Source organism: Psittacula echo (assembly GCF_963264785.1).
Source record: "Psittacula echo genome assembly, chromosome: 8".
Lineage (NCBI taxonomy): Eukaryota > Metazoa > Chordata > Aves > Psittaciformes > Psittacidae > Psittacula > Psittacula echo.
In genome coordinates this window covers 5,242,255-5,382,709 of record NC_137744.1, presented here as the reverse complement: position 1 = coordinate 5,382,709, position 140,455 = coordinate 5,242,255, and the positions used below count along the sequence as shown (strand labels likewise).

The 140,455-nt window shown below is 45.1% G+C and overlaps 7 protein-coding genes across 30 annotated transcripts; 4 read left to right on the top strand and 3 right to left on the bottom strand.

Moving 5' to 3' along the window:
- Positions 1-4,651: 4,651 nt before the first annotated feature.
- CYSLTR1 (cysteinyl leukotriene receptor 1) lies at positions 4,652-10,184 on the top strand. Its single transcript, XM_080624570.1, has 2 exons — positions 4,652-4,806; positions 7,148-10,184. Exon 2 carries the CDS (start codon positions 7,194-7,196, stop codon positions 8,229-8,231), a length of 1,038 nt encoding a protein of 345 aa, XP_080480696.1. The 5' UTR covers positions 4,652-4,806; positions 7,148-7,193; the 3' UTR covers positions 8,232-10,184.
- Positions 10,185-31,178: 20,994 nt separating this feature from the next.
- Positions 31,179-70,288, top strand: LOC308224768 (fibronectin type-III domain-containing protein 3a-like). Its single transcript, XM_080624974.1, has 26 exons — positions 31,179-31,269; positions 43,689-43,819; positions 48,169-48,244; positions 49,448-49,524; positions 53,222-53,456; positions 54,659-54,928; positions 56,312-56,367; positions 57,520-57,674; positions 57,948-58,007; positions 59,497-59,635; positions 60,684-60,737; positions 61,389-61,510; positions 61,600-61,774; positions 61,987-62,073; positions 62,415-62,553; positions 63,115-63,183; positions 63,429-63,547; positions 63,650-63,755; positions 64,349-64,524; positions 65,324-65,437; positions 65,637-65,786; positions 66,145-66,425; positions 67,100-67,312; positions 67,956-68,122; positions 69,062-69,183; positions 69,929-70,288. Exons 2-26 carry the CDS (start codon positions 43,724-43,726, stop codon positions 70,244-70,246), a joined length of 3,576 nt encoding a protein of 1,191 aa, XP_080481100.1. The 5' UTR covers positions 31,179-31,269; positions 43,689-43,723; the 3' UTR covers positions 70,247-70,288.
- Positions 70,289-77,395: 7,107 nt separating this feature from the next.
- On the top strand, positions 77,396-80,862 carry TAF9B (TATA-box binding protein associated factor 9b). 3 transcript variants are annotated; one of them, XM_080624885.1, is made up of 7 exons: positions 77,396-77,518; positions 77,606-77,687; positions 78,215-78,351; positions 78,443-78,577; positions 79,340-79,421; positions 79,998-80,111; positions 80,336-80,862. In XM_080624885.1, exons 1-7 carry the CDS (start codon positions 77,468-77,470, stop codon positions 80,500-80,502), a joined length of 768 nt encoding a protein of 255 aa, XP_080481011.1. In that variant the 5' UTR covers positions 77,396-77,467; the 3' UTR covers positions 80,503-80,862. The 3 variants fall into 3 exon arrangements, with proteins under 3 accessions (XP_080481011.1, XP_080481012.1, XP_080481013.1); XM_080624886.1 differs by lacking the exons at positions 77,396-77,518; positions 77,606-77,687 and adding an exon at positions 77,694-77,888; XM_080624887.1 differs by lacking the exons at positions 77,396-77,518; positions 77,606-77,687 and adding an exon at positions 77,709-77,854.
- A 4,336-nt stretch (positions 80,863-85,198) lies between these two features.
- On the bottom strand, positions 85,199-106,059 carry KIF4A (kinesin family member 4A). Of its 11 annotated transcripts, none has more exons than XM_080625053.1 (31): positions 105,494-105,549; positions 105,100-105,242; positions 104,888-105,002; positions 104,061-104,251; positions 103,690-103,782; positions 102,361-102,527; positions 102,018-102,112; positions 101,693-101,812; positions 100,467-100,642; positions 99,381-99,442; positions 98,484-98,619; positions 97,921-97,979; positions 97,607-97,712; positions 96,834-96,899; positions 96,347-96,532; positions 95,581-95,684; positions 94,989-95,133; positions 94,397-94,507; positions 93,246-93,329; positions 92,537-92,650; positions 92,135-92,290; positions 91,441-91,535; positions 90,958-91,087; positions 89,896-90,066; positions 89,402-89,509; positions 88,581-88,658; positions 88,384-88,485; positions 87,566-87,727; positions 87,060-87,179; positions 86,232-86,366; positions 85,199-85,856 (listed from the first exon to the last, which is right to left on the bottom strand). In XM_080625053.1, exons 2-31 carry the CDS (start codon positions 105,217-105,219, stop codon positions 85,671-85,673), a joined length of 3,693 nt encoding a protein of 1,230 aa, XP_080481179.1. In that variant the 5' UTR covers positions 105,220-105,242; positions 105,494-105,549; the 3' UTR covers positions 85,199-85,670. The 11 variants fall into 11 exon arrangements, with proteins under 11 accessions (XP_080481179.1, XP_080481181.1, XP_080481174.1 ...); XM_080625055.1 differs by having other exon boundaries at positions 86,232-86,354; positions 105,494-105,547; XM_080625048.1 differs by lacking the exon at positions 105,494-105,549 and adding an exon at positions 105,936-106,059 and having other exon boundaries at positions 92,135-92,650.
- On the top strand, positions 105,518-108,377 carry PDZD11 (PDZ domain containing 11). 2 transcript variants are annotated; one of them, XM_080625058.1, is made up of 6 exons: positions 105,518-105,739; positions 105,901-105,984; positions 106,371-106,427; positions 106,771-106,869; positions 107,045-107,105; positions 107,521-108,377. In XM_080625058.1, exons 1-6 carry the CDS (start codon positions 105,653-105,655, stop codon positions 107,553-107,555), a joined length of 423 nt encoding a protein of 140 aa, XP_080481184.1. In that variant the 5' UTR covers positions 105,518-105,652; the 3' UTR covers positions 107,556-108,377. The 2 variants fall into 2 exon arrangements, with proteins under 2 accessions (XP_080481184.1, XP_080481183.1); XM_080625057.1 differs by having other exon boundaries at positions 106,771-108,377.
- Positions 108,378-108,932: 555 nt separating this feature from the next.
- On the bottom strand, positions 108,933-127,372 carry RAB41 (RAB41, member RAS oncogene family). 11 transcript variants are annotated; one of them, XR_013957571.1, is made up of 10 exons: positions 127,188-127,372; positions 125,516-125,574; positions 123,737-123,790; positions 117,776-117,881; positions 117,390-117,501; positions 114,115-114,208; positions 112,648-112,714; positions 111,274-112,116; positions 110,958-111,037; positions 108,933-109,128 (listed from the first exon to the last, which is right to left on the bottom strand). XR_013957571.1 is itself a non-coding variant. In XM_080625005.1 (9 exons), the coding sequence occupies exons 2-9, from the start codon at positions 125,539-125,541 to the stop codon at positions 112,052-112,054; spliced, it is 633 nt and encodes a 210-aa protein (XP_080481131.1). In that variant the 5' UTR covers positions 125,542-125,574; positions 127,188-127,328; the 3' UTR covers positions 110,092-112,051. The 11 variants fall into 11 exon arrangements, 4 of the variants coding, with proteins under 4 accessions (XP_080481131.1, XP_080481132.1, XP_080481130.1 ...); XR_013957576.1 differs by lacking the exon at positions 108,933-109,128 and having other exon boundaries at positions 110,092-111,037; positions 111,274-111,340; positions 111,887-112,116; XR_013957572.1 differs by having other exon boundaries at positions 108,935-109,128; positions 110,958-112,116.
- Positions 127,373-127,961: 589 nt separating this feature from the next.
- On the bottom strand, positions 127,962-134,833 carry ARR3 (arrestin 3; the record flags this gene model as incomplete). The annotated part of the gene is made up of 15 exons (XM_080624675.1): positions 127,962-128,061; positions 130,020-130,079; positions 130,159-130,182; positions 130,467-130,550; positions 131,073-131,210; positions 131,706-131,778; positions 131,885-131,969; positions 132,070-132,205; positions 132,528-132,595; positions 132,826-132,885; positions 132,996-133,195; positions 133,636-133,680; positions 133,838-133,898; positions 134,261-134,291; positions 134,817-134,833. The coding sequence occupies 15 exons, from the start codon at positions 134,831-134,833 to the stop codon at positions 127,962-127,964; spliced, it is 1,182 nt and encodes a 393-aa protein (XP_080480801.1).
- Between the last annotated feature and the right edge of the window lie 5,622 nt (positions 134,834-140,455).

Below are 140,455 nucleotides of genomic sequence, written 5' to 3'. Positions count from 1 at the left end.
GTGTGTTTTCTCATCTTCCAGAGAAAACGAACCCTGGTAGTTTGTGTAATCAGAAAACGCTGCTATCAAAGCAATGAACATCAGAGAATTAAAATGCTACTTTACTGTTGTAGGTGGGGAAAAACTGTAACAAAAAATCTCTGATAGACTATTTTTATTTTTAAAAACTTACATGTCAGAATATTATATCTATATTATTCTTTTACCAAAAAAAAAGTGATGAGATGCAGTAAAGCCAGGGTCAGCACCTGAAAAAAAGAACCCCTAGCAAATTGAAGCACAACCTTTTGTCAGTTTGAAGGTAAATGCTAGTTAAGATTACCTGGACAGACTCACAGTAACCCACATTATGAAGCTCGAAGTCACCGCTGACCTGGATAGAGCCTGGAACACCCAGTTCCAGCCTAAAGGACAATAAATACACCTTAGGTCTGACCCATTATGAATAAAAATGTTAGAATGATAGACTACTTCGGACAGCTTTGCATATAATACAGATTTTATGTCATTTCTAACACAACCTGGAGAATTAATATGATTTCCCAGCTCTTGGTAAATGAAGCCTTCAGGAATGCGAAAACATTCTGCTGCTTTTGCCTACAAACATGCCATCCACAAAGTGACACAGAACATTCCTCGTTTCTTGACTGGTATGTCTGCAGGGTGACTTGTGAAATAATGGAGACACAGTTTAAAGAAAGCTGTATCTCACCCATCTACTGAAGCACCCATTTGTTACATGTACAGAACAGGAAGAGGAAGCAACAGTTGGCTCTATCAGGACCACATCTCCTGACAGCATGGCTGTTCTACTTATTACAACCATCAAAAACCTCAAGGAAATCCAGCTTTCCAAATCAGCAGTCCAGAAGACTTCATGGTGTCTTTTTCTCTTTTCTAAGGTGGTTAACCACACAAGGGAATTAGGATGCTAACCTGCAAGACACCAGGAATCCCTGCCAGCAAGACCTGGAGGTGTTCAGCATCTGGTGAAGCCAACTCCATAATGGCTATAGAAATGTCGAAATTCAAACCTCATATTTTACAAACACATAGGTAGTGTACTTGTACAGAGTGTGATCAGCCGATTGCCCATGGGCCAGTTCTCATGGCTTGCTGAGGCCCTTCAGCAGCCAAACCAGAGCAAAAGGATATTCCTGGGTCCTCATCTGGCCTAACAAACCCATCCTCCCACTTTGCACAAGATGAAAGGATCAGAGCAGGTTAAAAGGTCCCTAAAAGCCCTACTTCCAGAAACCTTCCCCATCAAAGACCCTGAATTTACTGCTCCCTGTCCCAGGGACCCCTCCAAACCCAGATGCGGATCAGTCTGGGGGAGAGAGGAAGGGCACCCAGGTACAGGAGCACCAGAAGTCCTTTGGCTGCAGCACCCCAGGGAGGCTGATTCAGTGTGGGCAGCGCCGTACCCAAACCTCTGTGGCAGCACCCACACTGCTCCACTTCTCAGAAAAGCCAGCACAATCTCTCACCTTTTGCTTTGCATTTTGAGTGGAAATCACACGAACTCTGTCTTCTTCAATGAAACAGAAGCAACGTTGTCTCCTGGCTGATGCCTCCCGCGATTCCTGGATTACCGCCTCCTTTTGTGAGCACAAATTTGTGCCTGTGAAAGAGTAACATAATTCTCCAAACAGTGATGTGATTGCTGGATGCTCTCCTCGCAGTCATTCCTGGCAATAATTTATTTCATTCATCTCAGGAAAGCTTTATTCCAAAAAAATACCTACTAGAGATGGTGCTGAACATGTCCTACCCTCTCACCCAGCCTTGCGTCTTCTCTCAGTCCTCTTTTCCACAACAGCTAGTTAAGAAGGTTCTATCTGCAGTAGGATATGAACAACAGCTTCATGATCTGAGACAGAAATGAGGGCTGAGGTTTTCTTCACAGGAAGTTCCCAAGGTCCATTCTTCTTCCACAGAAATCAGGGGAAAAGGGAGGCTTGTTACTCTCTGTGGTTGGGATGGAGTAGCTTCTCACAGCTGCCAGTGTAGACCACGCATATTAACCCTAAAAATCAAGTGGAAAGCAGGGCCAAGTCACCAAGCTGGACACTCCAAGCAGTGCCAGCTGTCCCTGGGATGGTCACCCATGGCCCTGCAACCAAGGAGGTCTGCTCTATCCTCTCTCAGGGTGCTGAGTCTGTGTGCCATAGATGCAGCCTTTCCCGGGAGCACAGAGGTCCCCGTGGTGCATGGAGGTGTCAGGATTGGCCACTCTCTAGCCACTCATCCCACAGGGCTAGAGGTTTCATCCAGCTACTGACAGTGTGGATGTATTCCATGAGCCTTGACCCTAGTTATCATGCCTGGCCTCTATCAAATCCCACATGTCTCCTTGGTCTGTTACCATTTGACCTCCTCTTATGAGTCTGGTGAGAAAACCTTTCCCACACCAAAACTCTGGCCCTGCTGCCAGCACATCTGGAGCAGCAGCAGCCTCCTGGATCCCACATCACCCTCCGTCTGACCTTGCAAGTGGGAATCTGCCTGTTCTTGAGAGCAAAAGGCAGAAAAAGAAGAAGGAAGAGTAAAAAAGGAGAAGGAGTAACAACACTGAGAACCAAAAAGCAGAAGGAATGGTGAAAAAAAAAAGGAAAAAAAAATAAAATTTAAAAAAAAAAAAAAAAAAAAAAAAGCAGAAGGAATGGCAGAATGGAGCAATACCAAGATGTGCACCACAACTAAAGCAAACTACAGCACTGCTTCCCAGCATGGGCAATTGCAGGCAGAGGCCCTTGGACCTCCACCCTTGAAAGTCTTCAAGACCAAATGAGATAAAGCCCTGTGCAACCTGGCCTGGCCTGCTGTGAGCAGCAGGTTGGACAAGGTCTCCTCCAACCTGAATTATCCCATGGCCCTATGGTTCAGCTGTTCCTAACACACTGCCAAGTAGCTCGTGGGATACAGAGGGTTTTTCTGTGCATGGCATAGACGAGGAAGGCAGGGAAGGCTCTCAGGAGGGGCGGATAGATGGGGTACGCTTGCTTCACTGTTGACAGAGGGTGGAGCAAAAGAGGAACTGGCACCTCCACAGCACCATGGCTTTGTCTGAAACGCGAGTCTTGCACAGCCTGGGTGTGAGGACGTGCCAAAGACCTGCAAAGAAAGTGCAGATTACTGGGTTTGACAGCAGAAAAACTCGGGACACGGCAGGGTGGAAGAGGTGCAATGGAAAAGAGAAAGAGGCCGTGTCATCGCGGGCGCGACACTCGCCTTGCACAACGTCCAGGCGGGTCTGCGAGGGGCTGTAATCCCCAAAACAGGGCTTTGCCATTACACACAGCCCATTCCCTGCAGGCAGCCGGGGGTCCGGGGGAGGGCGGGAAGCGCGGCAAGGGGGAGTGGCCATCCCCTCCGGGGGCGGGGCTTTGGCGGCCCCGGTTTAAGGGCAGCGGAGCCGAAAGGGCCCCGTAACCCCCGGCAGAGCCCCGCATCCCGCTCGGACCCGGTAAGCGCTCCCGCGGCTTACTCGGAGCGATGGGGGAACGGAACGGAACGGGGCTCCCCGACGGCCGTGGCGGGCGGTGCCTGCGGGAGCCGCCGTGTCCCGGCCGTCGCGGAGCGCCTTGGGGCCGGGCTGAGCACCCAGCTGTAACCGTTGCGTGCTAATGACCTGCTTTATTAATTAGTGGCTGCTGCCGGCTTCGGTTGATGGCTGCGATGCTCGCTGTGAAGCCGGGCGCTTTGCGGGAGATGCGGTGTTTGCTAAGTGCGTTCTTGATTGAGGCGTGATGCTCCCCGCTGCTTCCCCCAGGCACCCAGTTCGGGCTCGAAGCTGCCGAGGGCCGGTGGTGCTTCACACCTGAGCTCTGCACAAACCACGGTACTTTGCTTTTTGGTTGTGTAATTAAATGTGGTATATAAAGCCAGCTGTGCTGCATGGGACTTGAAGATGCTGTTTGCTTGGTTTGGGATGCTTTTTTCTCTCTTCCTTCTGAATGTTCCTAAGAAGCATATAAATAAATGTGGCTCAGTGAAACACAGCTGTATAAATAATGGCTCAGTGAACCACAGCTGGTGGAACTGATGCTTGTCTTCAGTCTATGATGCAAACCTGGTCTAAAGCTTCAGTTAGGAAATTATGGTCTGTGGGGTTTCTTGGGTTTTACAGGCATATTTTTAGGTGTAGAGCTCTTACGCTTTAGCAGTCCAGTTCAGTATTGTAATCATCAGGGGGGGTTTTGGTTACAAAAGATACTGTAAGTCATGTTTAGAAATACAATTGATAACAGGTCTCTGTCTTTTAGACCAGTACTTTTCATGGTTGTTCACTATTTGCTAGTATCTTTAAGAACAGCAGCTGAGAGACTGGGATTTAGTCCCCAAAGGGGGTAAGAAGTTTAGAATCTGGCTCAATGCTACTGCAGAAGTGTGTAGAAATAGGCAAAGAAGTTGAATAAGTTAGCTGATGTGTAAGCGATGGGCTGTGACATTTGCTGGTATCTGTTGGTTATCTCTTGTGCAGGACGGCTGAACTGGCAGAGGGAAGAGCAGTCTGCGGTGACAGGAAGGCAGTGGGACCCCTCGCTGGTGCTGTCTCAGGAGTTGCACCATCACTGCTTTTAGGCAAAACCTCTTTGTTTGCCGGCTGGCTTGGCCACACAGCCTCATTTGTCAATGTTCTGCTCCTTCTTCATACTGACCATAGCTGCCTGGGGGTGCAGGCAGAGGCAGAAAGCTTCAGTGTGCAGAAGAGTTCATTCCAGCCTCTTAATCTCAAACATCTTGGTGTGTTTTTTCTGTCTTTTCGAAAGCCTGAGGAAAAAACTGATGTACAACACCTTGGTAAGTACAGAGATTCTATCTACATGAATTTTCATGAGATAATTGAGCCACTAATCTCAATATGTTCTTGCAGTGCATAGCATGGTGGGGTTTTGCTTGGTGGGTCTGCTTGCTAGATATTAACCCAGCAATAAGAGAAACAATAGGAAGAGCTTTGTTGCCTGCTCCATTTTAGCTTGACAGATAAAAGCAGGGAATAGGGATCCTGCAGTTTTTTTTGCAGAGAATATTGCTCTATCTGCCACTCCCAAGCAAACAGTTAATATCGGGCCAATGTTACCACAAACTTATATTTAATCCTATCCTGGAGATTTTATAACATTATTGGAGTGTTGCTCTTTAACTTGACCCTCAGTTCCGAAGTGAAGACCTCAGGCAAGCGAGGATGCCAGTGGTGTAGAAGGAAAACTGGATCTCTCAGCATTTCACAGGGGACCCAGGGCTCAGCCTTTGATGGTGGCTCATCCTTGCAGAGGAGGGAGAAGATTGCTGGAATGATGTCTGGTGGTGTTCGGACCCACTCTGGGCTTTCTGTCCCATGTGTGTGAGGAGCCCAGACTCCTCCAAGCTGGGACTGAGGTCTGGCTTCTGTCACCACCAGAATCAGGCTGACAAGAGGCAGGGAGAGGACACAGCCGCGGACTCACTGCCTTGCTGTAATTAACAGACTATTTGCAATGAGCATCACTAGATAAGCTTCACTTATGCAAGCTAAGGTGAACTGTAAGTGACGATGTACTCATCGAGAGCTTTTGACAGAGCCGAACAGAGTCTTGGCTGCCTCTTCTGGCCAAAGACCTCTGTGCAGTTACTTGCTCGGTCATTCACACACTCAAGTGCATGGGGGGAAAAAACACTCTCTTGACCTTGTGTCAGCTTTTGCCTCCTCTCTTATCTGTACCACCTCACTGGTATCTATGGAGCTTTAATGTATTTTGTGCATTGCAAACAGTCAAAGAATTGTTTTAAAAGTGCGAACTCTCAAATAGCTGAAACCTGGAAGCCTTGAGCATTCCATTGTGGTTCTGAATGCCCAGTAAATCCTGGAGAGTGGCAGAGACTACTTCAATGCTGTCAGACTACTTTTAGGGATGAAAATAGATACCATTTAACATTGGGTTTGAGCACATGTGGTGGTCTTGTAACCAATCCTGTCCCAGCGTTGCTTTCGTTGTTTTTAAGTCCTGTTATTTCAGCCTGTAAGCTGCAATCTGCAGTTCTGATCGCTGGGGTTCTTCATGGTCTCAGACTGCAAGCGAGATCCTATGTTTGAACTATTAGAGATCTAAAACAAATGAGAAAAATACGTGTGCATTGGATTGTGTATTGAAAAATACGTGTGTATTTTTCTCTTGCTTTACTTTAAGACAACACAAATGTTAAGAGCGTCATGTCTCACTGCACTCCAATGGAGACCAAAAGGAAACAATAACATGTCATGAAAGACTTGCTGAGCAGATCTGAAAGTCCTCCTGGCTGTGGGGTCTGACGGCTCTGGAGAGCCCCAGACATGTGAATGTAAACCAAAGTAAGGTGCAAAAGCAACTCCAAGAAGAAACCCTTTGCTAGGGAGTTACCTTGATAGGAGGGATGTCTCCAGACCCAGAGGTTCGATCTATTTGAGCCTCCCTCCAGCCTTCCCTTCCATCTGCCAGGTGTTGCAGCAGTACCTTTGCTTAGCCAGTGCCAGAGAAACTGGGGCCCTGCAGTGTCTTCTCTGCTGCAGGGGTACCTTCTTGTTCATCACATGGAATAAGCAGTATCTTTTCCAAAGCTAGTAATTACACATATTTATTAATGAAGCAAGCTTAAGAAATGGTGCTACCTGTGAGCAGAGGTGAGCACTTTTACTGTTTTGGAAACCTTCTTGCAGACCTTTTCCCGCAGTGAACTGTCCTTCCACAGGCAGGCTTGGAGGTGGAGCACAGTGAGGCAACATTTGCCAGGCAATGCAGAGAGGCAGCACTGAACAATCCTTAGGGTCCAGATCTGGTCTTTCCATTTTAACTTGCACAGAGCTGTTGCCACCTTCATTATTCCTCTCTGCTGTTTCAATGAGTAGCTACCTAGGTTTGTAAGGAGTTGGAGATTTTGGTTGTTCAGTGGAAGAAGGATGCTGCCAATAAAAAAAAGTGATTATCATCTTCATCAGTTGTTGGTCTCCTGTTACGAAAGGTGGCTGTAGTGGATAGATATAATAACACAAATATGTGCCAATCTACACCCCTTCTTCCCTGTTCTCTATTGTAGGGAGAGGTGACAGATTTTTTCCTCCTATCTAATAATGGCATTTAATTTTCATGTGCTGCTTTATGTCTCACCCGAGGTTTTTCACCCTTAGGCCTGACGTTCATCACCAGGCAGAATCAGTGCCGCAGCCAGCCAACATGACAGTGCTGTTTGATAACTTGTCATGCCAACACTCCATCGATGACTTCCGAAACAAAGTCTATTCCACACTCTACTCCATGATCAGCATTATGGGCTTTGTTGGCAATGGGATTGTGCTCTACGTCCTCATAAAGACATACCGGCAAAAGACAGCCTTTCAGGTGTACATGCTGAACCTTGCTGTGTCTGACTTCCTCTGCATGGCCACCCTGCCCCTGCGTGTCATCTACTACGTTCACAAAGGAAACTGGTTCTTCAGTGACTTCCTATGCAGGGTCAGTTCATACGCGCTGTACGTCAACCTCTATTGCAGTATTTTTTTCATGACTGCAATGAGCTTCTTCCGCTGCATAGCCATTGTTTTTCCAGTCCAGAACATCAATCTGGTATCGGAGAGGAGGGCCAAATTTGTCTGCATTGGCATCTGGGTTTTTGTCACCCTGACAAGCGCTCCCTTTCTGCGGAATGGGACGTACCAACATGGCAACAAGACCAAATGCTTTGAACCCCCAGAAAACTCTCAGAAGACAAATTTAGTTGTGATCCTGGATTTTATTGCCTTAACTGTGGGTTTCATCCTTCCCTTTATTGTCATAACTATCTGTTACACCATGATCATAAGGGCCTTAATGAAAAACTCCTTGAAGAAGAACCGGGCTAACCACAAGAAGGCAGTCTGGATGATCATCATAGTGACGCTCACCTTCCTGGTGAGCTTCACCCCATACCATGTTCTACGTACAGTCCACCTCCACGTGCTGAGGCTGAAGAACACTAGCTGCGAGGACGCCATATACCTACAGAAATTGGTTGTGGTAACGCTCCCCTTGGCAGCTTCCAACTGCTGCTTTGACCCACTTCTCTATTTCTTCTCAGGGGGCAACTTTCGGAAGAGACTTACCACATTTAGGAAGGCTTCTTCTTCCAGCTTGACACAAGCCTTCAGGAAGAAGTTCTCCATGAAGGAGAAAGATGAGGAACCCTTTGGAGAAAGCCATAAGGAGAATGAAAAGGCAGCTGTGGCCCCTTCATAAGGAAGCTAAATCTTCCCCCAAGATCTCAGATGGACAACAGAAATCTCAGAACTCTTCCAGAAGACATGATGGAGGCTCACAAGCCTTCATAGCAGTGAGATATGTAATAACGGTGTATGATCCATGATTCATGCTACTTGGTACTACAGCCACTGCTGGGGATGGCCAGCTGCTTCCCCAGGAGCACTGCTTGAACACACACGACCATTTAGGATGGAGCAGCCACCACCAGCCAGCACCAGAAAACTATTGATCCGACGATCAACTTGCACAAGCAAACTCTTCAGAGCCTGTATTTGGGCATTAGCTTCATGTCACAGCTTGACAAACAGCGTTTGTGTTGGTGGGAAATGTAAACACATTTGCTGTGCTCAGCCCAGTGGCATTCAGGGAGCAACTGACAAATGAAGAGGGCAGAGTTTCCACAGGATCTTCAAACAGCCACTAAATTGTTTGCACAGCAGAGGCCAGGATAATTCCTGCGCTGTTCCAGCTGCTTCTGCTTTGGATTGCAGTTTTCCAGACAGTTATAAGGGTAAGGCTTGCAGGGCTGGTGTCAGGCTCTGCAGATGCAGAAACTCAGGCTTGAAGCCTGTCTCCCACCCGGAAGGGGCAGCTCTTTGGCCACATTTTCATGGGCAGCAGATCTGCCAGCATCGTCTGGATTTCTAGAAGAATCTTCTCTGTGGGAGCAGTTTTAAAATTGCAGTATCCTTGTGTCCATTTGAAACTGATTGGAATGGGACTGGTCCTGGAAGTGATGGATTATCACTCCAGTTCTTGGGGAGGTTTCATCTCAAAGCATGGGTCTGGATACCCGGAGTCAGTGCAGGATCGGGCCTTTCTGAGATATTGGCCAAGTTTTTTAAAGAAATATATATACATAAAAAAAAGGCAGAAGTTGTTTTTAAAAATAGCTATTTATAATACTTGACCCTGCTCAGGAGTGTTCACCTTCCTCTCGTGTTGCAGAAAAGGGCAACCCAAGGCCCTTGGAAAGATCTCTAGAAAGACCTGGAGATCAAGAGTCTGAGTCCGGATGGGACATGAGTGAATGTTGTGCATGGTATAGTGGAAAACCAGTTTGGGCTGTGTTTCTTCCATAAAGAAAAACGTCAGAGTCTTGGACAGAAGGAAACGTTCCTGTGCTTTTCCAGCGAACCCCATGGAAAAGTAGCGCTGCCTGCCTCTTGCTGGAGCAAAGCCCAGCTAGAGATGTGTGATGCTTCAGAAAAGAAACAAATTCTTACAGGATTAAGACTCCTAGTGGGGCAAAGTGGTTGATAAATCAATAGCAAGTATATTTTGATATGGTGTTTATGATGTTACTTGATGTGATCTTAAAGCAATCCGTTTTAATACTGTAGAATAGGAGTGAGCAAAGGGAGTTTGGCTTGGAGCAGTGTTCTGCTTGAGAAACTCTTTACAGATATACAGATGAGTAAGTTCACTATTTATACCACACTGTGTACGCCTGGGTCATCAAAAAGCACTTAAAAAGGCAAAATTGCCTTTAGGTAACTTAAGGATATGAATTTTCAACAAGATTTACAAAAATTGCAAGGATGTGTGAAGTGGAAGAGGGCTGGAAGCTGCTGGTGTACAGGAGTGTTACAGCTCCCCCTAAACAGAGGAGGGCAGAGATTCTAGCTCACCGCTAGACCTGTAGGCTGCTATGAGAAGATGAGTGAGAGTTGGCTAAAACTTCTTTTCAAGGCTTAGCATTGAGTTTTGTAGTCGTGTTTCTGGGCATTAAAGGCATTGTGCAGCTGTAATCATGGAAAATTGAGTGAAAGAATACGTAGGAATAATATGCATATTCCCAAATCTTAAAATATTGTAAAGCACCATTTATATATATTGCAAAGCATTTCTATTGTACCAGAGGTGTATCTTTCCTATTTTATTTTTTTAATGAGACAATGGTCACGGCAAGAGAAATGGCAGTGGGTTTGTGCAATAGGGAAGGCTATTTAAAAAAAGCTTGCTGGAAATCAAATGACAATGTTGTAAGTAAAATGTTACCAATTACTGTTTTCTGTTTTGCATACAGATTCTTATTCCCTCCAATACATTTTTGTCTACACACAGCACTAGCGTAATACTCGCATCACAATAATCTATGAGGATATACGTGGGGGGACGTGCTAGCTTGGAGCTGGAATTTGGTCCAGTCAAACTGGCCTTTGCTGTAACCCAACTTCAGTGGACTTGGGGCACTCTCTGAGGGCAACTGGGGTCTTGGTAGGTTTTGCAGAGGTGGAGCACCCCAACAAATAGCAGTTGGGACCTCAACAGGTTTCTATTTACAGATAGAAAATGCTTACAAGACACCTGGAAGGAAGTAATGCTTTTAGTGAGCATGATGTACTTGGGTATCCTGCGTGGTCATGTGTCACACGCAGGTTCCTGCATGGAAAAGTCTACTGAGAATGATGCTTTCTGCTTAGTTTTCCCCAAAATAGATGCAGGATCTGCAGCATGTTATTTAGTTATAGAACTCCAGCCCATACTGCTGAGGAGGAAGCTTTGCTGCCAGCTCAGCAGAAACCCAGCTCCACGTGAGAGCCAAGGGCACTTGTCCCCTGCTTGTGACTTTGCTTCGTGGTACAAATAAAAGTGCTATCCTTGCAGCAAATGCTGCTTGGGTTCTGCTCAGGATTAAGGACCTGGAGAGAAACAGGTGCCAAGAAACAGGAGCCATTACTGCATGAGGTGAGTTTGAAGTCATGGCATTTGTATGGTCTCTAAAAAATGACACGGGGTGGGAAGAGGGGACGAAGTGCCATCCTGGTACAGCGCTGGTGTCAGAAATGCCTGAAAAAGTGAGGTGTTTGGTTTCTTTCTTGAAACGGAACTGGGTTTTTCTGCTGTTATGTGCTGCAGTTTATGGTACAATAGTGTCCCCTAGTGCTGCTTGATTCCTGGAGCAACTGCCTGTTGCCTGATGAGGTTTCTTCTTTCTTTAGGTGGTGCTCATTGCCTGTAACGTCCTGTTTGCTCTGGGCTGGTCACAGGCAATTCCCCCTTTCCTGCCCCGTCTGCATTTTATTTCGTTATCTTCGGGTTTTCCCTCTTGCCTTCCCTTTTTCTTTTTCCTGTTTTCCTGAAGGGAAGGACCCAGCCAGGGAAAGGGGTCCAGGAGCACCCATTCCCACATGGCTGCAGGGAACCCAAGTCCCTTCTCCTGCTCTGGGCTCTAACAGCAGCATCCACCTTGTCTAAAAAATGCTGTTCCTCCATTGAATTGCTGTCCTGGAATGGAGCTTGAACCCACAAAACTTTTGTTGGAAGTTGGAGGTAAATACAGCCCTTTGGTATTGCATCACCATGACAGAAGTCCTAGTCAAGAGGAGAAGGATTTGCCACACTGCTGTGATGCTGCAGAGGCAGGCTTTGCCTGTGCTAATCTTTCACTTACACACTCCTAATTTGGCAAATAACAATAATTCGGTGGGTAAATTAGACAGCAGCATTTGTACTTGTACTGCAGAATCATTTCTGCCTGCTCAAAGATGGAAAAACAACTGGAGTATCATAAGCACTCCCGACCAGCTGCCTTGTCATTCCTGACCATCACTTGCTGTGCATATGTCAGTCTGAAGCACTCAAAAACTTGGAATCAGGCCTTCCAAACCATCACTTAATATGGTCCATGTCTCTTCCCAATGTGTTGAAAAGGCACCACCAGCTTTTTAGAGTATGAAGTGGAATAAAATGTTTGAATACAAGGGAGAAAAATCTGCATCATATCTTGATGGAAGCAGTAACCTCTTTTTGGGGGCCGGGGGATTACAGCAGCAGATAACATTCACATTCCTCAATGGGAAGATGAGGCAGAGAGTTTCACTTAACAAACAAGAAGTCCTGGTCTAGCAGCTGCTCAGGACATGGTGCCTCCCATACAGAAAAAAACCTTCCCCCCTTCACCTCTTAGAGGATTGATTTCAGGATAAACTTCTGTGCAAGCAAAGAGAACCAAACAGGCAGCATTTTTGTCTTCATAACAGGCTAAAATGTGGCTTTATTTGTGCTTATTTTCAGAGGGGGTCCGAAGCAGCCACCTGCTGCCAGAAGCTGACCACAAACTAGATTTCTGTTTGCAAAAATAAAACAGTCTTTCTGTTTCCAAGAGAACAGTGCAAAGCTTGGTTTCCAATGCATCCTGGCCTTGACTGCTCTGAGTTCCTCTTCAGCAGCTGCTTGGGATGGGCCTCCCCACTGCAGCCTTCTCTCGCCATGCTGCTGGTGCAGGATAGTCAGCAGGGCTCCCCCTTGCCCTTTACTTTCCTTAATGTTCTTTTTGAGCTATGGTAAAATCATCTGATCCTCACTGCAGGGAGAAGGGCACTTTCTGATTTCTTCTAAGCCATGTGCCATCAGACAGAATTACTTGTTACTTCTGGAAGTGTTAAGTTCCAGGTGAGTTTTCTCCCCATATGCATGCGTGTATTTGATCGCACTATAAATCACAGAAGATGACATCGTGTTTCCCATACTTGATGGCATGCCTCTCTTGTTTACAAGCCTTTTGTGGTCTTTTTTCCTCAGGTTGTAAAAACACTCCTTTTTTTTCACAGTTGTGATACTATCGCAAGTTGTCATTTGAGGGTTTTTAACACCACACCACGCTGTTTTTGCCTGCTATGGGGGTGAATTCCAATGCCACAGGCTGGGAAGTTCAGAAACTATGCATTGGATGTAACCACCCTTATTATACACAAAGTGTCTTCACATAAAACGCTTTCAAGATGTAAGAGCCTTCAGTTTAACAAGCACTAAACTCCAAGCACTAGCAATAAAGAGAGGTTTCCTGCTCTGACCAAGGTGCTTTCTCCCCTACTGTCTGTGGGAGCCTGGGCATGTATTCTGCAACTGGAGTGGCTCAGTACAAGGGGTGGGTGCAACACACTGGTTTGCTCCCACTGCCTCTACAACTGCAGTAGGGGTCTGTACACTGAGAGGCTGCAGATCTCTTAGCGGGAGCTGATTCTCAAGCTGAATCCTAATTTAGCCTCTTTTTTACCCTTTTCCACTATGATCTGATATTAGAAGAGAGAATTCTTCCATATGGCAGGAGGGAGAACACTGGGATCTTTATCCTTCGCATAGAGCAGTGGGGAGGGTATGACCTGGTTACTAGGGAAAAGAAAAAAAAGTAGCAAAAATGAAGGAAAGTACATCATATTTTAAAATACCATCAGTGTAAGGAATAAAATCTCACTTACACCATCAGTGTAAGGAATAAAACATCTTAGAAGTGCTACTGAAAGCAAACCTGAGGGATGAAGAGCCCAGTCTGCCACTTGGGGTTACAAATCCACCTCCTGGTGCATGGGTTGGCAAGATTGGGAATTCAGCCCTACTTCTCCCAAGCTGTTAATTTCAGCTCTGCGAGTGGCCACACGCACAAACAAATACTTGGAGCATTCGCAAACTCCACTCGAGGGTGAAACGTGCCTGTTTCTTTCCTGTTAATGCGGCTTCTTAAGCTTTAAAGGAAGCCAGACTGCTCTGGAGCAAAGCGAGGACCCTTTGTTAGTTCAATAAATATATTTGAGATGGATATTCACCATGTTTAGGGGAAGAAAAAGTGTAGGAGTTAGAAGAGCTACCCTAGTTTGGTTGTTAATACAAACTCCACTTCCAAGAATCTGCTGCATGTCTCTGCTAGGGATGTTGAAGACTAAACAGAGTTTGGTTTTGGTTTAGCCCGCTGAAATCCTTATATTTCTGAGGAGCATGTCTCTGCGATGCTCTGCCTGAGCTTATCTTCAAGGCTCCACACTGCCCCCATGACGCCCCCAGCAAACGCCTTGTGGAATCAAGGACAAAAGGCACAGCGTTGCCCTGTGTCTTGGGAATCGCTCTCAGCACCAGGAAAGAGGTTTCTGCAGATATTTTGTCCAGCAAGCCCATGCCAGGAGTGCTGCAAAGGGCTAACTTTTGTGAGCAGCTATTGCAACAGGCAAGCGTGTGGCCTGACTGTTGAAGCATTTCGTTCACCCCAGGAGTCAGCCGAGGCTTTTTTTCCTCTCTGAGTAACCGTTTGAAATGAGACAGTCCCTATCCTCTGCCCCTTTTTCCGTCCACGTTACTCATGGCAGGAAGCTCGCTGCACTGATGATCACACACTGCTTACGTGAGCAAGGGCTCAGAAATGCTACAGTGCCCTTTCACCACTATTTTTCTAGGAAAGTGGAATGAGAAATTCCCCATAATTGGCCTTGAGCCTCTGCCTCCTGTAAGCAGCATCCCCTCCCACATGCCTCCGTGTCCTTCTTCCCCTGACTTACTATGCCACAAGTTCACAGGACTTCACAGCTGGTTTATGTTCCTCCTCGCCCTTTTCCAGGTGCCCAGGCAGGCAGGGCATCACCGCAGCTCCCCTACAAACATATAGCAGCATCCTCACCCTGTGCAGAAGAGTTTGTGGTGCCCACACCAGTGCAGCACCTCGTTCCCTACCTGGGCAAAGGAGACCAGCAAGGCTCCATGGGCACAGTCCAGCCCTCATGACAAGGTGGCCCAGAAGACCTGCCCCAAAGCAGACCCACGAGTTACGCATGAGGGCTGTCTGGTCCCACGCTGCACTGGACTTCGGGTGGGCAGAGGCTCTGTGCTGAATTCAGGTGGATTTTCTGCTTTGGGATGCAGGGCGATGATTCCAGTCAGGGTTAATCACATCCTGTGGTAGGAAAAACAGGCTTTGGGGATGTGAACTAATAAAACAGAGGCACTGAGAAACCGTTGCCAAAGCCCTGGGGGACAGTTCTGCACATCCTGAGGTCCTGAGCACTTTTATCTTGTGATGTAGCAGGAGAACTGGTAGATCACAAGATAATCACTGCCTGTTCAAATCTGAATTGTGCCGCTAATACCAAGCTGACTGTAAAGTTTGCTTTCACTGCCATTAAAACTAAAACTGATCATTGCAATCTGTAATGGAGGTGAGGAGAACTGACAGCCGTAGAAAGCAGCACCAACAGCTCAGCCATGGCATCTGCCCGTATTAAACCCCTAAGTACAGTAACTCTCTCCCGTGGTGGCAGGTTCTGATGAAATAACCCCAGCTCCCTGCAAATATTCAGTACTGCTCATACATACAAAGGCACTGATCTCATCAGCCTCTGCAGCTTCCAGTGTGCTGTGCCTGAGCCCGCAGCCTCCTCCATGGGCACTGACCCTGCAGCAGGGTTATGTATTTTGGATTCTCCCTGTTTATTTCTACCAGATGTTCCTCTAAACCAGTGATACTCCAATGAGGAGGGCTGCAGCAAGAGACACTGCTTACACCTCACACTTCCAAAGGGCATGTTTCATTGGGAAAGTGACTCTTAGAAGGAAGTCATGAGAGTAAATGGGTAGTTGCAAGGGAAAAGAAGAAGAAATATAGGGTATTATTAATACCTTATATATATTAATACAGGGTGTTCTCTGGGCAGCAAACAGAAGGTAGGTGTTCAACCACTTCTCCATCCCCTTTCCCCCAAATAAAACCTGAAGAAAGGTGACAATGAAAAGTTAAAGTTGAGAATTAGTTAAGAATTGAGACCAGGGAAGCCCAACAGCTTCAATCCCAGATTCAATTCAATCACACAAAATATATGTAAATGCTCCAACCCCTGGTTTCCCTAGAACAGTGAAATCTTTTTACCAATTACCAGCTCTTTATCCTAATGACAAAGTTTATGTCAATACAAACCATCCATGCTGCACTCTTCTGGGGGTGTTGGGAGAGGGAGTAAATTTAGGGCTGTTTGAGAACATAGTAAATCGAGGGATTTGTTTGTTTCTTTCTATTTTATGTTACACTACAGGGACTTTAAGTTCAGTGCAGAAACACCACAGAAGAGCACCGCCTTTACTACCCCAGCTTGCATAAACACAGTTTTGGATGAAGAGATCTGTATTTAAATACTCATGTCTTTTATGATTGGTTTGGATATATTCTGCGTATAAATACAAACCTACTTATCCAAGGGCAGAGGTGAAAAGGCAGCTACACTGCACATGAACAACAGACTCCAGTGTTGGAAAGACATTTTCTGTCCCCCACTCCAAAAGGCATAAGGGGTCAGGGTCCATTAGCAGGTTCCCCTGGGGTGGCACCATAGCATTTTGTCCATCAGGAGGATTTTAAAGCCTCAGCCATGTCACCTTCAATAAGATGAGGAATCGGCAAACTTCGTTGAGTGGAGCTGTGACAAAAGGCCAGCCTTGTGTGAGTTTTACCCCTGCCTGTGTGCCCAGTGCTGCTGGAGAACACCACGCTGCTGGAGGACACCACACTGTCAGATGACATGCTGCTCTACCAGCATGGTGTCCTCCAATTACACACTACTGGCATGGCCACAGCACCCACCCAGGACAGTTTGGGGGAAATGGCTGAAGTGACTGCAAAGAGGGGAAGTGAAAAGATGTATTGCTTCATTTGTTATGAAACAAGAGTTCTGTAGTTCTCTCAAATACGTGCTCTGTGTTTTTCGGTTTTAGAGAAATGGCTGGAATAGATACTGAGGACACGTGTAGGTGGCGGAAAGATTTGGGTTTCTGCTTAGAGGTAGCCCTCCTGGAGTGACCGGCCGTAGCAGATCATTCACGGGTACAAATGTTTCATTACCTCAGCTTCGTTTGAAATGCTTGGGATCAACAAGAGCAAACAGGGTCATTTCAAACTTGTTATTGCTCACGCTATGGTAGCTCGGGCTGTGCCATGATGCTGTGCTACAGGGAATCGCGCTGGGGTCTCCTCCCTCATGCATTTCACAGTGTGCAATGCTGCTTCACCTGGCGTCATACGAAATGAGCTGTAAGTGGGATGCAAAGCAAAGCATTTCAATTTGCTGGGTTTAATGGTGACGACTATTTGTGCCAGCTGTGACATGGGACCTCTACAGCTGCGTGGTGGCCAGGGCGATGCTTATCAGTAGGGTTTGGCTGACTTACCCCTCGTTATAGCAGAGGAGCCTTTGGCTCAGGGGTCTCAAGTCAGTTCCCAGAACATAACAGCTTATCACCCTTCTCTTACAGCACTAACAGAAAACTGTTCTCCATTGCTCCTGTACTATCTCACCCCCCTTATCACAGTAACAGAGTAACCTCTAACAAACTCAGGCTTCTAACTTCCCTTTTGAGCAGGGAGTGACTTATTCCCAGTGTGTAAAAGTGAGGCAGTGACTGATGCTGGAGCACGAGGCCACCCTCAGCCACCTTTTGCCAGCTGAAATGTTTGTCCCAGCGAGACCATGGTGGTGACCAGAAGCATTGCCCAGGCTCCAGGGGCAAGGCAGCTTCAGGGCATGCAACAGAACTGCTTTATACACTGCTCACACCTCACTTTCCTTCTTCTGCTTTTCCTGCACATCATGCGAAATTTAGTGTTGGAGTGTCAGACGAGCCCCATGTCGATCTCCATGGATGACCTCAGCCTAGCAGCTGCTCAGAGCCTCGCTTACAGCCTCTGGAGCTGCAGAGGAGCCTTCGGAAAGGCTGTGTAAAGCCTCCCCTCTTCCAGCAGTCTCCATCACAAGGCATTCACAATAGCTGCAGTGAGGAAGGCAGTGCAGATACTTTTTCTCATAGCAAAAGAAGATGGAGAAAGTGGGAAGAGGCCAATTTTTTTTTTTCCCCGCTTTCTCATGCACAAAGGGGTCCTTATTCATTTTAACAGCAGGTTCTCTCAAACAGCAATGTGCTCTGTCAGCCAGACAGGGGAGAAAGACTCCTTACGCAGCTACCTCATGAAGAATATTGCTGCTGAGACTTTTTTGTCTGCTCTCTGAGGATGGGAAACCAGATCCATGACAATCTCAAAATGGAAAGCATTAGCCCTGAACAAATAAGTAGATTGCAATAATGGATACAATATGGAGGTTTCCTGGAGGAGCCAATATTTGTATTCTTCACAGCTGCATCTTTTTCTGTTTCCATTTTTTTTTCCTTTTTAGCCTGAAGTGCTCCCAAACGCTTCATGCCATGTGGCTGCTTCTTATTTGCATCAAAGACCTGATTCATCACTGCTCTGCACTTTGACAGATTATGTATGCTCCTGCAAAGCAGATACAAAATGCTCATCGGCGAGCCTCTTCTGCAGTGAGGCAGACACCAATGCGACACACAGGAGGCAGCGCTCCAGCTCCAACGTGTCTGCTGAGTGCTGCAACTGGAAGAGGAACCCCCAACGCAGAGCAGGGGCCCCCAGGCCTCCATCAACTGAAAATAACAACAACAACAAAAAAAAGGAAAGGAAACAATAGTGAGGAATGGGGTTATTGTAGGAAAGAGCAAGTAGGAGAGGTTGTTTGGGGACAGTGAGGAAAATGCCAGATAGGGAAGAAACCGCGCTCTGAAGAAAGACAATGGAGAAATAGAGTGAAACAATAGAAAATCCACGTTAAAACAGAGCAAGTGGATCACTGATCACAGGTGAGCCGCTGCTCACAATGGTGCTACAGCTTTGCTCACTTCCAGCACATGCAGCTGAAGGGATGCAAATAAAACTCTTTGTGTACCGAGTTAAGCTGAAATTTCAGTCCCGATGTGACACCACATGGGAGGTGGTTTTTCATTCCCTAAATGAGAAGTGGGGGTGAGTTAGAAAATGGGCAGCAGCCAGAAAAATAAGTGAACCTGCATCACCTAATGAAAGCTGAGAAACCTGCACCTCATGCGCAGCAGGAAAGAAAACAACCCAAACAAAGGGAAGAGCATCACATTACACTTGATGTGAAAATATTTGCGGATTGCATCAGTCCTTTATTGCTGCTGCTTCCCCTGCAGCTCATCCAGATATGCCATTTAGAACAAGTTAAAAAAGAGATCAGTATTTCAACACCTAAAGCCTCAGCCTTTTGTCTGACGGAAAAAAAATCACTTCCAAATGTGGAAATTTCAATACAGACTTTAATTTTGTTACAATTCAGATTTATTCTGCTTGTTTTCTTTCTTTTCTGTCCTTCCCCTCTTCTTCAGAAATGAGCTCGGATGCTTTCTTCTCACTCCCCAAAGACCCTTTGCAACCGGGTTTCATGCGGCAGGAAATGAGCCCCTGCCCTGCCCAGCCCAGGGAGCAAACCCGCTCCTCCCAGCTCGCCTATCTTTGGGATAAAAGCACATGACCCAGGTGTCTCAGCATCTTGCAGATTTTATCTTCATGCAAAGCATGTCAATGTTGTTTTTCTAAACACTTCCAGTCTAGTTTATAAGAGCTAATGGTGAACTCTTTTTGGCCTTCTTTTCTCACTAGAGCGAGGACAAGCATCCTCCAGCTCTAACATGTTTAAATTATAGTTGTTTTGAGCATTTCTGAGGATCCAGCTACTCAGATTACTCGGAGCTATGACTGCATTCACGTCAGGCCAGGCAAGCAGACCAGACTTGGCTCTGCTGGCACTGCTACCAGGTCAGCTAAGAACTGCCTGTGTATTTACCCTGGGAGCAATGTCTTCACTCCAGCTCCTCAGAGCCTGAGCTTTCCCCTCACTGAAACATCTGATGCATCCCTATGTGCTCTGGAGATGCTGCAGCATCAGACAGCGAGCCCAGGACAGGCTCCCTCCTGCAAGGAGAAGCTGTTAGCAAGGAGATGGCATTTTCCTTCAGCTCTATGTTTTGCTTTGGAGCAAAAGGTATGGTACCACATTGCGTGTGCTTCCCCCAGTATTTGCTTGAACCTGCCTCCTCTCAGTGCTTTGTTGCGGCAGAGTTCTTGAGCCTGTTTGGGTTTTCAGGGGGTTTTTTTGTTTGCTTCTTGGCTTGGGGGAAGATTTATAAATTTATGGGTAAACACCGCTAGTGTTTGGAATTGCACTGAATTGGGATATTTGATGCCTATCTGGGCCATTGCTGAATAATTTGAGGGGGAACTGAGCAGAAAGACCTTGCAGAAGGTGGTAAAGATGTGGGAGAGACCAGGCAGGTGTCCCACAGCCATCTCCTTCCAGAGTGGTGCCATGCAAGGGCAGCTGGGGCTGTGAGAAGCGAGGAACAACTTCCCTACTACAGGCTTTCAGGTGCAGAAAGTGTTGGTGCTCAGGTAGTGCTCGAGGCCATGGCAGCCAGCTCAAGAGCTGAAGGGTGCCATGTTTATGTTCCACTTGGTCAGAAGGCCACGCAGCTCCCACGCTTGCCTGCCCTTCTCCAAGGCTCTGTGGAGCCACCAGGACCAGTCGCTACAAGTCCTTTCACCTGGACTCTCTCTAGTGGCTCCGCAAGGAGCAGACATTAATCTGTTAATTACAGGGGCCGAGTTCAGTACAGAGTTGGAGCTGCTGCTAAGTTTAAGCAGGCGTTTAAACTGCTAAGTTTATTCAGACGAAGACAGCCAAGAAGCTGAACACTCCTGACTGTTGCAAACTAACCGGCTCCTTCAGCATCCAGGGATCCTCCCGGCTCTGAAAAGGCCCTTCCAGACACTTTCCCCCCTCATTTCAAAAGCAGTTGGAGGGCAATTATTTTGCCATGGCTGATTGGCAGCCTATGTTGAGCTCCAGAGGAGTCGCACCGCATTTCAGTGCTCCCCAGCATCCTCTTGTCGTTATTCAGAAGCATCTGCTGGCAGTGAGCAGGGTGGGAGCTTCAGCCACCCCGGCTCCTGACATTACAGCAGCTTGTGAGGGTGATGAGGGCAAGCTTATTATTTGCCTTGCACACAAAGATGTCAGCGATGCTGCTGCAGCAGTGAGCCAGAGTTTTACTCACTTTTCCTAACAGACCCTGTTGTGTTTCCAATGAACTTGGTCAAACCTGAAGGCTGGGGCAAATGCCCAGGGTGCAGATCAACTCAGGACACACAGTGTTTGCACACACTGTGCCATATAATAAGTAAGAGAAGGAATCATAAACCAGATGTTCTGGGGAAAGTGCAATTTACCCAGCACTGAACTTCATCCCTTGCCACTTAAACCAGCCATAAACGCAAGACACGCTTATTGTGGGTTGCAGAGGGCTTTTGTTCTGCACTGTTATCATTACTTTGTACCGACAGCATTGTGAATCCACTGATGACATCCAATGAGTTCACGTAGGAAATTCTATGAAAGGAGTTTCCAGTCTGCAGTGGTGGGTTCATAGGAGGGGTGTGGGTCCTGCTTGGAGAAAGGAGCATAGACAGCACAACGCAGTCTCCATCCTCATCTCCATTACCTGCCAAGCTTCTTGCCAATCCATTCTGGCCTGTCCATACTGATGCCAAAAATCAGTTCTTACTTCTTCATCTTTCTTCTTCATCTTCCTCTGTTGGTTTTTTCCTTTTCCTCTAAGATACCACTGTTCCACTTGTACCAGGAATGTAAATCACTGTGCCCACTGAGAGTGCAGAAAATCCTATAAATCAAAAGAAAATCTCCAAACTTGGTTTAATCTCTTCACTTAAAATGGCATTATTTTTTCATGATATTGGGGACAAAACTACACAGAGCATGAAGAGGAGTGCTGGTATCATCCAGAGTCTCTGATAGTATCACCTATTCGCTTAGACAGTGTTGCTTAATGTTACATCATTTCTGTTGGTGATGACTTGCTTCTGCGCTTCAATGGCAAACAAACAGCAGATTCTCTGGAATAGGGATGAGTGCCCCTGTGCATGAAGAAGAGCAGGCATGCTTCACCAGCCTGCAAGGGAAAGTCCCACTCCGGATGCCCTACGGGCTTTTCCCCTTGTGCTTCTTTCAAAATGTATGGCACAGAGTGCTGTTTTGCTCTCGATGGACCAGATCCTCAGCTGGAGAAAACACTCCTGATTCCACTGGGGTGGATGGAGGGATGCCAACACATACTGGCAGAAAACCTGCTCCAGTATACACTGTTTACTTTTGAGGATCTAAGAACATACACTTCCAACAAAGTGCTGTTTGATACAAGTTTGTTTACCGGGTTGCCTTGCCTCAATCCCTCCTGAAGTGTACACAATCTTATTTTGTATATAAAAAGAGAAAATGAAGTGAATATGTTCCAAGACCTTGTCTGCAGGTCCTAACAATTCAACAGATGGGAGCTTCACTAGACATTAGTTAAAATAACCATAATCATCATTATTATTGCCATGCAAGTATGGAAAATAAAATGTTTTTATTATGAGCTGGAACTAGAAACCAGAGCAGCTGCTAATCATTGTAAGTGGGCTGTTGGTTTGGAAGGGGTTTGTGCATCCAGGTATTTACTGTGTCCAACTGTAAGCAGCAGGTTTTTGTTATTCAAGCCTTTCAGCAACCTCCCTCACGCATGTTCCAATCGAAATATGTGGTAACAGTGAAAGTCCTCTTATCTCTCTTTTCTTGTCTTTCTTGTAAAAGGCTTTTCTTCTCAATTTCTTTAATATTTCCCCGCACACACACTTTATTTTTATTAACCCAGAGCAGTCAAATTAGCAACGAAAAAAACCAGAAGTTATAATTCAGAAATTTTTAATGGAAGAATTACCATGTTCTTGGCACTGCTTCTTGCCATTGTTTTGTTAAGACAGACCCTCCTTAACTCTCCTTTTCCATTCCAGAGACTGCCCTTCCTTTATAAGCCCAGATTTCTTCCCATTTGTACTCTCTTCTCTCCCTCCTGACTCATTTCCATTTCCCATTTTGGCTGTTTCTTTTCTCGTTCCTTTTCCTTTCTCAGAATGTTCTCTGAACTTACATGCTGCTATTTTTAATTCCTTCTTCCCAGGCCTGGGTCCACCCGTGACCCTGTATCACTGGTGTGTGTGCCTCTCTACCCTCTTCCTCTCTAGACTGAAAGGACAGTCTGGGCGATCATTTCCTCAAAATCAAGTTTTTCTAACCCAGCGATTCAAGATGAGCATTGACTGCTTTCGTGTGTGGAACCAGCATCACCACTGTCCTTGAACAGTCCCTGTGGCTCTCCAGGAATCTCAAAATACAGTTGAAGCTCCCTTTGGACTTGTTCCATATTGTTCCGTAACTTCTGACCCATCTGATCAGGGCTTATTTTCCAGGCAGTTCGGTCACTTTGCTGCTCACACCAAATGCTGCTTCTGAGCAGCTCTGCTATCTGAAGCAGCCGCCTGTGTGCCTTCAGCCTCACCGACTGCCTATACAGTTTCCAGTTTCAGCTGAAAAACCCCTTTCCCTTACTGTCATTCCACAGAAATCCAAATGCAGAATGTCAGCTCAAACGTTCGATCGTTTATTTTCCAGTGTGTGGGAATAGTTCTTGTACTTGGAGCAATTTCGGTTATAAAGGAGCCCTGGAGCTTGTGGAATGTGGGCAGGTTTTAGATCTTTCATCCTAAGTCTCACTAGCAGCTAGTTAGAACTCTAAGCTTTTCCATCAGACATGTTTGCTAGAATTACCAATGAACACCTTGCTAGGATATAAAGTATATTTGGAGTGGAAAATTAAAGGGGAAAAAAATTATTTCATAAAAGGCTGGAGGGAAAAGAAAAGGATTTTTCAGAGTGTTAAAATATTCCATTATTACCCACAAAGGAATTCTTGTAATTATCAAAGCTGGGAGGTCCAATAGCCTTCAGTGCAAAGAATGCTCAGCATTCCCCTCCAGTGACCTTCTTTATTCGGGATATCACAGTACGCTTGTGATGGGGAATCAGACCTTCGTGTATCACACACCACCACTAGTCATAACTTTTAAGGTTTAGTTGGCAATGAATAAACCCCGAGCCTACGAAGTCAAAATAATCCTTGAATTGCTGCCGTCAGCAGCAACGCTCGTTTAACGCAATGTACTTCAAATTTCCAAATCACAACCTGATGGGTCTCTTTCAGACGATCTCCCACAAATTAAGTACAAATATTTCCCTTCAGAAATGAAATCCCCAGGGCACTAGATATACTTCGCTGCAGATTAGTTAGAGCCCGTGGAGTTATAAGATTCCTGAGATAGAGTGCTGAAGATTCCAGGAATTCTCTCAAAGGTGAACTTACTAACCAACCTTTTGTTCCTAGAGCACAATAACGCAGAAAGCAGGTCTGCATTCCCTGAGTCTCGTGCTGGTCTTGTCTTCTATCTTTTCTGAAGTGGTCTTCTCTGAAGTGGTCACAAGCCTTAAATCTGAGCTGGAAGCAAAGAATTTCATTTTGGAATTGTCAGTGAAACGAAGAGCTAAGTATTAGTGACAAAAGCACGACATGACTCAAAACAGAGGAGCAGCTTATTTTTTCCTCTAAATCCTTTTCTGAAGATTTCAATCTATTTTATAGGCGAGAAGAAACGCACAACACTTCAGCTAGTGCTGAACACACAATCTGAGGATGATCGCATCTGGTTTTTCTCTCTTTGCTATCAATTTGCAGAGAACATATTCGTCATTTGGTAGGCCAATATGAGTAAAATTAATTGTAAAGTTACACAGAGTGGTTTTGTGGCATTTATTTAATAACATAAGCTATTAGTAGCCTAGAAATTCAGCAGACACCACCACCTCCGGCCTTCCTTAACACTGCTTCCTTATTTAAAAAGATGGATGGGAATTTATTTTAGTCCTGTTTAGCATAGGTTGTTCAGTATGGCAAATCAACCCCTTCCACTAGTCTCCAGGGAGAAATTCTCTCACAGAAAGGAACAATTTCTTCTATTCATTATAAAATTTCCTACATTCATTAAAAAGTATACCTAGGATCAATGCAGGGGAAACCCATGGCCGTTCATCTTAAAAGGTTAGGTTCTTTATATGTATATTATCTAGCTTGCATGTAAACGTCGAGTTTGACCTTTTTCTTTTAAGCTGCTGTTCCAGTGGAGCTTGTATAAGAGCACAGCTGTCACATTCATTTTGCATCCCCACTGAAGCTGACTTGCATGCTGCGCGCCAAATACCCCTTAAATCACCTTAAAAAAAATGTGCCTCAAAACTCGCTTGAAACACATTAACAGAAATGCGTCGGTGCAAACCATGCAGTGGGAATAAGCTGAAAAGCACAAAATTTATTGCTGTATTAATTGCCAGAGAAAATGGATGTGCCAGGGGGGCTCTTCAGCACGTGCTGTGTTTATCAGCCTCTGCCCTTGATCCTTTGAAAGCTAGGTTTGGTGCTGCTGAGGGCTCAGGGCGGTCTGAAGACGGGCAAGAGCGGCTGCGGCCAACAGAGCTGCACGTCAGGATGCCCAGCGCCGTGTTTTGACAAGCTACTGGCAACATCTTACCTTCCTCTTGGCTTTCCGCATAAACCGTTGGTGTAATACCCCTCACTTCTTACGGTCATCAGCATTAATGCTTTCTATATAATAGCACAGGATTAGAGTTTGGGGGTTTTGTCTTTGTGACCCATCTACCCCCCTCAGTTGGAGAGGGGAGACTGTGTTAAATGTACAGAACACCATGCTTGCCCTAGTTTGGCACGACAAGGGGACAAAGGCTGCAGACCTCCTGGCCGCAGTCGGGCACCGGTTCCTGTGACACAGCTGGAGTTACCAACACCACCACTGTGCCCTGGGGTGACAGGCAGTGCCCAAGCAGGACACCCGCCATCAGGAGCCACCACCCCAGCACAGGGCCCACAGATCTCAGAAGTCGCAGCCCAGGCCTCCTCCATGGCGGGACAGTGGGTGCCGGCCAGCCACCCGCTCCGGCCACTGTCGCACCTTTGTCTACACTCGGTGACACCTCTGTCACCATGAGACACATCCCCTCCCTCGTTCCCCACCCGACCTCCCCCCTCAGGCACCCGCTCTCCCGCCCGGCCGGGCCGCCCCAGCCACCTGCGGGCTCCCCCGCCGCCCCCCCGCCTCTCTTTACGCGGGAGAGGGTGGATGAAGACGAAGATCATCCCGGCCTGTGGTTGGCGCGCCCGCCCGCCCCCGGCCGGCGGCGGCGGCGCAGGCGCAGTGCCCGCATTCCATCATGGCGGAACGGTCGGTTGGCGGTCGGCAGCGCCGGGGCTGAGGCAGGGGCTGCGGTGCCGCGCACGGTCAGTGCTGCTGCGGGGCCGCCACGGCGCGGCCCGGAACGGGGACAGCTCCCGGGGGCTCCCTCTGCGCTTTCCTTCTCCCCGCGGGGCGGGCGGGCGGGAGAGAGCGGGCGGCGGGGCCGGGCCGGGGGAGAGCGGCGCTCCCCACCCAAGGCGCGGTGGGCAGTGCCAGGAGCTGGCGGCCGGCTCGACCCGCCGACGGCGGCGGCAGCGGAACGGAGCCCGCCGAGAGGAGGCGAGGCGGGGTGGGAGAAGGCGGCAGGGTGCCGGCCCGTCTGTGGCGGGAGGCGGTGGGGTGCTGGACGGCGGCCCGGGGGGGGGGGGGACGGGGCGGGGGGGTCCGCAGTGTGGGGCGATAGAGGGGAGAAGCGGGACGCCGGGGATGGGGTAGGTTTGGGGGGGGGGGGGGCTTAGCTCACGGGGCAGGTGGAGGTAGCCCGGCGTATGGGGCAGGATAGAGGGAGGCAGGGCGAAAGGGGAGCCGGGCAGGAGGAGGAAGGCTGTGCGGGTGGGCTGCCCTACGGGCCGGGGGGATCTGCTCAGGGGGACCTGGGGGTGCTGAGGTCGGTGCCTTGGAGGGAGGGGACACACAGACAGCTTCTAACGGGACAGACCCCACTCGGCGGCGCAGGGTCGAGGAGACAGCGGGTCCCGAGGCTGGGATCGCGGCGGTCCCGCTGGAAGGGCGGGGGTGTCCCGGCGGTGATCTGGCGGGCCCCGCCGTGCCTCCTCGTATGGGGTTAATGCCAGCGATCTCCCGGGCTCACTTTGCTGTACGACCCTTCCCGCTCATCTCCCAACGTACTAATTATCAGCCTCCGTCTTTCCCCTTTCTCTACTTTCCCTTCTATTTCTTTGGGGAGAGTGGGGGGGGTGAGATCCTAAGCAATTCCCCCCCCCCATTTTCTCCCTCGCCGCCCCCCCTCGCTCTCCCTCCTCGGCAGCCGGAGCTGCTGCCTGCAAATGCCACGTAGCCTTGTAGTTGTTCCCCTTGGCTGATCAGCAGCTCGAGTACGAGACACCTCCCCCAGCTCCTCCTGGGGTCGGGGCAGGGGGAGGTCAGTCCTGTCATCTACTGTTTGGGTGGCGATCATTTCTTACCCTCCCCCATTCTGCTTTGTCCCCCTCTGCCTTGGGGCAGCAGCAAAGGTGGGGACCCTACTGTGACCGCTTTTCAGCGCAATCCTATTTACTGCCTCTGACAAAAGGCTGTTGACTTCGGCAACGTGCTCTGGCTTTCCTAGGGAAGGCTGGGTGGGAGTCTGCAGGGATTCACAGCCCCCAGCCTCAGCAGCCCCTCTGCTACTTCTTATTTGAGGCCCTTCAAGCGCAGCACATCGCGGTAATCTCGGGAAGCGGGATAATAATGCATTGCTGGCAGGTGTATTTGCTTCCCTTAGCAGCTTGCCCTCAGCTGGTTCCTCAGTTTTGTTTCTGTATAAAACTTGCTGTGCAGGCTTCTTGTTGGAGCAGTGGAAGTTTTTGGTAAAGATAATTTATTTTTCTAAGTGAGGTTTCAATTTGTATCCAGTCTTCAGACCTCTTTGAACATTCAGTCTTTCCTGTCCTGTGGCAGCTAGGATTTTAACATTGGCAGACTTTCCATGCATTACCTGATGCCTCATTGTGAATATTGACACAGAGTATTGCTGCAGATAAGTTCTTCAATAGCCTGATATGTGTATGCCTATGGTCTGCAGTTCCTAATGTTCTTCTCATGTATTTATCTTTACAACACTGAGTTCAATAGGGAAATACTATCTCAGTCACAGATGGAAAGACTGAGGCACCGAAATATTTATGGCCCAAGGTCACACAGGAAGTATGTGGTGAGGCAGGGAATTGAATCTAGATTTCCTGAGACTCAGATTAGCATTTTAACCAGGAAAGCATCCTCTCTGTATTTTAAGCCAATAAATTGACCTTGGAGTTAATATCCAGTGGAGAAGAAAGTACTTTGTTTTTTGTTCGGTATCTTTGTGGGTAAGAAGCAAAACCCGAGTTACTTCCCATAGTTGCATTCCTTTCCTTGTTTTATGTAATTTGTATGTGAAAAAGGATAAGGTGCTAAAATAGGAACTATGTTGACTTTCTCAAGGGTCTGTGTGTGTGATGATGCATGTTAAAAACCAGCCAGCTATTACACTGTCCTCTTGTCTAGGTCTTTTTACCTTCCTGTGTTCCAAATCTCTGAAAGTTTTGGAATGCTGTTGTTGACTGGGAATAATTTGTTCTTTGCTAGGATAGAATAAATCCAATATTCTGTCCAGCTGAGTTGAAAGCAATCTACTTTGTGTTCTTTGGTATCCTGGATCTTAGTTTGTGATTCACAGCAGCCTGTGAATAAACAGGACTTGTATTGACCGTCTTAAACGTCTCCTGGAGCAAGCTATTACAAGTTGTTCACTCGGTTGTAGGCTCGGTATTGTTGCAGCAAGTTTTTGAAAAACTTGGCCTGGAATTAAGCAGCACTTTGACAACGGAATGGAATAACTTCAGCTACTTGGGCTTTGTATCTGCACGGATGCATATTGCAGGCTGTGTTCATTTCTGTTATATTAGGCTGGCTTAATTTTTGTCTGTAAAATTGGGTAATTAATTTTACTACAGTGTTTTTATTTGCCGCTGGTTTTGAGAAACTGGATGTCAGAATAGTTCAAAACAGTAACTCCTAGCGTATTCACCTTTAGAGAGATTATTCTTTATCTTTAGAGAGATTCCTTTATAGGTAACTTTGTTTACACAAATACATTTCCTGCCATAAACCTTGATCACAAACTGCATCTTTCTTTGATGTTGTACTGAAACCAAATTTACAACAAAGTTGACTATAAATGTTCTATATGACACTCCTGATGATTTTCTGTTTGAGTTTTTTTGGAGGCTGTCATCTGCATCGTATTGACTGTATGCGAACAATCTCTCATCTTTTGTGTTTATTTTTAGGAAAGGTTTGGTGAGTCTTTAAAACTCAAGATTTTGTATGTACCATGCAAACAGTAAAAATTCCCGCATTCTGCTCACAAGAGGCTGGCCTTGGTGAAACACCCCCATGAGTGCTATGTGTTTGGGTGGTTCTGTGTGTGTATTTGTACACCTGTTTGTATACCCATTGTTGAAAAAGGGTTTGGAATGCCTTTGGGTGAATTTCAAGCAGATTAAAATACATGTTGTAAGCTTGGAAGACTGAAACTGACACTTCGATGACCTGCTACTTCCCCAACTTGGAAGGCTTCTTGTCAAACTGTAGGAGTAAGGCTGTAACTTTTAAGAAAGTAGACAACTGGGAAGCACATTCTTACAATATTCTGCATCAAAGTCAGAAGCTGGTATGAAATATTGTAAGAATGCCTTCCCTAGTTACATGTTTTCTTAATTTCCTGTCAACATTTCATTTTATCAGAGAAGAATTTTAAATTTATCTCTGAAAGCAGATGAGAAAGCCTCGATATTAGTAATACTGCAACAGTCAAGAGAGTTTAGGAAAATAATTACGTTTCTCATTTCTAATTTTTCTGTATCTCAAAATGATCAGGTCTGAGCTATGAGTATTTAAAATTGTGGTTGCTCATTGTTCTGGTTTCGAGGCTAGTGAATCTCAGAAGTAACCTTTTCCCTTTTTTTCACCTGTTTTTACCAAGTTGTCATGAAGCTTACCAAGGTCAAGATGGTTAGTTTTCAGCTGTTATCTTTGCTGCAAGCCAGACCTTAACTGAAAAGTTTTGGATTCCTGAGTGAGGAGCACACACTGAACTCTTTATTGCATTCTTGAAGAGCTTATTGTAAAAGCAGCGATAATTTATTCTTTCAGTGGTGCTAACACAATCCTTTTTGTGTATTGACCAGCAAAGACAGACCGCTGGCTCAGAGCCCTTAGTCTGCTTCAATCTTAATGTAAATCTGCTGCTGTTGCCAGTGTCTTGATTGATGTAAAAAATGTCTCCGTTTGCTCAAGATTCACTTTTCCAGTGTTTGGGCCTGATGCTTTATGCTATCTTCACCCGTGTCTTATTAAAAGTAGTTGAGGAACGTTTATTAGGCTGTGACTTCAGAAACATCTGCAACTTGAAGATAGTATCACCTTTCTGAGGAAAATAACAATGGCTGTGCTGTGTTTGCAGGAGGAAGCTGTGAGCTTCTGCTAGCTGGCTCAGGGCAAAGTCAGCCAGCTCAGTCACTGAATTACCTCAGTGAGCTACAGGGCAGGGATTTCTTGGAGTGTTCCAGCAAAACTGCAGAACATATCTGCCTGTGCCTTACCTTTAGAAAAACTATATTGGGGATTGGCTAATATTTATAAAGTCTTGCTGAATTTGGAGAGCCAGAACTATGCTATTTATAATCCTCAATATGCAAATGGCTCAGGAATTGGAGTTTTGTTCTGGATACAGTAGCTTGAGAAAGGTGATGATTTTTACATTATTAAATATGACATCTTAAATAGCTTCAGTGACTACCGAGGCTGTTCATTGCCTTCTCCTGGTGGTGAAGCCGTTTCTAGAATAAAGGTGTGCTGCCCCATAACAGTAAACCGATTTTATTTTCTATATTGTACAATTTATGTCTTTTTTTATGAACCCTATCAAAGGAAAAATACGTGTGTGATGATTTAAATTTGTTGTCTATAGAGGAATCGAGCACTTAGTAGATAAGTAGGTAAAAACACTTAATACCCACAGAATGCACTTCATACGGGAACCATCTGCAAAGTGTTCAAGTTACCTTGCGCTAATTAGATCATAGCTTAAGCATCAGAGTGTCTTTGGCTGGTGCGTTAAATGCATGTGCAGTGTTTCCCCAGTTGTCAGGTTTTGCCTTCTGTATTTACTGAATGAACACTAAAAGGTTGTGTGAGGGCTTCTGGTCCTTTCCCAGTGGAGTCTTCCTTGAGGTTTATTTGCTGATTCTAGTGGAGTTAATAGTTGCCTCTTCTCTGATGTCTCTCTTGCTGTTTTTCTGAATGTAGGTTGTTTTTTGCACCTTCTTTTCAAGACTTTATGCTTGCCAAGTCACTACAAAGAAAATTACTATTACTTTTGTCTTGTCTGCAGGAAGAAGACTGAGGGACGATACAGCACATTGCTCATACTACAGCAGGCACTGACCGTGTAAGATTTATCAACAGGAGCGCATTTAAGTCAAGAGAGTGTCAACGGTAATTACACATAACTTACTGTTCTCCCGGATTTTATGAAGTGTTTTTTTCTTGTTAAGTCTCTACATAACACTGTAAGGTGAAATAGTATAAAAGTACGAGAGATTTCTAAACTTAGGACTCTTATTTTTTTTCCTGGAAGAAATTTTTGGTAATTCAAGGGGAGGAAGAACAGATTGAGTTCTTGAGCTAAGAAGAGGTTCAGTGTTTCCACTTAAACGTTACTGACTTTGTAAGGTAGCAACCGTATCTCTATTTTCATGTTACTTGTTCTGTTTGTCTTCCCTCCCCTTAGCTGAAGTTTTCTCTTGGAGACTTGCATAATTGGCCTTTGGATAAAGAAAGTAAATTCTGTTTTTAGTGAAATGCGTTTCCTGCGTAGAAAACAGTTCAAGTGGGTGGTAGAGTATTGATAAGTGACCGACTAGGTGGCCTTACTCAGATTGTTTTTAGTTGGAGCTCATGGAATTGAGTTCCTCAGTCATTAAACTTACCAGGTCATGGAACTAACCAGCTTGAAAAGCAGAAAGAAATCTGTCAGAAAATACTGTCACAGTATGGCACTTCTGAGAGCAAGAATTCTCCAACTTTTTATTTTTTTTAGTTAAAGATTCCTGTGAATTCTTTTCATACACGAGACCCTCATGAAATCACAGCAGCTGCATTCTTAAAAATACAAGTAGCCCAAAGTAAAGATGAGTTTTAGAAGCTGTTGGCTACAATAGTACGTTTTATGTGGGAGAAGAACAAGCAGATGCAGTATAAAGTATTTGTGAACCAGAAATCATCTTTTCGACGTAGAGACACAAAGTCGTTGCTTTCATTTTTTGAAGGGTTGACGTGAGCATGTCCTGAAGACCATTGTCAAGCTTTTCCTCAATCAGAACATTTAAGTATAGCACTACCTGCTGTGCTGGTGGAGGTCTGTCTGTGTAGTTCATTTGTATATTTGAATTTGTGTTTCACTATCTGGCTGTGGATTAGACAAGAGCGGTTGCTAATACTGCTCAAAATGAGTATGCATTGATACTCCACAACTATTCCATAGTTATTAATTAACCCTGTCCTTCGACAAGGTTTTGATCACTGGCTATGTGATGTTGGCTGTATAGCTTACAACAGTGTGTTCTTTAGCCTAATGTGGCTGCTGCCTTGCAGAAAGCGATCACTCATCAGCTATGTTAGGGGATGGAATTGCGGTTTTGCATTGCATCATAGCTAATGTGCTGCTCATTGAGTTGAAAGGCATCCAAGCAGATCTTATTTTTTCTATGATGGGACTATATTTTTGCTGAAGTTAGGTCCGCTCTAATGAAGAAATAGTTTTCATGTTGTGAATATGCACCAAAATTCAAGTGTAACACACTAGTTTCAACTTTGTGAAGGGCCGTTGTGAAGAGCAATTTAACCCAAGCCCTTTCGTGTTTGGTTCACAATTGTATAACGCAACAGAAGAAATCAAGTAAGGAACTGAATGGTAACTCATGGATGTAGAATAGAATATGGTATGAAAATACATAAGTAAATACAAAACAAGTCTTTGGGAGAAAAGTTGAAAGTGTCCTGTGAGCAAAAGATTGATCAGCACTTAGATTTCTTACAGAAATAAAAATAAATTGGTAAGATGTTATATTCTCCTGGAGTTGAATAGGTATTTTGGGAGGGAAATTGTTTAACCATGTTAAATGCAGGTTTATAAAATTAGGTGAAGTGTTTTTATCTGCTGTTTAATGCTCTTTATTAAATAGCTTCAACATTGATAGCATCAGGAGCTTTCATTTGTGGTGTATGAAGTATTAGTGTTCTAAACTAGTGAAGATCAGTACCATTAATGTATAACCTCAGTTGGGTTCATCATACAATAGTTGAAGGAGTAAAGGCAGCCTTTAATGTTTGCTGGGATGTAAGGGTCTGTAGTAGTACTCTCTAAGTACTTGTAAGATGGTACATATTAGTATTGAGCAGAATAACTGTTTCCATCAGAAGGATTAACCTGTTTACCAATGCATAGATTTTTGTCCATTTCAAAACGTTGGGGAGGATGATTATTTAGAAGAACTGTTCAGTTTTGGAAGATACTATGTAAACAGCTTTTTGATATGTTGTAAACTGTCATTCTGGTTTTCAATGCCTTGATTTCTTAAAACAGGATCTTTATAAAAACACATATAATTATCATCCTTACATTCTTCAAAACTCATAATTTCCACTTACGCTCTTACGTTAAGATGTGATTACATCCCCAGGCTTGTAGCAGGTTAACTGATTTACCAATAAATACTTAAAGTTCAGATACAGAAGCAAATTATTCTGGTGTGTGCTGTGCATCAGCTGAACTGTGATAAACGGTTACATGTGTGTTCCTGGCCTGTCACAAATGCTGGGTGAAGTGTGCTTGCTTAAACTGCATGTGCATGATCTCATACTTGCTTTTTCTCTTGCATTTTCCATGAACTAAAAAAATGCACGTGGTCTGTTACCATAAGACTGCTCAGATGTGGTAACTTAAGTAATTTATTGGTGTGTTTTAGCTCTTGGTTTAAGTATAACCTGTTTTAACTAGACTAATTTGATCCACTGGGCAGCTAAAGCATTACAGCTTGAACCTCTTCTCACATTGTGCAAAGAAAACAGTCGTAAGTTTGTATATCAAAATAATTCTTCCTTGCTTGACGTTTGCATAATCTCTTACAGCTTGAAGAAATCCTTTGCTTTCCCTGTATTTTTATGCTTGTTTTTGATGTCATGTTTTATAAGAGAGTTCTTAAATTAAAAGCTTGTTTGTGTCTGTGCGTTGACGGGGTCCATCAAGCTCACTATTGATCTGCAGAAGCAGGTTGAGTCTAAGCTAATGGAAAATCAGCCTTTGCTTTCTTTAGTGCCTAAGGAAGCCTGAAAGCAAACTCGTCCTTGTATTAGTCTGGTGAAGTCCTGATTTTACTTCTGTTGTGTTGCATTGACTGCTCTGACTGGTCTTGTGGTAGGCAGCCTTTCCTGGAAATAACATTATTACTGTTGGTTTTAATACTATGGGTGATTGCTCTCTCTCAGGGTCAAGTTTAAAGTAAATAAACTATTGTTCAGGATTTGGAGTGCAGGCATTTGGAAAATAACTTTTGGATCGCATCTTGATTGTATCATACCAGCTGTACCAACTTTGTGCGTGTGTCTGACATCCCATAACACTCTCCAGTTTAATTTAGATCAGATGGTACCCAGCTCTGGCTCTAGAAAGGTCGGGAGTTTTAGGGCTTCCCTGGCATAATCCCAGGAGGTGTGGTTGGCTCAGCAAACTGACATCCGCGCTGTGTGCCACGTTTGGTGGAAATACATCTTGTAGGACAAAGTAGCTCAGCCGGGCACAGGGTGCACTTAAATTTGCACTCCAATGTGCACTCCACTGGCAGGTCCTCAGCCAGCTTGTACCTGAAGGTTCTAAGAAAAGCTTTTGAAAATACTTAGATATTTATTCCTTGCTATGAACTAGGTTTTCTTCTCCCCATAAAGAGGAAACTCAGATGAGCAAGGTGCTATGGAGTATGTGTTTGTGTTACAGTGGAGTTGTCTGCAGATACAGTAGCTAAGTCTTTGGATTGATTCTAGTCTTCAAAACAGAACTTTTCCCCCTGGAATTGAAGGAGGTTGGTAAAAAAAATGGGCAGAACTTGCTTCTTTTGAGGGGAAAAATTACCATGGTTTCAAGTTTAGGTTACGCTTCAAGACCAAGTTTGTCCCGTAAGGAAGAACTGTACTTACTTATTTGGATACTTAACCTGAATTTCAGAATCTTGGAGCATGTGTAGCTCCCTGTAGAAACTTGCAGTTCTCATCTTGTAAATCTTGGCATGGTTTTAAACATTTTGCTTCATCTGTTCTGTAGTTGCTTAAAGGTATAAACTCCAGCTACCTTTTTGCTGACCAGTTCAGATTCCTCTGTGGCTGTTACTGCAATATCACCAGTACATGTTTTTAGGTACATAGAAGTGCTCTTGAGAATGTAGCGTTGTCTTTCTAGAGTGTGTATTTGCAAAGAAGTACCCTTGGAGCTTTCCAGCTATTCTTTACCGCAGTTAACATCATGACTGCGTGAGAGCACTGTCACTGCTTTTGTTCTTGCAGGGTTTTCCTTTCTCATATTTTTATAGTTTTTTTCATTTCCATGGTGCTCTACTTCTTGTGGCTCTGATCAGAAGTGGTTTTGGAATTACTTTTCAATGAACCTTGGTGTATGTACTTCTACAGTGTATGTACTTCTACAGCTTCTAAGTGGTTTAGATAGATGTTTGGGCATAGAATTCCAGTAGTATGTTGTTAATGCATAAATAAACTGGTTTGCTGACTGAAAAACCAGAACAGTGTTTGGAAATTCAGGGGGCACAGTTTCACACTTAGAAAATAATGTTTGAAATAAATATGTTGTTTCATTGCATTCATTAAAAGCTATTAAATACAAGCTTGAAAATGTTATGCTTTATGTAGCTTTAGGACATTAAAATGAGTGCTTGTGCCAGAACATGTCATCTACCTGGCTGGTGGAAAGAAGAGCAGGTTTGCATTTAATTATTTTTTAACAACATTGAGAGAGCTGGAAAATTTCTTAATCCTATTATTTTTTTGAAGTTGAAATAGGGATGAAATGCTTTAAGGGCTCAGTCCTTTGAGGTGTTCAATTCTCTTGAACCCTTCTAGAAGCAGGAATGGGACCTTTCAAAAGGAGCTACTGGGTTTTGGTTTATGGGGCTGGTCTCTTTGGAAGCAGCACAGAAATGCTTAGGATACTATTTGCTTTTCTGGCAATAAAAGTAAAGACATAAAATAACTAAAACAATGAAGGAAAATATTTATCTAAAAGTAATGTCATGTTTGTGTTATGTAAACTGTTAATGCAAACTTTGCAGGCCTCATGAAGGGGTAATTAAGAGGACAGACACGGCCCTAATGTGACTGATGAGCATATTGTTAAATAACAGCTATAATCAAGTCAAACCTAATGTACTCTGGGCTTTGACAGACACTTCCTTCCCAGGTCAGAGTTTTTAGCAGTTGAGTTTCTCTTGTGAAGAACAGCAAGAAGTTCTGCAGTCACTGGAAAGATGTGTATAGCCCCCTATGGTGAGCACTAACTGCACTTCAAGACTGTGCATTTGCCTTTTTTGTCCCCATGGAATAGAACACTCAAATCTGGAGGGGTGTAGTTTCAGGCTAGAAAAGAATTCTTCAGTGCTATGGGTGGTTGCTGCTGTAGTTTCTATTTGAGGGTGGAGAGGAGCAATTCTTTTTTTTTATTGCTTTACTGGCGCAATCACATCAGGAACCTCATCCACGTTGCTAAGGGAGGATAAAAGTTGATATTATCACTTAGGTCAGAGTTCCCAAGTGCCTTAGGATGTTGTATCTGCTGTTTCTCTGCATTTTTCGCAGTGTTTTGGTGATATGAGGGCTTTCTATCTCACTCTTTTTTTCTCTTTCAGGGAGAATTTCTATGAGCAGTCAGGCCTGACAGTACCCTGAGAGATGAGCTTTAATACTTAATTAAATGGTCTTTAGAAAAAATATGTCCTTCTGTAATTTGCTAGTTGCTTCTACATCCTGGCCCTGCTCTCCTATAGAGCATTTACACTTCACCACCCCCACATCCCCCCCCCATGGGTCATTCCTCCATGTTCCAACTTTTTGCAGCCTTTAGGAAGGTACTAGAGATCCTTCTGGTGCCTGGCCTGATGTATTTGATCCAGAAGTGGTCTTTGTGAGGGCAGAAGGTCTGTCTGGACAGTGATAAAAGGCTTGTGGTCACTTATATTTTACCTTGGAAACTATTAGCACTGCTTTAGAGTAAGTATTTAAATAACAGAAAGCACAGAGAAATGTTTTTGGAATTGTCACTTTTTAGATATCAAAAGAGAATATTTTGAAAGAATTTCTAGAAGAAAACACTTGGTGCAGAGTGTGGAGACCTTGAGCTGTGTCTGGGGAGTTAGGTGGGTGGTTTGTTGAGTTTCTTTGTACTGGGGCCTCAGACCTCACCTAGGTGAAAATTGCAAGGTCCTTGCAAGACGTAGATCAAAATGACATCAGGCTTTACAGCTGTGAGTATTAAAAATGTTTGAGCACATTGGTTGGATAAGTCATGAAGAGTGTTTTCAGTATCAAAAGATTTGGTGCCCTTCTGGCGGGAGGCCAAACTTCCTACAAGATGGTGCAAACAGATTCACTTGGGTGTCATAAATTAATCCCAACATTTTAATCAAAACATGTATTTAGTTTTGAACAGATGACTGTTACGGAGCAGTGTGGTCTCTCTTCAGAGCTGAACTTGTAACTGAGGTTCTGTTACATCTGATTAAGTCTCTTGTTCTCTTAATCTTGCTAAAGGTAAACCAGTCCACCTAGAATGTCTCATGTGTGGTCCTGTGGCAGAGGAGAACTATTTTAGGATTGGGATGATATCTTAAACACCTTGTTAATGCTGTTTATTTGAAAAACTTGGGTGGTAGAGGGTAACTTGTATCATTTTTCCAAAATCTTTCCTACCTCAAAATTGTGTGGGGCATAAATCAGAGGGGTTTTCAGAATTCATTAATAAGGTTTGATTTTTATGACGAGGCTATTCCTTAGCCTGAGGTTGGGGATGACTTTTGTTTGGGTTTGCTGATGTTCTTTTTAACAACCTTCAGAGAATACCAATGCAAGTGTAACTTGTGAGGTTAGAGTGTGTGTAAAGTAATTCTGTAATATAAACATTTCTTATTAAAGCTTCAGGGTTTTCTACAACACTGCTTTTAATAAATAGCAGCATAGTACTAGTTTACTTCCTGCAGTAAATGTAAACTTCTGATCAGGCTGGAAGGTTGCATAAGGCACTGAACCTAGAAATCAGGAAGTCTGAGCTATATTTCTAACTCTCCATCAGACTTCCTCTCTGGTCCTGGACACATTGTTCTCTCTAACTCAGGCATGCTGTATTTAAAAAAAGTCTCCACTTAAGCTCCTTGGAATAGGAACTTTCCCATATTAAATCTAGCACTTACTATAATGAAAATAGTCTTTGTGATAGCTTCTGTGTGGGTTTTTGAACTTTTTTTTTTTACCATGTGTGAAACCAGTTCAGCTTCTAGTCTGGCCAGTGAAATGAAGCTAATCCATTTCTGTTCCCCCCCCAGTTAGATTCTGTGTGATATATTTCTGAAGAGAGATTTTTAATGTACTTGGAAAACATTCTGGTATGAGATAACAGGATTTTCAAACCTTACTAAATAGATGATGTTAGTACACATTTGCACAATAGATAATCTCATTTTCTATTAATATGATTAAAGGTTATAATTCCAGTGACAGCCTGGAGAAGAGAAGGCTCCAGGAAGACATTAGGGCAGCTTCCAGTGTCCAAACAGGCAGAGAAGAAATCTGGAAAGGGGATTTTGGCAAGGGTATGTAGGGACAGGACAAGGGGGGAATGGCTTTACTCTAACAGAGCAGAGATTGAGATCAGGTATGAGGAAGAAATCCTTCCCTGTGAAGGTGGTGAGACAGTGGAACCAGTCGCCCAGAGGAGCTGTGGAACCCTGGCAGTGTTCAGTGCCAGGTTGGAGGGGGCTTGGAGCAAGCTGCTCTAATGGAAGGTGTCCCTGCCTATGGCAGAGGGTTGGAACTGGATGAGCTTTAAGGTCTCTTCCAACCCAAACCATTCTGTGAATCTATGAAATGGTTAAAGGAGGGTTTCTAATGGGGTAAGCATTGCTTACTGAAGCCACTAGAAACATTTGTTGGTAACTCCCCCCGTGTACTAGAATTGTTTATTTCACTTTGGATTGAAACTATTTCACTATTTTAGATTTTAATTTTAAAATGTCTCATGAAAATCCATGGTATTTTCCAAGCTTAAGGTACGATGATCTTGGTGTCAGAGAGACTTCGCTTACCTACCTTTGCTTCCCTAGTTCTGTCTAGGAGCATAATAGCTGTTTTGTATGCAAATGAGAGCCCAGCTTTCTCTTCAGCAGGGAGTAGGCATGAATCAATGAACACTGAGCTCAGTGCGGATCCTCTGGAGCTGGACGGGGTCCAGGATGACTGCAGCACTGGTTGAGAAGAATTTGGGCTGAAGAAAAGGGAAGGCCAATGTTTCAGTCTTCCAGAGTCTCGGCATTTTTACTATGTCAGGAAGTGAGGTCAGGCACAGCCGCTGTGTACTGTAATTGTTTTCTGGAAGGCTAGTCATTAAGATTTTCTGTTTTTCTTAGAAGCCTTTGTAGTGTGAGACTGTCAGTGGAAAATATTGCCTTTCTTTTAATATGGCTAACATGATTAACCATATTACACTAGCACAGTGTTGAATTACTCAGAAACACTTCTCGGGCTATATTTTTCAAATACAGACTGGTTTTATTTAGTTTTGTTTTTTTTTAATGTTGTGAAATACGTGACAAACTGTCTCAGCTGTTTAGATGTGTGTGTCTTGACCAAATCATCTTAGAAGGCCAAAGCTCAGGCTATTTCCCGGGTTGATTTCTGTTAAATTGGAAATGTGATATCTGCCATTCCTTCTTTCAGCTTTGCTAAAAGAGTGCTTCAGAATGTTTGTTTCCGAGATGGGTAGTCCCAGTTCTTTTTCTTTTTTTTAATGTCTACATGGGCTGACTTCATCTTTCAGCTCAAACAAGGTTTGGGAGTGACCTTTAGCTGCTGTCTAATAGAAACCATTGCAAAGAAATGAATCAGGCCAGAAGTTTCCTTGCAAAATGTAACTTTTCTAAAAATTAATCTATTTAATTCCATACTCAAAAACCTCCAGTGCGTGGTAACAAAGCTCTAGAAGCTAGTTCTGTTCTGCTATTAATTCATGTATAGTGATTCACTAATTCTCAGTATATTCCTTTGCAACTCTGAAAACTGCAGAATTTGCTTGGTCTTTAATGCTTGCAGATGGGATACTTCTTGTTTCTTTTTAGTCTAGAAGTTATAATTTTGCGTATTAGTTCATTTTTGCCAGTGCAGCCTGTGAATTTGTAGTGCAAACACTTTCGTCTTTTTTTGCCCTGACCACTTGGATAGTTGGTAGTGATGATAAGCTTACACCACCTACCTGCTGAGAATGGACTGTGGAATATAGTAGTCTCTGTTACGAAGCGTATGATAGAGCAAAGTAGCTTTAGGGGACCTGAGAAGCTTTTTGAGGCAGTTCTGCCTGTAGGTAGGCTGTTCCTTTTTGGTCCATGTACAACTCACCAGCTGGATTTGCCTGTCCAAGCTAATGTTGTTTGTGGTGAATCGAAGAGTTCAGGTCAGTGACAGCATTTGAGGGGAGCTGTGAGAACTGGTAGGACTTGTACGGTGGGAGCTGTGGCTGGAGGTGGGTTCAGGACCCTTGAATCTCCTCTCTGACCATGCAGAGGTTGCCCTCTACCTTTGCTTTGGAATCAGCTGGCTGACTTCTAGACTAGCAGTAAGAGGGTGTGGGTGATGGCTTTTCAAGATAGATCTCTCTTTGTTTTGTTTTTCAGGAAATTGTGTTGAGTATGTAATAACTTTTCAGGAATTCTCTTTTTATTTACCCGAATACCATCTCCTTCCTTGAATGAAATGGAGACTTTCGGGGCGCGAACCTGTTGATAACATGCTCAGCAGGAGTGCTTTTTTGTTCTTGAGAAGTTTTATTTATTAAACTTGTGAGGAGTTGAGTCCGATGCTTGTTTACCAGCAGAGGTGCTGCATTTGAGAGCAGAAGTGTCATTTGCTGCTCTTTTATCTGTGTTTTCAAGGAATGAAGCTGTGCTCTAAAGCCAGAAGAACTAGGTTTTTGCAAATCTATTGGTGTGCAGTGGGATATTCCTCTTCATCGTTGGTGTTCTGCCACTTGCAGCCATCTGAGCCCAGCTGTGTAGTAAAATGTGAGCAGTCTGAGTGAGGTGAAACTGCCCAAGAGTTATTAAAATGGTTTCATTTATGCGAGTACTTCTATTTTCTCTGACCAGATGAAGATTCCTGCTAAGACATGAAACTCTATTTGCTGGTTTTGGAGGTTGTCATCAACTAAATAAAAACACTTGTTTCCTGATGCTTCAAGTATTAAGTTCTTCCTCTGAAAAATAGGAACTTACAACACCAAGCAAGTAGAACATGTGTGTGTAGGTGTAAATGTAAATACTACCTGTGTCGTTAGGCAGTAGATGAAGGAGTCTAAAAACCACGTGGATGTTGGTGCTGTGCTCTACAGCTTGTCCGGGCTGCCCTGCTGCTGAGCAGCATAGATGAAGCCTCAGAGAATTATACTCAACCAACGTGGGACACGAGGACAGAAACTTTGACTCTTTATTTAAAATTGCAGGTGGTATTTGGCTTGTTTCAGAACACATTTTTCTACAGCTGGTTATTTTGGTGAGTTGAGCATTTGAATGCCCATATATTTGCTTTTTGGTGAAGGGTTTTCCCCTTTATATTAAGTGCTAATTTCTGTTGTCTTTGAGTTTCTTAGGTGAAAGAAATTGAGACTGTGCACATATATGAAGTATTTTCAGTCTGCCTGTGTATACTGAGTTCCTGTTACAGCTCTTAAGACTTAGATCTAACCTCTAAACCTTTAGAAATAGGAGAGGTGTAGTGGAAGAAACTTCTGCCCTGATGTTAACATCCTGACTGGCAGTTTTACCATGCAGTTATTTTTAAATGGAATCGTTATATGCAATCAGATGAATTTGTTTCTTTGGCACAGGTAATTCAAAATCTGACAAATAGGATGGAAGATTACTCAGGAAACAAATAACATGCTAAGGTAGTTAAGTATATTTAGGATAAACCTGGTATAAATTTAAACTTTGGAGGTCGTTTCTAGCCCTTGATCTGTTGCAGTCATATTTGGCCTCTTAAAATTGCAGCTGGAGCAGACCCAGAGAACAATTGGTATGCAAAATGAGCTGGTTTCTTTGGCAGTCTTGGGTATTTTGTTGTGCTGCATTTTGTGGCTGTGTGATTTGTATCAGTTATTTTGAGATGCTTTTGCAAACAAGAAGGAATGTGGTTTTTACCGGTGGATGCTGCCAGCCTCTCCCTTGTAATGGAAGCACAGGAGACATCATTGTGAAGGCAGCTTTCATTACAGACCCTTCAAGAACAACGTGAGTTAAACCAGAAGAAACTATAACAGTTGGGCTGTGATATTTCTGCCGCTGTTGCTAATCTGCTGAAGATTCAGTCCTATAAGCACAAAATTAAACAGGAGTTTTCCTGTCTCCCCTGCTCCCCCAAACATTGTCATTTCCATCCTGGCTGTAGAAAACTGAAATGGGATTTGGCAGTTGTGTGTAGCCTGACTTGATTCATGCACAGATTTGAGTGGAGGGAATGATTTTTATTTTTATGAAATGGACTATACTAACTGCATTTTGTCTTCTGCATGGGTTTTTAGGAGGTAATGGGAAAGGAGAAGGAAATGTCAGCATTTCCTGCATCCTGTTATCTTGTGCTTTTTATGGATGCTGAATTAACTATACCCTGAAAATTCACTAACATTTGGGTTATATTTTGACATTTGGATTGTATTTTGACTTATATAGTTACACATTATTCACTAGAAGCCCAAAGCTGGGCAGCACTTTTCCATATGCAGTTCTGCATTTAGTCAAAGACGCTTGTACAAAGTACTAAGATACTTAAGCCTCGTTTCCACTGTGTCAAACTTGTATTGACAACATGTTGCAACATTAAGGAAATTGCATGGTTTGGGGGCTTTTTTGATCATCACAGACACTGAAATGTGCGTGCAGTGTGTGTATTATTTGGCCTAAAACTTGGGTTCCGGAGTACACGCAATTTAGAAATTGTAACAACAAAATCAGGAATAAAGTGCTGCATCTATGTGAGTTATGCTACTGTGTAATTACTTCACTTACATACCTGTTCCATCACTCGTGGTATGTCAAGTTGCATATGCATGATGCATATTCAAAGAGCATTATTTTTAAAGGAGGATACATGTTGCTTTGGTTCACTGCTTAAAAAGTAGGATAATGTATCAGACCACATGGGTCTTCACCAGTGTGAAGAACTTGGATAGATGACGTGATCCCCTCCATGCTTTTAAGACTGTCAGTTTGCACAAGTTTTTCAAAGTGGGCATTTTATAGTAAGTTTTGCCTACAGTTAAAATCAGTTTATTTGAACATTTTTGGGGGAGAGTTGTAGAATGTTGAGTTCTGATTGTATTTTCCTATTGAGTTTTCAAATGTTCTTCTGTCATTAAAGGATTTGATTAATATCACTGGGCAAGTTTTTTATTTTGTGGAAGAAGGGAAAAAACATAAAAACCTGAAGGCACTACTTTGTTTTTCTTCTGAAATATTGTTGCCAAGTTAGGCAAAATAGAGAATTAATTACTTGGTGGAGGGCAAAGACATAACTGACACTGGCACTCTCTCTTTTGGCAGGTGGTTAAGCAGTTGTCAATGAATGCTTTTCAGACATGATGGCCGACCAGCCGCCTCCATTAGAAGCTACACCTATACTGAATGAAGTGCCACTTCTACCTCATATGGTTAATGGAGACAGCATACAACAGGCAAGTAAATCCAGAGCATTTTCATATAAGTCATGTAATACTGTGACAGTGGTTGTAGTAGAGGGGTTGACATTCAGGTATACAGCAGAAAACAGAACAAATGAAAAATTGTTGCACAGCATGTATGATGGCTAAAAGAGGCTTGAAATAAAGGATCTATGATACTGAAGTTAGAGAAGTGGGTGGTTCTCAGCACTGATATAATCAGTAAAATAGAAGTGCAGATATAGAGAAGAAAATAATTCCTTGTGAATACAGTGGGATGTTGCAAATTAAAAGGACTGCTTGTTTCATACATGTGTTTTAAAATTAAACTACAAAATCAAAGAATAGAAGGAAAATACAATATATGGATTTAATACAGTGCTGCAGTTTTGAAAGCTCTTAAAGCTCCTGTAAAATAATAAACATTAGCGAGTGGTTGCAGTGCTCTAGAGTAATTAGTCTGTTACAGGGAAATAAAAGACTTTGGCTTCCTGATATTAAGTATCTTCATTAATAATTTAATTAATTAATAATTAAACTGAAATAAGGTAGCTTTAGATTAGCTATTAGGAGGAAGTTTTTCTCTCTGAGGATGGTGAGGCGCTGGCACAGGATGCCCAGAGTAGCTGTGGCTGCCCCTTCTCCGACAGTGTTCAAGGCCAGGTTGGACGGCGCTTGGAGCAAGCTGCTCTAGTGGAAGGGGTCCCTGCCTGTGGCAGGGGGTTGGAACTGGATGAGCTTTAAGGTCCCTTCCAACCCAAACCATTCTGTGATTCTAACAGTGAAGACCTTGGCATGCTTGAATATACAGTGGGTAAACAGGGTACAACAAAATAATCATGAATTGTTAAGGGTCAGATAGACCGTGAATACTGGGAAGTTTTAAATGAGATACCCTTTACTTTGTAATTATTACAGATGGAGAAGGAAGAGAGGTGTGCATTGTTTCAGTTGTAGTATACTTGGAAAAATGAGCTTTATTTAAAAAAGCGCACTCTGCATTTGTTCCTCAGATTCTGGAGATAAAAGCACAATAACTGTGTTTTGAAATAAGTAAAGCTATAGAGTCTTGAAGCTATTTCTGAAGTTCTAGCATTAGCAATGTGAAATTCTAGACACTGACCAGCTGTGAGCTTATTCATTAGGGAGCGTTTCATGTTACATAAGGAAAAGGGATCAAGTAGATCTAATTGGACACTATCTCTGTAGCTGTATTTGTATAGCATGTCGTGTTATAGATCAGTGTGTAGAGTACGAGTGTGTATTGAGTGATCCAGGAGAAGGTGACAGCATTGCAATTTTCAGAACTTGGTGGAGACTGTTTGCAATCAGGTGAGGTAAATGGGAAAATGGCATTTGAAGAGTAGATCTGAAGACTGGTAGACTCCAAGACTTTTAATTATATTGGAAATTGGGAATTAGACTGTCTAGTGAGAAGTCTTCATGGGACCAAGAACATGATTTTATGTTAATGTGCCAACATTTCTCATTCTAAGGTGTCTGTATATAAACAAGGATGTGATGTTGCCATCTATGTCACTCAGCCATCCTTCAGTTGCCTAACACTCACTGCTATCATTTGTGGCCCTTTCCTCTAGAGAGGCTTGGGAGCCACAGTCACATTTTCAAGCTTGCTTTTAAATAGAGAATTGATTTAGAAGCTTTATTAATGCAGATGATTTATAATTATTTTGCTGCCAGTGCTGTAGAGGATAGGCTGATTACAGAGTATTGTACAGTGAGATTGTTTTCAGAAGTAAAACTGCTTCAGCTGTGTTGATCCTACTGACTCTGAACTGGGCGCACAGGACACTTGAAGGTGTTGGCAGGTCTGACTCCCAGCACTACTCTGTCGTCTGACTTGGCTTAGACTGACTTGTTAGAAACACTCAAGCTTCCTGGAAATTTTCCTTGGAGGAAGGTAGATGGAACTCCATTTGCTTCATTAATTAGAGTGAGTCATTCCTCCTAAGACGTTGCCCCATGCATTCCTGAAATTCCAGTCTTTGAACTGCTCTACAGCCCTCTGATTACACCAGTTACTTACAGTCCTTTTCACTGATCCTTTTCAATTAATAGTTTCCTGAACTGTTTGTCAGAACTTCAGTTAATTGAAATCCATTCTGAAGATCTGACACATTCAGAGGCTCTGAATTTTTAAAAGGACCCCTTTCCTAACTCTGAAATTTCTTGCCCTGGAAGATGAGACTCGCTTTGGGGTTTAATACCTGCCTGTGGAGGCCCATCCCTTTCCATCCCCAGCAGCTGCTGTTCACAGCAGACCTCATCTGTCCTGGTTCTTTGTGCTCTGGCAAAGCCCCACCCCATTATTGTCAGTTTTCTGTAAACGATTAACGTTGCTTCTCTCTTTACTCATAGAAGTTCAGTAACGTTGGAGTAATACATTTACTTACATACTGAAATGACAGATCTGCTTAAGTTTCAGTCTCTTAATTATGCCATTTAAGAAAGCATTACCTGTCATCTGTCCTTCTGATGTAACTGTGATAAGTATTGCTTACTGGCTAGATGTTTTTTGTGTTCTAGTTATGTCCAGAACTCATCTACCTAAGTAAAATTCTCCTGTACTGTGAACTCAGTGGAGCAGGGTCTACGTTCATACATGCTTCTGCATCCCGTATTAACAAATAAAAGCTAAGATTAATATAGCAACATGCAGGAGCTGCAAAATCAGTGTTAAATGGTGTTTATCAGTCTGCCTCTTTCACTCCCGCTTTACATACAGGAGTTTAAATGTAACAAATCTGTGCAAACCTCAGTCTCTTTCTGTGTGGAAGTTGCACCCTCAAGAGTAGAGGGAGAGAAAAGCGGGAGGTGTCAGCTGTAACTTCAGGAAACTGGTGTGTTTGCACTTACTCCATTAAACATTAGCTTTAGAAAAGTGCTTTGGTTAGTGCCAGCATGAAGTGACTTGGCAAACTCTTTGGAAAAGAGTAGTCAGTGGAGTTAGTCAAAATACGGAGGGTGAGTGAGGGACCACAAGATCTTTTTAAGTCTCATTCTTTTCAGTGATCTTTTTATTAATGACCAATATAATAGAATTGAGGTGTACTTAATAAATCTGCAGCTGATGGAAATAGGGGGAATTACAAGTATCTTGTAAGCCTAAAATTATTTTGGTTACTAGAAAGATGATCTAAGAAATTGGCAACAAGTGCAAAATACTGTTTTTAGGTAGCCAGCTTAACATAAGGAACAATGGGTTTCGCAGTGGTCCTTTAGAAAAAGGTCTGCACGGGGATGGATAAAGACTGCAAGTGGAAGTCATCAGTGTTGCATGGCTTCCAAAAAAAGGCAGATAAAATTCCCCAAAGGATTTACATACAGGGTATGGCATCTAAATCACAGAAAACAATCTTTTATTGCTGCTTTATTCTTTATTTCATTGATGGTTAAGACATGGAGTTTCAGGTTGAAGCAGGGAATGTTGAAGTTAGATGATAAAATCTGTGATGATGGTGACAGTGAAACTGTGGTGCACATGCCTGGGGAATTTACAGAGCTCCATCACTGGAGATGTAGAAGCACTTCTGGCAGATGTGCACATGGATTAGGGTGGAAGTGAATGCAGGTGTGTCCAAACTGACCTGCAGAATCTCACTGTTAGTTGTGTTTCTTCAGCACCAGGGTTACTCAAACATGAGAAAATTCTCCTGATCTTTCAGGAGCCGTCAAGCAGAGACAGTAGGCATGACCCACTTCATCACCTCTTCTGCCCTCCTTCCACCCTCAAGTTACTTCAGAGCATCAGAGAGTATATTGTCAAAATACATACTTGCATGATTTCAGTGAAAAAACATGGCTGAGTTTTGAGCAAAGCATCTTTTTTCTTTGTGGCTTGTTTTGTTTCTGTTTGTTTGCTTGATTCTTTATTTATCTGTTTCTCTTCGGGTTTTGGTTTTTTGTGGGGTTTTTTAATGTGCATATAGTCATGACTTTGCGTGACTTAGCCCTGAAACTGAAATAATCTCACAGGCAAAGCTTGGGAAGCGAGGTGAATCTGAGGTAATTTATTGCTTCAGTAGAAGAAGAAAAAGCGGTGTGAAAATATTGAAAACAGAAGCTAAGTCAATTATTTCAAGTGTATCAAGAGAAGCACTTCTGTTTGTAATCAGAGAAAAATCCTGATTGAGCAAAGCCAATGATTTTATGTCCAAGTATTAAGAAATTTCGATTCTACCCATCAGTGTGTCTCATCTTGCTTTTTTACCCTCTAAGGTAGCCAAAGCTGTATTGTTTTAATCTAACGTGGGCATAACGAAGAGTTGTTGGATTTTTTTCCCATGTTAGGTAATTTCTAGAATAAAAAAGAAAAACCAAAACACCTCTTTTTTTTCCTACAGGTTATTCTTGTGCAGGTGAACCCAGGTGAAACATTTACAATTACAACTGAAGATGGACACATTCAATGTATTCAAGGTAAAGGAAAAACTGAAGTACTGACTCCAAATCTCACAGAATTACTGCAGGTGTTTGTTACTGTAATGTCAAATGTGGGTTTATATGTTCTGCAATGTAATAAATCAGATTTTTCAGTTTGTACTTAAAGCACAAATGAGACAGTGCTGGGAAATTGCCGAGATTCCCTGCATCTCTGCGCACTTTGCTTCTGGTTTATAAAAGGCTGGCATCTCAGCTGGTTTTGTGATGATGCTTGAATAAGTGTCTTCTCAGAATCTTAACACCTGAATTTACATGGGATTTAGTCCACACTAATCTAAACAACTTGAACAGATGCTGTGTGACCTCCTTTTACTGTAAGGTAGTGGCATTAGCAGTCTGCTGCTGTTGTGGGAAGCGCTGCTACCCCTCTGTGTGTGGCTGCAACCTACTTCTTACCTTGTGGGTAAGTGACAGAACTACAGATCTCAGTTGGGTCAAAATACCTCTTGTAAGTCAAGTTGAATTTATCAATACTTCAATTTTTTGAGTATTTTTTTACCATGTCAAATAATATTACATGAAGTGTGTCTATTCTGCTTGCATCAAATCCCAGACAGGAATGTTTTCTTTCAGCCTGGTGTGAAAAATAAGATATTCTTACTTAAAAGAAAAAAGATGGTAGACCAGCTGTCAGCGTCCCTATGGTGCCAGTGTCATTTATACAGACTTTTAACTCTGTCACAAAATAAGAACTAAAATATATCTAAGCTGATTTTTGTACAATTAAATAAATACTGTTGGCTGTATCAGTGCCATGGTTGGGATAAATCTAACCTGTGCTTTTTGTAGAGTAAATGTACATCCATACTTGCAGTCAGCAATATTATCTAAAATTCTGAAAGTTATTAAGTCATACTTCATATATATCTTAAATGTAAAAATGAAGTATCCTCAGTGGCATAAATTGCGTTGTTTTTCTTGATGGAAACTTGCTGCAGTCACTTTTTTTTATTAAACTCTGAATCCCAATTATTTAAGTTTCTCTCCAAACTGACCTTTTAATAGGATAGTTTAAACCTGGCTTCTAAACCTGCCTGTCTAAAAGTAGCTCCATAAATACAGTTGGATGCAGTTGCTGGCTTTTCAGGCACCAAAGTGAGACACCACCTTGGGGAAAAAAGGTGCCTTGAGTTGGTAAAAGCCTCATTTGTTAAAAAGTGGCACCTTGTTACTTCTCAGGTCCAGCACACGTTCCTATGATGTCACCAAATGGTTCTATGCCGCCTATATTTGTGCCTCCTGGTTACGTATCTCAGGTAAACTTTAATTTATTCTCCTGTTTCAATATGTTTGTGGGTGTAGCTTTTGAACAATAAGGCTGTTGATTATTTTATTTGGAACGGCTGTTAAAAGTATTTCTCATATTTTTTTTCATTGAACTTACCAACTTTTTAACTTCAATGTAGGCTCTCTCGCCTTCTGGTCACAGAGTAAAATTTGGTCTAGTTTTCAGGATTTGTTTATAATAGTACCACTAGGCAGGAAAAGATGACTTTCAGTAAGATAGCAGATGGCTCTGAGTTGGCTCCCAGCTCCATTAGCAGGATCCACATCTTGATTTTTGATTCAGTCCTGTTTTCAAGGTGAAAATAGGTGCCTGGGTCATATGAATAGTCCCAGCTGACAGCAATCTGCCAGTGTCAGAGGAGTGATGGGTGTAGCTAAGCACATACAGTGCTTAGCTCTGCTAGAAACAGTGTGGTGGGAGCATAGCTGGTGGCAGCATTGCAGTTGAATGTGTCTTGTGCATACTGTGGGTAGGAGACTCATGCTTCTTACATTGAGTTTATAGGGGTCGTACACCAGTATCATTTTCTCTTTCATCCTTAGGTCATTTTTTTTTCCTGGACTGTAAAAGATATTTCTCTTTAATGTCTTCTCATAATTCAATTTGTTTCTGTTCAAAGTTTTCAATGTGCCTTTCTTTACTAGCTCTGATCTGCTTAACATTGAGCAAAACACCCTGCTATTAGAGCAGAAGTGTGAAGAGGAGTGTTAATGCCACTAACATGTGCCTGTGAAATGAGCAGGACTCTGGGCTTCTCTCCCAGCTTTACTTTTCCATCCTCACTGGTTTTCCACTCCTCTGTGAAGTCATAGCAGGTCAGACCTGCGTGTGGTATTTGAACTGTTATTAGAGACACTTGAAGTTACCAGTTCAATTTACTTTTTAATTGATGCATTTTTAAAGGGAAGTAATTAAAGGCTTAGATGGAACAAGTTGGGGTCTCATTTTTTAGTGGTGTTCAAAATGTGAAGTTTTCTGGGTAGGCTGTATAGTCTTGAGCTCCCAGGCAGTTGTCTTTTTGGATACAACTGCATCTGCATTTTGTGCTTCTGCTGTTATAAGAAGGTACTTCCGTGCAGACCCTGAAGAAAGGTCCGCCAGATAATTTATACATCAGTATGAAATTGAGTTTTCCATGCAAATCGTATGCAAAGCCCTGGCAAATGCTGAGGTGTACAAACTGAAAAATACATTTGTTCTGTGTTTGCTGTCACATGAAACTAGGGGGTTGTTTTACTGTCCCTCGGTCATTATGACGGGGACAGACAAGTTTGAAACAAACTTTAAATCAGAGCTTGAGGTACTTACACTGTTCTTGTCAGTAGATGAGACTTCAACTTTCTGCTCCCATATGTGTCTGGAGGAGCCTGAAGATAAATACCTTGGCTTCTGCCAAAGCGGAATGAAGCAGTTCAGTAGTGGATGATGGGGGTGTAGCAGTTTTGGACTGCAAAATCACTGTATTAATGTATCCCTTCTGCCTGAATTTGTGCCATGTGTCCAGTTTAATATCTATACATAAAATTGAGTTAACATAGCTGTCAGAATTTGCTATGACTTTGGCTTGTATGTATTATAGCATGTGATACAGTTCAAGTGGCGTATTTAGTCCTGTTGATGAACCAAAAAGCCCCCCATGTTGTTTCTAAAACAGTGTATTCAGTGTAAGCTTAGTCTTAAATGACTTCTTGTAATTTTTTCTTCCATTTAAAGTCTGTTGAGAATTGCTAACAAATCAGCCGACTCTGAGGTCATCTCACAGCTGAACTTTGTCATAGCAGTTTGTGAGTGGACACATTCCATTTCCCTTCAGAGGAATAATTCCTCATTAGTTTGCTCTATCTTTCGCTGAGGAGCTTTTCAACATGCACTGTTGGCATAAGCAGTGTTTCAACATCCGTAATGCCTTCTTGGCCAACTCGGAAACACTACAGTGATCTCCTACAGCCAAACTAAATATGCTGTAAGAGGGGATCTCAAAGGAGCTACCAGGACAAACATTTTGCCTGCTTCCTTTAAACGGATTTACTTCATGGATTACATTTTAATAAAATCACTTTTTTGCATCTCAGTTGTGTACACCCACCTGCAGCTGGGAAGCGTCCCCCCACTTGCATCCACAGATAGTATTTTCTGCTGCCTGCATGATCCATCTCTGTTAATCCTAAAGCACTGTAAGGCCCTGACTAATAGCATTTGTGATTTGCATTTTGAAATGCAACTAGGAGGAGGTGGCTGGTGTAGAAGGGAGGAGGCATAAAGCTGCAGACTGATTTTTAAGCCAATCTAAGAAAAATGCCTGATTTTCCTACTGGGACTTGATTAATTTTTAAGTGTCAGTTTGCATTTAATGGTGAACATTTTTCTATTATTGATTTATTTTTGTTTTTCAAATTACATTGCTCATACCTCTTTAATCTTTTGTGTAAGGGAGAAAACAATTTGTTGTCTGTCTTTAAATAGGATTTAATAGAGTCTAGTTTGCTTCCGAGTCAGACTTCTCATTAGGTACAGTCTGAATCTTCTGCCAGTGGACTTCTGTGTTGTGGTAGAAGAAACAAACTGGAATACGACCTGGTGATTTTTCTGATGGTCAGCTCAGAAGCCTTTTACCCTGTCAGAACTGTAGGTGCTGAAAACTTAATCCCTCAGTTACACAAAATAAGCTGTAACCGCCGAATGACAGCAAGGCATTGCAGATGTCCTCTGTCTGTACTATGAACCTACTGGGAGAAAGGACCCTGTAAACCTCAGTCTCTGCTTGTCTGTGCCACGAGTACTAAAGATAAGACTAAAATTGTTGTACTTCAGCGTCATCATTGTTTAATGTGTTGGCTTGTGAATCCTGCTCTGGTGTTACTCTTTGATCTTGTCTTCTAAAACCTGTGTTCTGTCCAATGTCTCTTCTCAGTTTTAAGATTTAGAGAAGCGTTATTGTGTAAAACCTTAACCTATTTTTAATGTACTGTAGGGAAAGCAATACATTGAGATAATAATGTATTTCATGCTGACAGAGTTGGGTTACAGAAGGAGCCTATAAATTGCCAGTTTAGGACACATCCTTAGAAGTGTGCATGTGCATACATACGCATGTGCTGTCTTAGCGTCTCTTTATCCTAGAGTTCAGACGCACAGACAGGTTCCTCATCTGAATTCTCTTAGCCTGGGGCAAGCATGAAATACTTTGACATTTGAGTTGGGTTGGATCATAGTACAAGACAGCAGAGCTGACTTGTAGTACTTGCCACAGGCTAAGAATGTGTATGCAGACGTGTACCTCAAATCTGACGACGTGCAGTGACTTGTACACATGACAGCGCTGTCGGTCTGAAGCACTTCATCTAACTGCAGTTACAAGTGGACTGGGAATTACACCCTGATCAATTCACATTACTTGTTTAAAAAAAAAATAATATATGCATTATTCATAAGTTACAGATTGCTTAGCACTTTGGTGTGTGAGGCTCAGTTTCTTAAAACTGATTGCCTCAAACTCCAGTTTCTTGCAGTAACATGTGCTGGGTTCCCACTGGAATTTGTGTCATTGTGTATATTCCTGACAGATGGGTTGTGGGTATAAACTTAACTGTAGAGATTCTGTATCAAATGTGCGATATTTAAAAGGTTGTTACCGTACTGACTTAATTTTGTGTGTTGCATGACAGGTGGTGGAAGAAAATGGAGTTCGTAAAGTGGTGGTGTTGCCGCACTCAGCTGAATTCCATCCTTCCATGCATCCTCCTCCTCCTCCTCCTCCCCATGTGCCACATTACATGCACCACCACCATGCTCTGCTCCCTCACCCCCCTCACCCAGTGTACCCTGCGGTTCCGGGGACAGGAGAGCTGCCACCACAGTTCATTCACCAGCATCCACCACCACACGTGTTTCAAGAGCAAGGTGAGAGCACAGGTCACGTTTAAATACACGAGAAGGCCTTTCACTTGGTGCATCTCAATTGAGACTGTCGGGTTCTGTCAGCAGCTCTCTTACACATTTCTGTGATTTTGGTGCTGGTTATTAGACTCCCTGACACTTATCTGTGTTGTTAAAATCCTGTTCTGTTTCTAAGACTTTAACTTAGAAGTGTTCTAATACTGTGTATGGTCTTCGTGGATCTTTACTTTTGTTATTGTAAAGGCCCCAATGATTTCTTCTGCCTGTCTCTAAAATTGTGCTGTTCAAAGCTGCTGTGTTTTGTCACAGCCTTGACATGAAGTTCTTTTGAAAATGCATTTAATTTGGTACTTGAATGTGTTCTTTTGACTGGACAGAGACCAGATATGACTGGAAAGAAAAAACATACATAAACCAAAAAAACGTAGTAAGCCGTGTTGGAGGATGAGGTGTAAGTCCGCTCTGTATTCACATACTGAATGAAGCAATACTTAAGTGGAGGAATGGGGGCACCACTGAATTAAACCAAGATGTAAGCCTTACTATATATTAACACGCAATTAACACAAAGAAATCGGACTACGTAAGACCATTCATTATCTCCCTCTCAAGCTTAAGTTGATAATTAAGCTATTTTGGCTCATGTCTAGGGTAAAAATATTCAGTAGCTCCCAAGCTGTGTTTTAAAGAGTTAGTTGGGGTCCTAAATTTGCTTACGCTTTCTGAAAAGGTGACTGAATTTGAATATGAGTTAAATAGGAAAAATGGAAATTTGCCTGCAGATATTTTGTATATTTTGCTATAGAATGAAACCTCCAGGTGTGATATTCCTCTACTACCTGATCTTTGTGCTCTTACACTGATTTGAGCCCAGTCCAAAGCCTCTTGACCTGGTGAGGTTCCTGAAGCCTGGTGGAGCGTGGCCAGGGAGCAGGGCAATACATGCAGGTTTCCTGTCTGTTGCTCTGCTGCCCAGAGGCTCCTGAGCATCAGCTGTGAAACTCCTCAGAATATCCCATGTGCACCAAGCTCAGGTTGCATGAGCCATGAAGCTCCACACATCTACAGACTGGCAGCAAGCACAGTGAAGTGCCAGAGGTGTTCAAGTTCTGGTTCTACTATAGTTACTCCTCTTATAACTTACAGAGAGTTTCTCAGATGTCTAACAAATTGTACTGAATGATTAAGTTCTCCTTTCTTCATAGAACCTCGTTCTCATGGAAGGACCAACTTCATTCAGCGTGATGAAAGGAGTCTCAAAATGCAAGAACACTTGAAGAAGAGACTAAAAGACAGACAAGCGAGTGGTCATACTAACAATAAACTTAACAGTCCTCCATCTTCACCACATAAAGTTAATTCTTCCAATGCAACACTTCAGAATGGAAATGGAAAGGGACAGCAAGGGGCAGGAGGACCACCAAAGCAGAAGCAGATAGGAAAAACAAAGGGCAATCCAGACACAGATATGGGAGGTAGGTTGCATTGAAAGGGTAAAAAAAAACCCCACAGATCTAAATTCTTCTGTAACAGAAAATATAAATTCATTGTAAAATAGTTTCTGAAAAAGGAATTTGTGCATTTCTTTGACTATTCAGGATTAGGGAAAGCCTGAAACACTTTCCATTGTGTTTGGATTTCTTTTATTTCCTCTAGAAATCATAGTAATGTCAGGTTTCTTCATTTGAGATTTATCAGATAAGGTCTTCAGGAAGATTTCATTTTAAGCCTTTTGGTTACTTCTGTGCCTTTTCTAACCCAGGACTGATCAGCGTTCCAAGTGAGGGTGAACCTGTGGGTACTTTCATAAAAGACTTCTGTCTTTTTATAAAATACCACATTATAAAATACCACACTATACTATGTGGTATTTTTCAGATAACTAGGAGTTATTTAAAATTCTGAGAAGTAGAAGGTTCGAGCAACTGTCAAGGTACAGGTTACTGTTCGATCAGTTGTAATTTCAGTTCAGTGCATTGTTTTGCTTGAATGAACTTTTTAATAGCTTGTGGCTGTTCACATACACTGAAGTACTTAGTGTATGGTATCTTTCCTGTTGGTTTGAAACAGTGTCACTGAAGTGCAGTTTCTTATCATGATGCCTTAAATGATCTGAGCATCTTTTAGAGTTTTGTAAATGTCTTAAACTAAGTGGTGGTGTTAGGCTGCAAGGTCTAGTCCTCATTTGTGTCGCTGTTGTATTTATCTCTTCAGTGAGAGAAATAAATCTGACTTTGTAACTTGGGAAGTAAGTGAAGGTGGAAGTTTTCATCCAACTTGTTTCAAGGATGAAGAATATACTTGATTAAAGACTTGTCTTAATACACATTTGCGGGGAAAGAGTTTTCTATTTGCAGAATAATATCCTGAATTGTTCGACATGGACAGTTGTAAAGATAGGATTCAGTTTACAAATGTAGCCCTTTTGGTACCTGTAAGTATTTTTAGTGTGCAGTTTTGATCAGGCTTCTTTCAAATTATGCCTAGACCAAGTGTTTTGCAATAGAAATTCAAGGAAAGCATGTTCAATAGGTAAGATCTTATTGTCATTTTTTTTAACACCTTTCATTTTTGGAGGAATGTTTTTGAGTTGTCAAAGAAAACCTATTTATGCTCGGATTAGGAAAATACACCCTTTGTGCAGGATGTACTAAAAGGGTTTTTGTAACACTGTTAGTTTTGGATAGTTCATGTTTCTACCCTTCAGACAGCCAAAACAAACAGGGGAAATGAACTTTGCACAATAATACTATTGTTAAACTCTTATTAAGGCAAACTCCATCTTGTGGTGGCTTTTTTGTAACAGACTGGTTTACTCTTGGGGTTTTGAGTAATCTGTTTTGTATTTGAAATTACAGAATCTGACACAGAATCCAAGAAATGTGATACTCACTTGAGCATTAGCAAGCCAGTTGTAAGTATTATCCTTAAAATACCATTATTTTCTGTGCATATACTTCCTATAAAATGTCTTTTTGATCTCTTTCTTTTTTTCTTAATGGTTTATTTTTTAATAGAGAAAACGTATTTTAGTTGTCAGAATTTATAGCTGGGAAAGGGCAACCATGCTATGGAAACCCACTATTTCTCAACTTTCTGAAACAGTCTGTCTGCCTCAGTTTCCCAGCCTGTAAGCCAAGTTGTCAAGTGTATGTGAGGGCTTTAGTACCAAGCATACCCAGGGCCTACTAACCTAATGGAAGTCTGTCCACTCTTGGAACCATTGTTCATTCAGCATAGAGGGTTTAAGAATATTGGGAATAGAGTTTACAAAAATAGATCATCATTTTATGCGATGCTTAGAAATTGGAGCAAATATTTAAGTATTTACATACTTAGGAAGCTGGAGTCTGGTGATGTGAATTTAAATGCCTAAAGGCTAAAACTGCACTGATATTTTTGATCTTGGGCATGCTTAATGAAACTCTTCTTTGCGTTATCTATACAGTAAGCACAGGTTATTCTTTTCCTTCAGCTTTCTAGCTCTTTGTTTACAGTAGTAAACAGCAATAAGCTGTTTCTCACGTCTGTACTTAATGCTAACAAAAGGCTGTGTTGGCCTTGTCAGAGAAAACTTGAAGTGAGCAGTAAGAAATTTAGACCAAAAGCTTTAGTTGTGAACATTAAAATCAGAGCCTCTTGCAATCCTTTAGCTTAGTGGTTAAGTATGTGATGGAGTTGTCACAGAGTAGGGAAGTTAGGCCATCTGACTGCCTAGGTATAGATCTGGTGTCAGTGTTCAAGACTCCTATATCTGACAATTTTGCTCCAAATGAGTGATGAAAACAGTGCAGGTGAAATAGAAAGTTTCTCTTCTTGCACTGAGATAATGTCGTGTGTTTGTGCATTTGTTTAGTGTTTGAAGGGAAATCCTTTAATATGACTATTTTAGAAATTAAAAGAGGAAATAATTTACATTCGAATAATGACTCAGTATTTCCACTACAAAGGTAAAGAATTCCTCCAGCGAGGAGCTTCATAGGCAAACTAGCGACACCATGTTATTGACTAATATACCTTTTATTGCAGAAAGCAAACTTACTTGCATTATTTATGCTTTTAATAGGTTTCTGATATACAAGCAAGATCAGCCGTTCTGTCCTGGAATCTCCCAGTTAGTTCACAGAATGGAGAGAGCCATAGTCATAGTCCAGCAGCATTTACATTTGAAGTAGCAATATCCAACAGTGGTAAAAATGGAAAATTTAAATCTGTCTATGTGTAAGTTTAGTTTCTTCATTTAAGCACAATACCGATGTTTAAAACCATTAACCCATCAGCAATCTCTCTATCAGGAGCTGTTTGTTGACTTGCAGACCTACCTACTTCACGTGAAATAAATTTTAAGTAATATCACTAAGAGTTACATGGACAATGGGAAACGTGAAAATTAAATGTGCGCTACATGGTTTTGCTTTTCAATAAGCTTTTATCCTTTGAAGTATAAGAAGGAGCTGTAACTCTTTTCTTTTTTCTTTTTTCCCCTTTTCACAGTGGGGAAGAATTAACAATTACACTTCCTGATCTCAGACCAGCAACTGATTATCATGCCAGGTACGTTACTTGGAGTTAAATACTTCATGCTTTGGTTTAGTATGTTAAATACCAAATTTCCCTGGCTTCATGAAAAAAGGGTGATCGCAAAGAACTTGAGGAATATTCTGCAACAATGCCATAGCGATGGACACTGCTGTTGCTATCAAAATTCCCACTTCTACTTTCATGGAAATGTCACCTCATTTTCTTCCCTTCTATCTTTTCTGTCTCTTTGTGTTTCTCAAATACAAACTTTAAGTTATCCTCTGTTGGTATTTTTGTTAGAACAAGATTGAACTCAGTGAAAAGAGATTTGTTGTAGGCTGAAGGCAGCAGTAAATAAAATAAGCTAGCCTTGAACATGGATTCGTAAGTCTGACTTATCAGCTTGATTTATGAAACTGCTTCTCTAAACTGCAAGCTTCTGTAGCAGTGCAAGAAAGGAAGTGGAAGCTGGTTGAAACAGGCTGTGTTACAAGGGAACAAGATGTGACATTCAAGAAATGCCACGCAGAGCAAATAAGTGTTACTGGAGAGGTGTTTAACTGGTTGGGAAAAAGACAAGCTTGTTAAACAAGCAGAACACTGATCCAGCAGCAGAAATGAGCCTCAGTGCTTGGGCACGGGAGGAAAACAGTTTTAAGACTTACTGAAGCCAACTCCTATTAAACTGCAGAAATTTTCTGAGTGTGTTAAATAGCACAGCTCCACTTGCACAGTGTAGCGTAGTGTGGGTTTAGTTCATGGTGTTGCTTTCTGTAGTGGCCAGCTTTCTTCTACCTACAGTTCATTTGATAAGACAGATAGTATTTCTGACCAATTAGTCAAGTCATTGCTTTTCAAAAACAACCATAAATGAGCACAACTGTTCTAGAAATTCTGTACCATTTAAACAATCAAACACTGATAAACATGAGTTTATTGCCTGAACAGCTGATTGAGTCTGTTTTAGTATCCATACTCTTGCACAAGTGCTAATTTGAATCTCAAGGTCTTTTTAGTGAAAGATTCAAGTCAGGTATTCTGTTACCATTTGGTTACACTTGCTTATAGTTTTCATCATGCCTCCACATGTATTTCTTCACTCACATATCTCCAATGAAAGAGATGGTAATTGTAAAGTAAATGAAGGATGCCAAATGGAGTCTTCAAATCAGTAAGTTTACCTGTGTGAGCTCCATCACTCTACTCTGTCAGCATGCCCCAGTCTCCCTGAAGGTAGAATGGATAGTAGTGTTTCTTATGATGTGGACATTCAATACTAGACCCTGCAGTGGCATCATTAACTGTGTTTTTGTTGTTTGTCCTTGAATGAAAAGGCATAAAATTGTCTTTCAGAATCAGTGATCTGAAAGAAGAGTGATCGGGCACTTGTTTCCTATGAGCAGGCTGGTCTTTGTGGCTGTAACCACTGCTGGAATTAAATACATTTCTGAAGCTGACAATTCTTTCCTTAAGCTGTCAGGTGCTGATGCAACAGCAACATAATTAATTGTCCTTTGTTCAGAGTTTCAGCAACCAGCAGTTCCATAAAAGAATCCATTTCAGAATTAGTGAGTTTCACTACAGAAAGTTGTGAGCCGGATTGTCCAGGTGCACCGAAGCTGATCAACAGAACCAAAAACAGCCTGAGCTTGCAGTGGAAGGTAAGAAGTCTGATGTAGTCACCCATGGTATGTTTAAATTAGCTTGGTCAATGATTTAGTGTGTACTTTAGGTGTTGGCTTTTAAGTTGTGCAGTGAAGACTGATAACAAATCAAGTTTCTTCGTCTTTCTTTCAACGCTTAGTTTCTTGGATGCCTTAGTGTAATAGGGTCGATAGCAGGTCTTTCCCAGTATGAACTATTCAGTAGGAAAGCTCTCTTCTGAACCAGCAGCAGAGGAAAGAACAGAATAGGTACAACCTAATGTTATAATTCAGAGTTCTACAATTATTGTGACCCATTCAGAGTAATATTCTTTGGCTCGCTTGTGGGTTGAAGTTTAATAATCTGACTTTTGGATCTATACAGTACCTGTGAAGACTTGTTGACAACTGTTTTCTTGTCTTTTTGTTTTTTTCTTAGAACTGTATTGGAAAATGGCTTATAGCTAAATGACTTTAATTAGTTAAATCATTTGTATAACCTGTACTTACAAAGTGAAGGAAGTTCCCAATTCGTATGTCATATAAGCACAAATGTTGTTGGCTGAATGCTTATGTTGCTCAGGCAGCTGAGGAGCATGCAGTGCAAGGACACAAGGAAGAATTTATAAGAATCTCATTCATGTTATTCATAAAATAAAACTATTCATGAGTTTAATATTAAATATCAAATTAATTAATAAACTATCAGAATTAATAGAAGTAGTATAGCAGCCTGGAAAGCCGTCAGGAGCAAGGAATTAAACTAGTTAAAATAGCAGCTAGTTTTTGTCCTTTCTAACTTGCTTTATAGAATAAGATGTGCCTGTGCCCCTGGTAGAGTTTCAGATTATCACAAGTGTGTGTGAAGAGGAGGGCTGTTCTCTGGGCCTGCTGCAGATTCCTTTCAGCTCTATGCTAAATGTTTTGTTTTAAAAGGCAATTGGAGTATGTTATGTTACATTGTTGAAATGTTTTGGGTTTGTTTTTTTTTTTTAATGTGAAATAATACTTGTAAAAGTACAGCCGTTTGATTTTAACTTTTGTCATTGTTTCTTTTTTTTTATAGTCTTCAAATGACAATGGTTCCAAAATAACTAATTTTCTTTTAGAATGGGATGAGGTAAGATCTTTTCTAGTACCAAAAAAAAAATCATAATGACATCTGTCGACCAATTATACTTAAAAATACTTTTTGCCTTAGGTACATCAGCTATTTTCAGTGCAACTGTCCAGACAGTTTTAAAGGGACAAACCAGTTAAAAAGCTTGAATCAAATTACTAGTGTGGGAGCATGTCCAGTAGACATGCCATTCAGATCCTCTAGGAGGACAGTGTAAAGATCCCTCATTTGATTCCTGTCATTCAGAGCATCATCAATTCCTGTGCTCTGTTGAAATGGATGAGCATCTGGCTTGTTGCTGTCACAAATATTACTCAGCTTTTGAAGTTCTTATTGAAATGTGTTAAGTGATAAAATCAGAAATGTGTTTTGTTTTCAATCATTTATTACCATTTTGTCAAATTACAATGCCAAAAAATCAACAGAGATATCAATCAAAGTGTGGGTTTATTATGGAGAATGCTCAGGATTATGATCACCATAATCTGTGTGACCATGACGTGATCTTTGGATGTTCTTTAGGCTCACTCATTTTTGTTAACTATTAGTGAAATGAAGTTTAGGACAGTTTAGAGTGGAGAAGTTGACCTCAGCAGGCAGCATACAGTCCTCATGCGAAAACTGACTTGGGTTGTTCTCACTTCTTTAAAGGGGAAGAATGGACCCTTCAAAGAATGCTACTATGGCCACCTGAAGCAGTATAAACTTACCAAACTCTCTCCTTCCACAAAATACTCGCTCAGATTAGCTGCTAAAAATGATATTGGAATGAGGTAATGAACACGACGTAGCAAATAAATTATTTTCTCATCAATTTGGTGTGCTGTTATTAGCATTTTAATTTTATTTTGTATTTTTCCAGTGGGTTCAGCGAGACAGTGACATACTATACAGCGGGGATTGTCCCACCAGCCCCAGCACCCCCAGTGCTTGTTGAGGCAGGAGTGACCTGGCTGTCGGTGAGGTGGAGCCCGCCTAGCGGGGTGTCTTCAGATGACTCCCTCACTTACAGTTTAGACATGGAAGAGGAAGGTTCTGTAAGTGCTGGGGTTTGTTGTATGTGTAAAAGCTTCATACGCAGTAGTGCTTAAATAAGCTATTTTGCTTTCTAATAACATGCTGCAAAATAACTGCAGCCATTTGCATGTACTTCTGAAACAAAGATAGAAATGTGATTGACCTGATCTAGTTCTTGTTTTATTGTGGAAAATCTGTGACTCCGTGTGTTCTTATTTTCCCTCCTTTACAGGGTTATGGTTTCCAACCACAGTACAATGGAGATGAGCTCTCATGCACTTTAAGAAATCTTAGGAGGAGTACATCCTATAAGTTTAGGGTTTGTACTAAATTTTATTTCTAATTTAATTATGGCTGTGTGCTTTTCTGGAGTTTAGCAGCTGGACTGTACAGCTAAGACACTTTTGTAGAGACGGCAGAAAACTACCTGCAGTACCTTTATAATAGGTATTATTATAAGAGATTGTTATAATAGGCTTTGCTGAAATTCTAATACAAATCAAATTTTTTGCACTAGCTAATAGTGTTTTCTTTTAAATTGTTGTCTTTTCCTTGGATTGTGGCTTTGTTATTTCTCCTAGAATACTTTTGTAAATCAGCAGGCTATTACTTGTCATGTAATAAAGCATTTATCATATATTCTGATCATTCCTGAAACAGCTCTTTGCCTACAACAGCGAAGGAAAAAGTAGTCCCAGTGAGGTGGTAGAACACAGCACCAACCCTGACAAACCAGGACCACCGAGTAAACCCACTGTGAAAGGCAAGATCCATTCGCACAGCGTGAAGGTTACATGGGGTAGGTTACCTTTTGTTCATGTTGTCTTTGAGTGCTGCTTACCTGTGTACAGTCACTCAGCAGATTTAAAGTGAGAGGCAAACTCAGGGTAATCATTTGTCTCTGCAGATAGCATTACTGCAGGAGAACACTCTGCATTACCAAAAACATTGCAACTTGGTTTGGTTTGGGGCTATAGGACAAAAGTAGTGCTTTTCTTTGTTCAGTTTAAAGAAGCAGTCAATGCTATCATAACATCCTCAGGTGTACTGGCATCTGGATTTATTGCGATGCGTGAATAATATCTCTGTGCTCTTAAAAAAACGAGACAATACCTGAAACTGGCGATATTTTCCTCATTACTCTTCTTCCTGGCATAATCACAATTAATAATAGAAAAACCCTATTGTTCCGGAGAATGTATTGTGAATATAGAAGGATGCTGTTTTCTGCTTCTGTTTGAATTGAGTTTTCTATGTGAATGTACTCTGCAGTGAATGAATGTTCTCTGAAAAAGCTGACGAGATAATGCATTGGTTTTAAATCTTCTATAATTTATTGTAAGGTGCTGATTTCTTTCAGAACCACCCAAAGATAATGGAGGATCAGACATTTCTAAATACTTTTTGGAAATCTCAGAACCATCAGTTGGTAAGCAATCGTCTTTAGATACTAATTCAGCTTGTGTGCCAATTAGGTGTGCTGATTCATTGCTCTGGCTGTCACTTCTGTATTTTCATGCATGTGTATTGGCCTGTACATGTTCTCTGCATAACTGATCATTCAAATTTGACTATCTTAGTAGATGAGTGAGAGAATTTCCACACTTTTGTTGTTTTGGGGTTTTTTTTTTTGCACAAGTTTTGTAGTGGAAAGCATTTTCTTTCTTTCCTCAGGGACCAAATGGGACACCATATACAGCGGTTCCCAGCGAGAACACGTGTGTGATCATCTCAAGCCTGGCACCTCATACAGAATGAGAGTGTACTGTGTCAGTAAAGGTGGTGAAAGCCAGGTGAGAAAAAAGAGAATTAATTTGCTTCTGCAAACCATTTCTCTTCATGGTGTAGTGAAATGTTTTGTGTTTCCGCTCTAAAACACTGTGCATTACTGCCAGGCTTCCGATGTTACGACTGTCACAACGTCAGCTATTCCTCCTGGACCTTGTCACGCTCCATGCCTGGCAGGCAAAGCTAAGCCCAAGGAAATCACTTTACAGTGGGGTAAGCTCCAGTGTTCTGAGCAAAATACTTTTCTGATTTTGAAAGTCATAACAATGAAAAACCTGTAGAAGGGAGGGGGTGAGGGGGTGGTTTAAAATGAAACCGTATGAATGTAATCCATGTACTTACTTGTGTGGAGGTTTTAGGGCTTTTGGGTTTTTTAAGACCACCAAAGCATGCTAACCACCTCTGATTTGGGGATGCATCCATGTGCAACAATATGGTGAGACTTAAGCAGACATAAAGGTCTTCCAGTGAGAACACGTTGACTTTTTCATTACTGAGGCCTGCTCAGCAATTTAAAAAACAACCTTCTTTCTCTTACTTCTGTCTCAGTAAAGGAGATAATCAAAAATTAATGAAGATATACTGGTTTTAGAAGGAAACATGATTAGTCTTAAACTGATCTGTCAGTATCTGGGGGGAAGAAAGCAAGCTTCATGAAGTGTTTGTGCTCAGATACACAATACAAGCCTCTACTCTAAGGTCTAGAATTCACCTGGCTCAACTTTTAGCTTGAGAGGGCTGATTAGAAACAATTTAAAAGTGCTTTGTGTAATTAATAGGGGAAAAAAAATCTTTTTATTTTGTAGGCCCACCATCTGTAGATGGAGGTTCTGACATTACAGAATATATTGTGGAGATGGCAAACTCTGAACAAGATGAACACAGACAAGTGTATCAGGGTCCAGCATCTGAATGTGTAGTAAACAATCTGCTTCCAGGGAGAACCTACTGCTTCTGGATCCGAGCAGCAAATAAAGTTGGGGTAACCACTATGCTAACGAAATCAAATGGGGTTTTTACACAAGAGATAGTAATGATACTATTGTCTTACAGGCCTGATGATATTTTGTAGCTTCTGTTGAAGGTGCAAAATTTCTTACAGCATAAAAAAGTAAGATTTAAAGGAGATTCAATAAATGAGGGCTGAAGGAAGGACCGAATGTCCCTGGCTAAGGGGACGTTCACTGTGTTGTGTTTCTGTTGTTGTTTACTGGATTACTGTTGGAACCAAAGGTAACTAGTCCAAAGTTAGAGCTAGATGTTCTCTTACTACTTTTAGTCATTTTTTTGACTGCAGTGTACGCCCTGCACTTCTGGCTGCAAACAATCACTTCATGTTTGTGCCTTTAAGAAACTACCCTGTTTTACAATTAGCATTGGCTCTGCAGGTTGGTGGTGTGGGAAGAAGAGCATTGTGTGGAGAGGGGTGTGTTCAAATAATACCAGGTTGGAAAAGAGGTTGGGATAAATGTTGGGTGCGTAAAAGCCTTTCTGAAACAGTACCCAGCTGCTGCTGGAAATCAGATCCTGACTACAGGGGAAGGGGGAGTTACAAAACCGTAGCGGTGGGAGGATTACAGATATCCTGTAGGCACAGGGCCAGTTTATAGAGTAAACTAATTGAAAGGAGTTTTAAACAGTGCTGTGAAACCGAACACTGAGCTCTTCTATTTATTTCCCTATCAAGTTAAAAATAATTTGTTTTCTCCAGCTCATACACTTACGCATCAGTTTTTGCTCTACTGCTGTTGCTGTATTCATGCAGTTTTATCTCCCTGCAGTTTGGCCCTCACTCTGACAAAGCAGAGATCTGTACTGCTCCAGGACCCCCTGATCAGTGTTGCAAACCCCTGATAACTTGTAAAAGTGCGACCTGTGCTGTAGTTTCATGGGAGGTAGGTGTCAAAGACTTTTCGTAATACACAAATTAAGATTTGGCTTTTAGAATTGTACTGACAATTCTAGTTGAAGCTCAGGTTTCAACCCCAGAGCTTCTCTTCCAGTGTCTGTGTTCAGCATACCAGAGATCACACTTGACTGGTGGACATGTGTACGTGCAGTAGGTGAAAGGAAATTTATTGCTTAAACCCACAGAGCCCCGCGTGCAATGGTGCAGAAATCAGTGAATACCGACTGGAGTGGGGACAAGTGGAAGGGTCAATGCACATCCTCTACACTGGCCCTGGCCAGAGCTATGAAGTAAAAGGTCTCACACCCGCAACCACGTATTACTGCAGAGTACAGGTATGAAAAGCCTTCTGTTACGTGTTAACTAAGCAAACGAACAAGTACAGTCAGTTTGAAGAAAAACTTAAGGTGAATAAAATCATGTCACCTACTAATGCAGCATATAAGGTAACCGGTAAAAACACTTCCCCTTCTCCCTCAGTCCCTCCTGACTACACGTAGTCAGAAAAACTAACCTCTAGAAGAGAGGTTTAGATCTAGTGTTGCATTAACTACCAGCCATTTTGCCGTGTTTACATTTTATCTGGGAGATTTTCCATTCTCCTCCAGATTACTTTTAACACATGCAAAAGGAAACACCGTATCTGCTTAGAAAAATGTAAGCTCACTAAACAACACGCGCTCTCCCTTTCAGGCTGTGAATGCTGCCGGAGCAGGGTTGTTTGGCGAGACTGGTGTGGTGACAACCCCTGCATCGGTGCCTGCAGTAGTGTCAGTGCTGCACTTACTTGAAGAAGATCAAATGGAAATTTCTCTTCCTTTATCAACGTGCCTTGCAATTCAATGGGAAGAACCGTGTTGTCACGGGTCGGAGATCACTGGATATAATATAGAATATGGGGAGAAGCAGCTTGTAACTGTGGGAAGAAACACAAGCCATGTTCTTGAGAATCTGCTGCCTGACACTCTGTACAGGTAATGATATTTTAATCAGAAACTACGCTTGCAGGGGTTTCAGTCAACAGCTGTGAGGACGGTGTTTTAATTTTTTAGAGCAAGTTTTCATTTGCGTTTTAGACCATTGCTTGACTCACTCTGCAACTCGGGGAGGGGAATAAAAGGAAATTCTCCTATCCAGACTCAGAGCATGGTGGTTTAGTGACAAGAGTTAAGATTGCTGCATTAAAATGAACGTTCTGTCCCAAAGCCAAGGCTTTCTTCTAAATCTTCTGAGTTTAGAATTTTTAATTCTGAAGCAATGTGTACAGTGGGATCTCACCAGAAGAAGATGAACATGTGGGTAAGAGCCAAGTAGCTGTTTCTGTGTTACATGCTGAGGTCAGGTTGTGGATCTTCAGTGTCAGTAAGAGGTAAAGAGCTCAGGTTAACACGGAGGACTTGGGTGCTTGCTTGATGAACAGAGTAAATCTGAATGAACAATGCTGAGAAACACCAAAGCTTCATTATGTTGAAAACAGTGTTGACTTGTTTGGAAGTAGATGACTTTTACAGTTATTTTCTAACTGCATTTTAGTTGTGTTATTGTTTGGAGTTATATTCTTCACAAATTTTAACTCTTGCTTTATTACCTGGCATCTTTTTCAGGACTTCAGTAAATTAACCATATGCTGCTTTTCTCACATTTCTAGAATCAGAATACAGGCCATAAACAGCTTTGGAGTTGGTCCTTTCAGTCATTCCATTAAAGCCAAAACAAAACCACTACCTCCTGACCCTCCTCACCTGGAATGTGTGGTCTTCAGCTACCAGAGCCTTAAACTGAAATGGGGTGAAGGTCCTAGCAGAGCTTTAATTACCAACCCTACCCAGTTCAACTTGCAGATGGAGGACAGGTTTGGCAGGTAAGATAAACACAGCTTTACACCTGTTGCTTTACAGCTTCAGATCAAGTTTATAAGATGTTTTAAGTGTTCTCCTTTCTGTTTGTGCTAGGGAGTCATTTGGGCTCAGTTTGCCTTTCTGTATCCCATCTTTCCACCAGAAATGCTGTTAATAGCTGTTGCACTGTTATTTAGTTGTGAACAGCAAATACAGTTCCTGTTTCAGTAGTAATACCTTACCATCTTCCTGTGTTGCCAGGGTTTTTTATTCTTTGGAGATTCTAAAATGAAGTCTAGTTTGAGCATGAGGAACCTGGGCTTGACAGCTGTTCTTTAACTTGAGATTCTGATTTATCTAGGTATACCAAAGGTTATTCTCTTGATTCAAATGCACAGTTTGGTCATGTAGCTCCAGTGGTAGCCTGTGTAGCTCAGTGCCTTGACAGGCTGTGACTGCTTCGTGACTGAAAATTAAGACTTCCACCAGTACAAATGGTGAGCAATGCTGATGTAATGCACAGTGTGAGCTGTTGATGACAGCGGCAGAGGTCAGTGCCTGACGTTCATCGTGAGCACGTGTAGAAAGCCAGGGCACCCAGAATGTGTTGTCACAAATCTGTGATTACAGAATAATGCTGATTTCTTTCTTGTGTTTTTCTTCCAGGTTTGTCACTGTTTATAATGGCCCTTGTCATACATACAAGGTACAGCGACTCAGTGAATCCACTACGTACTATTTTAAAATCCAGGCATACAATGATGCTGGAGAGGGAGGGTTTTCTGAAGTTTACGCTTTCACTACAACTAAGTCTCCACCTGCGTCTCTTAAAGGTGAGCTTACACTGCACTAGGAACCTCCACAAGCTGTTTGAGTGCTAAGTTGAGCTGCATTCAGACTCTCTTCCCAGCTCAGTGTCTTTCCAGGGCCTTTGTGGGGCAAAGAACAGAAACTATCTGTGCTGAGCTTTGTCTTTGCTGTCTCTCGGTGTGGGCTGTGGCTCTTCCACCCCAGCAGTGAGGATTTCTTCTACCCTTTTGCAATTGGAAAGTCATTTTTCGGGGATAGCTATCATTTGATGTAAGTTACAACAGCATGTAGGCAAATGAGAACTCCTCTGATCTTCACTTTCTAAGGTGAACATAAAGATTATCATTAGAGAAAATCACTCTGAAGATCAGAATGACAGTTACCTGCAGGAAAATTAGTTGACTCAACCATGTTTATAACATGGAACTTCAGCTCTGGACATACCCAGGCCATATACATGCTGATTTCTGTGGTGACCTGAAAGTGCTTGCTCATCTGTTCAAGTGTTAGACAGCAGCAGCTCAAAAAGACAGACAGGTTTAACCTGCAGATGTTACAATGATAATTTTTTAAGCTTGTCATGAAGTACAGCAAAGAAAAAGAATGAAATCCAACCTTTCTGCTACAGGCAAGGACACCTTCCATTAGACCAGGTTGCTCAAAGCCCCATCCAGTCTGGCCTGGAACACTGACAGGCATGGAGCATTTTACCAGGCACTTGCCTTAGAACAAACACAGTTTCAATGGAAAATATACACAAGTAAAGCGTTCTTTAAGCTGGAGCAAGAAAACTTCCTTGCCAGTACTGAAACCAGTGCCCTTTGCTACATCAACTGTGAAAATGAGTCACGGTGATAATTGGTGATTTTGGACCTTTTTTTCTGCTGGAAAAAATAAGAACATCTGTAGAGACCATTGTGCTCTCTTTCTGAAATACCAATAAATCACTGGTTTTTTTCTAGCACCCAAAGCAAATCAGCTGGAAGAAAACACTTACGAAATCACATGGGAACCTTTACAGCCGATGAAAGGAGATTCCATTGTTTACATCCTTCAGCTCGCTGCTGGGAGAGAGTTTGATCAGGTACCTTTCGTTTCACAGAATGAACTTCCTTTACTTTAAAAAAGTACTGGAAAAGAAGATGTCTGTATTCCAAGGTTGAATTTCTGTTTGTTGATGGTGGCAGCGGGGATACTTCTCATTTCAGCAGGGGACTCAGCTCACAGTCCTGCTGTCAGGGTGCTTGTTTCATGTGTTGATCAGTTCCTCTTGGTGAGACACTTAAGTTCAGGATGGGTCTGAACAGCTTTCAGCATCAGGTCCTGCTGTTCCACCTCTTCGTGGCATTGAGGGTTGCCCCACCTTAAAGATCACAGAGTTCCATTTCTGTGTTGACCCTTTCTTCGCAGAGTAAAAGCAAGTGGCTGCAAAGGCAGGCGGGGGAGGCCCTGGGAGGGTTGGTGGTCTACAAGAGGGCTAACACCAGGTTATCCTCTTCTCTCAGCAGTTCTCCTGGTGCCTTTGATTCTTAAATCTCTTGATCTGTGGCATTGCTGCCTCTGCCAGTCATAGGTAGCACTTGCCCCACATCTCAGGACAGCTGAGAACAATACTGTGCAGAACAACTTTTTTCTGAGCTCCGCTATCCAGGTTGTGTCAATGTTGGGCACAGCAGGAAGCTGTGTTCACAAGGAAACAACTCTCAAGTTGTCTTGAAGAGGACAACTTCAGGCAGTGTCCAGTACCGCGTATGCCTGTGCAGTGGAATAGAAGGTATTGTTTGTAAGATGGACCTGTGTAATGCAGTTCTCCCTCTTCTTCTGACCAGGTGTACAAGGGACCAGAGACCTCCTTCCGTCTCACAAACTTGCAGACAAACTGTGAATATCGGATCAGAGTCTGCGCCGGCCGCCAGTCCCAAGACTCTACCGGCTGTCAAGAACTGTATGGACCTTACAGCCCCAGTACGGTGTTCTCATCTCAGAAACAGGAGCTGGTTCCACAGGGTGCTGACCTGATGACGGAGTTGGCAGAGACTAAGAAGACATTACGTGAAGAGCGCTTCATCGCCATCGTTCTTCTCTGCGGATTCGCAGTGGTTGCTATTTTATTCGCTGTTGTTATTCAGTACTTTGTAATCAAGTAGACGAGAGCCTATGCAGTACTCAGCTTTTTGTACAGAAGCTATTTCGGGTATTTATGGTTAGTTCTAATTAAAATCCTAGCTGGAAATGTATTGTTATATGCGTTTCCACTTTTGCTGCTGGCTAACAGTGAGGCTGGGTTGGCAGATCCTTTCCAAATACTGAGCGCAGATTTCTTGTAGAAAGGGTAATCCTGGGTCCTCTGTAATCAGGGTGAGCTGTTGATAAAACAGCAAAACAAACTGCCTTACTGCACATACCAGTGTGTGCACACTCTCTTCCTCTCTCCCAGTTCAAAGCGGGGCCTCTGGCCAGTGAGAGAGAGGTGCCATTGGTAGAACCAGTCCTTTTCCAGTACCACCAGAGCAGCGGCAGTCGATCCGCAGTGTTTAATCGGGTATTGTCGTAGTTTGGTATACATGAAATACAGCAGCACAAATGCTTAAGCTTAGAGCAGTTCTGTATTGCAGATCATTACTAGAGCATACCACATTTAATATACCGTAGAAGGAAAGCAGAATATTGACTTAGTGATATTACTACTTTACAGTTATTTTAATATTTCGGATTCTGTAATAATCATTTCAAGTGTTCACGTAGAGGGTGCCGGCATTTTTAAGGGTTTTAATCCAACTGCTAGACAAAAGGTTAGCAGGACGTGATGTACGTTTCAGGTGCAGCATTGCAGAAGAGGCCCCTTTTGTATCGTACATTTCGGAACGAAATGCTTTCTGCTGTTGGTGAAGCAGCTCTTGGCCCAATCCACATTTCACTCTCAGTGCCTGAGAGAAGAGTAATTTCCTGTGCTTCTGATTAAATCTCTACAGTGGTTTCAGAAAAGCACAGGTGTTGTCTTTAAGGAGAAAGAGTGCATTTATGATAAATGTAACACTATTTGGCTCAAACTGAGCAAATGTTTTTGTACTATTATTAACCTGAAAATAAAAAGTTCAAACTGCTTTTGGATGCCCTTCTAACTTAACCTGGATGATCAAATTGTACCTGAAAGAACTCTTTTTAGATAACGTTTCTACGATGTTTTAAAGGACTTGCTATCCCAGGGGTAGCAGCTTCACATTCCATGGTTTTCTAGATGGGAATGTTCAGCCTGCCGTGAGCTTTTTGGAAACTCGTCCTGGTTGTCTGGGGGATATGTATTTTGTGGACACTGTGCACTACAAATGACTGTTGTTAAATCTGCTCACGAATACCTACAGCTGCCGTCTTGATGTTGGGTGTTCGGAAAGCTGGAACTCAACAGATTTCGAGTGGGGTTCAAAATGGGTCTTCCCAGCAGCATTTGGAGTGTGCCATGGAAAGGTAGATTTAGTGTCTTTTGCAAAGATGTGGCTACACTTTATATCCATCAGAGCGATGCACTTGTACGTGGAGTGTTGGATGTGATAGTGCTACAGGCGAAGTATTTCCAGTAATTAATCAGTTTAAGGGTCTTTCTCCTACAGCAGTTGAGGAATAATGTTGCGTTGTAGTTTGAGGCATTGTGTTGTATTTCGGATGTGGAAAACCTAAATTATGACATAGTATCGCTTAATACTCTTAAAAGTAGATTTATGGTGCAATCTGAAATTAATCTTTTCAAAATGTACTCTTCATTTTGTACTCTATTTATTTTGATTAAAAGTCCTGGAAAATGTATGTTTGAATGTATTGTTCTACTTGTAGCAGAACTTTAAGTTAATCATTTATTATATCATAGAAATCTCTCCCTCCAGTGTTGGAAAGAGTTTTATACAGATATTAGGCTTTAGTTTGCAGAAGAGTTTACAATCTGTCTTTATTTCTCTTCATAATCTACTTTTAGCAAATAAGACGGCCTTCAGCAAATCTCTGTTGCCAAAGGGTTATTTCTTTAACTCTTAGAACGAAGTTTGTAGAGGTTTATTTGGCAATAATAGTTCTGATCATTTTAAAAGGTAAATTAGGATTGCAGAGTAAATACTAACACACAAGTCATGACCGTGAAAAGGTGAAACAAAGTCCTTTTGTTATTGCCACAAAACACTCGTGTTTCTTGCGGGAAAGCCAAGCGCAGCACAGCTTTCCCATCAGCCGTTCCCATTCCAGAGCAACAAACCCTCGTGGCGTTCATGTATTAGGTATCTTCAGTCTTCTTGTATTGTAATTTTGAGGTATCTCAAACTTATGTTAAAGCTGCCATGCATTGTATTACTAAATTGTAACTATCAAATAGATAATATATTTAATACAGCCAATAAATAATACAAATGTATTCAAATTTGACTACAGGGTGGTTGTGTGGTTTTGTGGGTTTTAATCTTGCTCAAGAGCAGTCATTTGTGTAGTACCTCATTTAAGGTAAAGAAACACATTCAGCATTGTTACTAAGGGTCTTAAACCCTTAGTGGAAAAGTTACTTGTGGGAGTTTTAGCACAGCACCATCCTCATCCTTTCCAAGATCTCTCTCAGCCCTGCAACCACGCAGTGCCAGTTCTTGAATCCCTTCATGTGAGGCTGGGAGGGCACAGGGGCAGCCCAGGAGCTGGTGAGCTGTTCTCACTTGGGTTGTGAGAACTCAAGTCACTGCTGCACATTGACATGAAAGAGCTGAGTTCTGTACCTTCAAGAGAAACCTTTTCCCTCCCGGTCAGCAGCATCAAGTTCACTTGTGGTGCAGGATTTTGCTCATTGCTTTCCTGTATTTGTATGACATGATGTTGCGATGTGTGGGGTTGATGGAAGCCCTGATGTAGAAGCGCAGGATGAGGCTGAAGTACTGCGAGGTCACTCAGGGTGACTTCACTCTGGCTGAAGAGGATTTAGCCAATGTGGAACCTGGGCCAACCCAGCACAAAGGCCAAGACTGCAAAAGCTGAAGAGGAAAAGAGCACACTCCAAGTCATCCCTATGTTCTCCCTATTCAAACTATCTGAACATTGAGACAGGAGCTTGTAAAGTTTAACCCAGTAAGGATGAGACCTCCTGCCTTGCCCGGTGGCTTTTGTGCTAATTCCAAGCAACAAGGACAAAATTAATTGGTTTCAATTAAAAGAGGGCTCTCTCCACTCCTGTGGTCCAGCAGAGAGAATGGAATCAAATCCAGCCCGCACTTCAGTTAATGGCTGCTGCCCACTTGGCCTGAGAATCTGAGTCAGCCCTGACATCCCACAATGGGTGTTGGAGGGGGAGGACCCCTTTATGCGGTGCAGGGGAGGAAAAGGGGAGCCAGCTGGCCCAGAAGCACTGAGGAAGAGCATGGGAAAACAGAGCATGCAGGAGCAGACAGTAGATAGTGGTGGTATGTTCTACTGCCAGCATCTCCAAGTGCGGGTGCTGCTGCCTCCCTGCCGAGATGGATTGAGCAAGCACAGGCAGGTCACTAAGCTTGAGGAATTTTGCAGGGGAAATTGCTTTAAGCTCTTTGCTTGTCACAAACAGGGAAGTACCTGCTCTGGTTGGAAGTCACAGGATTTTCCAGTTTCTTTAAATTGGAAGCTTAAGGGTCAGAAATGGGGGGACACAATGAAGAATGTGATTTCCAAACACCAAAAAGCCACACTGATCTGCTGCCCCACCATGCAGTACGATCCCCGGCCTGAATACTGTGTAGCCAGGGACCCAAATTAGGTGTAAATCCATTAATTTCAAATCCTTGTATCCCTGCGTGTTTTGTATCTCCATCACACCAGGCCAAGGGAAATCAGTGTCTGACAGCACCATGCTGGGTGCATGTTCACTGTTTTCCTCATCTCCTGCAAGTGCCTGAAAATGACTATTGTTGTCAAGCTCCCAGATTCCCAAGAAAAACTGGATGATGGAAATTACAGGCACCAGAATGCAGAATATTAGATATTAAGGAATATTAGATTCACACATCCAGTATTTGCCAGTCAATCTTTTAAAAACTGTATTGACCATTATAAGCCAGTATTTACTATGCTGGTATTTATCCTCAGAGCCACTGTGTTTGAAAAAGGGCCATTTTCAACATTCCCTTTCAAGTCCTGTGAATCCCACCAAGCACATAGAGCCAGGTCTGGCAGCGGGGCTCCGGATCAATAGCAGGGGAGCTGCAAGGAGAGGCAGTGCCCTGATGGGAGCTAGATGGGAACAGCTCCTCGGACCCACTCGGAGGTTTGCCAGATCCTTCCAGCACCGCTGAGTACCATGAGCGGAAATCTTTAGGCTGATAAGAGTGTCCTCAAGCACTGAGGAGGTGGCCATCGTGCCTGGCAGAAACGGATGCTTTCGCCTGCAGGATAGCTTTCCTGTCACCAGTGCCCCAGTGCTGCTGTGCTGGGAGGAATCCAGCTGGGGCCACTTGCAGCCGTTTCCATGCTTCTCGTGTGAAGCCATCTGCCTTCCACCCTGCACCTACACACCACTAATGATGCTGCACTGAACACGCACCCCCACGCCGGTTTTCTCCTTACCCTGCAGGAAGCGCCTGCAGTCACCAAGTAGGGTAGAAGAGTTCTTTGATACCAGGCATTTAATTAGCCCATTTGGGCCAGGTGCATCATTTTCCATTGTTCTGTGTTTACCTGAGGTCTTCCCCACTTGAGCTGCTCCTTGGCATATGCTGCCGAGTGAGGAATTTCTCCTGGCAGCGCTTTAACGACGTTACTAAGATAGGAGGGGAGAGCCTTTATTTGAACATCAGTCTTCGAAATGAGCCAGTCTGACAGCGCAGATTTACTTTCCACTTCAGAACGGAGCAGAGATGATGAGCTGGAAAGCGCCGGATGGGGGAGGCGAGAGAAGGAGGGCCAGTGAGAGGGAAAAACAAGGGGAGGTGCTGGGGAGCCGGAGGTTACCTGTGCGCAGCGGGGAGAGCAGGGACACTGGGCTGCGTGCACCGCTCGGCTCAACAGCAGGATGGATCCAGCCACAGTCCTTGGAAATTCCTCCATAACTCAGGAGCTGTGGTGCTGGCAGAAGCGAGCGGGGTACCCGGTGCAAAATAAACCTCCTCAGAGCACTGCTCTATGCAGATTTCCTGCCTGAAGAGCTATTCAAAAGCCAGCATTTTATAGGGCCAAACAGAGCGGGATTTGGGCTTGAAAGGTCAGTGCTGAGCGCAGTCACTGCATTGTGTCGACAGATCCCCCCGTTCAAATGTTTAGGGAGGTTTCTGCTGCCATTCCCAAGAGGCAGAAGAGCCGGCTGTGGGGTTTTGCAAGAGCTTTAGGCACCTGAACACCTAAATAAGGAGAAGCAGTCTGTGTGCAGAGGCTTTACTCCGCTGCACCTTGAACACCTCAACAAAACCTATTTCAGAGGAAATTCCCACCGCTTGACTCTGCCTTGGTGATTTACTTGACGCACCCTGAGCAGAGCTGAGCCCCAGCCGGCGCACGCTCTCCCGGGTGAACAGCGGGCGGCTGTTGTCCCTCTTCCGTCGAGCACATCGCTGCCAGCGGGGAGTCAATTGAACGGCCCCGGTAGATGGAGAAGGCAGCGCTCGGCCTGGCCACGCCGTGACCTAGTTTCCTGTTTTCCACCACTGCAAGGAGCCCCAGTGCCTGAGCAAAGACGAAGGGTGACGGCTCCGCAGCAGCCAGCGCACGGCGCCTGCAGCGCGCTGAGCGCAGGCAGCCACAGCACAGCCCTGCCCCAGAGGGCTGCCGGCGGGGAGGGAGTTTTCACGGCCGGGCAGACGCGCTCCGGCTCAGCTGTGCCAAGGGCAGCGGTGGCCTTAGGGACAAACATCCCCCGGTGGAAGCGGGTTCCCTGCCTCTCCGTGCCGCTGGTCTCCGGGCGGAAACGCTGCGAGGAGCGGCAGGTCTCGGTCGCGCTGCGCAGTGTGGAAGTCGCCTCTGAGCAGCAGGGCTGGTGGGGAGCAGGGGCACAGCACAGGCAGGAGATCTGGGGGGGGTGAAGCACAAGGGTCCCTGCCTGCTTTGGGGGCAAACCCAGAGCCCTCCAGCAGAACAAAGTGGGGTTTACTGCATCGGGAACAGGCGGCGGTGAGGGCGGGCGCTGACGGTGCCGAGTTACACCCTGCTCACAGCCCAGGGGGGAAGAGCTTCCCCCCCCCCGCTTCCCTCAAACAAGGGGGAGAAAAGTGGGGTTTGTTTGTTGCCTAAGGTCAGTGTCTGGCATTCGTGCTCACAGGATGTTTTTGTGTAACACGCTCTGACTCATGCAAGTCAAATGACTTGGACTGCGGCGCCGCGGCGCTTCCCGAGCCAAGCAGCCCCGGCAGAGCCATTCTGGCCGCCGCCGGCACCTCCAGCGCTGGCACGAGCTGAGCACCGGGTTTCCAGCTCCTCCCGCTGCCGCTGCAGCCACAGGGCCCCCGTCCGGCTCCCCCCCCCACCATCACCGGCTGCCCCACGGTGTGGGGCTCCAGCCGCCATCTCAGCGCGTACGCATCCGGATGTGGATGTCGCATCTGCATCAAGGGCGGGGGGGTGAGCGCACGGCTCCCATGTGTTCAACATCCTGCCTCGTACAGCTGGGAAGCGGAGGGAGTCTCGCTGCGGCTGGAATGCGTTGCGGTGCACTGGAGGCAGGAATCAGAGGGCTCAGCAGTTAGCGGCTGTTTATTCCTTCTTGCTTTCAAAGGAGGTTGGCTTTCGCTGCTCCGTTGTGTCTGGACCTTGCTTCGTTTGGACCGTCAGGGTAATGTCAGCACCACTGCAGCTTCTACGCTGCTAGCCCCGATTTGACAAAATGACAACAAAACTTGTTCGTTGTTGTTTTTTTTTACCTCAGAGAGAGAAATTTATTATGAGACTTGCATGGGACGTATATGGGGATCCTTTACTGCCATAAGCACAAGCCTAGAGAAGCGTGCTTTTCTTTAACCCTGGGAATGGTGACCATTTAAGAAGTGGCCATCCGAGTTGTGCAGTAACATCTCCTCCTGCTCCATCGCTGGACAAACGGGTGGCATTAGGCTGCTCTGCAGCAAGAGGGACGGGGACAGGCCCCCGAGCCCATCAGACTTGGTCTGTCCGTGCCCGTGTGCATCGCTTCCACTCAATACATGCTTTTATTCATGGATTTCTAAGGACACGAAACCGCTCCTCCCGGCCCCGGCCGCGGCCAGGCCCCGTCGCCATGGTAACCCCGCCCCGCCATGGTAACCCCGCCCCGCCATGGTAACCCCGCCCCGCCATGGTAACCCCGCCTCGCCATGGCAACCCCGCCCCGCCGCCCTCTCGGCCCCCGTAGCCGCTCTCGCAGCGCCCCGGTCACGCGACCGGAAGCGGTCTGCGCCGGGCTAACGGAAGAGATGGAGCCGGCGAAGATGGCGTCCCCCAAGAGCGCGCCCAAAGACGCGCAGGTACCGCGGGCGCGACGGGGCCGGGGCGAGGTGAGGCGGGGCGGGTTGGGTCAGTGCCGGGCTGAGCGGTGCCTCCCCGCCCTGCAGGTGATGGCGCAGATCCTGAAGGACATGGGCATCACGGAGTACGAGCCGCGCGTCATCAACCAGATGCTGGAGTTCGCCTACAGTAAGGGGCGGCGGCGGCGGGGGCTCGGCCGGGGCCTGGCACGAACCGCGGCGCCGTCCTGGGAGGGGAAGTGCTTGGGATCGGCGGGTGGAGGAGGAGGGGAGTGCTGCCCTCAGCCGTGTTTCCTGGGGGTGTGCCTTGCCGGAGGAATCACACGGTCATGGAAGGTTGGAATGGATCTGGTCATCTGGTCCAACCTTTGTAGGCAAAGCCGAAATACCCTTTTACAGTATTTATATATACTACAAATATATATATATTTATAGGCAAAACCTTATTAATCCAAAACCTTTATATGACTTAGACTGAATGTCCCCGCACCTTGTCCAGCCAAATCTTAACACTTCCCTGGGGAGTTTATTCCCTCTAGGAGGAGGCTGTGGGAAACCATGTGGAAAGCCTTGGAGAATTCCAGGTTCAGTGGTGTTGTCAGGAAGTGCTGTTTTTCGTGACAGCTGAGTGGGATTGGGAGGGGGAAGTTTTCTTTCTTTTAACCCGGCCGTAAGGAGAGGTGCTGTTTTCCAAAGGGTATGTTACAACTATACTGGAAGATGCAAAAATCTACTCAAGCCACGCAAAGAAATCCAGTGTCGATGCGGATGACGTGAGGTTGGCGATCCAGTGTCGAACAGACCAGTCCTTCACATCTCCACCTCCACGAGACGTAAGTAAAGCTGCATCGATGACAACAGAACATCGATGGCAACAGAACATGATCAAGGGCTCCAGGTGGGAATGTGACCGTGTCTCTGCAGTTCTTGTTAGATATTGCAAGGCAGAAAAATCAGACACCGCTGCCGCTGATAAAGCCTTATTCTGGACCCAGGCTCCCACCTGACAGATACTGCTTGACCGCTCCCAACTACCGGCTGAAGTCCTTACAGAAGAAGGTGAGGTCTGTGCGTGGGGAAGGATTCACAGTGTCAGGAACGTTGTTGGAATTAGAGCTTTCAGCATCGCTGAGGGATAGGTGTGGGCAAACTCCAACCTGTGCACGTCAGAAGTGTGTTTCACATGAGGGCAGCGGTCTTTAGCTCTAGGAATTTGCAGGTGCTGGTTAGTTTCAAAGGCAAAGTGTGTTATCAAATGGGCCTGTGAATTTTTTAGCGTTAAAGCAAAATTGTCAAGTTGTGTATCAGATCGTAAAAGGCAAATGTAAGGCTTTAGTATAGGTATTAAAGGGTATTTTGTACTTACACCTCAGCTGTTTCGGTTTTAGAGGGAAAAGATTTACATGGCTGGCTGCAAAACACTGACGGTCTCGTTGTGTAGGATTTCATATTTATTTCCCCCAGTTTAAAGAAAGAGTTTTAAAAGTGGACCTTAAGGCTCCAGGTGTTGACATGGGACATGCCTGGGCGTAGAATGGAGTAATAATTGTTGGTTCAAATGCTCTAACTACTTTCTTCTGGTAGAAACAAACCTGACTGAGCCATGTGCTGATCCTGTGGTGTTAAATCGCACCCAGGAGCTCTCCTGCTCACACCAGTGACGTTTGCACCAAGCAGGGCTTGAGAACCTCTGTGTTGGCCTACAGTTTGTGTGTTGTTGCTGGGCACTCTGGGGTTTTGTAGGAACATTCATTTCTTCTTTCCTCCTTGAGAGCTGTTGATTTCTAATAGGATGCTGAACTGAATGTTCTCTCTCAACAGGTCTCTTCCTCTGCAGGCAGAATAACAGTCCCTCGCCTGAGTGTTGGTGCGGTGAGCAGCAGGCCCAGCACTCCTACTTTAGGTAAGAAACACCTCAGTTGGGGTTTCCCAGGTTGATTTCATGAAGGCAAAAAATCATCAGAAACAATTTAAAGGAAGTCTCAACCATTGGGGGAATGTTGGGGCCACCTGAGCTTTGTATTGCTTGACAGCACCAGGAAAACACAATTGATTTCAAAAAGATTACCATCTTCTTTGATGTGTGTTTGCATTGCTGCCATTCTGCACTTTTATTCATGTCTTAGTGGTAACTTTGATATGGGAGGAGATTATTCAAGGAGCTTACTGAAGTTTGAGGGTTTTCTCCTCACTGTAAGCACGACACAAATAGCACTCAAGAAAATGCATTTTTAGAAGGCTCACAAAACTTATGGCTGAGCACGTGCACTTACCTACGGGTGTGTGTTTGTAGCCTAAAATTTTCTAAGACTTGAGTAAATGCACAGTTCTGCCTGAAAACCTAACTCCTGTTGACCCAGTATTGGCATGTTCCAATGCTTTGGAAGTAACAGGTTCTGCTTTGAAGGCAAACTCACACGTGCAAGTATGTATCTTTTCTTTTTAAATTGATCTCTTGACCACGTTGTTTGAACTGCAGGTACGCCTTCAGCACAAGCAGTGTCTGTCTCAACCAAAGTGGGCACTCCGGTGTCGCTGACGGGGCAGAGGTTCACCGTGCAGATCCCCTCTTCCCAGGCTGCAGTCAAGTCAGGTAAGACACAAGCAGAGACCAGCAGTGCTTTTTGGTCTTCTTTTTGAGCATTCTTCTTCATGAGCATTCTTCTTGCTAGCGTTTTCCCATCTTCTCTACTTTTGCAGCCCTGAGTGTTCTTGTAACACTGCTTTATCAGCTTGCAAGTTCTGTTCCAGTGTGGGGAAATCCACTGTCGCCTTTTTGAAGCTTTTAGTTGAATGGCTTCATTTCTGTTTTCACAGCCACACCAACTACTCCGACAGTTCAGAATGTTCTAATTAATCCTTCATTGATTGGACCAAAGAACATTCTTATTACTACAAATATGGTGTCATCACAGAATGCGTCTAATGAATCGAACCCCTTGAAAAGGAAGCATGAAGATGATGATGACTACGATAACTTATGAGGAGACTGCCCGGTCCCCGTTCCTGTCATTGATTCACATTGAGTCTAATGAGGCTTTTTTGCCAAGAGTTCTTTGTAAGCAGAGTGAGAGTGTGTAAATACTCAATGTGCATTGGGTGTAGAGTGAGAGAGATCTTTGCCTGTGGAAAACGGAAAAGCGACTCATTGTTTCCTGTGGCCCATGGTGTCTTGTGGAGCTCAGCAACGATGATGAGCACCGGTCCCTGTCACACAGGAGAACAGTCTTTGTGCCTCTTCTGTCGCCTTATTTCTGAAGGACGTGTCCATGTCCCTGAACCCAGGGAGCCCCGTGCTGTAGTACTGTCGTGTGCCAAGTAAAATTAGCTTTTAGAAAACTCTGGATGGTGTCACGTAGATATTCCTTCTAAATAACATCAAAACCAGCCCTGGGAGAGGTGGGACAGAGCTGGAACAGCGTTACCTGCCTATGGGTTTTTTTTCCCTGAATACAGTTGCTGCTTCTAGGTCGTGTTAGTCACATGCACTGTTCTCCATGTGCCGTTCAGTGAGTGCAAAGATTATGTCTTAACAGTAGAAACGCAGACAAAAGGAAGAGGAGGGGTTGCTGGGAGACAATTCCTTAGGCTGAGCCCCTGGTACTTGTTAATCCACGGTTTCTGTTCACCTCAGCATCTCCACCAGTACCCACAGCTCTGAGTTAAAGGAAAGCACAGCAAAGAGTTGTTCTTGATTTATCTCCAAAGAAAGAGCTTCGTTAAGCTGGTGCGTGTGTGTGTGTGTGTGTGTGTGTGTGTGTGTGAACTGTGGCACTGGGGGACCTGGTGGAGCAGGGTGGGGGGGCTGAGCTTGTCTCTGAAGGGCTGACACGAAGCCCCAGGTACCTGCAGGTGCTTTTGTTGTGGACCAGCAGCTGGAGGCTGCTGTACTGCCAGGCTGGATGATGGGGTTTTATATATTAATAAATAAAGCAGTGTATGTGTTTAGTGCTGTCTTTTGGCAAAGGCTTTAGCTGGTGCTGCCTTCCCTGATGCTTCTTTTCTTGTGCTGAGGTCATGCCTTTGGCTGGAAGAGCTCTTGTCCAGGTTCTGGCTCAGCCACTGCTTCCTGCAAAGGCCCTTGAAGGTAACAAGCGATTGAAGACGCTGGCTTTTGAAGTGATACACACACGAGTGCTCCCTCTTCCTGACACTTTTTGGGTGAATGGTATCACTTGATGTGCTGCGGGCTGGCTCCAGCTGCAAGCGTGCTGCATCTGTGCTCACTTTGTTAATTCCAGTGGGTTTTATCTGAAGAAAGGATGAATAAAAGTCACTTTTCACAAGGGGAGAGGAGGAGAGGAGTGCGCAGGCAGTGTGTGAGGGGAAGGGCAGTGGCAGGGGTAAAGAAAAAAGGAGTTTTGGCAGCACAGGAGGAAGGAAATGTGGGTGCTGGGGCGGGGGGGGATGCAGGCACACAGAGACGTGCTCAGAGATGCACTGACACAGACACATGCGTGCACAGACACCCATGGTATAATTGTATTACACGCTCTAAGGCTCTCCCTGGCAGCTATTCATTCATACAGACAGTGTAGAGAGACTGTTGTGGGTACAGAGACACACTCAACAGTAGTTTCTGGTGCAGACAAACACACAGTCAGCCCCACCTTGATGTACACTACAGATTTATGGATACACTTGTATTATATATATTATTATTATATATATATTATTATTATATATATAATATATATATTATATATAATATATATAATATATAATATATATTATTATATATTATTATTAATATATATATTAATATATATATTATTATTACATTTATACACTTAACATTTTCTATATTCTATGTATTTATACCGTCCCAGACACCTTTTTTATATATCTATATGACATATACAGCATATGACATGGCATATAATAGGTAATATGTGTTTTTTTATAATTATACACATCCATGCTCTCACAGGCGCTATGCTTACATAGATACTAGCAAATGGATATACGTATAAATAGAACTATGTAATAACCTCTCTCACACCCCCACCCCTGCTTTTGAAAATAATATATTTAGGCATACAGATGTATATTATGTTTATTTTACACACCTGCCCTATATACACAGGGATTTGTACTCTATATATGCACACACAGTCTCGGGCACTCTTCCATTTTTATATGTAAGTATAATCATAGAATGGTTTAGGTTGGCAAGGAGCTTCAGATCATCCAGTTCCAACCCCCCTGCCATGGGCAGGGACACCTCACACTAAACCACGTCACCCAAGGCTCTGTCCAACCTGGCCTTGAACACCGCCAAGGATGGAGCGTTCACAAGTTCCTTGGGCAGCCCATTCCAGTGCCTCACCACCCTTACAGTAAATAACATACATCATCTATAACAAACATAATATACAGCATTTTTTTATATATGCCATTTGTTATATATTATGTGTCATGAGATCTATTGCTCATCTTTATATAATACATAATCAGGTTATTACATACTGTTGTGTATTACATACACATATATATTAGACTATTATTTTAATTATATAGTACATATACATATATAACCCACACACCCTTGCACAGTCTCCCTTTATGTATAGGTACATGTACTCTGTACAGTTGCAGACACCCTTTTTTTTCATACCTATGCTATAACATGTAAAGTGCCTGGGTAAAACCTGTATGTAGTGCAGCATGCACACGTGTGTGTCCACATTGTAATACTGTAATATATATATGGCTACAAAAAAATAGTCTATCATCATCACCTCTCTAAATGCTTATGATCCACCACACACACATTCACTCTTGCTCTCACATGGCCACCTACTCTTTTTATACTTTTAGACACGCACACACACATATGTATATATACCTAATGACAATCTTTAGGATCTTTTTTCAACCTGAGTCTGTGATTCTGTTTCAACTTTCCCTGGACACACAGTATGACAGCCTTGTATAGATCCAAACTATACAACTTCTTGTATTATAGATTATGTATATATAGAATATAGACACATCCTCTGCAACAAATGCTCACAATCACCTATTCTTTTATACATGTAATAGTCTAATATATCTATAAATGTATATTCTCACACTAATATATGTATAAATTACATTCGCACACACAGACACACTCTTTTGGTCACACAGTGACACACAGTCTTACATACATCTGCTCTACAAAGCACACAGGTGCGTGCACACACACATATGTATTATTGTTATATATTATATTTACCATGTAACTGGAGGGGGATGTTGTCTGAGCCATCCAGGGTGCACCCTCGCTTCCCCCAGGGCAGCTTGGCAGCAGCTGTTGTGCTCTGGGCACAAAACAGAGTTGTTTGTCTCAATTTTAAGCCTTTGAACATGTCCTGTGGCACCAGGAGCTTGCATGACAGGACTCGTGCTCCACGTAGCTCCCTGCTTCCTCTGGTTGGCTGAAGCATGGCATGGCTCAGCACAGCTTGGCACAGCTCGGCATGGCTTGGCACAACTCTGCCTAGGTCGACAGCTTAATACGGCTCAACATGGCTTGACACAGCTTGGCTGGTCAGGCCCATCCCAGACTTTGCGGCTTTGTGTGGGCTGAGGGGAACCATCTGCACCCCCTCCCTGCCCCGCTGAGGAGGGTGCCTTTTTGTGCCACCAGCATTGACCCAGAGCATGGTCGAACCAATACCCAGACAGGAGCACATAAGGGGCTGGGACTGAGGTTCAGGTTCACACAACTCATCCAACAGCATTGCCCTCCAGCCAGACAGCAGCGTTTGGGAAAGGTGAGACCTGCCACTATGGCCACTACCCATGCACCTCCTCAAGAACACAGATGTTTCACAAACCCCTTTATGGGAAGGACAAGTTTGCTTAAACCACAGGCATTTGCACCTTGTGTGTCACCACACAAGGATTTGTTGCCTTTATGCTGTGTCTTTGTTCTTCAAATACCCCACAGTTCCTTACTCACCATTCGTAAGCCCTCTCATAAAGGAGGGGCAGGTGTGTGGGATGTATGGATGGCCTTTCATTAGGCCAAGTTCTCCCAGGCAAGCACAGAGCTCCAAGCATGGATTTACCCGTGAGCACATTGCCAAGTACAGCACAAACCCTGCTCCTCCAGCCACTGCCACCACTCCTCATAGAAGGAATGAGCTTGTAAGAAAGGGAAAGTGACGTTGCTCTTTCGAAGGTCTTTCTGGTACTAAGAGAAACCATCCAGATAGATACCCTTTGATGTTTATTAAAGGCCTGTCTCAACAGTTCCCGTGCAGCAAAGCCTTCCTGGCTTGCACAGGGCCAGAAGCCACCTAACCAAAGAGTGTTGCACCCAGCCCACAATAAACAGAGAGGGCTCTTCCAGCTCAGGGATGGCATCTGTGCGCAAGTCAAAAGCACAGGTCTGGGTTATCACTGCTACCACTGGAGGGGAAAAAACCCCACAAACCAATTACATTTGCCACTGCTTCATGGTGTGACTCAAAAATTAGGACTTAGTAGCAAGGAGGGGGAAGGACAGCAGGAGGCGGAAGGACACCCTGCGGGGACTGCCTGCTTTGAGTAGGAAAAAGACCAGAAGTGAGGCTGCAGGGGCAACACAGCAAGCGGGAGATCCCTGCAATTAACCCTGACCTGGATGGGTCATACATCCAGCCTTGTAAAATCACTCCTCATATGCAATAATGTAAGATTACAAGTCAGGAGGTTTTAGTAGTTACTTTATTACAGCTACCAAGTTAAAATCACTACAATATTCACAGATAGCTAGAGCAAGGTTCCAACTTCACTGAACAATGACAGGCCAGTGCCCCAAAGGTACAGAAACACTGCCTGTTTCCACCCTGCTCTCTAGGTTAAGACTACAGACAGCACCTCCAGCAGCCTGGGACAGCCCTTTGTGCTGGATTAGAGAACAGGACCCAGCTTTCCAGTGCAAAGGCAAAGTTCTTTCAAGATTACGGATTAAACTGTACCCAAGATGTTCACAGCTCAGGATGGAATGAGGGACCCGGATTAAATCAACTCCATTCACTGCAGAAATTCCAGAGCCACACATACAAATATTCACAAAGAACTGGACAGGACACAATCTAACAAGACTCCACTTTCTTTAGTCATCAGTGACATGGCCTGAAGGAACACAGCCCAGGCCAGTCATGGACCTGTGGGCTCATCAGTTGAACTCCTCCTTGATAGGGGTGCAACCTGAGAAGAAGCTGGTGTTGCTACTCAGCATTCTCTTCTTTCTCTTCACAAGCAGGATCTGGTTCTCTTGGGACTCCTCATCACTCGTGAGCATGGAAGCAGGGTTGCTGGGCTTCTTCAGGAGCAACTCTTGGTCTGTGATGGGTTTCAGGACCTATCAGAAAGGAAAACAAGGGAATTTGAGTGGATCAGTGCCCTGAAACACTGTTCACTGTACACAGTGGTTTAAGAACAGTAACTTTGGACTTGGGACGCGATCACATCTATGAGCCTCGCCAATACCAGACTCTCATTGCTGGAAGGCGCAGCAGAAAAGCATGGTAAGCCTGTGTGGCAAAATTTTAGTATGAAAAGATTTCAGCAGACTCAAACCAAACACAAGCTGGTTTGACAGCTGCAATCTGCTCACTATTTTCTAGCACCAGTCTATCACCCTGTTTGTTTGGGTTTTTTTTACTTACAGTAGCCATAGACAAGGTGCTCACACATCCAGAGCCCTTCGTCTCCCCCATACACCTTTAGGCAGTACCTTGGTGGGTGGAGTGACGCACACAGGCTGAAAGAAGGTCTCTTCCACAGTCACTTTAGTGGGGTCTTCAGGTTTGAAGGAACCTTCGGAGTCCCTTCCTTGGTCCTCACACTGTGCAGCATCCTGGGGGCAATACTATTTTGAAGCACTTCTAAAACATCCATCCCTTCCTTCCTCACCAACAGCTGGAGAAATACCAGCGGTCCCTAAGCCCCCTTCTCTCCAGCTGCGAAGTAATTCCTAATCCAGGGTGCCAGATGCCGCTTCCAGGCAACTGCCTTCATAAAAGAGTCAATAATTAAAGACTGACTATGGGAGATCTCTGCTTTAAATCTCAGGAAGACTAAGGCACTCGGAAAGAGTAAAGCAGACATTTCTAGCAAGAGTTCCAACGAACATCAGTTGCTCTTGAAGCTCCCTGATGCTACAACTCCCACCCCAAATAATCACTTTCCATTCTTTAACAAAACCAAAAATAACCTGAAAATGAGTTAAGCTTTTGTGCCATCTGAAGCCAAAGATATAACTTTTATCTACCAAGTGCAAAAGAAAGACCTAAACTGTTTGTCCTCACATTCATGGCTGACAATTGGTGGTAGGTAAATCTATGAGACATCTCCCGGATGTCAGTCTTCAGTGCAGTGGAAAGCTTTGGGCTCAGTTAGCACAGGGCAATGCTGAATTAGTGACATTTACAGATGTTTCAGCAAGGTGCATATGCTTTACCTTGACAAACTGTGCATGTTCTCTAACAGCACAAGCACTTCTCCCTTCACCCAGCTTTACTTAAACACTGTATAGTGTGGCTGTAAATGCAGCGCTACTCACCTGAAAGCCAGAGTCTCTGTTTCTGCATTTGGCAGGGTCACAGCTACAGCCTTCAGTGCAGCCCACTTTCTGCTTCCTGCAGCCACACTGCCTGTTTCCACACCGGCCCTTGCAGGAGCACTGACAGAGAGAAAAGTTCTGTGTAGAAAGAGCTTTGGTGATTTATAGACTGCTTCTAGGTTGCCACTGCAGCACACCACAGGGGGAGCAGGTCACAGGGATATTATGACAGGCCATCCCTTTTCCACCTCACTAAAATAGGCTCCACGAAGGAATTAGGCTGCTGTAGGGGTTCACTATTTAGCTGCTGTCTGAAATACACAGGCCAGTTCAGTCACAGGCAGCTGGACAGAACACGTGTCTCATGGTGGAAGAAAACTTTTCCAGTGCAAAACTATTTAGGAAGGTGTCACTAATTATAGGCAGCCTTTGCTCTGTATAGATCCTTAGGGATACAGGCTAGTGACTCCTTCATAGGTAACAAGTCAAAGGTAACTGGATCTTACCCCCATTGTGCTTTTCTTTGTTCCTTTGACCGCTTTTACTGGAATCCAGTCTGTGTCGTCCATCTCTGTTTCCGACTCCCCCGACTCAGAGAACAGCTCTTCCACATACATTTCTGAGGGTCGTGCATGGGGTTTTGCTGTCGTCTGCCGGCGAGTCTTTGGCTACACAGAGAAATTAAAAGCATTGAGGCCCCAGAAGAAATAACAGGGGGTTACATTTTATTAAGGCACTCCAGAGTCCCATCAACAGAGCCCCAATCCTCTCAGACAGCCAGGAAGGCTGTAGGGTTAGGGAGGAGAGATCATTGGATTGTCAGGATTAAAAATTCAATGCTATAGTTTGACAAACCCTTGGAAATTTAATCATTTGTGTCACAAATGATTGTGTCACAAAGTCTTGACAAAAAAAAGGTTTAAACAATTTATTCCTCCCAGCACTAAGATCTGGCTTTTTTGCAAGGTAATGATTCCGAGACGGGAAATAGTACAGAGAGAAAGAGAAAACCCCTGGATTACAAAGGGGGATACAGAGTCAGACATACTTAAATGAAGAAAACAAATTTGGATTTTTGTCTCGGTTTTTTTTTCTATTTTAAGATTGAAAACATGGATGTAAGCCAGTTTCAGAGTATTCTGAATCCAGAAGCCTTAAGGAGTGTCTGAAGTACAGATGAGGCCAACTTCAATAATTAAAGAACAAGATGCCTTGTAAAAAGCAACCTGGGAGAAAGAAACCAAGACTATTAACAGTCAACATTAACTTTTGAAGAGAACTCGGGTACAATAAAAGTATGAAAACTGGCACACAGCATCTTTACTTTGGGTGGAATGTAATCAAAAGAAGAATCTGAGGACTCTGATGCCATTTGCCGAACGCGATGGAGCTTCTGTCCACTGGCAACTTGGAGGAGCAGCAGTTTCTGTTAAGACGGACAAAAGTTAGCAAAACATCTGCAAAATACACTAATCCAACTGCCAGGAAGCTCTTCAGAGCTCCATCTGTACAGATCTCTACCTGTTTGAGAGTGTTGTTTTCATGGAGAAGTTCTTGGTTCTTCTCGCAGAACTCCCTCATTTTCTCCAGCTCTTCCTCCTGTTTGCAAGACAAGATGGAATCTGTAGGCTTACATGGAGGAGGAAGCACAAGTTTGCGACAGATTTTTTTGTTTTGATCTGTCTTGCAACACCAGAAGGGGTTCTTTGTATTCTCTATCAGGAGATCAGCTCTCATGTCTAGATCAGGAAAGTCATTAGTCCTGCTGCCTTGTTTTAGGTGTGATACCACCAATACAGACAGAAGCTGATCCTTTCAGAGTGACCATTTGATACCTAAGATTGTCTGTTTCTAAGGCTTACCTCCAAATTAGGCGCGTCTAGGACTGATTTTGCTTTAAATAGGTTGACAAGAGCTTGCTACACTACTTAATTCTTTAGGGACAAAAAAATTTACAGCATGTGAAATATTTATACGATCAAGCTAAGGTTCTTCCATTACATAGCACAGTGGAAATATGCTCATCAAAGGACTAGTAATCGCATGTTGAATATCTTAACTAAAGGTGTTCTGAGCATGGAAGTTTACGTGAGCTGATCAGATTGTGACGGGCCTCAACGCTGCATTTACATTTATTTAATAGAAGAAGATATTTCAGTGTCAAAAAACCACAGGCTTATTCAAACCTGTACAGCAATTGGCCCCTGCAGCCAACTGAACTGAGCAACTTTAGCTACAAATGGAAATACTCTCAGTCCTTCTTCACCTTCCTCACTCTAAGCTACTATTCCAAGTAGCAATTAATGAGCACACCCTCCCCAAGTCACATCCAGACACTCTACCTGGAACCTAAGTTGCTCTTGCAGCTGTTTCTCCTGCTCATTTAGTGAATCTTCCAATTCCTTCTTTGCTGCTTCTTTTTGCTGAAATTGGCTAAGCAGGTACAGAACCTAAAAGCAAGTTAATATGTTAGGGACAAACAGGTATGAATGCCTAAAGAGACATCTGGCAGCCAGGCAAAGGCCTTAATTTCAGAAAGATACTTTCTGCCACTTAAAAGCATGATTCCACCCTGATCTACTTTTAAGTTATCTTGTGCTCATGTGTAACATTCTCATTTAAAGCACTGCAAAATGTTATTGAATAAAACAACTTGGATAGGACAGAAGATGAACAGGGAGATTCCTTGTTAGTTACCCGCAAAAGTCTAACAAATCTTCATCAGATACACAGCAACAGGTTTCAGCATATCCCCTTTCCCTTTACCACTGAGCCCATTCAGGAATCACAGTTCCAAGACACAGGAGCTCTCAAGATTTCCATCACTTTATTTTACCTTTTCCTGGTGGTGTTGTTCCTGCAGCAAAAGCCGATTTTGGAACTCAGTCTCCACCTCTGCTAGGTGGTTTTGCTCTTCAGTCAGCTTCTTTTGTATGTCTGAACAGCTGGCTTTGCACTGCTGAAAGCTACTCTCCAACTTGCTTTCTTGCACTTTTGAGGAGACCAGCTGAAAGACAAAAGCAAGATGATTGCTTGGGTCAGTAAATTCCAGTTCCGTGTTTCTTAATGCTTGTTGGGACAGATACGCAGCAGTCTGATGGCAAAGCATTTCTGTAGCTTCCAGAAACCATAAGAATTGGACTGGCCATCAGCAATAAGGAGATTATATGAGAGATTCAGAGCTAGATATTTGACAGCTGGTATGGAGGTGGCAAAACAGCAGGAAATCTTGTTAACAGTTCTAGATTAATCTCTCCCTGCAACACTTTCAATCTGAGTACTGGGGGATCTCAAGAAAGAATGTTCTCCCATATTAGCTCCTTAATTCTTTTCTTTTAATTTCCAAGCACCAGGGACTGATATACGATTCTGTTATTCAGTTGCTCTTTCCTTAATCACACATTAGCCCTATTCCTACTTGTTCCTACTCCCAGTCTTGTTAGGGCTTCTCATATCTCAACATTCATTCCATGGCTTCCTCTCTGATCCCAGAGCACTCCCCTTCTTTCCCTGCAGATTGCCTACTGATTCAAGAAGTTTTTTAGGTACTTCTTTATTCTTTTTTTCCTCTTCCACTCTTGAAATTTGTCCCTTCCCTTTTACTATTCCTATGCAAGTCTTGTTTTCATAAGCATAGCTTTAGCCGGTATCTCCAGGACTGTATCTATTCCATTTCCCTCTTCCCTGTTTTTCGAATTTTCATTCCCTAAACTGATCCACAATACAGGAGAATATTTTAAATCAGAAGTTGTGGGGGAAATAAATTTCATCCAGTAGAAGAGTGCTTCACTTAAATTCATCCCTGCTGTCAGCTTATTAGTCACTTCCTTTCATCCCTGGCTAAGCAGACTTACAGCCTTTGGTTTTAGTGATTAAAATAGGATAATTCAGAATTTACCTCTCCAAGGAGATACTTCAAAGCACATTTAGCTTCTAGAATTGTTGCAACGTTGTCCCAACGCTGTTTTGCACGATCTCCATTGTCAGCGTCTAAGAGTTTCTGCTGCAGATCGGCTATCTGGGCACTCCTTTGGAAGAACACATTTGAAGTTTACAACATGTATTTGAGGTTACAAAACAGGAGAAAAACTGGGCTAGTGACTGGGCTAAAAGTGCAGTGCTTCCCTTATATGGAGATGCACACAAACAGAAAGAAAAGGCAATCCTAGCGTCTGAGTAATGTCCTCACAACCCCACGTTCTGGAAGAATTCAAGCCAGGAAAACTACATGGTCTCATCATTTTTACTGTCGTTGTAAAAGTTATTTTACTTTCTCTTTTGTTTCACAGAAGAGTTGTAGAAAGAGAGGGGCTAAGAAAAAGAAAAACCACCCCAAAAATGGGGCAAGGCCATGCAAATCAGCTTTGGTGTACTGCCTCACCTGAGCCCCATCTCAGTTTCCAGGCTTTCTATCTGCTTTGCTATGGAAAGGTCCGTCTCTGATGCCTGCAAATCTGCGATGGAATAGGTGCGTCTCTAAAGAATTACAGCAATGGACAGAAGTGAGCAATAAGTGAAGAAATACACTCAAGACTGGGCTTTCATTTACAGACAACGTTTCAGCATAGCTATTATAAAATCCTCAAGTATCTTTCCATAGTTTAAATTACATTGCTCCTTCTCAGAGCCTTTGATTAAGGGGTGTGACCCACTTGACTTTATTTCCTTTGCAGAGATTCCCAGTTTAAATAGAATCTGTTTCTAGGCCTAAAGGTAGCAGAAAGCCTCCAAAATGACGGTTTCAAGATGTGTTTCTTCTGTACAACCATCTTGACAGATTTTTGCAGTTTAGCATGTCCACCACCCAAGCTCATTTTACACTTTCTAGCTTTGGGTGTGACCCACTCACGCCCATCGTATTTATTGCATTAAGAAACAAGTTATTTCAGCAACTCTGTTCCGTGATATGGCAGAGGACAGTAACACCACCAAATCCTTTCTTCCAGAAAGGTAACCATCTCCATCCCTACCACCGGAGGGGAAAGGTCAAACAGGAGCAAATCAGAATAAGCGACAGTATTTGCTGAACAGCCAGAGGTGTGAGGCAGGGAAAACGGCATTTCCTTCTCTCTTACCCGTAACTTTAGAGGTGGGTTTTCCCCAGCCTCTTTCTTCGTTTTAAGCTGATGGATCTCCTGTGCCAAGATCTTTCTGTCCTCCAGAAGGTCAGCAAGGTGCCGCCGAGCCTCTTCAGTACTAACGAGAACCTCTACTTCGTTTGCAAGCCAGCTCTGGAGGAAAAAAAAACACCACCAAACCCCAAACCCCACTATAGTGGTTTGCTGTAGTCTCAACTTCAGGACTGAACCTCTCTCCGAAATGCTTTCACAGATAAACTGAATAATCATATTGCCTCTCTTAATATGTTCCCCCATGTTCCTCCCCTCTGCTCTCCAGCCATCAACCCCAGCAGCACCTACTGAGTTCAAAAAGTTAAGTCTACTCATTGTTCCAATGCACAACATCTTGTCACCCACTTTTACTCGTGCAGCAACTCCTTCCATTCCCCGATTTTGACTTTCCTTCCTTTTATCTGCAGCCTCCTGTTGTTTCTGAAGAGCATCCTTTAGACGCTTGTTAGCGGCTGCTGCCTGTAAAACAATTTGCACAACAGCTGAACAGTAGATACCTCACTTAATCTGAAACAGTTGAAAACATGATGTATTCACAATGCAAGTCAGACACCAAGGCAGTAAAACAGAACACAAGGTTAATAAGACCAGAGTAACTTCAGAATTAAGTGACTAGAGTGTTTGACTTTGTTTCCTTTGCCAAGATTCACAGTTTAAACAGAATCTGTTTCTAGGCCTAAAGGTAGCAGAAAGCCTCCAAAATGATGGTTTCAAGATGTGTTTCTTCTGTACAGCCATTCTGAAAGATTTTTGCAATCTAGCATGTTCACCACCCAAGCTCATTTTACACTTTCTAGCTTAGGTGTCTGAAATACCTTTGCCACAGAAGCCTGATGTTCAAAGGGTAATTCAGCCTTTAAGGAACAGATTTAACTTGAATCCCTCTAAGGCTATAGACAGAAGCACAGTATCTTTCTACAGAGAGAAAAGCACCTATTTCCAGACCTTCAAACTGCCTTGAAGAAGTGTCTGCATATTCTATTATGACCTTCAACCACACTTTGCAGACCCTCAGGAGCTGGTTGGGAGTTTCTAGCAGATATGGGATCCTCACCTCTTCTGTTTTGCGCCGAAGTACATTGGCCTGCTTCTGGAAATCTCGCTCTAGCTTCAGGAGTTCATATTGTCTCTTGCGATCCTACAGGGAAATAATGTTAAGACAGATGGAAAACTCACCCCTCACATTAATACCTACGGCCAGATTCACAATTCTTGGAATAGAATAATTAAGCTTGCTGTTCCACAATGCAAGTGCTTCATAATGATTTCACTGAACATTACAAGCTTAAGACACGTAGTGCCTCTAAGAACAAACAGCTGTTAGGCTTAAAGTATCACACACAGTATCACAGTATGCTAGAGATTGGAAGGGACCTCAAAAGATCATCTAGTCCAATCCCCCTGCTGGAGCAGGAACACCTAGATGAGGTTACACTGGAATGTGTCCAGGCGGGTTTTGAATGTCTCCAGAGAAGGAGACTCCACAACCTCCCTGGGCAGCCTGTTCCAGTGTTCCGTCACCCTCACTGAGAAGAAGTTTCTTCTCAAGTTTAAGTGGAACCTCTTGTGTTCCAGTTTGTACCCATTACCCCTTGTCCTATCATTGTTTGCAACTGAGAAGAGCCTGGCTCCATCCTTGTGACACTCCCCCTTTATATATTTATATACACTAATAAGGTCACCTTATTGACTAGAAGGGCTTCAAAACTTCCATTAAAAAGGTTTAGGAGCCTTAAAGCTTTAAGAGACTACAAACCACTTCGCATCCCAAAGCAAACATGTTAGAATAAGAATTCCTGTGAGGCCAGAACTCAACAGTTGCATGTTTGCAGCTGGATTTCATTAACAATTCTGTTTACCTGAATTGTTAGGTGGATTCAATACTCCTTTGAAAGTTTAAATACCTCTCATTCTGTGGCCAAGCCCTAGAACTTTAATGCTTAAAAATATTAAATATTTTTGCCTTCTGCTTTAGAGCTGAATCATGACAACCGTGTTGACAGCTTTAAGGTCTCCAGACACAAGTGGGTTCATTTATGACAACTGGTGAAAGGTGGCAACCATATGAACTAACATTATCTTCAAAGAATTCTCCAGATGTTTTTCAGATGCTCAATAATTAAACAAAGCCTTTCAGCAAACACTTGAATGATTTGTTTCACTCTTCGAAGGGAGCTACAGTCTGGGGGCTTACTGTTTGCTCACCAGTTCTTTCAGCTGGATCACTTCCTTGTCCTTCTGTTGTTTCCACTGCCTGAATTTCTCAGCATCCTCTTTCATTTGGCGCATCAGCTGTACCCTTTGGCTTTTCATTTCCTGAAAAACAGAAGGGGTTGGAATTGTCCAGCACTTGCATCCTGAGTAGTTTCAAACTACACTCCCTTAGTGTGTCTGCCAGGGGTGGGGAGAGGCAGATGGGCTACAGTGTGCTGCCCACCTGGAATACTTGCCTAGGGACACTCTCAAAGTGCTAAACTGAGAATTCATTTTTTAAGGCATAAAGGGAAGGCTAACACATGCAAAGTATACAAAAGGAAATCAAAGTGAAGTGACTTGACTAAGGCAATAAATTATCAGAATAGCCAGAACACAGTTAGGACTTCTTTTATTCCTCCAAGTCTCAGTAGCCATCTGCCTATTGTATTACATCAGCAATTGTGGTCACATAACCAAAGAAATCTTGCAAAAAAACCCCAGTATTCTCAGTCTACCAAAACAGAAAGTGAGGGCCTTCTCTCTGGAACCTGCTTTATCTACACTATAGCAAGCCTGAGAACTGCATGCTAAGGTTAGTTACCCTGATTTCTTGGTTCAGCTTGGAGACAGTATGTTCTGTAGATTCCTTCAGCTTTAAGAGCTTTGACTGCTCATTCAGCTTTTTCTTCAGCTCACTAATTTGTCCTTCCAATTCTTGAAGTCTTTTCCGACGCCGTTCACTAAGTCTGTGAAGAAGTCACACTTTACAAACAGCCCTCCACCCAAACTGTTACTCTCAAACAGGTACTCTCCGACTTTAGAGACACCTTATGAAAAACAAAGCAATTATCTTTCCCACTGATGAAAACCCTCTATCAGGCTTTTCTGCAGTTCATACAACTCACATGCCATGTTAAAGAGATGCATCTGTATTAAAATAAGAGCTTTCACAAGTACCAGAATCATAGAATAGCTAGGGTTGGAAAGGACCTTAAGATCACCTAGTTCCAACCCCCCTTCCCTGGACATGGACACCTCATGCTAAACCATGTCACTCATGCTAAACCATGTTAGCTCTGCCCAACCTGGCCTTGAACACTGCCAGGGATGAAGTGCAAGACAAGGAATTTTCACAGGCACATTAACACAATTTTCAGCACTATAAGCCACACAGCTCTCACAGTCACTCTTACTTGGCTTGGTTGGCATCCTTCTTTGCCATATGCAGAGCAAGGATCAACTCCTCCTTTTCTTTTTGCAAACTGCTGACCTCAAGTTCCAGATCCTTGATATTAGTCTAGAAAGAACAAGAATAGTAAGCCTCCAAATAAAAACCTTGCAACCATACTCCGAGACAAAGCTTTATGACCGGAAGCCTTAAGAAGCCATGTTCTTTTCCAACAGGCTGTAAACCACTTTGTCTAAAAGCAGTACGAGTGTGAAAATGGCCAGTCTGTCATACACTGAGATCTTAGTCAGTCTACAGAACCACCGTGACAAACTAAAAGTTATGACTGAACAATTTCAGAGACAGGAGATCCCAGCACAGCTAGTGAACAGATCACCTGGCTGAGGTGACAATGAAGTTAACAATGAAGTACTTGCATTTTGCTTGGTGCGGCCAAGCAAACCTCCAAGTAAAAAGCAGAGAAGGCCATTCTACCTAGAACATACAGTGGCTAATAGCTCACTTCAGGGAAAAGACTGTCTTCTGGTGGTAGAGCTATGTGTAGGTAGCTGGGCATGATGATCCCCCCCTTTTCTGCTGACACCTGTAGTTAATTCCCCACTATGCCTAAGAGGGCAGTGACCCAGCTGAAGGAAACAGACCCAATAAGAACACACTCATGAAAGGACAGATCATCGCCTCCCTTCCCTCCTTAGCATGGAGTGACTGCATTCATTGGGGAAAAATAAACTGAACACATCCTTAACAAGAACTATTTCAAAAGAGCTTACCTGGTATTGGGACTGAATGGGCTCCAGCTGACTATCGTTCTGTGTCATTTTTTTGGCAAGTGCCTCTTTCAGAGCCAGGACTTTATCCAATTCAAGCAGCTCTTTGGACATCTGTGCTTGACGGAGGGCATGTTGAGTGGTGAAGTCATCTGAGGATCTCTTGGTATTGTGGCCCATTCCTGCTTCCTGAAGGAGACACAGCAATAAGCAGGAAGGGCCAATCCAATCCACCTATGTGATCACAGGTTCTGCAGAACACTTCAAATTCATTTTTTACATAAAAAATTAAGATATTTTAAAATAAGAACAGGTTATTGATCTTTAACATATTGAGCAAATAAGAGTTTAGAAAGGCAGCACATACAAAAGTGACATGCTATTTCCCAAACATCTGGATTAGAAAACTAGGGTAAGGACGCAGATAGGAGATCAGGGGATAAAAACATGCCCCTGGTAAGGTCTGCACTGCTGGACTCCCCTCACTTACGGCTGTAGCATCCTGTCCAGAGTTTGCCACCTCTGCAGCAGCTTCTGCTCTGGCAGCACTTTCACTCTATTATAGGACAAAGAGAAAATAATTTTGGTTAAGAGTGAAAGATGAAGTAAAAGGACACTAGCAACAGTCTGTTAGCCTGTTACGACAAAGCATGTTATTCCCTTCTGTCCAGAAAGCTACCCCTGGAAAGAGGATGACATTGTCTTCCTCCTCTAGCAAAGTGAGGATACTCCTCCTAGACTAACTGGACAAGACATTCTTTCTAGTCTTCTCTCAACTCCAGCATTGGCATCCAGCTCCTCACAGGAGTAAGGAGTCAGAGAACAGGGGGAACATCTAGCAAGTGAGAACAGAGAAGATCCTCAATTAGACGAAGATCGGGCAGCTTCCATTTAACAATTTCAGGTCCCTACAATTTCTGTTGCTCATTAAAACTATCAAGTTCATAACCCTCCTTCCAATTTATGGACTGCAAATCTGTGCTAATCTCCCACTGTCAGATTCTTTTATGGAGTCTCTTCCTTCCCCCCTCACCACCACATGCAGGCACTCAAGCACAAGTGGCCTTTCTGCAGCATTAAAAGTACAGCAGGACAGTTTGTCTTGAAGTAGATATCAAGAGTCGTTTAATACTTTCATTCCTGGGCTCCTCAAACAAGGTTTCTGCACAGCAGAGTCCACTGCTCACCAGATGAACAGAAGAACCCTAGGTTTTGCTAGTAAACTCACTTAGCACACTCTTCTCTCCCAGGATTCAGTCTTACCCGCAACTGAGCCAAAACTTGCTGCACATTGCGAATCACTTCAATATTTTCTTTTAGCTCCTCATCTCCTACATTCTCTACCAGCTTCTGTAGATCAAGCTTGCATCTGCAATGCAGACGTGGAAATAAGTCCATGAGTATTACACGGCATGTTTGTGTCACACACACTAATAAGGAACAACTTTCCCCACTGAACACACAAATGAGCCTTAGATGAGCAAACACAAATTGAGTGTATCCACTTCATCCCAACAAAAAAGTTTAATGCTGAAAGGCATTTCTTCAGCTTAAGTAGGGTGTGGAAACAGACTCACACATCATGTTGCTGAAGTTGCTCTAGTTTGGCATTCATCTTCTCATTTTCTTGTTCTGCCTAAGAGAAGTCAGAATTATACTGAATTGTAGGAATAGCAAGTTAAGAAGTCAGCAAATAGCTAATTTATTTGTAGCAAAAGATATGTTGTCAGTTGGTGGCAAATCAGTGCACTGAAAGATCTTGCATGATCATTGCCACGAGTTTGTTTAGACTTAACACCCTTTTTCACGGGAAAAATACAATGCAGTGAATCAAAAAGCAGAATGAGGTGGGGAAGAGAGAGCACATGTGCAAGTGCTGGCATTTAAAACATTAAAGGTACAGAAAAGCCGAAATATTCAGGTCTTTCCCCCACTGAAGTCAACAGATCTCTAGGCTCTGACTGGCTATGGAAGTCTTTTGGTTCTGACTGATAGCTACAGATTTTAAACGAATGTGAAATGAACATTAAAGTGAGAGATTCCTAATATGCCATTAATACAGGAGCTGCTATTGATTAGTCTTTGGATAAAAAGGGAAGTCATGCAACTTAAAAGTTTTTCTTGGGTAACTGAACCTCACCAGAATGAGCCTTTCCAACATCTGTGCTGTCTGGCCAGCAGCCTCACTCAGCCCTTGGCTCAGCTTTTGATTCTCCTCCATTAGTGACTGGTTCCTCTCCATCAGGGACTGGAGATTCTCAGAAGGTGCCATGTTACTGAAATATTAAGGACCAGTTTGCTTGTGAACATGACTTTGCTAGAGGTTTGTAATAGCACTGAAATTGCCTCCAAGTTTCCTAAATAACTTACAATAAATATAGGTTGTAGCTGAGAAACAGAAATCACTGGAGGAAGTCTAATTAAAAAAAATATGTAAGTAATACCGCATTCCAAAAGTAGACATTTGAAAGAGAAGAAAACAGCTTTTTGAAACAGGAATGCTGTTTGACCAGTCTGTAAACCGAATGTACTTGGGTTTTGGAACACCCTCAGAAGACAACAAACACCTACATGATCCCACTCTTTCCTGCATTTTGCGCTTTTAAAGACAATGGAGATGGAGGTGCCCTACAATTAGAGGTAGAGGGGAGAGGAAGAAAAGAGGGATGTATGGTTCTGAGAAACAGACAGTTAGGAGACATTGCCTCATAGTTAGAGGTAGAGGGGAGAGGAAGAAAAGAGGGATGGATGGTTCTGAGAAACAGACAGTTAGGAGACATTGCCTGGCTCCTCATATTTCCTACAATTGGTTTTTGCAATCTTAAGGGGATTGCTACAAAACTACATGACCCACACATACATGGAATTTCAGTAAATGTGACAAAGAGAAAGAAAAAAAGGCTGTCCAGAACCTACTAGAACACAGCTGTTTGCTCTACCCTCAACTCTACAGCGCTGCCCAGAGCAAAGGAGATCTAGAGCCTTTGCTGGTGTGTGATGGCCATCAGAACACTGAGCATTAATATACAAATCTTACTTGATAGACACTGGGAGGATCCCTCCATGGGCCTGCAGTAGTAACACCTGCAGTTGTTGAACCTAGAAAGACAAACAGTTATTACTTGTAAAGCACTCCCATACAGGAACTAGACGGTTGAAGAAACACTGTTAAGATCCTTTGTCTTAATACAAGTCACATACTTCACAACTGTCCTTTTACAGGCAATGGCCTGTGGGAAGGAATCATGTTGCTAAGTATTTTAAGTAATTTACTCCTAAAAAGCTATGCTACTTTATCTTCATCAGGAATGCTCAGATCAGAGCACGGTAAGTCACCCACAGAGAGCTGACATGCTGTTCTGTGTGCAGTGCCAGGGACCTAGCTGATGTAAAGCACAAGTCTCCCACTTTGCTGAAACAATGCTCTGTTGCTACTGTTTGTATGAGGTAGTCAGAGCATTTGCAGTCCTAAGCTGCCTGAATGTGTAATTTGAATTTACAGTATGCTAATAAACATTCACTCAGCTTTGGTGAACAGCGCTATGAAGTAAGCAAAACAACTCCCTTGATCCACTGTGGAACCAGAATACTGAGTTTTTCTCTGGAGAGATAGCATGAAAGACTGTCATATGCATAAGTTTTCAGTAAGCATAGCAAGCCTTGTTAACTGTCATTGGTAGACAAGCCCTTGGGCACTTCTGGCTTTGATTTTAGCCAATTCCAGTTTATGCAGCTTATTTCCCTCTGTAGCTGACCACATAGGAACACCCCCACTTTCTGCTCTGTGCTGGACATAGGCAGGTGATGTCCGCAAGGCAACCACCACTGCATTTCTCATTTCACCTGTAGCCTAATGACATGGCAATTACTTGTTCAGTGGAAGGGAAATATAAATCACACTAATGCTATCACTTTTTTGTTGCATTGAATACTTGCTGTAGAATTACGAGAAATATTCATGTATATGGCAATTATATACCCATCTCAAGAGACAGAGAAACACATCCTAAATATTTTTTGCTTATTTTGTGTAGCTAGGAATCCTGCATCTTTGCTTACTCTTTAATGACCTTAGTACCAAAAGGACAGATCTATGCTTCTCACAAGAAGCAGCACACAGTACCTGCTGCTTTAGTTGATGTAACTCAGCTGCTTGAGGATCCCGGTTGACAATTGGCTTATTTTTTATTTTTCTTGCTCTGTCAGCATAACGCAGAGTATTCAGGGTTTCTTCTAGATTGGAATCTGCTGGGCTTACACAGGCAATCATGAGAGTGTGGCTGTTTCCACCCAGAGAATCTGAGGAGGAAAATACAGCATAATCAGCTTAGTTCGTAAGCCAGAGTCCCAAAGTTATGTCTCATCCCGAAGCCCCAATTATTTCACATCAGAAGTCCCAGTAATAATGTTGTCCTGTTCAGTAATTTCTGTAATTGCTGCAATTTCTGTATGCTATTTGTGGCATAGTTCTTTCAGGTTTCTTCCTCCCTTCTCCCACACAATTATACTCAAGATCTCCATGGATATCCAGACATCAGAATCCACGCTACCTTCAGATTTAAAGAATTTTTGGCCAAGAATATATTTATCCGACTTGTCCAGCTGTATGGCATCTTATCCTTTTTGTTTCAGACTAACACATATTGGCTACTGAAAACTTATGATCAGAAAAAGAAGAAGAAAAAAAAAAAAATGGGTCCCATAATAAGCTCTGCCCAATCCAGCTTCTTTTTATTAGGTACTTCCAGACAGGGAGAATACTGAAAAGCCTAACTTTTTGTACCGAATTATTTAACTACAAGAAAAAAACTCCAGTAAATTGCATGACTATAGTTATGCCTATATTAAAGTTTAATTTAGCTAAAATGCATTAAAAGCCCATCGCAACTACTGAAAAATAAGCACCACAAGGACCAGATACTTGGACTAAGAAAACAAAACATGTTGCACAGAGTGAATGCACAGACAGCTTGAGCTTCATTCTGGTTGCAATATTCTCCAGTAAGGAGCTATAATTAGGGTATAATAATAGATCTCTGCTTCCAGACATAGCTTCTCATCTTTCTTCTCCCCACCAAAAAACTAAATGCAGTTTGTCTGGTTTCCTTCTATTACACAGGAACTGCAAGACAGGTGGACTCAAATGTGTCCATCTCAACATATTTGCAACCTGAAAATCAGTACAGAACAGGCCCAGCTTCAGCAAGAAGTGGAACTAAACCAATAAATGCAACCCCTCTGTCAAGAGCAGCCACTGCTTTGAGCTGTGGGGTTTTATGGCTGTTGAGGTTTTTTTGCTACTTTGTTATTTAAAGTGCCTATGTAGATTTATCATCATCTGTCTCTTACCTTGCAGCAATCTTGTTAACTTTGAGTCTCTGTAGGGGACAAAACCCCCCTTTTTATTTTCATCACCAAGTGCACTAATTACATTCCCCAGGCAGAGGAGACCTCTGTTTATGTTGATACCTGCAAACAAATAGATGACAGTGAGCAGAGATGTCTCAGTAACTGGGAACTGTTCATTTCCTGCCCTTATTTAAAAAAAAAAAAAATAAATCAAGAAGGTTTAAAAAAAGCACATTAAAAGTGTTAATTAAAAGAACTGCTATGCTTTTTTATGAACTCAGAAGTGGTAAGAAACCCAAGCTATACCAGTCCTTTTCCTACACACCTTCTTTTAGTCTGTCTCCCTCAGCCTTGGTCTTCTTTTGTCTCTCAGAGCCAGCAAGATCAACCAGATGCAGCTTGGAGTGAAAACTGCTGTTCCTATGGCAGAAATAAACTATTTTACTCTCTCAAGTAAACATGCAGTTAGGAAAGAAGCAGTCCAGTGGTTACTATAGTTGAGCTACCAGGCTGAAAAACATTCTTCATTATCAGAGACAGCCAAGTAAAGGAACTGCCTCAAGCTCAGCTGAGTTCATCCAAGACCAAGAAAGAATGACAGGACTATGAAATGCTGAGTAAGTCTGACCCCCAACAACTGCTAGGACTGGCTGTGTGATCACACTTACTTGTCACTTTTCTTCTTCTGGTCAATGCAAATGGTGAAGATGGCATGGGACCGTGAGGACTGGGAATTCATTGCTGTGGAAGCCACTGTCCTGGAATTATTCCCTTGCTCTAGGCAGAATACCATCTCTTGGGCACAGGTGACATTTCTTTCTGTTAATCCTACAATCTGTATCCAGAAAGAAAGCATTATTTATCTTCTTTTTCCTCTTCATCCTGACTTCCATCAGAAAATTTATCCTGTCTTAGACTGTAGCAAAGTTAATTCCCTTTGTAAATACGCATTCACAATAATCAGCCTCATTTCAAGACAGAGCCTTGGCATGGATTTCCCGCAGCAAAAAATTTGCTCTGAACTTCCTATCAGTAATGTTAAGTCATATCATCTCTCCTTCATTATACTCCTACATACCAAGTTCCTCTCTGCCTTCCTGAGAGCCAGCTGGGCTCCTTAGTATTCTGTGGAGAAATCCAGAGCTGCCTTCAGACATGCCTGGCCAAGCTGAGAGCTGAAAGCTGTGCTAGTTACGAGCACAGAATGTGGAAAACTGGCTAGTGGGGATGGCGACTTGTGTGAATAGAGCGGAGGGAAGGCAAGTTATTAGGGGCAGAGAGGACTGCATAGTGGGGATTGGTCATGCTCCTTGGCAAGCTTGCATTTTCCCTAAAGGGCCTGTCTCCCTGGATCACAATGCTGCTACTAACACATGGATGAGTGGCACCACAGTATTTTAGAGATGACAACAAGCAGCACAGGACTACATGTAACAAAGACATTAATGGATCAAAGCAACATGACACCTAAGCTCTGTGTATGACAATTGACAACCTACCCACCACTGCAAACTGAAATGGTGCGAATGAAGCGCAACAGAAGTTCAGCTACAAAATGAGTACACAGAACAACCAGTAGCACAAGGCTTATCTGCACTATAAACATACATATGCACAAAACAAATAACTTGGGCACTGAAATAATTTCCTCTCAGGATCCTTTTGTTGTACACTAATTCTGCCAAAAGGAAGAGTGCAGTTGCAAGGGTTTGGAATTTGGTGAAGGACTTAAAGCACATTCTCAGATGTTCACCTAAAATAGTCTTCAAAAGAAGTCAGAACAGAACTTGGAAGTGGCTTTGTGATGAATGTTTTCCTCTATTGGTGTTACCCAAGTAAACTTAAGAATCAACAGCTCAATGTTGAGAGAAATGAGTAGTTGCGATGATTTCACACATGCTAATACAAAGCAGTGCTTAAGGAGTCAGACAGTTCACTGAAACATTCGTCCCATGCCATATCACACTGTATGTGACCCATCTAACAGGGCAACAGACCTTTATGCCTTCTTTTGGGTCTTCCCGTATGCTGATTTGAGAAGGCCGTTCTCTTGATGGACACAGAAGGTCTAGAATATCCTCATTGTAGATCTGAAAACATCAGAGCAGCAGTTCAGAGTCATCAGCCTTGCATGGAGACAGACATACAGTTATAGCTGGAATCATGGCTGCCTTTGTATTACATTCTATTCATTTTACTGCTACAGAAAGACACCGAGGACTCAGAATCCACTTCCTGACAAGACCTTATGTGGTCTTTGGGTTTAATTTAACAAATACCTACTATTTGAAGGAGGTGGCCTCCTTAAAGCTCACTTTATCTGCAGTTCATAACTTCATAATAGCTTGAAAATCAAAACAACTTTTACCTCTAGGTAAGAAACTTTGAGGACGAACTCCCAATCCTGCCTTTGTTCCTTCTCCTTAAATAGCAGCTTGATTACCCGCGGGATGACTCCCACACTGGGCTCATCCTCTTGACTGGCAGTGTAGGTACCTCCCATAGAGTACGTTTTCCCAGATCCTGTCTGTCCATAGGCTAACACAGTGGCATTGTACCCTGGGGAACAAAGGGTGCCTGGATCAGACAGTCACATGGGAACCAGTAGAAGCTTTAATGAACAAAGCTGCATTCTGGGAAAAGCACTGATCCTTGCTGTCTATTTAACACAAGCTTTATGCACAGATCACAGTTAGCAACATAAACGCAGATTAAATTGTTATTCCAACTCTTTGTTAAAGCTTCATTAGAGCTAGTCACAGAAACACAGTGTAAGTTCTGTCATCCCAGCTCTGTAGTACCATCACTAACAGCTCCTGGTATGAGACGCTTAGCAACTCATCATATTATTCTTGATAAAATCCTCTTGCCTTACAGAAACAGCATCAGGAAATAAAATTACCTAAAGAAAACACAGAGATCATTTTGTGGAGTGCAACAGCTTGTGAACAGGCAAGATTTAGCACAAAAGGTTGAAGTCACTATCTGGCTAGTGCAGGACTTAATTTTCTGAGGAGAACAAAAGAAAAAGCTAGTCAGAAAGAAGAATTAAATAGCACTTTCTTCCACAGCTGAGCCCACCAAAACTCCCAGTAATTTAAATCAGAGTTTAAAGGTCGGACCAGATGATGCTTGAGGTCCTTTCCAACCTGGTATTCTACAATTCTATGATGTATAAGCTCATTTAACACACACCTTTGAAGATGCCCCGTATGAGAGAGGACACAGCTGTGTTGAAGACCTCCTCTTGCTCAACTGAAGGGTCAAACACGTAGTCATAAGTGAACGACTTATCATTACCTACGACCACCTGCGGAGCAGACAGACCACGCTCACTACGAGGCCCCAGCAGCACCCCGAAGGAGAGAGGCACCGCCAGCCTCGGTGCAGAACGCGGGCTCCCTTACCTGCGGCTCCCCCGGCACGAAGGACAGGCACGTCTGGCACCCTTCGCTGATCTCCTTCGGCACTAAGGGGCGGCAGCGCAGCGCCACTCGCACCGGAATCACCTTCGCGTCTTCCTTCATGATTTTCAGGCACCGCGGCCGCCCTACGGAGGAGTGGAACCGGGTTAAGGCCTCACAGGAGCAGCACCCATCACTGTCAGTAGATACCGCACCGGGGCCTGGGCCGCAGCTGGAAGGCCTAGACCCCGCTACCGGTTCTACCAGGGCCCTACCCCGACAGGCAGCGGCCGTGCCTGAGGGGAGCGGGGAAGGGGGAGCTCGGTGGGGGGCAGCTGCCCCTGTAACCACCACCACCACCACCACCCCGCCCGACCCGGCCGGGCCCGAGACCCACCTGGCTCCGCCACTGCGAGTTACGCAGGCGGCGCCGCAACCGCCAACATTCAAACCGGACCCGCGCCCAGCGAACCGCCAATGGCGGCGCTGTGCGTCAGGGCGCACGGCGGGGCGGGGCGGGCCGGGCCTGTCCCGTCCCGTGAGGCGGCGCGGCAGCATGGAGGGCCGGCTGCCGTACGACGACTTCCCAGTGGTGTTCCTGCCGCCCTACGAGAGCCCGCCCGCCTGGGTGCCGCCGCATGAGGTGCGGGGATGGCGGCGGGAGCAGAGTGGGACTGTGGGGGGGGGTGGTGGTGGTGGTGGAGCGGCGGCAACCGGGGACGGGCAAGCGGCGGGGGTCCGCGGCCCGGCCCGGGGTGCGCGGCGGAGCCGCCGGCTGACGGGTGCCGTGGCGTTGCCTTGCAGAGGGTGTACCACCCTGACTACAACAACGAGCTCACCCAGTTCCTGCCCCGCACCATCGTCTTGAAGAAGCCGCCCGGGGCGCAGGTGAGACCCCGCTTAACACTGATCTTTCTCCCCTTTGTCGCGGGGTGCGCGGGTCCCTCCTGGTCGTTCCTCCTCTTATTCGGTTCACGGTTCCCGATGCGTTTTTCCCTTCCTGGCAAAAATTACTTGAAGCCGAGTTGCGGGGTTGCGATAATCCCCGACGGGCAACGTTCTGGCAGCGGGGTGATGCCGGGGCTGGGGCTGCTCCCAACCGGGAGTGAACGTGGGTGAGGCAAGAGGTGTTCACATGTGAGGATGTGGAGCTGATGGAGGGCAGGGAGCGGGGAAGAACGCTTGAGGGTTCACGGCTCGATCTGAAACACTGGCAGTGGGAAGGATCCTGGGTCAAAGCCCGGGTTGTATTTCACTGCTGTTTTCTCTCACAGCTGGGCTTCAACATCCGGGGAGGAAAAGCCTCACAGCTGGGGATCTTCATCTCTAAGGTGTGTCTGTCCTTCTGCCATTTCCTTACCTGTGTCCTGTCTGTTCCCTTGGGTGTTGCTGAGCCTGCTGGGTGTGCAGGGAGACTGTCTTATGAGTCTCTGAACTCACAGCTGTAATTTGCCACGCACCAAGCAGCACTCAGACAGTCCTGCAGCATTGCCTGATCTCTCACCAGCACGCAGAGCATTGATGCTGCACTGCAGTACCCACTGCTCCCCATCCTCCCCTGTCCTATAGATGGGCACCATGGGGAGGCTCCGGAGCTAGGCTGTGCATAAGGGGGAGCTGTGGCACGGGCTGTGCCATGGGTCACTGCTGTTGTCCCTGCTGTTCCCTTCACAGGTGATCCCTGACTCAGATGCACACAGGGCTGGGCTGCAGGAGGGTGACCAGGTGCTCTCAGTAAATGATGTGGATTTCCAGGACATTGAGCACAGCAAGGTAAGTACTCCTGCAGCTCCACTGCTGGGGCAGGGACAGGATGGGGAGGAATTGTGCACCCATCATCACCTTCCGGTCTCTCAGCCTGCACCAGCTGAACTGCTGACAGCACAAAACTGATGCATTCCTCTTCTCCAGCCCAGTCTGGTCACTGAGCAACTGTTTCTGGTTTCAGGCTGTGGAGATCCTGAAGACAGCCCGTGAGATCACCATGCGTGTGCGTTACTTCCCCTATAGTAAGTGCCCTCCCTAAGAACATTCAGATTCTGAGTGAAGGATAAAACTGTATTAGTGCTTGGTTTCTGTACCCACAGAGTTCATAGATACAAGGGAGGGGGAGGAAGGTCAGGTCAAGCCAAACAAGGATTCTTTACAAAATGGAAACTGACCCTCAAGTGAAGAAAGAAGAAAAATAGCAGAGGAAGAGAGGACTTCAAACTTTCATTCTAAATGCCCTAAAATAACTTGAAATAAGTGGCTGGGGTGCAAACACTACTTTAAAGCCAGCTGCTACCCAAGAGGGTAGCAAACACTGTCTCTACTTAGTGAGGTACAAACGGAATATATTTTCTCCTGTAACGTTTTTGCTAATTCCATCTTGCCATCAGCAACTAGCTCTCCTGCTCTTTCAGCCTTGCCTTTCCCTTCCAGATTACCAGAGACAGAAGGAAAGAACTGTTCACTAGCAGGCAGCTGTCTGCTGGGTTTCCAGAGGGGCCATCCTGCTAAGAACTCTCCACTACTTTTCCTCAACATCTGAGATGACATACTGCATTTCAGCTGTCACTGGAGGTACAACTGTTCTGTTGGCTGCGCAGGCATCAGCTGTTTCCTGCATGGAGGCATACCAATGGAATCTTATTTAGTTGGAAGATGGATGGGGCTTTAGTCTGTACTCCTTGAACTGGGTGTTGAAACAAGCTGTTGAAGCTGATGTGGAAGTGGGTACCAGAGGGCAGCTTCTCCGGCAAGATCTGTGCTTCTCTTCTAGCAGGACTTGAATTAAATGAGGGCTCTGCTGGTTCTGGATCCAACCCTTGTTACTAGATACAAGGCAAGAGGGTATGAGCATGCTGGAGCACAGCACAGCCTTTGTCCTCCAAGAGATCAACCTGTTCACTTTTCTGGTACCATGAAGTTTTTTCCTTCTCTACTGTCCTACCTCTGCTACTCCCTACTGGGTTTACTTTGGACTCAAGAACAGGAGTAAAATCCACTCAAACTCAGTTCACATATCTTGCTGCACTAGTCTGCCAAGGCAGGTTTGTACCTTTGTGCTGCTTAGCCGCCCCCCACACTACAGGACCGAGATGCTTGGAGCATGTTTGTGAACTGCTGTAGGTACTTGACTGGGTTCCTCCCAGGGCTGCATCTGCACGGTTGAGGGTTTCACTCACTGAACCTGCTTTCTTCGCTTGGCATAGTCCTGTTGTGTGCTACTCCGCATGGTAGTATCACATACGAAGTGGTATCAGGACAGCCCTTGCCTTGGCTGCCTGTGTGGTGTTTTCTGCTTATCTGTAATAACTGAAATAATAAAAAGTACAGCAACCAGAGTTCATTCTGTTCCCACTCAGGCTGTCTGTGTGGAGGGTTGTTTGTTAACACCTCAGCACTACCCTGAGGAAGTGCTGGGTGGACAGCCGAGACAAGGCTTGGCTCCAGTTGCCCTTGCAGCCTGTAGGAGGAAAGCATGGGACCCATGTGACATGCAGCTCTGGTTTAAGGCTGTTCTTCCACCCACTCAGCTGGAAGCCAGTCCTTGATTTTAACCTGGAGCACTGCTTCAGCACTACCAGGAGCAAGAGCTGCAGTGGAGGATTTTGTCTGTGGTGCCACAAACAGCTTGCTTGGGATAGTGAAGGGTAGTAGCCCTGACCCAAGTTCAGCACTGCCAGCAAACTTGCTCTTAGCTCAGTTGCTGGGTAGAAAGCTGAGCCAGGCTGAAGCAGAATGAAATACACTAGAAAAGAAATTCCAAAGAGCAAAATTAGCTTTTCTACCAGGGAAAGCACTCTGGAAGCCCCACTGGAAGATGTAGGAGCTCTTCTCTGGGGCCAGGCCTCTCTGTCCCATGAGATGTTCACATCTGCAGTCTCACACCAGTTTCCAGCATTTATATGTTCCTTGGGGAAGGAGGATGCTCAGGTTGCAGCAAGGCAGCCTCCTACTGGTCCACCTTCCCTTCTCGCCCTGTTGTGACCAGACATGCCAGGGAGGTGGTCAGTTCCCAGCCCCGAAGCCAGCTCTGGTCTCTGCCTGGTGGAAAACACAGTGATTGAATGCACGTCAGGCTTTCAGCACACAACCCAACTGCTGAAGAGCCAAGAGGCACCTTGAACTCTCCACAGGAGACTGCAAATACAACCTCAACATTCAATTTGTTCATCCTGCTTCTGAGCAGTCCCTCACAGGAGCTCCAGGGAGATGTTCCCTGCCCATGGCCGCTTCCTGCCTGCCACTACTCAGAGGTAATTAGTTGGGTGCTTCCACAGCCATCTCGCTGACCCTGTGACTGGCTGTGGGCAAACAGGAAAGAGCAGATTCTTTGTCCAAGATACCTGAGGCATGAGTGTAAGTTAACTGACAAAGCTTTAATGGGGTTTCCACTGGCCACCACAGTCAATTTTATTCTCCGGAACCAGAAGGACAAATAGCAGTTACTGATTCCTGATGGTAAAGCAACAGGTCGAGGAACATTGGATAATTTTTAGCAACTTGCAAAACAGGCCAAGAGTCATGAGGACTGGAGCAGATCTATGTCAGTGAGTTAAGTCCTTGGCCAGGGAGGCCGACTGGCAGAGATACTGCAGGTAGCTTGACCTTCTGGAGCAAAAGCCCTTCTCCCACTGTACTCCCAAAGCCACGCTCAAACTCTGTAAGCTCACCCTTCTTCCACCCTACACTACACCAGACAGCCTTGTCAAACCTACAAGTGAAATATGCAGAGGCATCACAAGGCTCCTCTTCAGCAGCAGGACAGCAAAGGTGTTGGTGAAATAACTTTATTTAGTGTGATACACGGCTGTGGTCAGACAGTCCATACTCATAGTAATAGTCACACTTACTCAGCTAACAGCTAGGAGACAGCAGGGCCAGACACACACTCAATATTATACACATCCATAGAGAAGACAGTGGGAAGTGACCTATTTCATTTCACTAATTACCCCCCCCTCCCCATTACTTAGGGTCTCCTCCCTCCCTCCCCCCAGGTCCGTGACTGAACAACACAACAGCAGGGCAGTGCACACCTGCCTGTGAGAAGGGGACAGCAAAACCTGTTCTACAGCAGACACGGACACACCGACAAACATCAGCAATTCCCACACAACAGGGGTATGTACAGAGGAGGGGACTGAGCTTCCCGAACCAGGGGAAAGGGTGGGGGGACACTCCAGAGTGAAAAGGGAAACCACAACCCAGCTTCCTCCTGCAGGCCAGCTCACCCAGAGTGGAAGGGACAGGGGAACAACAGGTCCGTCACCAGCAGTGAGGGGACACTAAGCCAGGTCCCAGCTAAGGCTGCCCCTTCCCCTCCCTTGAGGGCCCGCAGGCTTCAAAGTGCGCACGCTGTGTCAGTGACCAAGGGACATCTGCTGGGGGAGTGTCACCACCACCAAATACTGTTGTCCCCACCCATCACACCATGGTCCGTTGCTCTCCTGCCCACTAGCATCCTCCCTGTCAACATGACATAGGCTGGGTGACGAAAAGAACAGTGGGTGGCTTTCCACCATCCAATTGTTTTATTCTCCTCTCTCTGAACAGACCTACTGGCTTGTGGTTAGGACAGATGGTTAAAAAATCCCCAGGGCTCTATTAACAGAACTAGCCAGGGGCAGGGGGAAGAGGATGTATTTCCCAACCTCCAAGGTCAAAAAGTGAGACCAAAATTCACCTCAGCAGCATACAGTCCTTCACTCCTCTACCTGGGTGTGACAGTAGATCCCTGCCGCTGCTCATCTCAGCTTTGGCAATGTTGCAGCTTAGAACTACCCCAAAAGTGAAGTGGCTACTAGTCCTATTCCCAGAAGCCTACTAGAAAGGGCAAAGCAGCTATGTGTATGACTTCATCAAGCACCAACCTAGGCATGAGAGTACAACAGCTCTCACCGGCCTTCAGTCTGCTGCAGCTCTCCTGGCTCCACGTGAAGAATCTGCCATCCTATGTTACAAGGAACAGGAGAACAGAAACCAGAAAAGGAGCCTGAGCAGCATCCATGGCTCCTATGGTAGGTATTGCCCCTGTAGTGATGGATTTCAGGTAACTGCTCACTTTTGCTGTAGACAGACAGGACCCAGGTCTCTAGAAACCACCCTGAGGGTCTCTTCTCCACCCAGCCTCATGCTGTGAAGCCTCTATACCCTCTTCCTTCCCCGCATCTGACAGCCAACACTCACCAAGTGCCAACGTCCTCTGGATGGGAAGATAATCCAACTGAGCAGAGTGGTCTGTGGGATGTCTCTGCTACACAAATGGAAGCAACAAGGCCAAAGCTATCAGAGTCTGGGGTTCTCCAGTGCTGTGTGTGACACAAGGGGCAAAACTCAGAAGTCATGAGCAAGAGTTGGCCAAGATCATCCACAGAAAGGAGAAACTGAGGAGCTAATACTGTGTGTGCCCTGCAGGAAGCAAAAGCCTAGAAACAGATAACCTGTATTGTCCAAAAAAGGCAAGGCCAAGTCAAACTGACCGGTTTAAAAGGAGCAGCCTTTCAACAGAGGAAGTGGGGATGCAGGATAAAGACAGGGCTGGAGTGGCCAAGGATGCAAGGCAGTGAGGAAGGTGGAAAGCCTACCCCCAAGCTTTATTTTTGTCTTCCCTAACTTGGTGGGTTTTCCAATTGCATTCACAAGATATATCTGAGCAGAGAGGCTCGAGGTGGAAAAGAGGGGGAGGGGGAGGAGGAGAGGAAGAGAGAGACTGTAAAGGGCACCACAGTGCCAAAGTGCAACAACATAAAAGAAAAGAAAAGAAAAGACAGGACACTCATTCTGCACTCAGGGCTCATACCATGCAGTAAGAGGGGCGGCCGGGGCTGCTCCCCACCAGTAAACAGGGAGTTCGCTCGCTTTAGTAGATTGGTTTTTCAGCCCACAGAGTAGGGTTGCCAATGAGCAGTGATGTTCTTCAGTGAGACTGGCCGGTTGGGGAATGTGCTGCTACAGAACGGGCCTGTTAGCAGGAGCACCCGCTCTCCGTTACTGGCTGCTCAGGAGGCTTCTCTAGTTTGATATCAATCACTGCAGGAGACAAGTGAAGGAAAACACCCGGTTCAAGAAAAAACAAGAAATAAGGAACAGAGAAAGGTATCAGTATCTGAAAAGCCTGTTAGGTGGCTCTTCTTGATAGTGGCAGGGGTTTAGCAGAGCATATCCTGCCTAAAGGACTAACTGCAAAACCCACAGAGTGTATATCAAGATTACTTAGAGGTTAGAGCTGAGTCAGGCAGGTCTGCACACAAGACAGCCCTATGTAAAAAAAGTATGGTATTTTAAATCCATGCAAATTTCTATCCTAAGCTTAAGTGGAGAAAGCAAAACTTGTGCTTGCCATTATAAATAGCTGCGTATGTTTATACACAATCAGGATCCTCAATTTATGACCACAGGTAAGCACCACACGACAGTGGCTGTTCCAGCCACATCTCTGCAAAACCCCAGTAAGGCTCATCCCCACAATGTGCCAAAAAGTCAGTTAAGCCCAACCTATCAAATGATAATTGTAAAATTCTACGAGAACAGGGTAAGTTACTGCTGAGAAAGCAAGGATACTGTCTTCTTTGCTCTTCTCTGGTGTGCTGTCCATCCCAGGTAAGGCAGCAGCCACACGACGGAAAAGCTGAAAAGTGGTAATAGGAAAATCGAAGGCTTGTCAGAAATAAAAATTCACTTTAAAACACACTGCTCTGCAGCAGGTCTTGGAGTCAGAGTTGTACAAACTTAAGTGGGTACTTTAGCAAGCAAAGCAATGATTGACAAATGCCACAAGAATTTTACCTAAGAAATTTACTAAATAAAGGCTTTATTAAAGCAGTTATTCAATTCCTACAAATCAGTTTATTTTACCCATTTCTGCTTGGACAGAACATGAAATTAATCAGTAGCATTTCTTGCAGGGATGTGCAGAACAATTCCCTCCTGCTTTAAGCAAGAATATCATTTGCCATTTCCAGCCTCAGCTGCTTTTGCACACAGCAATGTCACACAGCCCAGCTCAGGACTTCTGATGACCAATCTCAAAAGAGACCAAAGGTTTAAGAAGTCTATGGAATACCCGAGGTTTTACAGCCCATCTTTTCAGTTCACTCCTGCTGTGAACCAGCCATTTCTGAGCAGAACAGCTGGCTCAAGTGAACTGGTTTGAGCTATGAAGGATGTGCTAAGGGCTATCACAGCCCCCCAAAAAAACCCCCCAAAACCAAAAAACCCACAAAAAAGAAACCCAGAAAAAGGTTTTGCGTAATTGTTCAAGTCAATGCTTAGAGCTCCTCCTGCTGACACGAATGCAGCAGCTAACACACTACGCACACTATCAGGCACTTAGGTGAGAAGTGCTGAACATAGGACAAGAGGAATCATCTGCTAATGATTATTTTCTCACAGTAGCTTGGCAGGGATTCCTCATCTATCCCTCCAAATTGTGTTATTTGGAAAATCCAGCTGCTGAGGTACCATCGAGGTGCTGCAGTTCGCATCCTTTTTCTCACTGCAAACACCCACCAGGCAAATAAAGCAGCTAAGTTAGAACCAAAGACTAACTTTTTGGACTTTAGTTAGTCTTTGGTTCCTTGGTCTTCAATCCAGAATAGCCAAAAGAAACAAACCCAAAGTTTCCTAATACCATTGCGAGGTGCTCCTAACCAGTTGACGTACAACAAACTGGTATGTTTCCCAGTACACCAGCAGCACTCATGGCCCCTGCAGCCCCCTGCGCCTTACAGCTGCCTTACTCCCAGTGTTCTGTCACACTTCAGAACGATTGCTGAACTAGTTTCTAGTTCAGGAACTATAAGATCACAAGCTTGTAGCAAGAAGCTATGGATGCAAACTGAAATACAAGAAATCCTGATTAATTGTAAGGAGCAAGACACATTTCAGTTCATTGTTCATTCATATTGTTCAGCTGACACTGAACAATACAAGCAAATATCCAATGGAGCATGAACCCCAAGCAGAAGCAGTTGCATAGAGCGCAGTGAAGTACAGATTTCCTGACTTTACAACAGAACATTGATCTACCTGTTTCACATTGTATCCAGTCTTTGCACTGGTCTCAATAAACATCACATTCAGCTCTTTGGCTCTCTGTTCACCTTCTTCTGTGGTGATTTGCCTGGAAAAAGATGCAAACAAGCAGAAAGACAGAAAGGACAGGAAGAGTTAGAGAGATCTGTGACTGAGCCGCTCTTCAGCAGTGGGCTGCTTCACCACCCTTACAGGAGTGCACAGTGCACCAAGGGGACCTCGGGACCTCCATGTCTTTAAGAGCTCAGGTCCTGCAGCTACGAATGAATCAACCTCAGGTCAGTTACCCAGGGAATACCTGGACTTATGACTATTAATAACAGATGACTAGCATAGGATGAAGTTTGTGCAGTACATTTGAGCCTCATTCACAGCAATCTCAAGGGAAGGAAGAAGCCCCACACATTGAACCAGATACAAAAAGCAGTTTCCCCAATAGAAAGGAGCTCCATGAGGTTACAGAAAGGTTTCAGAAAGGCTCTAGCAGCAAGTACAGGGCAGCAGCAAGTGCCAGGCTGCTGGTTGTGAGCAAGCACCTGCAATTGCATCTCCAATCAACACCCTGTACATACCTGTTTCACATTATATCCTGCTTTAGCACTGGTTTCAATATACATCATATTCAGTTCTTGGGCTTTTCTCTCACCCTCCTCTATAGAAACCTGTCTACAGTAATGAGAACAAATCACAGAAAAGAAAAACCAGAACAAAGAAAAATAGTCCAAAAATGCTAAAAAGAAAACTGCAGGAAAAAAAAAAAACAGCCACCAACTGGAGCAACATTAACAGGGAAGTAAAATTGAACAGGCTGCACCAAATAAGAACAGTGCTATTTTTAGCTCAGCTTTTTGGCCTCAGAACTTAACTCACATCATCACTTTACCATAGGATGAATGGCTTCCAACACACTATTCTATTTCAAAAAATGTGACTAGGCCCAGGCTGACAGTGTGGCTTTGTCCAGCCTTAAAAGGCCCAGTATTTCAGCCTCACAGAAATCTAACTCCCTTTTAAAAGAAGACCAAGGCAGCTTCTTTCACTGGTACCTGCATACAGACCGTAATTCAAAATTCTAGCCTAGACCAGGACTACTGTTACTTACATTAGACTTTTAAAATCAGAATTTCTAGTGCTACATGAACTCCAACTGTAGCTACAATTCAATATTCTGTTATTTTTAATCCTTATGGCAGTGCTGGACCACACTGCTTCATTTACAGACTACCAGGAAATACTCCAATGATCTCACATCTCCAACTCCAATGATCCCACTGGGTTTTCCAGTTCCACATGAAACTGGATTTGGATAGAAATTAGAAAACCTCAAATCTAAATGCCAGCTTATTCAGTTAAGGAGCTGCAGTTATTTCATGCTCCCAGGAGGGCATAAGAGATACTACGTGGTGAACATCCAGAACTGGCTCAAGTAGAACATGTTCGATTTTGCTCTTTTGCTTTTGTGAGCTGGTTTCAGAGATTAGACTGAGGTGAGGTCTTGCCACCTGGAATTCAGTCCAAATCAGCTATACACATTTTTATCAGTTCTGAAGCTCTGAGCACCAAGTTCTACCACTACTTCTAAAGTGAAAGGCACTGAGAACGGCCTCCCACTGGAAGTGGGGAAAAGCCAAATAATTGTCAAGACTAAGGTGGCCTGTGTGGAGGACACAGAACCCATTTCTGTAAGAACCACTGGTACAAAGCCCATACACAGTGGCCAATCAGAGCCTAAGTTTATCCTTTTCCCCACTGACTCAAACCCCTTGCTGGTATTAGAATTGGCTATACTTTTCCTGCTAGGCATTGCAAACTGAAAACTAACAGCATGACTTCTGCAGGGACAAAGTGCAAAACACATCTCCTGACCCGTTTGTGCAGCCAGGGATGCTAGGTATTGTCTCACATGAGCATTTGGACAACACCAAAACCACAAGCGAAAAAAACACATCACAATACATTCGGAAGCAATATATGTACACTGCAGGAGTGAACAAAACAAGGGTTAGAATTTAAAACATGGCAGCATCAATGAATGAAACAGTCATTCTGATGTGCCTATTGGGCACATCATCCCAAGAAGCAAAGGAAACAAACAGGCAGTTCAGATAATAGTGCAAGGTTGGTCTGAGAAAACATTAATGTTCCACCTGTAAGGCTTTTCAAGCTGCTAGCTTTTGATCACAAATGTCTCATGAAAAGCCCAAGGATAAGGGTTTGATTTGTAAGAGCTCACTTTGCTGTGAGATCCAGCTCTTCCCCAGACCTACACCTTTTCAAGATGCTTTCTTTTGCATCAGATAAAGTCTCCCCACCATCTCAATACTTCCCATGTCCTATGACATATGAAGCACACATTTCAGAGTGCCCAGTGTACACAGAGATGTTTCAGTTTTAAGTACTGGGACTGTAAGGAACGGCACAGCTTACTCCATCTTCCCTTTGCTAATTACTACTGACACTACTCATTCAAATAAAAACCTTTCCTTATCTACACTCGTTCTGATGCCTTCAGAAAGAATGAAAATCTCCAAAAACATCAAACAAAATTTTTACCAAAGCAATAATCAAGAGAAGAATTTGAAATAGAAACACAGACTTCTAAGAAGCCATTACATTGATTACATTGCTTGAAGTGGTGTTGTAGGACTGAATTTTAAAAGCCACATACTTTACTATGTCCAATGTGTCCCAAAGCATTCAGTCCATGTGATCTTAAGAGTCTAATTAACTTTTTATGTCTCTTGGGGAAATCTGCTTTTGCTAATTTAGTTTCCTCACACATCCACAACAACAGTTGCTGTTAGGTATGACATGAAATTTATACTCAAAGGGAAACCTTCTATACTGATACTGTAAAGTTCATGCTGCCTCTTGTAGCAAGAAGAGGCTGTACTGTGAACTTACAGCTGCACATGCAGAGTCATGTAAATAGGATCATTGAAAAAAGGCACATTTACTTGATTTTGCAAGACACCTTTCTGGCTTTATCTCAGCATGGAAAGAAAAATCAGACAAAATACATTATTGAGAAACATGCTACAAAGATACTTCAAGGATTTTTTTTTTTTCAGGGTGGTTTGTTTTAACCAGAACTATCTGTAGAATAGGAAAAGGAAGTAACTTTCCATATGCTGAAGCCAGAAATCTGAATTTCATGACAAGCTTTTTATGCTCCGCTTAAATCAACAACTGTTTTGAAGACAGACTAGTTAGATACTTCTTTGCTTTCACTGGTCAGGGCAGCAAGGCTGCCAACCTCCTTCCATTACCTCTTGTCTGCCAGGTCAGTTTTGTTCCCCACCAACATGATGATGACATCGCTCCCTCTCTCTGTCCGAACGTCATCAATCCACTTGGAGGTTTGCTGGAAAGAATTCAAGTCTGTAGGGAAGAAATAAAAGGCAGTGCTGAGGATAAAACTTCTTTTTAGAGAGGGAGAGTGCTATGCCTGTACTCGGGTGCTTCTCCGAATCTCCCCACACCACATAGAAATGACCCATAAATTGTTTACTGCTCAGACAGAAAAACAGGGCTAGGGAAAAAGGGGGGAAACATTCCTGATGTTAATCATCTTTTTGCAGAACTTCTGGCTGTAACTTATTAATTCTGCTAACATGCAGTATTTCAAATAATGAGACACCAAAGCATCACTCACTTGTAATGTCATAGACTACCACAGCAATAGTAGAGTCGCGGATGTAGCTGGGAATGAGACTGCGGAAACGCTCCTGGCCTGCCGTGTCCCAAAGCTGCAGCCGAACCTGCTGGTACCAGGCCAGAGAGAGCACAGAGAAAGAGAGAGACAGCAAGAGAGAAGAGAAAGGAGGAAACTGTCCTTTAGAGAAAAGGCCATTTCTGGAATTAACTGTATGCAGCTCCATGTGAGAAGCTGAAGGCTGACCTTGTAATCTTGCCCCAAATATCCAAACATCCCAGAAGTTGGCTTTTCTGACTCTGTGTGTAGATAATTTGCTTTAATTACCTCCTTTGATTGTCCAGATGTTCTGCTATTCCCAAAGAGGTTAACTCTACTACCTCACTACTGACAGAAGTAGCTAGGAAGTCATACAGAACTGGTCTTCCTGGTTCACCCAGGGTTAAGCATGGGGTTTCCACAGGACTCCTAGGCTAGAGCATCAAGACTTTTTGAGGCAATTCCCTCAGCCCATACACCATGTGGTAAACCGGTACCCATTCTCCAGTCTCAAGAATTCAGAATATGGCAGTGGGATTTTCATGCAAGATTAGGGCAATCAGTAACTTAAGTTCCAGCAGACAAAATGTTATACACCATAGGCTTCATGTGACACAGAGGGCATCAGGTTCTCCCTTTTCAGATAAGCACAAGAGTCAGAAACAAGCCCAAATGCTATGACAGGTACAGTTTGTTCTCAAGAACTGTGCCCAAACACAAACTGATCTACCATATACAATAGCTCTAAGGTCTGGTACCTGCCTATTTGAAAGAGCAATGGTCAAAACATGCCCAACTACCACAGTGAATGCTAAACAAAAGCTTGTCACAACTAGGAGCAATACCATTTCCTTCCAAGTCATTACCCCACGCAGCTAGCTCTACAAGCAGTGCTACACTGCCAGAAAACAAGATTGCTGTTGGCATTCTCAACAGGCAAGAGTTTCATGGGAGGGCAGACACCGGCTCCCAGCTCAGTGACACAAATTGGTCAGATGTACTCACAAAGCCACTTGTTCAGCAGTAAGGGAGAGCAGCTGAGCAGCACAGAACAGCAGTTAACAAGGCAGCTTGCAGGAGACTGGGTACACGGGAGAACACAGTCTCAGACAGACTGATAATTGCTTTGTTTAGAAATAAAATAGAAGCTGGACAGAGTAACATCTGCAAAGTGTCTTGCTACCAGCAAATTCAAAACAACATCCTATGTACCTCAGGGTATGTAGATCCAATGCCCTGGGGCTTAAGGAAGATTAGGGCTTATAGTTAAAGCAATTAACTTCATTTTGAAGGTAGCCTTGATTACAGTAGCAAAAGTCAAGGCTCTTTACTACCCCAAGCAACTCAGGGCGACAAACTCTGGACAATACTACACTTGCGCTGGAAGATCAGACTGATAATGACAGCTTCTGGCTCTTGCTTCTGGACTTTACAACAGGCTTCCACATAGTCCCCAAGACATTGCTGCTACACTAGACTATTCAGCCAGAAAGTTTACCAAGGTGGCAACTTAAATACTCCAAACCTTCAGTTGCCTTCAAAAAGGCAACTAGAGGAAGTACCACAGAGCTGGGCAAGAACCGGCCCTGGTAATCTTCTTGTAGTGAAGGGTAACACTATTTGAGGCCTTCAGCTACGCAGGTACCATGCAGGCACCCCTGAGGTGACCTAAGAAAGTCAGCTGCAGTATTTCTGTGGCTTCTTATTTCTAGAAGTCAAAGTTTACATGCATCCATTTTGGAGGGGAAGGAAACCCACTCAAACACGACAGTGTGCCAATGACCCCACCAGCCTGGAAAGACTAAAGATCCTCAAACAACAAGAATTAACCCAGCCTATCTTAGAAACTAGGTATCTTTGTTCAGAAAGGGGCCTGAGATGCACTATGGGCTTTCCCCATGGATCTCTCCACAGGCCACTTGTGTATTTACTGTTAAGCTGTTGGTCAACTTGAAATGCAGTTTCTTTTTTTCTTCTCAGCTCCCCACATGCTAGGTAACAGTTTTTCTCCATTAGTTAAGAGTATCTTGGCTGGTACTTAAGTATGTCTTATGGGACTGTCCCTATTTTACACAACTATGACCAGCAATGACTTACAGGAGGCTGTTTGAGGTTCCCAAGCACAGCACTAAAGACAATGCAAACATGCCAATCTTTCAGAGTGGCAAAGGAAACCGTGTTTTCCTAATTGCACTATAGTGTTTACCATCATCATGCAATCAGAAGTACATGAGCATGTTCCTTCAGTAACACAAGAAAACCAAAAGCCTCTCAGTCACTAGGAACAGAACAAAGAGCAGTAACAAGAAAAAAATGAAATTATCTGAAAAGATCAGACCATTACCAAAGTATGATGAGATCAGATAGCACTTAATTGACATCTGGAAGCTGTTTAAGACTGGCAGGATTCTTCCACCTGCCTGAATAAACAATACCTGTCACAACAGTGGGGACAAAAGATGCCAAGCTCTGCAGCCTGCCACAGTGCCTCACCTTGGTGAGTTCCCAGCATCAGCCATCACATGCACATCTCATCACTCCCCAAACAGATCACTTTAGTTTTACATTAGTTTGCATGAAACCAGGAATCCTGCCAGAGTTAACTACTTAAGCTACAGGACTGAGAGAAAGACAATGTAATTATCTGCCCTCAGTATGCAAGATAAATCCTAACAGAAGTCTATTACTTGTTAAGCACTTTAGTTAATCAAAGGGAAACAAACCCCTGGTCCATAAAGACTCATGATAATCTAGAATTTGTGACAGAATAAAGGTGGGCCAGAGGATTTCATCTGCACTATGCTCTTTACTTAGACTTCATCCACATGGTGTTGGTTCAAAGGTGTAAATCCTGTCTAAGTAATTCTGCTGATACTGTAGATTAAAGGAAAAAGCCAGATAAAGTGGAATCGATAACAAGAAGTTATAATGAAATAACTGTATTCATATCTTCATATCTTACATTAAAACATTCATGCCAAGATTTACACAGTATTTCCCTTCTAAGTTCGTTTACTCTTTAGAAATTATGGTAGTTACATCTCTTCCAAGAGCTCTGTCGTGAGAGAACAAGAACTCACATGAATCACCAGCTCTCTTCTTCAATGAAATGGGAATCTTGAATCCTCCTAAGCTGCTACTTAGCTTTTATTTAAATGATTGTTGTACTACTTCACCTACTCTGACAGCGTTCCTTTGCTTTGGCATCTGAAGTTGTTACCTGTATTACCCCTCTAGTTGTCCAGAAAGGCAAATACTCATTCTGAGGGCTTTTTAAAACCAAACAACAATAACAAACATACAAACCCCCAAACAAACCCCAAAACCAAAACCCCAAGCCAAAACAAAACCCCCAAGTGCCCCACACAGACCAGAAAAACAAGAAAGCTTTTCAAAGACTTCCAATCACCTGACATTCCCATCCACACAAACATATAAGAAATCACAGTCTCTACTCACCTACCTCCAGTTCCCCAGTTTCTGGATTATGGGATGGAGTTACCATTGGTTGTGGGGGAAGATGCTCAGCTACGTTCCCTCAGCCCATGAAACACAGTCCTGGGGCCAATGGCCTATCTTAGCTCTTTTCAGATAACACCACCACTTCCAAACATAAAAGGTACATCTAAAAAGCAAGGTCCCTGCAGTCACTCCAGCTCAATACCTACTTGTAATGTCAAAGACAATGACAGCCACAGCAGAGTCACGGATGTAGCTGGGAATGAGGCTGCGGAACCTCTCCTGCCCGGCTGTATCCCACAGCTGCAGCCTGATCTGGGAAATGGAAAAGCGTAGGGGAAGAGGAAAGGGGGAAGAGCAGGAAAATGGAAAACAAAAACCAAACCTCAAGTGAAATAAAAATTAAAATTAAAAAAAAAGCAAGGCAAAAATAATGCAACAAAAGAAAAGTCAAAATGGAACAGAAATGTGAAAAGAGCCAACGACACTTCTATCCACATTCTCACAGCAGCCTCAGCCCAGCATGTCTGAGAAATCTCCCTCCCTCCACAGATCCATTAATAACTCACACATGCAAACACATTCTTCCATTTAATCATAAAACCAAGACATCCCTAAAAAAGTACCTTATCACACCATCTGTTAACAGAGGAAGTAAGCATACATACCTCAGTGCATCCTGCCATGCCAGAGCTCTGGCTATACTGGCCACACAAGCAGACTGCAGCCTACAGCTAGCTAGATGTGGTCACTTCCAACCATAAGGACATCACCCAGATACTGATTAACTCACTGGAGAACCTGATGTGGTGATATATAGTAGTGGGGTATAAGCCAGAAGAGCAAACACCCTCTAGACTGGCTTATCCTTGTGCTGAAATTTGACAAGCCTGGGAAGATATCGAGTCACAGAAAAGGAAATACCAGGTCTTTTAGGAATGACGTTGCAGCTGTAACATGGGACTGGCAGCCTGACAGCCAGGACTGAGGACAGGGTGTCTCGCGGCCTCAGTTCACTTAATGCCACAGGTCCCACTGCACTGGCAATGTGCTGGAAACAGCACACTTAGAGCTGCCGTCTGTGGGAGGCTGCTGAAGGCAGTCTTGCAGAACAAAACTCCAGTATATTTCCCCTTCTTCTGGCTATTACATGCTACCCAGGCCATTGTTAGAGCTGAATGATCTAGCACAGGTGTATCTTCTGGATATATTATTTGGTGTAAGGACATATCAAGTATGCCAAAGCACACACTGCAGTTAGAGGCTCAGCATTCTTCATTTCGACCCAGCAGTCAAAGCCTATTGCAGAAGACAGCATTAGCCATAGCTGAAAAATTATTTCAACGTCTGAATTTTCCCAGCTTGTGTGCTTGAATTTGTCCCTCCTTTTATCTCCATTCAACACCTCTCCTTTGTTTATACAGGCTTTATGAGCTGTGGAGCACTTACATAATCAAGAAACTAGGAGTATGCCCAATGAATATGGTATTTTTGGGATAGCAGACCAGCAGGTGAATGACATTGTGACCTACACAGCCACAAGAAATCAAGACTACATTGCTGAAAACAGAATACAGGCATTCCAAGTTGCTTTCACTGGTGTCAAGCAGCATTCCCAGGATCTTTTTCTTCTGCTACTGCCAGTACCATCGAAGAATGTTATCCAAGCAGTTTCTCCCAAAGATTAAGCCAAGGTCTTTCCTAATGGTGAATCACTGGCAAGATGGCAGAGAAGCACTTGGGAAACTCACCACACACACTGGGCTGAGACTTCCTCAGAAGCAACAGACCCAAAGCAACACAAAAGACTTCTACTGCACCACTGGTCCCTTCCTTCCCGCAACAGCATCACACTTCTTAGCCAGTAGTAAAACTAGCAAAAAAGCAAGTACCAGCAAAACACGAATTAATGAAAAGACAAATATAATGAAAAGACAAATACTGAAAGGCAGGAAAGGGATGTGTGCGATCTCTTTATGCAAAGAGGAATTTCATGCAAGCTAAATCCAAAATTGTTTTATTAACAGTACATTAGAACTGTATTACAAAAGGAGCCTTCCTACAAGAAGAAACTACACCACTGCTGGTAATAATGAAAGACTTCCAGACCTGGAACTGCCTCGGCTCTGCTGAGACCCATTTATACTGACCATCCCAGAGGCAGAGCTGCAAATTCTAGAGACAAACTACACTTAAAGTACATATAACAGACAGCCCATTCCTCGGGATGCGGACATTAGTTTGCCCCAGTTTTGCATGAAAGACTTTTACTTCATTCTAGAGGTATCAGATACGGACAAATACTGGAAACAAGGAAAGCTGGTCAGTGACAAAGGCTGTCCCTCTGAAGGCTGCTGTGGGATTTTAGCAGCTGTTGGAGGAACGGCCAGTGGAATAGCGTGCACAGTAACCACTGCTCCCAGGACTGCAGTTGCCATGTTATCACAGAGATGCCTCACTTACCGTGCGGTCTTCCAGATACATCGTTTTTGACAGGAAATCAATTCCAATGGTTGCCTGCAAAGAAGAAAAGCATTAGGAACTGCAAGCTTCCTTCCCGCATCTGCAAATCAGAGCTTTCTACACAAACTCTCAGAAATGTTCACCAACTTAGAATTAAGCTGCTGAAGTCATTTGCCTTCAATGCAGCTGATAACAACAAAGCAACCTGAACACCTGCACCATTGTCATTTCATATCACTCTTCCAACACTTCTCAACTGCACAAGAACCTCTGAGTCTTCATTTTAGCCTCAGACATTCATTCATCTTAACACAGATCACATCTGAACTGGGACCACCTTTTCTTCTGGCCTACCACAATTCAGTCTGGTAAGAATTATTTCACTAGGAATATCCAAATGGTAAAGCAAATTAGATATAAATTGTGGGCAACTGTGCTGAAAGCTTAAAAGCAATGTTTATTCGGGCTTTCCATTTCAGAATGTGCTTCCTTTCAGAATGTGCTTCCTTTCCAGTGACATTCAGACGCTTCATTTCCCAGCTCCTTCCAGTCACGTTTCTATTGCTGCTCAGCAATTCTGGTACAAAGGCATTTAAAGTAATTTACCAAGCTAGCCGTGCTCCCAGGCACTTAAATCAAGCAGATGTCCTATCATAACCCTGGGAACCAGGAGACAGTTTACTGATGTAACAGATTTTAGTATTTTAGACAGACTAGCTCCGGTCCTAACAAACACACGGAGCATTTAACGTGTTCTGGAAGGTCTCCATCAGAATGTAAACCATTTAACATTAGAAGAGACCACAACAGTCTATTTCTGTAGTGAGAAGCAGCCAGGACACAGTTCGTAACAACTATAATAAGCAGATAAATCTACAAGAGCACCTTTCCAAAGACAGCTCCAGTGAATGACTTGTCACCAAGAAACAATCTTCTCTTCTTCTCTTCCTTTTTCAACTTAAAATAACCCAAATCTAAACCAGTAACTCTTTCTGGCCTTAACTACAAGATAACACCCTAGTCCTATCTTATTTAAAGATATTTGGTATTTCCTTGAAATACTGCCAAGTGTTTTTGACATAACTAATTCTTCCTGAAATCTTCAGGCCTCTTACACATTTTCAGCTTTCCATGTGCACCTCTTCATCTCTACCATACTCATTCCCTGCCGAGACTTTGTCAGCTCCATCTACAGCCTTTTAGTTAAAAAAAGTAGTAATGATGAAGAAAAAAAAGAAAGAATATGTCATGCTGACTTCTTGCAGATCTATCTACACACTTTGGATTCAACCATTCCTACTTAAATGGAAAGCCTCTAAAGATGCCAGAGACCAAGAATGATCATAAGCATGTTTGTACTGTATTCATTCTGTTTCCTGAGACTTCCATATGCATCGTTAAGGCACCCTAACCCTTGTCTTCTCTGTTCACCACCCCATAAACCAATGTTTATCCCCCTTTTCCTCAAGGCTTCTCACACACATACGGGATCTAAACCTTGCTTCTTTTCTGTACACTGCACTTCCTGGCACCATATTAGATGCTTGGGCTTAATTGTGAAGTCTCATCTGCATTTCAAGGCACATTCCAACCTTACAAATGATACTGAACTGACAGCTCATGGGGAAATGCACTTGGCTCTAACAGTTCTCAGAGGCACAAATACTAATAGAGGAGGATAGATTTACACACACACACATATATACATATATACCAAAACCAAAACAAAACCCAAACAAATCAAAACCAAAAAGCCACACTCAAAATACTACCACATACCTGGTAAGTATTGTCAAAACTGTCATACATAAACCTGGTGATCAGAGAGGTCTTCCCCACTACAAAAGAAGAGAAAAATTACTTTCAAGCAGCAGTGGGAAAAAAACCCAAAACCGCCACTGCTTTGGGACTAATGGATCAGAACGAAGCTGCCAATCTAGGGCCCTTTCCCAGCCACCCCCTCCTGCAAAATAACCACCTAAGAAAGTCATTCACAAAATGACAGAACTATGTTAAACCAAATCAATCTCAGTAGGTCAAAAATAAATCATGACAATCACTTGATCCTCAAACTAGGTATGTTGTGATGCATCTGACAAAGAACTACTGGTTTGCTTTAAGCAAGCAATAATCTGCTTTGTTACTCATATTTTGCTACTTATGTAATCACCAGATCTAGGCCTTACAGGCATAAACATCAAACCAGTACACAGTGATGTCCTGGACACTGTTTAGCTGCCTCTGGCTGGATAGAAAAGCAACATTCAAAACTTACACCCTTTCCTCACAATGAGATTTTAGATACAAAGTAAAAGTTGGTGGCTTGATTAAAAACTTTACATTTGCATTGCCAAATATTATCAAAAGACAAAGTGCAGAACTAACAAGAAACAAGCACTAAAGATAAGAGCTCAGATTCTCTCTCAGGAAGCTGGAGGAAGCCAAGAAAAATTCAAAGGCCATGGATGAAAGAAGAGGGTAAAGCACCTCGAAAGGTTGTGAAATTGTAACCACTAGGGAAGGTTAAAAACGGGCCAGTCAAATGTCTATCAGCATACCCCTGATCCCACCTTGGTAAGGCAGGGGAATTAAGACAACTTCTGGAAATTCCTCCAAGACCTACAGTTCTGGGACAAGAAGGGGGCAAGCAATAACAGATCTAAAGAGAACAATGCAGCAAATACCACCATTTCAAGAAAATGATACAACTCATCCATATATTGTGAAGGCAGGGGTACAAAAGAGAGTCAACTTCAGCTATAACAAAAAAACCCCAAATGAAGCTCTAGGCAGCAGCCACACTGCACAACCACCGCTGTTTAGCCATTTATTCTCCCTCCAGTATTTGCCACGCACCCGGCGTGGACACGGCCAGAGATACAACACCCGGGGCGGAGCAGCAGCAGCCCAAGAGCCCCCCCACGACTCCTCCCGGCCCCGCCAAACCCCGCTGCGGGCGCACTGCGGGCCGGCCCCAGCAGAAGGCCCAGCCCCGGTCAGCGGGAAGCCAGGCCCGAGGGGAGCTGCGCGGCAGAGACGGGAGCCCCGGGCGCTCGCCAGGCCCTCGCCTCCTTCAGGGGAGGCGCAAGGCCGGATCACGGCGAGGCCGCTTCTCCCTCGGGCGGGCGCCCTCTGGCCGCCGCCTCCCGCGTGGGCCCCGGGCGGCTCGCTGCCGCCTCCCCCCCCAGCAGAGAAATGCGCTTGACGGTTCTGCCGCTGCCACCGCCACCGCCAGACCCTCACGGGTCCCCACCCAGCGGCCCTCAACGGATCCTCACCACCCTCAGTCCCCTTCCCTGAGAGCCTTTAGCGCTTTCTGCCCCCAACACACGCTCCGAGCCTTTAACGGCCGCTCGCCGCCCCCGGCAGCGGAAGGCCCGTGACGGCTCCTCACCCCCCCCCCACGCCGGCGCCAGGCCCCAGCCGCCCGCAGCGCCCCCACGCCGCTCACCGCTCTGCTCGCCCAGAAAGACGAGCTTGAACTTCCGCAGCGGGTTCCCGAACTCGCCGCCGCTGCTGGGCGCGGACATGGCGGCGCGGGGGGGCCGAGCCGGAGCCGTGACTGAGGAGAAGAAGACACCACCGAGCACACACCGGCACCACCGCCGCCCCGAGCGTCACTTTCGCCAGCGTCACCTGTACGTCACCGTGCACCGCCTTCCCGGGGCGGGCGGTTGCCATGGCGACGGGAGCGGTCGCCCCTGAGGCCTGTGTGTGGCGCCCGGCCTGGGGCCGCGTCCTGCAACTCCCCCCCCGCCTTCGCCCTCCTTCCTCCGCGCCGAGGAACCGCCCGCCCGCCCGCTTCAGGCTCCCCCGCGGCCCAGGGATCACCACACGGAGCCTGCACCGGGCCACTGGGGCGGGTTTATTGATAACGGTGTCACAGAGTATTGCAGCACGCAGGCAAAAGACAAACACGCTGATGACGGTGGGCTCCGGCCCACCCTCCCCGTCCCTTCGCTGGCACCTAAGGATGAAGGAGGTGCGGGCACCATCCTGCACACGCAGTCGGGCTTTCCAGGGTACCGGGAGAAGATGCAGCGGCTCCTACCGCCCTAACCAGGGCTTGGAGTCAGTGCAAGGAGCCTGGGGAAGGAGGTGCAGCTAGGGGAACACATGGCAGAGTCTGCACCGCGTGTGGTACAGCGGGGAACATGCTATGGGCATCTACGCCCCAAACCAGGGTGGGTGGGACAGGTGGCTGTATGTGCGAGCAGGCAGCAGCTTAGCTTTCCTCTTTGTCAGCCTCCTCCTTCTCATCTTCATCGTCTTTCTCCCCCTTGAGTTTTTGGCGAGCGAATTCCTCGATGACAATGTCCTCCTCGCTAGAAGGGAGAGCAGAGTGTGGTGAGCATGGAAAGGTGGCCATGGGGAGCCCACTGTCTGGCTGCCTGGGACGCACCACAGTGAAGAGGGCAAACCCTTAGAAGACTGAGATTCCCTTTTTACAAGGGGTCACATGGAAAAGACAAGCAGTAATGGGCACAAGTTAATCCTCGGGAGATTGTGATGGACACAAGAGGAAAAATTTTCCCAGCAAGAACAACCAGCCATTGGAATAATCACCCCTGGGAAGTAGTGGATTCCCCAGCACTGGACACTGTTAAGATTTGCCTGGGCAGAGTGTTGGAATATCTAGACTAGGTCATTTTTTGCTTAGAAAGTTGGACCAGATGATCCTTGAGGTCCCTTCTAACCTGGAATTCTATGAAATCCCTGCTGACACCCAAACACCCACATCCTAACCCTGTTCCTACTAAGGGATAATGCAGTGCTCACTTTGCCCTGTCACCCCACGCACTGCAGGGGACAGCCGGGTCACTGTGCCCCACAGCCTGACCCGAGTACACAAACCCAGGGCAGATCACTGGCTTGACTGTGAGCGTGTGGGAGTGGAGGAGCTGGGCTCCCGCCTGCGACTTTCATCAGTTTTTAAGGACAATATTGTGCATTGTCAAGGGGAAAAAGAGAAGGATAAGAAATTGAAGTGAAGACAGAGAGATTAGTTACCTTCTTGCGAAAGGCAAGCAGCAGATGACATCAAGGGAGAGCCGCATGATGAGAAGTGGGCAAAGAAAATGGAAAAAAAGAGTCAGCAAAAACTGATTCCAGAAGCTTGAGAATGTGAAACCACTTGACAAAAATCTACAGGGAGTGATGGTGGGGACAGGCCAAGAGATTTCCTCCTCTGGAAGTTTAAATACCCTTGCTGAGCTGGGAAACTGATAGGCTTTGGTGTGAAAGCCTTGCAGTTGCAGCCTGAGTTTCCAGGCCCAAATCCCAGTGCTCATGTCCTGTTGCAGGGTGTAGCCAGACACAAAAGCAGCCTTTGGGGGCTTTGCAGGCCAGGGCCGGCTGTGGGGCTGGTTGGTGGCTGTGGCTGCCAGGCATGGCTGCCAGGAATGGGTTTGGCATGCTGCAGCTTCCCAGAGGGAAGCAATCCCAGCTGTGGCTTCAGCTGGAATAAGCTCGTGTGGTGGGAGGAGGACTCTGGCACTAAGGAGTGCATGAGGCCATAACCAGCCCCGCTTCCAGCAGCCCAGGGACCTCAGCATGGGGAGGATGGGGACCAAGGCCATAGGGGACATAATGTCCAGTGGTGGCACTTGTGACTGGGAGACACAGCACTGCCAGCTGCTTCCAAGGGACAAGGCAAGGCCTGGGCTTGCTGCAGAAGATGCTGCGTGTTTGGAGCAAGGAGAGTTGTAAAATAAGCCCTGAAAATTTGCAGAGCACATGCCAAGCCCAGCATTTGAGTCCTCCTAGACTGTGACAATGCTCCTGCTGCCTGCCGCTGTGGGAGGTGTCATCCTGTGTGCTGTTGCTTTGAGGCCTGGATGATTTAATCCAGGGATGTAACCTCAAACTGAAATGAGGCATCACATCTATTTGTGATGGGTCTCTGTGGTTTATGTGTTAGAGGAAACACTGGCCTGAGGTACAAGGAGGTGTCTCTTTACCTTGGCTTATCTGTACTCCATTGATAAGCACAGCACAGGGAGGCAAGGATTGGAAGAGAGACAGATGTTAGTTAGTACAGGAAGGACATTTCAACTAACATCTCTTCTTAATGCTCAGGTGTGTGTCTGGAAAGAGCTGTTGGGATGGGTGGCAGCTGCTCCCACACTGGTCCTGGACAGAGGCTGCCACACAGCCGGAGGAGCTCTGCCTGTCACACAGCCGCAGTCACACAGTCCCATCGCACAGAGGCACTGCTTTTACAGATTTGCCTCCGAATGGAGACTGCCTTTTCCTCCGCTGAGTGTCAGCAGCATCCAGGCACTACTTACCATCCGCAGGCTTTGGGTGCATCAGGATGACAGGCAGCTCGACACCAACATCGCTGGAAGGGAAAACACTTGTTTCAATAAACCTGCCCAGTGCCACATCATGCTCAGCCCCACAGGCAGCTCTCCCCTTACCTGGAAGTGAGATCCCCCAGGATGCTGTGGCAGCGGGAGAGAAGGGACAGAAATCAGCCAAGGCAGAGGAGGGGAGTATTAGACTTTGCTTTATAATAAGGTAAGAAGATGATGTATAATAGGAGTGAAGGGAAGAGATGATGGGGCTGGAGGGATTCAGAGGACAATGCAGTGCCCAGCTGCTCCATGGCCCAGGGAGGAGGGGAAAGGCCAATGGCAGGAGTCCCTTTGTCATCTGCCCAGTGGTAAAAGGTTCCACAGCACAGCCCAAGAGGATATTCCCTGACCTCGCGTCCGCAGAGTCTCACCCTCCTCGGGACACCACCAGGTTGACCTTCACTTTGTAGGACACCAGGATGCCCAGCACCTCCTTGTCCATGCCAGGTCTCAGGCTAGGAAAAAGGCAGAGTGGGGTGGTGAGGTGGGCAGTGCTGCCCGCGTACCCTGGCTGCTCCCCTCCCCAGCAGCTCCCAGGGCTGTCTCTGTGCCCCGTTTCATGTGGGTGCACTGGGGTTTAGCACAAGAGGACAACACAATGTGGTAGGAAAAGAGAGGTGAGGGCAGGTCATTTGGCTGAAGCAACAGAGCAGTTTCTGGAGGTCACTTGAGATGTGTGAGCTGGGATTTACTCCTGAGACAAGACCCGATGCAACTGTGTAGAGGGATCCAGGGGCTTTGGACAATGGTTGGGACTGGGAGGCTAATGCCTCTTCTACAAGATGGAAAGGTGGGTCTGTGGTCATGTCACAAAATCCGTACGTTTTCCAGCTGGGTGGGCTGGGTGCAGGTACAGGAGGTGTGGGGGATCCTTGGTGGGAGCCCAGAGCATCCTGAGCAGCAGGAGGCTGCCAGACTCAAGGCAAGGCATGGGTCCAGCTGTGGTGGGGAGCAGGGGGAGCCCACCTGGCTCTTACATGGTAGTGGAGGCTAGGTTGGTGTCCTCATGCTTGAGCTTGCCATCGAGAGCCAGGCCTCTCTTCTCACGGTTGGCCGAGAGCAAGGGGGTGACGGAGTACGTTTTGGAGAAGGTGGAGTTGGCCGCCACAGTCTCACTGGAAGGGGTTGGAAAGGAGAGCTGAGACTCAGCACCAGCCTGGTGGGTGCTCAGCACTCACTCAACATCGTGCCAGGCACCCAGGCAGAGCGAGACATCCCACCCTGCCCTCCCCACGCAGCTGCCTGGGCCTGGTTCCTCCTTTCATTCCCCTGTACAACCACTTCTTTTTTCTGTCCACCACCTCTGCCCTGGCCCTCCTCATCCTCAGAGGTGCAGAGGCTGTGGCTGGCCTCAGACATGCAAAGCGAGGAGAGGAAGTGGCCAGGGGGCAGCTGTGCACTGTCCCCCAGGGACCAGCCCAGCTAACACCCGCTTGTGCTGGGGCACAGTGTCCACAGCCTTCCCTCTCCTCCACTTCCTCTGCATCTGCTCTGCTAACCCTGATTTTTCTGCTGCCTGATGTAAAACCATCACTCTCCCCTCCTCCTCCTCCTTTCTCTTCCTCCCTCTGGCTGTGATGCTGCTCCACCCCCAGCCCCTTTTTGCTTACTTTATCTCCTCAGTGCACACAGTCTTCATGTATTTATCCAGAGAATAGAGGACCACGTCTGTGATCTGCTCAACTGGGGAAAGACAAGTGGGAGCAATTTTGATGATGTGGCAGAGGTCCCCATCTCTGACAGGGAGGCCAGGATGTGGTGGGTGCTGTGCCCCTCCTGCCCCTCTCACCTGCGATCTTAATTTTTTTCACAATCTTGTTGGTGGTGTTGTTGATGTTGACCGTCACATTGATGGGGTCTCCGTGGTAGTAGATCTGCAGTAGGAAGAAGCTTGGTTGTGTGATCAGGCATCCTGGTCCCCATCCTTGGGGGTGCACATGGTGGCACGAACCAGGGGATAGGCTCTGTACTGACCTCCTTATCCAGGGAAGCTTCGAGGTGCAGGGGCTTGTCAGACATCATGAACTGCCGGGTGGTCTCTGACTTTGGGGCTGGCCCCATCTTCAGGGGTGCAAACTGGATCTTGCGGATGATCAGGCGCACCGAGTTCCTGTGGGACAAGAAGCGGTCACCCCCAGTCTTCTTGGCAGGGACATGTCAATACAGCCTTCTAGGGGGGCACTTTGGCCATCTTTGGGGACGTCACAGTGTATCTAACCAAAGGATGCAAGCTGCAGCCTGCTCTTAGGACATGTTGGGTGCATGGCTTAGGACATGCGGATCACTGCCACTCCTTCAGGTGAAGTACCTCACCCAAGCACAGCACAGGCTGACGGCACGTCCTTGGCCCAACTCCTGAGATGGCTACCCCAGAATGATCCCGTGGTTTGGTTTTAAGGTCACGGGGCAGGAAAGGGATCCCCTGCAAATACCTCTTGTGAATTTTCTCCTCCAGATTTTCAGCACAAAATCCTTTGACTTCGAAGTCCACACCACAGGCCTGTGGGGACATGTATGGTCACTAAGCAGGGGGAGCTCAGAGCTGCTCCTCCTTTCTCCACTGCATCCCTGGAGATGCTGGTCCCAAGTCCATCCATCCTTCCTCCCCAACCCTCACCCATGGGCCATATTGCCATGGAAGAGAATCAGCTCTCATTTTTTGCACCCCACAACTTAACCTTCTGCCAGGGGGAATGGGTCCAGGGACATGGGTCAGGGACAGCAGCTCACCTTTCCCACATCATCTGGTCCTGGCTGGAGGGTGACCGAGCAGGGCAGGTTGGTGGCAACCTGGGCAGAACAGGGAAAGAGAGAAAAAAGTGAATAAAAAGTGTGCCCAGAGATGAGCCCTGGTGCACACCACGGGGGTGCGTGATCAGGAAGGGCAGAACATCCCCTACCTCAAAGGTGAAGGGGTAGGCATTCTCCCCGAGCTTCTTCATCAGCTTCTCCTGCAAAGGAGTGAGGGTTTTGGGTGTCTGGTCCGGCACCGGTGGGAAGATCTGGGTGGTGAGGACATAGAGGTCCTTCCTGAAGGTCAACCCGATAACATCAAGGTCATCTCGGCCATAGCGAAATGCGCAGGTCAGTGTCACGTACACTGAAGTCAGATGGAAACAGAGAGGAACAGGGTTAGGAAGAAGGTAAGATAAAGGGGAGGCATGGGGAAAGCATTAAATAAAGAGGAAAGAAAGGAAAACTACTTTAATATCTCTTCAGCAGATACACAACAGTTTTCAGGACCTGGACCTCAAGCGCTAAGTTTATAGATTCACTTGATTTACAGATTAACTTGATGAAGTTAACACATCTTTCTGCAAGGCACAAGTAGCTTCAGAGCTGGTGCCCCAGGCAGAAGAGATGAGAAGAAAGAGGCAGCCTTTCCCTCCAGGTCAGCTTCCAGGACCCTGATGTACAAGGATCTGTAGATGGCCCTGTAGACATGGCAGCTTTAACCTGACTCCAGTCCCCAGTTGCTGAGGAGCTTTGCAGCGGTTTCCATTTCTTCCCCTTAAAACACGGGGTTTTCTGTATTAATACCTTTTCTGTCCTTTAGGTACTCTGGGTCGATCAGGCAGACACCATCTGCAAACAGAGAAGAAGGGCCGGTAAGCTCAGCTGTCTGGGCATATCCTTGCAGAAACACAGCACTTCCTAAATTCCAGCCATCTGCCCACCAGCTGGGGAGGTGACCAAGCATTGCCTGTGCTTCTCTCTCCATGAGAGGCATGGCTCCACTCACCTACAGAGTCCACTGAATCCACGTGGTCCACAAAGTCTCTCTTCCCCAGGTAGATGGATAGCTGGAGGCAGCATGTGGTTAAAGGAAAGAGGGAAATAGGTAAGTGTTTGCCGTTGAATTAGCCAAAATTTTCAATCTTTGAGCTGTGTCATGGGGCTCTTTAACCCTGCTGGTAACAGGTTGGACCAGGCCTTGCATTTGAAGTTGGGTTTTTTTTCGTCTCTATTTTGAAAAGCAAGCCCTATGATGGCATCAGAGCAGGCACAGCAGGAATCAGTCAGGTTTCAAAGGGAAGGGAAACCCAGCCTATGTCCTATGCCATGGGCAGAGCCACCCCAAAGGAGCCCCAGCACAGCCTGCACTTAGGCTGACTCACACCCAGGGATGGGGCACATGGTCCCGTCTCTGTGTGCATGGACTCACCTTGCTGTTGGGGCTGGTCTTCTTGAACACCCTGCAGAGGAAACACAGACATGTTGGGAACCCTGGATGAGGCTGGATGAAGTGGCACATCCCACTCCCAGGACAGGGAGGGAGGGGGATGGCCATTCTTCTCCCTGGAGCAAGGAGGAGCGGGCTTCCCTGCAAGGCTGCAAACATGGTGCATCTCCAGGACCTGTGCCAGAGCATGCACAGGATGTCCTGCCCTTGGGAATTTTGGTATCCTGCAAATTCAGAGCCAAACCCACCCCATTCACCAGGCTACCCAGGGAGATGTCATGCTCCTGAGCTCCATGCATGACCATTGAGGAGGGGGTGCATTAGCTGTCTGTGTCTTAAGAACAAGTGGGAAAGCACCAACACACAGAAGAAAAGAGAATGTGTTTTGTTGGCTCTACAATGGCTCACTCAATCTCTCTACAGTGAGCTCATGTATCGGCCCATGAGGGGAGCCAGGGGGTTCCTTTTCTCCCTCTGCTCCTGTCCCGCAGCACACTCTGCTCCATCCCAATTAAAACAAATCAAACGAAACACTTACTTTGCTCCGTCTGCCATTTTAACTCAGTGGCTGTGCAGGTGGGGATCTGTGGGGAGATGGAGAAGACGTGCTGAGTGAGGCGGTGGGGAAGGGGCAACTGCATCAGGACAGAATCATTCATGTCCTAACACACTTGCAGAACGCTGCTGGCCCTTTCGCCTTGGCAGAGCTCGGATGCTCCAGGTTCAGCTTCAAAACAGCACATGAGGCACACAGTAGTTCTGTGACCCAGTGGGGCAGCCAAGCTGGGAAAACCCCTTCCCCCTGCTGAAAAGGCGGTGAAGAGGAGGTGGAAGAGAAAAAGGGAGAGCAATGCTCCAGGCAGGCAGGCTTCAGAAAATAGGAAGCTCACAAGTGACTCTGAAGGGAGCAAGATCAAGTCTGGAAAAGGCAGGAAAATGAACAAAAGAGCTTAGATAGTTTCAATTTTATGAATTTGTGTTGTCTGCAAGAAGTTGGTGGCATGGCTGAACAGCAGGAACAGGCTTGTTTTGTCCCGTCACTCACCAGTGAGTGAGGAAACCATAAGCAGAAAGGTCAAGGGCACCTTAGCGTTCACCCTGTGGGCAGGGGGATTCTCCGGGTGCATGGCCCCAACCCCCAGCCCCTCCATCCCCATTCCTGGCTGGCAGTGCCAGGGATGGCTCTGGGAGGGCAGCTCTTGCCGGTCTGTCTTCACGCTGCCCAGCCCTGCCCAATGGTGCTGCCTGTGTTTTGGTTGCTCAAGCCTGATGTCCAGAATTAAACCGTACATATTGCACTGATCACCATCTGATCACCGGGATATTAGATGGGATGAACTCAGCTTCTTAAAGTTAGGTAGCTCTTGACGTTAGCAGAGCTTAAGCCCTGGCAGGATTCTGAGCCCCAGGGGCACGTGGGCACATTGCCTCTTTATGCAACCACAGGGATGCTGAGGAGAAAGAAGCCGATACAGGGGGGAGGAGATTATCCTGTTCCCCATGGAAAAAGAAGGGATTAGTCCCAAACACAGGATCTTTGATGCCATCAAGTGCTTCGGGATGTGAAGCTTGGGCATACTCACCTGCACAGTTTCTTGGGCAGCAGCAAGAAGTTGTGAAGGGAGTGGGAGCAGCAGGCAGTGCCACAGGCTCAGCCTTCTCCAGAATCCAGGAATTGCGGAGGAAGCGATGAAAGGTGGAGAAGAGCTGAGCTCCTCCTCCATATCTCGCAAGATCCAGAGAGGGGACTTGGCCCCTCCTACTTTGCTAAGCTCTCTCTTGCTGCTGCTGAACCCCTTCACCCATGCCCTCTGGCTCGGCCAACACTGAAATCCTTTTGGCCGCATTTATCTCCCTTCAGCCCCAAACCACTCTTCTTCCAGCCCCAGTCCAGCACCAATGTCCCTTCTGCCAAGTGTTTGACCAAACAGCAGAATCAGTGCCCCAAAGCACCTGCAGGGCCCAGGCAGCAGATCAGGCAGCACTCACCCGGCAGATGGACAGACAGACAGGCAGACAGATGCTCTCCTCTTCCTCTCCCAGCACGTCCTGCTGTCACACAGTCACAACAGGCTGCTCCCAGACCTGAAGCTTCTTATACCCCTCTGATGGTCCCTCCCCTGGCATCTGATCTTTGGCTGGAGATGCGGGGGGGTGTGTGTGTGTGTGTACCTTGGGTGAGGTACTTTGAGGAAGAATCCTATTAGTTTATTAGTTGGAGAGACGCTCTGTAAGTAAGAGTGAGCTATAAATACAGCTTCTGCCAGAGTCCTGAGAAAGCCGCTTATGGAGATTGGCAAAGCAGGCTTAGGAGCAAGGTGATGGTAATTGAGGTGGAAGCTCTGCTCCTGGTGGGCAGCAGCAGATTTCCGTGGCAGCTGTCTACAGCTGCTCCCATGGCAAGTGAAGCAGGGCCAGCCCTGGGCACAAGAGTGGGTGGAGATGGCAGAGACTGATGTGCTCGGTTTTATACCTCCCTCATGCACTTTGCTGGATGGGCAACGGATGGACAGGAGGTGCAGGCAGCTTCTTGCATGGCCAATGTGCCCATGTGGCTGGTCACCTAGAGCTGATCCACTGTGGTCCAGGGCACATGGGTCACCCTTGCTACAGGGATGCTGCTGTACAAGATCAAAGACACACATGAGGCTTGGGGCTGCAGTGGCAGCTCCCACACCAGGCTGTTTCCCCCTGCAGGCAGCAGGAAGGGCCAGCCATCCCTCAGTGGTGGGACACAGACCTGTCACCGTTCCCCAGCACCGCTGGGCAACCTGCTCAGCCCCACATCATTTCATAACACCACAGGCTCTCCTCACCTGACCCTATTAGCACATCATTAATTCAAGGTTTGCTGCTGCAAATAGAAAACTCCTGAAAGCACGGAGTGGATTTGCCTTATGCCAGCCAGGAGAGAAGCGTTCCTCACTACTGTTCTTCCTTAGCTGCAGCCAGTGCGGGGGATCCCACTCCCAGAGAGGTGGCTGCAGGATGCTCATGGATGCTGCCCCTGGGCTGGCCCTAGGGACAGAGCACAGTCTACAAGGGCAGCCCAGGGCAGCCTGCAAACTGCTCCAGCAAGGCCCCTCTCATCTTCCTCACCTCCAGCATCCCTCAAGCCCTTGCCTGCTCAGCCAGACCCTTTACTCGGCCCTGGCTCAGACCCCAGAGCTGAGCACTGAGGTTAGAATGTCCCTGCTCATGGCTGTGCCTCAGAACAGAGACATAGCCATAACCTCCTCCCTGCACTTTGCATCAGCCTAACAACCTTCATCACCTGGGTACCAGCTCCTCTCAAATGCAGCCCACCTGTGTCCCTATTCCTATGGGCCACTGGTAGCCACCAGGAGCCACCAGGGCATGCCAGCCCCACTGCCCAGGGCTTTAGCTGTCGCACATGTTGTGCAGGGCTGGGACTTGTGATCTCTTCAATTGCACACAGGAGAGCTTCTTAGTTTGCAGATTAGCGGTGCTATTTCTGCCAAGGTCAGGGGGACACGTGAACTGTGACCTTCCCGCTGGCGAGTGGAAGAGGAGGAGGAGGCAGCCCCACCTGGGCACCGGGGGGACAGCGGAGTGCCCACCCCCAGCGCCATGCCCCGGGCACCTAATCCTGAGCTCTCTGTTTGCTGCTCTTCATTAGGCTCTTAATAAGGCCCCTGAGACGGGTGCTATTCACAGGCGCTCTGGCCACAGGGTCTGCGGAGCATGGTGAGGTTGGAGAACAGATTTCATCACAGGAGGCTTCAGCTCGTTTTAATCCTGACTGGGTGGATTCAGCCAGGGAGACCTTCCTTGCCCATGTGGGGAGATGTTTCCCCTGCCCAAACCAGTGGCGAGACAGACAGGCCACATCCCTTCCCTTGCACTGTGCTCTGAACCAAGCACCGGGGAAGGAAGCTGGGGGATGCAGCACCTTGTTAAAAACAATAGGGAAATGAGAGAGGGCTTCTTCCTTTTTCCTGTTTAATAAATGGCCAAAGGCTCCTCTCATATGTCTCATCCCATTTGTCCCTCCAGGTCTAGGTGCTGTGTGAAGCACAGCTCAAGCATCTACTTCCAGTGGGGCAGGACACCAGTGGTTGTGGGGCTGGTAGAGCCCATGAGGGCCCAGGTTTATCCCTGGCATTCAGTGCCCCGAAGTGTCCTGCCTCCCCAGGGAACAGCCATGGAGCTTCCCACATCTTTCCCACTTCACCTGCAGGGTCTGTCCTCTGAATCATGGAATCAACCGGGTTGGAAAAGACCTTTAAGATCATCAAGTCCAACCTTTACCCCCACACTGCCAAGGCCACCACTAAACCATGTCACTGAGGACCTTGTCTACATGGTTTGTGAACACTTCCAGGGATGATGACTCCAGCACTGCCGTGGGCATCATGTTCCAATGCCTGAAGGGAGCCTGGGGGGAGCCGGAGCCACCCAGCAAGCTGGCACTGGTGACCTCACATTGCCTTCCGATATCCAAATGTCCCCCGTGCTGGCAGGGCTCCCTGAGTGCTGGTGCATCTGGCAACATCCCGGCTCAGCCCCTGGCACCGCACACCGCAGCCACCTTACATAAACACAGCCAATGCCGCTGATTCCTCAAAGCCCCTCAGAGCTGCAGGGCTTCCTCCCCTGATCCAGATTAGGCGGCACAGACGGCATTAATCCGAAGCCAGGCACCTTCGCGCTGCGGGGAATTACTGCCGCTTTGTTAAGTAACAGGAGAGAGCAGTGCCAGTGGGAGCAGGTCTCTAGCAGGATGTGAGTCTCCGGCAGGAATGGGGGTCTGCTGCTGCCATCTCTGCACAGACCTGCCATCACTGTGTGTCCCCATGGCAGGCGCTGGTGAGAGGTGCAACCACTGCCTCGTGGCCCAGAGCCTCCATCCCAAAATCAAGCAGGCTGCCTGACTTCTCAGTGGGCCCTACCGCCGATTCCTCTCAAGGCTGGGAGCCCGGTAGGAAGCCTTGGTGGGGGCTTTTGCCATGTGTGCACCGATGGGCTGGTGGTGAGGGACAGTCCCTTTGCATTGGGCTCAAGGCTCATGAGGCCAAGAGCAGCAGATAGCCAGGAGCAGCAGATAGCCAGGAGCGTGGCTTGGCAGGGCACTCCATCCTCACCCTCATCCCCCCCTGGCAGGAGCCCGTTGTCTCCATTCAGAGCAGCCCTCATGCTCCTGAGTGCTCTGGCAGCTGACGGTGCTGCTTATCGGTAATTAACTTGTGCTAAGCACCCTAGCAGCAGCATGTGCATGGCTCACTGGCTCCTTGCCATAGGGAGCAAAACCTCTGGGTCTGTACGCAGGAGGTACCAGGAGGGAACCCCGGTGCTGGTTTCAGACCTGTGCTGCCAGGAAAAGCCTCCCTCCTTCCTGACACCTTCCCAGGAGCCCCCAAACCGCACTTCCCTTCTTCCTGCAGGCAAGGCACACACAGACAGCGTGACATGAATGTCATCGTGGGCACCTGGCTCGCTTGGCCACCCGATGCCCGCAGCATCTCTGCCTCCACGCAGCCAGCAGCCAGCAGCCAGCAGCCAGCAGCAGAGCTCAGCCCCAGTGCAGGCAGAAAGGTTCCCAGCAGTGGGCAGCTCAGTCGCTGCCTGCAGGCTGCCTGCCTGCTCACCACCCCAAACACACTTCAGGGGCTTGCCGTTGTCCCACACCACTGGCTGTCCCTTCTCTCCTGGTCCTGCCCAAAGGACTGGGCTCTGCCCCCCCCTGCTCATCGTATCCTGGGGCAAGGGGCAGTGGGGGGCTGAGCCCCTGCTCAGGGCTGCTCCTGCCTGCACCCGGCCATGCTCACCCACAGGCTTCCCCCCGTAGCGGGGCTGGAGCCGGAGGAGGAGCGAGGAGGCAGGTCCTGGCAGTGGCGAGAGCAGAGGAGGAGGAAGAGCGCGGCGGCGGCCGCCGCGGTGCCGAGCGAGCGGCGCGGGACACGGAGCCGCGGTCCCGGCGGTGGGGCCACAGGCCGGGTCCATCAGCGTGGGTGCTGCTGATCCCCTGCCGCCACCCCACCGTCGGCGTGTGACGGGCAGAGCGGCCCCACGGGAGGAAGCCCCAGGCGGCCGGTGCAGCATCACAGCTCCGCTCCTTCTTGGCTGCACCCCGAAAGCTCGGCTCCTTGCCCACAGCACCCCACAAGAACCGCAGGAGCCCCGCACTGCACCTGTGAGGACGGTGAGTGTGCTGGG

Coding starts and splice junctions, on each gene's coding strand:
- TAF9B (XM_080624885.1), top strand. CDS start 77,468: ATGGAGCCGGCGAAGATGGCGTCCCCCAAGAGCGCGCCCAAAGACGCG. Junction 77,519..77,605: donor GCGCGCCCAAAGACGCGCAG/GTACCGCGGGCG, acceptor CCCGCCCTGCAG/GTGATGGCGCAGATCCTGAA. Junction 78,352..78,442: donor CATCTCCACCTCCACGAGAC/GTAAGTAAAGCT, acceptor GTGTCTCTGCAG/TTCTTGTTAGATATTGCAAG.
- LOC308224768 (XM_080624974.1), top strand. CDS start 43,724: ATGATGGCCGACCAGCCGCCTCCATTAGAAGCTACACCTATACTGAAT. Junction 54,929..56,311: donor TCCAGACACAGATATGGGAG/GTAGGTTGCATT, acceptor TTGAAATTACAG/AATCTGACACAGAATCCAAG. Junction 64,525..65,323: donor GAGCAGCAAATAAAGTTGGG/GTAACCACTATG, acceptor ATCTCCCTGCAG/TTTGGCCCTCACTCTGACAA.
- KIF4A (XM_080625048.1), bottom strand. CDS start 105,219: ATGAAGGAAGACGCGAAGGTGATTCCGGTGCGAGTGGCGCTGCGCTGC. Junction 100,643..101,692: donor GTTAACAAGATTGCTGCAAG/GTAAGAGACAGA, acceptor TTTCCTCCTCAG/ATTCTCTGGGTGGAAACAGC. Junction 95,685..96,346: donor CCATTCAGTCCCAATACCAG/GTAAGCTCTTTT, acceptor TGTTCTTTCTAG/ACTAATATCAAGGATCTGGA.
- CYSLTR1 (XM_080624570.1), top strand. CDS start 7,194: ATGACAGTGCTGTTTGATAACTTGTCATGCCAACACTCCATCGATGAC.
- PDZD11 (XM_080625057.1), top strand. CDS start 105,653: ATGGAGGGCCGGCTGCCGTACGACGACTTCCCAGTGGTGTTCCTGCCG. Junction 105,740..105,900: donor CCTGGGTGCCGCCGCATGAG/GTGCGGGGATGG, acceptor GTTGCCTTGCAG/AGGGTGTACCACCCTGACTA. Junction 106,428..106,770: donor TGGGGATCTTCATCTCTAAG/GTGTGTCTGTCC, acceptor TTCCCTTCACAG/GTGATCCCTGACTCAGATGC.
- RAB41 (XM_080625004.1), bottom strand. CDS start 127,266: ATGTCCGCGCCCAGCAGCGGCGGCGAGTTCGGGAACCCGCTGCGGAAG. Junction 125,575..127,187: donor CTTTCTGGGCGAGCAGAGCG/GTGAGCGGCGTG, acceptor CTTCTTTTGTAG/TGGGGAAGACCTCTCTGATC. Junction 117,882..123,736: donor TGTATCTGGAAGACCGCACG/GTAAGTGAGGCA, acceptor TGGTACCAGCAG/GTTCGGCTGCAGCTTTGGGA.